Below are 144179 nucleotides of genomic sequence, written 5' to 3'. Positions count from 1 at the left end.
TATCAATTACACTTGAACCGATTTGATTTAGTTGAAAAATTGGGATGCAGCGCAAGCATAAACCAACAGTTGGGTACTTGGCTGGCCTGCCGCTTCAGTACTTACAAAATTATAAGGGTTAAAGGTACATTCACCTTCTCCCAAGTAGTCTCAAGTAGGCTATTCGGTGCATAAAGTCATGAGTGGCAATTTATTTAATTGCACCATTTCTGAATAATGCTAATATTTTACTTACTTGCCAAGTGGTGGTAATCAAGAAGTACTAATCTAATTGGAACTTTACACAGAGATGGTGAAGTGTACCAATAGAAATTGTTAGTAAGAAAAAGATCCGATGAATTCGTCAGAACTTACTTTTCAGAGGATGAAGATGTAGGTACCTTTTCAAATCCTGCCATGGCGACGCGACGCCGAGAACATTTTCAAAATGGCGAACCAACGCAACGAAGCCGAGCTTGGAGAACTCACTGAAGTGTTGACCCCACGCCACGGACCCTGTAATCACAAAAACGATTGGATTATTTACTTTATCAGAATAACTTTGTTTAGGTTTCACAAACTTTACTACTACGTTTTAGCTAAACTTGAAAATGAATTAGAATAGCGCCGGCATGGAGCGCTGGCAATATGGCCGCCATCCAATAGAAATTGGAAATTTTAGATATTAACTTATTAAAATTACTTCAGCTTTTAGAGAATCTAGTAAGTATTTAATATCATTAATCTGTGTTAAAATAAATCAAATAAACAAGAAACTTACGAGATTTATAAAAGCACATTTCGTAGGCAGTCCTCGGGTCAGAATGGGCTCCAAGTTAGTAGAATATTATTTACACATGTTTTGATCAAATGTAATGCAAACTAAACTTCTCATGAGTTTTTAACACAGTTTGATTGCAAATTATCAATAATAGAAGCCCTACAAACAAATTCACAGAAGACGCCACCGGCCGGCCATTAATTAAAGATCTAAGAAAATAAACATGGCTGATGGCCGTCAAAAAAATCAAGAAAGATCGGAAACGGAAGTAAGAGAAATAGTGACGTGAGCGTGACCCTCGCGAGGAAAAGTTTATAAAGATCGATAGTCGATATTGCACTCTTGGTGTTACGTGGTGTTACTCTCCGTTATCAATGAAGTATTAAAGGTCTTGATCTTTATAAACATTAGGTACAACAAGTCAACAACAATAAAATTGTATATCAATCAGTTGTATGCTTTCAGTTGAAACATTATACAAAACTCACTTATTTTATTATAAAGAAATAATAATCCCATCAAAAACAATACTTGTCAAAAAAACCAAGTCTCGCAACTCAGTTGTTCTACGGTAAAAAGTTGTGAGATCCATGTAATACCAAGTCCAGGCCAGGAAATCTTTAACGTTTTACATAAATTATTGACTTGGCGTGTTTTCATGCGATGGCCAAGTCAATATATTTATGTAAAACGTTAAAGATTTCCTGGCCTGAGCCCCGATTACAGTAACTTTTAACGTCAACAATCCAGACACGCTTCTCGATTCTGCGATACGATTGGTCGTTCAACAGCGTACGTCAGCTGTTTTGACCAATCGTATCGCAGAATCAGAAACGCGTCTGGATTGTAGACGTTATAAGAGTTACCGTAATCGGGGCTCAGGACTTGGTATTACATGGATCTCACAACTTTTTACCGTAGAACAACTGAGTTGCGAGACTTGGTTTTTTTGACAAGTATTGTTTTTGATGGGATCTCATTTCTTTTTGTATTTTGTAGACAGCAGTTATGTATCTAGAAAACTGGACCGAAATTGAAAAATTTTACTCGACTTGGCGGTTGCACTACCGTGCCCCCAAATATTTTAGTTTTTCCTTGATTCATACACCAAACACTGTTGTCGTGTCCACTAGATATTTCTGCAGGTGTTTCAGGGTTAGTGGTGGTGCAAGTGCTCTGGTTTTCAGGTCTGCGCGCCAGAAAACCTTCTCCCACCGTGGAACTACCATTAGAAATATTCCTGTCGACTGATTCAAGTGCATCAGGACTTTGGGGATCAGGAATGGAGGTGGAAATACCCAAGCCAGAGGGTAGTGCCATAGATTGCTGAAGGCGTCGTGAAACAGGGCTTGAGGGTCTTTCAGGTCTCGGGACACATAATTGTGGACTACATGAGCCGTGGCTGACGCGAACAGGTCTATCATTGGAATCCCCCATTTGGAAAACACTCTTTCCAAGCAACCTGGGAGAAGATGCCACTCCGGTGGTTGTCGGTGACGTGACAGATGGTCTGCATGGCTGTTGTATTTGCCTGGGATATGATGTATATCGAAGTGTACTTGGTGTTTGTCTAATAAATTCAAAATTTTGTACGTTATTTCTAATAGTGCCACTGATTTCGTCCCGCCTTCCCTCCGTAGATGGGCTACTGCTGTTCTGTTGTCGCATTGAATGAGGATCGACGTGCAACTTAGTGAATGAATTTGACTCTGAAGTGCATATAATATGGCCAGCATCTCTTTTTGATTGGAATGGAGTATTAGTTCCTCTTGAGACCAATTTCCTGACAGGGCCACATTGTTTATCTGTGCTCCCCAAGCTAGATTCGATGCATCTGTGGCCAAAAACGTCGTTGGTGGAGGGTAATGCAGCGGTGTTGACGAGTGACAATTCTGAATCCACCAGGTTAACTCGTGTAAGGTACTTTCTGGTAGTTGATACTTGATCGATGGAAGATCTGGTAATGAGTTCATGAACATTAGAAGTTGACGATAGTGGAGTCGACCCCTTGGAATTACAAAGCTTGCAAAATTTAGTAATCCTATTAGGCTTTGTAGTTCTTTTAGAGACACCTCTCTTTGAGAGAGAATCTGATTCGATTTTTTGATTATGTTGGTGGTCTTTGTCTCTGGCAAGGATTTTAGATTGTCCCAGGTTTGCCACACAATTCCTAGATAAGTTATATTCTGTTGGGGACAAAGTACAGATTTCTCGAAGTTTACTTGCCATCCCAGATTTTGTAATGTTTGTACCACAAGTTTTACATGAGTGCGTAATGTATTTGCATTTTGATGTACTATTAGGAAGTCGTCTAAATAAACTACAATTCTTATATTCCAGCGGTCTCTTAGTACTTGGGCAATCCAATTGGTCAAAATGGAAAAGGTTTTGGGAGCTGTGCTTAAGCCGAATGGGAGACACGTCATTTCTAACAATTCTTGGTTGTATATGATGCGTAGGAACCGCCTGTGAGCGTTGGCTATTTTCAGATGGAAGTAAGCTTGAGATAAATCGACTTTGCACATCCAGTCCCTTGGCTGAAGAAGATTTGGAATGCGGTACATGTTTATCAACCGGAATGGTTCGGTTATCACATATTGATTTAGAGCTTTGAGATTGAAAATTGGCCGAGCAGATCCGTCTGGTTTCGGTACAAGGAAGAGAGGAGAAACAAAACTTGGTGTGCGATGCACTACTTTTAAAATGCCCTGTGTTTTCATTTTGTTTATGATGTCCGACATTTCTACTGACACAGGTGTTTCGAATGGACTTTTCGTCATACTTGGATAAACAAGCGGAGGCTTTTGAAGGAATGGTATGCGATACCCTTGAATTAATTTCAGAATTATTTTTGGTGCTCCCATTTTTATCCAAAAAAAAATATTAAGCCGCTTACCGAGTATAATGTTGTCGCATTCCACATATCGACTGCACATTTGAATTTGTTTGCAGTTTCTTACAAATATTTTGCCATTACAAAAATTGCATGTCACTGGAATTTCTCACTGTGCGAAACTAAATGACATTGACATTTGAACTTCAACTTTTATGGTTGTGGCTAATATTCTTTTTCTGTGGTTGAATCGGCCAATATAAGGTTAAAAGAAAAAACACATAACAAAGAGTGTATAGATGACCCACGCTGAACTGTCCCGCCAAACTCAATGACAGGGGGGCGCTACCATCGTTCAACTATATGGTTTCCAACATGGCAAAAATCTGAACCAGCGATCCGGTATTGACGGTGGCGCCCCACTGTCAATGTCATCGACAGGACAGTCCAGTATTTTGGAACTATATCATAAAAATCGCGAAACCCGTGGCGAAACGCACTGATCTCCATTTATTTATGGATCGATGACAACCCAGCAAAGAGGTAGTAAGGTTTTGGCGCTGATCGCATAGTGAGTGGATAGTGAACTACTAAAGATGGCGACAGCGGTTTGTTTGAAATTGTTTGTCAGTGCCATCGGAATTTAACGAAATTCTCCATTATCCGAATTTTGCGGATATATGTTGTCGACTCAAAATCGATATTTTTTTATGCTTTGTTATTCATATAAGGTTTCGATCCAGTCTACCGTACCCCTTGACGAAATTATTAATATAGATAGAAGATGTCGTAAATTACAATGTTATGCTAATGCTAAGAATGACGTGTGATTGCTATGAATGCGATTAAAGCACTGATTTATTGAACGGAATTAGAACGTACAAACGGCGGAATAGGGATGTTTCCTGGGTCAAAAAGCAGAAGTTTTAATTAGTCCGTCAGTTAACTTATCAACAAATACTCTACACGTATTTTTCACTTTTTCAAACTAAATAAAATTTAAAGAGATAAAGCGCGCCAATGTTCAAAAGAAGAGGCCCGTGACGTCAATGAGTGCTTAAAAGTGCCGCACTTTGTGACGTCGCGCGGAACTTTAACGCACCATAACTATGTAAATATTTGTTAGATTGACAAATAAAAATATACGTATCCAATATTTTTTGATATTAAACAAGACGGACTAAAAAAATTTTATTTGGAAACTATTGCCTATTGCTGACGGAATGATTTGAGTGTAATACAATATGTACACCGTACAGAAACCTGTTCTAAGACAAATAAATACTTTCTATTCTATTCTGAATGCTAAAAAAATCTGTTGTTATTTGCTCCAGGAATTAGGCAACTACATCTGCCCGATATGCAAGACAATAATATCGTCCGTCGATTCCTTCACAGCGCACTACAAGAGGCATTTAAGAAGGTATGTACCTAATGTATACAGGGTGTCTCTTAAAGACCACGCCAAACTTATGGAGACGATAGACTGACACCCGTATTCACAAACGATGCTTGCTTAAGTGAAGCAGCAAATGGAACGCACAGCGTTGAATAGAGCTCTGTGATTGGTTCGTGTGTCACCCTGTGCCCACGCGCACTGTGAGACCTCATAGTAATGTTTGTGAATGCCCGTAAGGCCCGGTTTCCATCAAAGCGGAGCGGAGAGGAGACGAGTCGTGTGAGCTGTGCGTAGCTGTCAGTTGTCTATCTATTGCTGTCTATGAAACACCGCACCGTTGTCAAATTCTATAGAAAAACTAGCGGCCGCACTCGACTTCGTACGCGGTGTTTACCCCTTAGGGGTGGAGTTTCGTAAAATCCTTTCTTAGTGGATGCCTACGTCATAACATCTACCTGCATGCCAAATTTCAGCCCCATCAGTCCAGTGGTTTGGGCTGTGCGTAGATCATTATGTAAGTCACCTTTGAGTTATTTAGACACTTCACTTCTCTTCTCCGCTCGATTTCCACCGAAGCGGAGCGGAGAAGAAATGTGGAAATAATGAAATACGATTGGTTATTCAAATAATTCTCTCCGCCCCGTTCCGCCATGGTGAAAACCTGGCCTATTAGTACTATTTATTGCCCAAATACTATACATAAAAATCTGATTTCATGGTATAACGTTAGTTGAATTACAGTATATTGAATATACAGAAAAAGCCACCGTAAAAGTAAGTCTTACATTACATTTGGGCAATAATTAGAAGTATTTTCCCCAACACCCAGACAGTTTTGACAGTTCCAACTCCTTGCCAGACAGTTTTTTAGGGTAGCTCCCAAAGCCACGATGACCCAAACTTCATAATTCACCAACATTATATCCAATATTGGGAGCATACGCTGACAAACTTTGAGCTTTTATAAAATGACGTAGGTCTGGCGTTCACTAGCTATTAGTCTGTATTGAACTACCTTCAACTTCTCTACAGATACGAATGCAGTATATGCAATAAGCGCACGATGGATCTGAAAGTAATGCAGCAGCATTACTACACGACGCACGAGATATCGCTCAAGGAATACAAGTGTGACCTCTGTGGTAAGATCTCAAAGTGAGTATCTTTTTATTATTAGATTACTATACTATACTACTATTACTACTGTACTACTTTTTTTTTTTTTTTTTTTTTCAAAATTAGTGGCATTTTCTGGGTATTTTATGTATTATATTGTTATCGCCTGTTATTTAGCATTATTACTGTTTTTATTTTATAAGGATATACCTCTTAGTTTAAAAGTTATTACGTTTTCTTTACAATAAGTAATCGAAAGAAAAATAAATAATACATTTTTTTTTTCAATAATCTCAGATATTTTTTGACCTTCTTTCTGTCGATAAAAATAGGTCTATAGTCTGGTCTGCGAGCACGTAGAATTTTGTCCAATGACCCCAAGCAATTACGCGCGAACAATAAGGATGGGTACTAATGGGTAGCTTGGGGTCATTGGACAAAATTCTACGTGCTCACAGACCGGGCTCTAGCTAGTTTCACCTATTTTCATATGCCACACTGTATTGTTGTTCCAGCTCAATAGACGCGCACCGGTATCATAAGGACACGCACAAGGCCCGGGTTCAGTGCCCGGAGTGTGACAAGACATTCACGCACAGGGCCGGCCTGCTCAACCATCGGTTGTGAGTACAAATAAAACCACACTAATATTAAAGAGAAAAGATTCGATTGTTTGTTTGTGTAGAATAGGCTCCGAAACTACTGGACCGATTTGAAAAATTCTTTCACCCATAAAATAAATAGTCTTTCAAAAAAAACTTCGAAATTTCAAAATTGTTTATATAAATTAGGTATTTCCTCCGCCGTTTTCCACCAGAGATGCACCGATAAAATCGCTTAATTTACCTCGCCTCTTCGTTCTTTACAAACACATCCCTCGCTACGCAGCCTCGCACATTTCTAGTGGAAACGCAGCCTTATAGGTGAATAGGCACTTAAAGGGCAGATATGTACCATCCTACCACTTATCACTTAACACCAGGTGCGGTTGCGGTTAAATACCTGTCTTGTCATGCATATAAAAAACGGGATACGTACAGAAATTAATATTGTGATTGACAACTTTTTATTGGCGGTACGAAGTTCGCTGGGGCAGCTCGTATTCAAATAAATGACTAAATACTGGATTTTTTATTACAGATCGGTGCACGAGCTGAGCAATAAGTTCCCTTGTAATCTGTGCGACAAAGTCTTCCGATGGAAGAACAGTCTGAAACGACATCTGGAGAAACACCAGGTGAGATATGATATCTATAATCCTATTCGACGATAAACTATAAAATTATTACTCTCCTTTTTTGGGTAGTTGGGTAAAATAAAAATAGCAATCAAATGCTCCGTTTAGAAGTTTATTGTTTAGCTATTAGACTACGTACGTCATTTTATAAAAGCTGAAAGTTTGTCATCGTATGCTCCCAATATAGGATAGAATGTTGGTGAATTATGAAGTTTGGGTCATCGTGGCTTTGGCAGCTATCCTAAAAAAACTGTCTGGCAAGGAGTTGGAACTGTCAAAACTGTCTGGCTGATGAGGAAACTACTTCTAATTATTGCCCTAATATCTATACATATATATAAAAGAAAGTCGTGTTAGTTACTCCATTTATTACTCAAGAACGGCTGAACCGATTTAGCTGAAAATTGTCAGGGAGGTAGTTTAGAGCCAGGAGAAGGACATAGGATACTTTTTATCCCGTTCGAAATTAAAAAAAAAAGTCTGCTTATTTATTGCCATTAAGGCGGAACAAAGTTCGCCGGGTCAGCTAGTTTTATATAAAAATCAGCTTTAATGGTATTACGTAAGCCTAACTTGTACGGTGGCTTTTTCTGTATATTCAATAGACAATTCTACTTACGTTATACCGTTTCACTGTAGATTCTACCTCTCTTGTCCAGGATAAAGTGCAGACCGACGTAGCTCGTTGTACCACCTGTGGCATCGGTTTCTCATCGCTGAGCTCGTATCAGCGCCATCTCAAGAACAGTCTCAAGCACGTCACGCATGACCAACTCAAGTAAGTGGACACGGACAGTGGGCGTGGTCTAAAAAAGAACCGCCCATTTACAAACGCCTTTTTAATATTCCTTCGAAATATAGTTCCAATATACTGAACTGTCCTATCCATGACATTGACAGCGGGGCGCCACCGTCAATACCGGATCGCTGGTTCCGATTTTTGCCATGTTGGAAACCATATAGTTGAACGATGGTAGCGCCCCCCTGTCATTGAGTTTGGTGGGACAGTTCAGCGTGGGTCATCTATAGACAATTTTAGGATGTCACTGGATGTCATTTGTGTGTGTCAGGATTATTTCACTGTTTGGTATTATAAAACAATCACTGAGCCAATCACCACGTTTCCGAAGCACTATTTCTCATAAACATTACGATTTCACTCATGTAAAATCTATAAAAAATCTCGAGAGTGCAAATTTTCAACGTGCTAATGAATGCTAACGAACTGTTAAATAGATGCAAAAAACCGTAAACATAAACATAACCCTCCTACCGGCGTGCGCCAGAAGGAGGGTTATGTTTTTTTAGTAAGGGCTGATTTTTTTCAATCGCCGGTTAACTTTTAACTGAAGAATAAGTTTGGCACATTGATAGTTTCAGTATGGGAAATATGTCAAAATGACAATTTTATTCTTTATAGTCTATCCGATATAGCTTGATTAGAATGACAGCTGCCATCAAAAGTAACGACATAACTTTGTAGTAGCGATCAATGAGAGCTAAATATTGGCAGACGTGAAATAATTCACGTACAAACAATATTTTCGACGACAGTGCTTCCAATAAAAATGTTAATTTCGTGTAAATGCAGCGTTAAATTACACCAATAAGTAGTAATTCGAAAACATAAAAATCAAGCTAGATTATTAACGACGTCTCTACAAGGTTATCTCGAGTTACAAAAATGTTAGTGATGGGACATATCGACAAATGTCATATTAAAATTAAAACTAATTTTTTAACATATTTAACTTTTTTTTTTCTAACTAATTTTTTAACAAATTTAACTCAAGTTATACGTTTTTCTAAATGTTCACTATTAAAAACCAAAAAACATTTCATTCTTAAATAAGCAAACATCGGAAATCAATCACAGGTAATTTTTTAGGTATTCATAGCACCGTTGCTCTAGAAGAGATGTCCACCGCCCTCTAGCGAGAGGAAAAAACCACTGAAGAACACTGATGATGATGACTACGACTTCGGTTGTACACTCTTGACATACATTTTAAATTTTACTGTCTTTAAATATAGATTTTAATTGTCATTTTTATGAATAAAGATATGAAGAAAAATTGGGTGCATTTTTTTATATCATTTTTTCGAAAACTTATCGATACATCTATGTGAACCGTACGAAACATACCCAGCACTACTCACATTCGTTTGAAAGCTGTCATTCTAATCAAGCTATATTGGAAAGACTATAGTTAAAAGTTATGCGACGATTGAAAAATCAGCCCTAAATAAAATGTCTTTCGACAGATTCATCTGTGACCACTGCAGCCGCCGGTTCGCCGACAAGACAAAATTGAGGGATCACATTGAAGAGAAACACCTGCAAAAAACGTATTCCTGCCACATCTGCCTTAAGGTAAGGCTTTGCCTGCTAAAATGATAAAGAATACAGGCCTAAAGCCTGGTCCGTGAGCACGTAGAATTTTGTCCAATGACCCCTAGCTACCCATCCTTATCGCTCGCGCGTAATTATGTTGCTGTCGCGCTCGCACACTCACTGCGGGCGCCCGTCGCACAGTCGCGACAGCAACATAATTACGCGCGAGCGATAAGGATGGGTAGCTTGGGGTCATTGGACAAAATTCTACGTGCTCACGGACCAGGCTTTAGTGCATAACTTGAGGTATAGGAGCGGCACGGGAGGGTGTTTTTGTGACGTCAAACGTTAACGAGACTTTGGATCTCCTTCACATTTGTATGCTCTGTTACGTCATAATAATATGTCAATGACACCCCTCCCGTGCCGCTTCCATACCCCAAGCACTGACTGACTTCAAGCGCTATCCCAACTATCCCAACTAATATTATAAATGCGAAAGTAACTCTGTCTGTCTGTCTGTCTGTCTGTCNGCATTGTCTTTTCTGTAGCACATGCTACGCAAGACTCACGTGAAGTGACAATAGTTACACTGACGCAATTTCTAAACAATATCTAGCAGGATACAAATCATTCCTGATAGGCAATGCCTCTCAACAAGGTCAAATATCCTACTTGATATAAGAAGATAGTTTAAAAAATAGTACAAATCCTAAACCGTAAGATCACAAAGAAATATTTATCATTTGACTACATAGACTATCTGTCAGAAACCATACTTACTTCTTGGCGGAGTATACTCCACTCTAGTATCGTTACCAAAAACGGATGAAATCAGTTCTAATTCTAACCTCTAACCAGACCTTGCTACTGATCTGTTAGTATACTTTACTGACAGGGTCCTGCTCTTTCTGACCAGCTATTGTGCCATTTCTAACTCAGATCCACCTCTATAACTACTGGACTTGCTACTGACCTGTCAGTGAGGTAGTTCCCCGGCGCTGACAGCGACCTGCCCGCCCTGGCGAGCTGGCCACGCCTCGCTGCGCACTTCTCAAGCTCGCCGCGCCCGCTGCCTGACTCCCGCCGTGCTGTGCTGCCCTCTCGGCTTCGGAGGAACGGGTTCTGGAGGCAAGAGGACGATGATTAAAATTTACTGGTTGGGTTTTTATTGACGGCCAAGTCCTAGGACCTAGACCGGGGATCTAAAATCCTGGAGTTGCAGTGGTGAAAAGGAGGGGTGGGAACAGTCCCGCATGATCACAAATTCACTTGGTGAGACTAATTGGACCGCCACTGGTTGGGTTCTTATTCAAGTCAAACAGTAGATCCTGGATATACAGGAGTTGCTGCAGTGGGAACAAAAGGTGGGAATGGTCCCATTTGTGAGATTGAGAAGAGAAAATTAATGGCCATTGAAGGAGATAGGAGGCGGTAGCGTATTTCAATCCAGCACTCGTTATGAGCACGATCATTTATATCCGGCGATATGGTAAAAGCTCTGCTTAGTTTGGGGTAATTATGTCTTAGGTAATTAATTTGTTGTGATAGTTGTATCAATTTATCTACTTCATGGATATCAGTGTCAATAAATTCAATAATATCACACGAATACCTCTATCGTGTGGACTATTTAATTTTCTAAAGTGATTAAAGGAGTGTGAATAAACGTACCTGGAAGCTGTGTTTCTTGAGCATGGTCTTGATGAGTATGAGCGTGGAGAGGTTGGGGATGGAGGTGACGACCTGCGCCATGTCCTCGTCCGTGACTTCCACGAGCCGACAGTTCTCCTGCTCCGACGGCAGCGGCTCCTGCCCGGAGTTCGTTATCCATTCGTGGTCCTGGGAATGGGAATAGATTTACTTGTTATATCATTGACATTTTGGATGTTAAACCTCTTGATTATAATCTGGAAGTTTTATGATACCGGCCGTTAATAATAATAATANTACTATTGTAACAATAACAAAGAGGTGTCATAAACTATTTGAAGCTGACTGTACCGCGTCTTCTTTTTTGGTGATATTATTATCTTCATGACCACAAGAAAACCTATTTTGTTTCACCAGATATCATTTGAAAAATCGAATTGCCTAAGGCGGGAATCGAATCCACGACCTTTCGATTGCCGGGCGACTGCTCTTCCATCTGAGCTACTTAGACACTGGATGAACCAGTCGAAATTTTCAATCGTGGGTTCGATTCCCACCTTAGGCAGTTCGATTCTTTCAAGTTATTTGTAAATAATTTAGTTTGATAATAATAATAAATATCATTGTACTATGGGTACTAGATGCAACGGATATAGACATACTTAAATACTTTTTTTTTGTAAATACATACATATTATACATAGTAACACCCAGACCCATCACAGAAATTAAAATTCATTATTTCAATTTCTGCCCGGCCGGGAATCGAACCCGGGACCTCTCGGCATAGTAGTCCGTATCGAAACCACTACACCAAACGCAAAAACTATGGGGCAAAGCTGCAGATTTTGAAACAATATTTATTTTGCAAAAACGTGCGATAAGATACTTGTATAAAATGAAAGCAAGAGCGTCCCTTAGAGAATTGTTTAAAGAAATTGGCATTCTCACGGCCGCTTCACAATACATCTTAAACTGTATTCTATTTATTCAACAAAATATTAATGAATTCAAAAAGAAAAGTGATATTCACCAAATTAACACTAGAAATAAAAATAAATTGGCTATACCCGCTTTTAGACTTAATAAAGTGTTTGCCACTTTTATGGGACAAGGTATCCATTTTTATAACAAAGTCCCTGATAAATATAAAGAGCTACCGTATAATAAATTTAAAGGTATAGTTAAAGATCACATGCTTAAAAAAGCCTATTATACAACTCGAGATTTTCTTAATGATAAGTCATCCTGGGAGTAGGATTATGGTCCTCTCATGCTCGCACTAAAAATAATTAAAATGGAAAGTAATGTATAAACTAATAATAATTTCTCAAATGTTATAGTGTCATGCTTCTCAATCTGGACTGTTACTTAGCTTTATTATTAGTTTTTTTTTAAGAGATAACTTGGAATTGTCATTCTCACTAAAATGTCTCTGGGGTGGTGGCGTAGTGAGGCGGGTCGTTACATTCCCTCTAATATGGTCGAGTGAAGCGATGGCTGGTTCACTCGTCATGTCTGTGAACAGGCGCTGCTTTCGGGGACTGGTCAATCCAAGTTATTCAAATTTATGTATGCGAGTCATTTCTACTAGTATCTTAATATGTAAGTCTAGATATTAGCACGTCACTACCTTGTTTAATATACCACGCAATCTTGTATACCCATTCTTATAAGATACACCATACAAGAATGCATGGTAAATTCAGTGAACTGCTCCTGAATCGAATGTACCTACTACTACTATTTATATTTATTTATATTAACCGGCAGACAGTGGTGACTGAGTTTGTTGCGGCGCTTCTTCTCAGCACTTGCCAAATGTTGGTCTCGAAGCGCTGGTAGGGTAAAAAGATTATGAGACATGTAGAGGCTCCTTAAGAGCAAAATGACGATTTGTAAGAACTATTTATTAGTCTAAACAAATAAAGAAATTTTGACTTTGACTTTGACTTCAAACGGCCGACAATCCAAATGATATTCAACTTTCAACGATAATAACCACATAAGGGATACTTGAGATATTTTAGACTCAAATAACCGCAGGCTTTTGCTTGACCTGGTATTCCTTTATAAAATCATTAATGGTATTGCGGACTGCCCATTTTTGCTAGAATTAATAAATCTCAATGTTCCCTTTAAATTGGCACGTCGCGCTAGGTATGTTCCGTTTTATATTAAAGGCTGCAAAAGCAATTTAGGTCACTACGCCACCATGAACAGACTCCAAAGACAGTTTAACAGTATATCAAGGAACCTCGATCTTGATCTAGATGTCTTTCGGGACAAGCTACCTTCATTTAAGCGCAAAATCCTAAACAGCTTCGCATCGAGTCGCTGGCGAAATGTTATTCCAGCTAAATAATACTCGCTGAAGAAACTCTTTTCTTTAAGCGTAGACACTGTTTATGTATAAGTCCACTATTGCATGCCGTGGCAACCTATAATTAAGGCAGCACTTAGATTAAGTTAAATACGTTGTAAATATTGATTGTCTTCCAGTGTTTGTCTTGTTGGTTGTCCTATTAAATAAATAAAATAAATAAATAAATAAATAAAAATATTGTATTGTTATATCTCAGACTAAAATGCAACTCGACTCGCACATACGAACGCACACGGGCGAACGACCGTTCATCTGCGAGTATTGCCCGACCACCTTCTCACAGCAGTCCAACCTCTACAAGCATAACCGACAGGTGAGAATCGAGGTATACAAGGTGGAATGTTGTAATGCCACCTGCAGGGTTGGCGAACCAATGGCACGCGTGCCAATGATGGCACGCGACATAATATTTTGGGCACGCCACCAATCACAAATTCAGTAATTCAATAGTAAATAATGTGTTTTGATTATGAGCTATCGTATTTGCCTTCATCAGTTAGTGCCACTGTAGAGTAAGGTCGTGTCACTCACCAGTGGTGCCACTTGATAGCATTAGGTGTTAATTTAATGGCACGTGTCTATGACTACTTCAATTTTTTTTTAAATAGTGGCACGTTCAAACTTAAAGGTTCGCCATCCCTGGCCACCTGGATTGAAAGTACTCTTACGCCCGTATTCAAACCTTACTAAAGCCTGGTCCGTGAGCACGTAGAATCCCGTCCAATGACCCCAAGCTGCCCATCCTTGTCGCTCGCATGTAATTATGTTGCTGTCGCGCTCGCACACTCACTGCGGGCGCCCGTCGCACAGTCGCGACAGCAATATAATAAACGCGCGAGCGATAAGGATGGGTAGCTTGGGGTCATTGGACGGGATTCTACGTGCTCACGGACCAGGCTTTATAAAGTCTCACAGTGCGCGTGGACGCACCGGGTGACACACGAACCAACCACAGAGCTTATGATGCTTTTATTTAACCCTAACGATCGATGCAATAAAAATACATGGTGTGATAACAAATTTTAGTTGGTTCGATTTCCAGGTGTGGCAAGCTAATTTTTGGAACTCTTTGAATGCAGTTTATATTTCTTTTCAAAAATATAGGAATGTTTTATTTGAGTAGAATTTTCTACATACATAGTATTAAGAGCACTTTCCCTCCAGGTGTCATTACAAAATTCCACCCTTTATAGTGAGCACTTACGTTCTAAAAGGAACCCCCATGCAAAATTTGTGACTCCTAGCACTTGTAGTTACTGAGATTTCGTGATGAGTGAGTCAGTCAGTCACTCAATCAGTCACAGACCTATAGATGAAACGATGATGATTTCTCAAAATATCTCTAAATTTTTGTTACAGGTGCATTTAAACATCAAATCCAAGAGATACCCAATCTGCAAGAAGCGGAAAGAGGAGAAGCCTCCAGAAGTGATATTGGAGCCGCCTAACATGGACGCGTATCGACCGGTCGCCATCTTGCAATACTCGCCTAGCGCTTTGTGTACTACTATTCAGTATTAATCATGGTTATGGTATACAGGGTGTCCCTAAAAGTAGTGTCAAGCCGAAGCCCAGAGATAGAGCATCATTAGGGCTATCCAAATCACCCCCATGTATGTTGAGGGGTCCATTGTGAATTGGTGATGATTAAAACTCAGACGTAATATAACACCACTTTATTTGAGTTGTTCACTCAACGGTGGTTTAACACTGAATGCCCCGTCACACCGATCTGCGCCACCCACTACTACTCCGACTGACGCAACCAAGTGACGTAACATCCGAGCCAAAGCACCATTTTAAAAAATAATAAATTGATAACAATCACACTGCATACAAATGAATAATTATTTTAAAACATTGTTAAAATATTTTAACTTAATATTAAATCTACTTTTTATATTTAATTAATACATTTGCAACTTTTTAAAACATTATGAAATCACTTTGAAATAAAATCAAATTACTTACGAATAAAAATACTAAAGTAACACATTATACAATGAAAATATTTTATAATATCACTGAGTATATTTAAAACAATTAAATAATTGATTTGTAATTTTATAATGATTGAATAGTGCACCTTGTACTTACTTCCGTTTCCCTTGCGTTATCAAAATAGCGATTCGAGCGAAGAAATAATTTTAATAATATTTAATTTTAAACTATGATTAAATAAATCAATAATTAAACACACATTAGGAAGCTTTAAAAAAAAAACATAAAATGCACTTGTAGCATGTTAAAAGTGTAATTAAATAAATTGAGAATCAACATGAACACAACAACTTGGATTAAATGAATTATGATGTCATCTTCTGGAACAATTTAATAGTAGCGCTATCATGTATGTTGCGTGATTGTTGATAGTTTTCGAGTTATGATTGTTTTAAATTTCAGTGCTTAGGCACTTTTTTGGTGATTGTGGCGTGAGTAGTCAAGTTACGTGCCTGATTTTTTTATTATTATTAGATGAATACTAAGCCTAGCTGATTCAAAAGTATTTTCATCCATAGCACGAATGTAAACTAAAAACGTTAAAAAACCATGCAAGTTGCCCCTTTGGTGGGTTGATAATAATATTATTCTAAAGCCTATTATGGGTTATTAGTGAGTAAAATACTGCCACCCTACTTCAAAATTTATCCAATTATTAATTAGGTGAAAAACTACTCCAATAAAATATATTTTTTGCAACAGGGCAATGTACAGTCACGGAATGAAAAGGTTCGTCAGTTTTCAAATTGATTCCTTCAACGAATCGCGAGCACATATTACCTTTTGAAACTATGTTACAGAATAATCTCGAGTTAGAGAAAATAATCTTTAACTGTTCGTCAGTAAAGTTCAAAATTATTCAGATCAAAGTTGTTTGACGATTTATCTTGTCAAGAAGATTATTATGATTGATAAAGTAAAACCTTTTTGTTGGTTCAACCTGCCATTATTATTCCTATTAAATAAAAAAAACTATTGTCAATTGGTCAATGTCATCATTGCATTGCACCTTGGACGAATAAACCACTGGACACGAAACCTACAAGATTTCTAAGGAAACACGATCAACCACTTTTTGCGGGGGGAGAGGTTTGACAATTGTCAAATAATGANTTTTAATTTGTGATTTCTTATTGTAAAATGCTTAAATCTAAAAATTTTCTCAGATAACTATTTGCCCAAGAATCTATGCTATAGGATATAAATGTTTGTTAAATCGTTTTCACAGTATTTTTATAAAAATTTCAGCTTGTAAACTGACGCTAAAGTGGAAATTTACAAAACCTGTGTGGACTTATCTTGATAGAATTCTTGAATACTAAACTAATCGCAATATTTTCTCAATTAACTATTTAGACGACGAAATTGCCTAACTATATTTTATGCCTATAACATATTTGTAGTATTACTGGTTAATGATTGTAACGAGTTGAAAAAGTACTGTTTTTGCGCCAAACGGCGTAAACGCTCTTAATAAACTCGTTTTATGACTTTCAAAAACGCACGTTTACTCGGTGAGGNAACTAAGCTTTAAGTTTACTAAGGTACCTGCATGCCAAATTTCAAGCGTCTATCTTACGCGGTTTAGATTTTTTCATACAAATGTTTTTTCCCGCGAACTCCCTCCCGTGGGAATTTTGCAATATCCTGTTGTAACTAAGCTTTAAGTTTACTAAGGTACCTTCATGTCAAATTTCAAGAGTCTATCTTACGCAGTTTAGATTTTTTCATACAAATGTTATTTTCCGCTAACTCCCGTTCCCGTGGGAATTTTGCAATATCCTGTTGCAACTAAGCTTTAAGTTTACTAAGGTATCTGCATGCCAAGTTTGTGCATGTATATTCGAATTTGCCCACACATCTTGTTTCCAGTGAATTTTCTTTGCCCTATAGTTCTATATTACATACAAAATGGGTATTAGACGTATAAGTGTAATGCGAAGTAAAAATCTAAGGCGTCCAGACAATATGACAAGTAATGACATCAATATTACTGTCATTACTTCCTGCGGTAATGACATTCTAAATCTCCCCACATACAAATAGCCTTGTCGCACTATAACCGCCATTCCTTGATTCCAGCCACCACATTGTCAGTGGTAATGACATTATTTTATCGTAATATCATTGTTACTGATAGAATCCGGTCCCATTACGTTTGAAATTGAGCAGAAAAACTAATTTAGTCCAGGTTCCTGGTCACTTATTAACAACGCATGTTTCAAAGAGCCCATATAAATTGTTTATCACTTAAACATTAATATCATAAAAACTAGAGCCAATTCAGTACTTTCGTTAATACATTCGTAAATTGTATGCTTCAAAGTATATAAATCCGAAGAAATAACCAGGGCAACAAAAAATTTTTTTTTTTGTTGAGCTGTGTTATTATTAACTACTATCGCGCATTAACTTTTTAATTATGGCGAAATTCGTACCGCCTATGTTTATCAAAAATAATGCCTATATTAGGCTTTCAACTAGCTCTTATAGTAATTACATAGTTGACAGTTATTNACAAAGTGACAACCTGACAACATTTACCATGGCTAATTTAGCCTTGGTAAGTGCTAGCGGGGTAAAGACGAAAACGTCACTCGTTACGCGTCCAGTGGTTTATTCGTCCAAGCATTGCACTGGATGGGATAGAAAATTATACAAGCAAAACCTTATTCGTTAGCAAACGTCATATTTATTTAAATGTTAGCAGCACTGTTTCTTGCACTGCTGCACTGTTATGTTGGCAGGTTTGACTCTTACAGTACCTAGTGCAAGCGAAAACCGACACTAAGGTGACGAACCTTTTCATTCCGCGACTGTACATAATTATGTACAGAGTATGTCCCTGAAATCCTATTTATTGTTACCGCATGTAAAATTTATTCTTGCATTTATAGTAAAGTATGGATTACAATTTTATTATCATTTTACCATTTACAACATTTTTCCACTCTTTAAAATTAAAATATTTATGTATTAAGATAAGTTACTGAAGACTGATTTTAACTGCTTTTTTGCATCATATTATTTAAAGAACGTGTATAATAATTTTAACGTAATTTGCAATATAATGTAAGGTCTTAGTATAAAGATGTATTCACGTTAGCGTGTGCTGTATAGCAATAAATATGTATAGTGTAATTTGCCGTCTTCAAATATTTATAAGCCTCTATAAATAACGACAGCGCATCAAGCTATAACCCGGTCGAGTTAACTGCGCACCTGGCGGCCGTGACCATAGCTGGGCACCGTTAATCAAATAGTTAACTTCGTTAATCGTTAAACCGTTAATAAAAAAATTAACTTCGTTAAACGTTAAAACGTTACATTTAGCAAGATTTAACGCAAGTTAACGTTAATCGTTAATCCGTTAACACATAATAATAAAACAAAAGAAGTGATTGTATGCAGGGTTCAAATAATTTCGAAAGCTTGTAGCACGTAGCGCAAACATAAAAGAGGAATAAATTCCGTGCGCGATACAAGCTTTCGAAATTATTTGAGCCTTGCATACAATTGCTTTTTTCGTTTTATTATCATGTGTTAAGTATAAAATCTGATTAGAAGTTGGTCCGACATCAGCCACACAGTTTTGACAGTTCCAACTCCTTGCCAGACAGTTTTTTTAGGATAGCTGCCAAAGCAACGATGACCCAAACTTCATAATCCACCAACATTCTAACCTATATTGGGAGCATACGCTGACAAACTTTCAGCTTTTTTATAATGACGTAGGTCTAGCGTTCACCAGCTCTTAGTCTATAGTATCTCAATCTCAGTGCCTTGGTTCATCAAAAAGACAAATCCAACAAACCCAAACTCGATAAGTTTCGTTTAGGAATTCTTATGGCCACCTCCTGCCTGACTCCATCATCAGGACCCTGGACATCATCTAGTACAAAAGTGCATGCGATGCCGCCGTTTCATTTAGGAGTTCCTATGGCCACCTCCTGACTCCATCATCAGACCAGCTTAATGGTACCATAACATTGCATTTTCATCGAACTTACATAAGTATACCAAATTTCAGCTCAATCGGTTGAGAACTGGTCTTAAATTCAGTTGCAAGATTTGTCCCACACATTTCATACTAACAAGTGAAGTCAATTAAAGCTTGTAAATAAATAAAAAAATACCTTTTCTTATATCGTTTCGTTGTGGTTACAAAGACTGTTGTTTTAGGTTCTGGAAGTTCTGGAAGCCCGAACGTACTTGTCAGAACGCGTTTTTCTAGTGTTTTTCAGCGTGCCTGCTGTATCTTTTTGGTAAATAGTAGGTACTGGATTAACGATTAACGGACTTAGGATAATTTAACGGAAGTTAACGAGTCCGTTAACAATTTTTAAAGTTAACTTAAAAGTTAATCCGTTAATAGAAATGTTAACTTCGTTAATTAACGATTAACGGATTAACGAGTTAATGCCCAGCTATGGCCGTGACGTCACGTCGCCGCATGGTACGGACGGGGCGAGCTCGAGGTGCGCAGTTAGCTTGTTGGGTTGTAAACACTTTATCTTATGATGCTATGTTACAATAAAAGTAGTTTGTTGTGCTGGTTTACTCTAACTAAAGGAATCGAAACTGAATATTTTGTATATTGATGAATAAAATACATGATTGACTGATACTCTTTGTTTTTTTAATCTTCGGCACTTGTTGCGTTTTTGTTAAAGTACCCAATAATGTGCTCACAGTTGATTGAACTTCGGAAGTTCTAAGCTCAAAGGGTTTTTGATTGCATTACATTCTGCTAATGGATACAGTCTGCTACCAAACGAGAAATGCGAGAGATCAAACAATACATAGCTTACTTGATCCCCTTGAGTTGATGTCTTTGTTTTATTTTTTGCAATCACTACTTTTCACACAGTTGTACCTACATGTTTAGCGTATAACCAGTCAGTGCCTGAGGTATGAGAGTGGCACGGGAGGGGTGACAAAATTAATTATAAAGTATTGAAATTTTGGAATGCCAACACACTGATGACTTCCACTTGTCGCCATTGAAGGGGGGATTTGTTGTAAAGCCTGGTCCGTGAGCACGTAGAATCCCGTCCAATGACCCCAAGCTACCCATCCCTATCGCTCGCGACTGTGCGACGCGCGCCCGCAGTGAGTGTGCGAGCGCGACAGCAACATAATTACGCGCGAGCGATAGGGATGGGTAGCTTGGGGTCATTGGACGGGATTCTACGTGCTCACGGACCAGGCTTTAGAATAAATTTTCGTTATCCCCAAGACAAAAACTTTCGCCAAAACTGGTGAACAGCCGGTAAAAACTATCCTTAGTTTTTCTCTGAGAGTTTGGTCTATTACCAATTCCATCAAAATCGGTTCAGTCAGTGGTGGTATCTATAAAAAAGTAAGTAACAGACAGACCGTTAACAACTTTCGAATTTAGAAACCTAAATACTTAGGTAATGATTTGACCTTCACTGCTCGCTTAGAGTGCATTACCGCAGCAAAATTTTAAACTCGCTCGCTTAAGGAAAACCTGCACTAAAATGAAGGCAGGTATAAATGTTCAATAGCCCGTCAGATCTTTAAGAACCGGTTATCGATGCCCTCAATCGATTTTACCTGCACCCTACAAAATTAGAGACTAAAGGATGCCCGCGACTTTGCTTGCGTGTTTTGCAAAAATCTTCATTTTAGTATGCATTCTTAATAAATTTAGAACAACTACCTACCTAGGTAAGATTAATAACATCTAAAATAATACCAACTATTTTTTTTTTTTTTTAATTTTAATAACTCGTTAATCCTACATAAGAAAAGTTTGATTTATATGACTCACTTATTTATTTATTTATTTATATTAGGGAAACAAACAATTTTCATATACAGACAAATAATCACACTTACACAGGAAAGAATGATTTTTCTTTACGAAAAGAAGTATTTAGACTTGTACTTAAATGTTACTTTAATTACGTAGTACTTATTATTATTCTGTGCTTTAATACACAGTGACTTTCAGCTTGAGCTAAAAATGCGATAAATAATATTATTTATCTAGGTAAGTACGCCCGCGTGAATTTTCTGAAGTCTTGCGTGCGTACGAGCCTCTACCTAAAACTATGCTGAATTTCATCTAAATCGGTTCAGCAGCGGTTTGAGCGCGAAAAGGTAACCAGACAGACAGTTTCTTTTTATTTATACAACTACCTACGGGTAATAAGTATGAAGTGATATGGCGTGGCGTGGTATACAAATTGAAATACCCAAAGAAAAGCGCATTTAATAAAATATGCATTTTATTGGCACGCCACACATTAACGCTAAAAAGATAAGAATATTAATTTGTTGCTTATTCTTGTCACGTTGTGCATTTTTAAGAAGGACGTGTGTTCAATTTAGAAAAAGTTTTTTTAGTTTCTTTTGAACATCATAAATGTATAAAAGCGAAAGGTCACTGACTCACTCACTCATCACGAAATCTCAGAAACTACAAGTGCTAACTAAAATTTTACATAAGGGTTCCTTTTAGAACGTAGGTGCTCACTAAGACGGGATATTGCAAAATTCAAACCCTAAGGGGGTAAAACGGGATCCACTCGTATGAAGTCGCGGGCGGTCACTAGTGTATTTATTTTAACAATGCTGTGAACGACTTTTTTTTATTGAAACATCTGTGCCTGGTGTATTTGTTTATTTATTTTATGCACATTACAAAGAACTTATGATTCAGACAGTGTAACAAACATTCTAATAATTACGTTAGTTGATAAATAAAATAAAGGAGACACTCAAGGATAAACTTCTCAATAGCGTAAGTAAAAACAAAAAATAATAATATTTTAAATAAAAAAGAGTTAAAAAAAGAGTTTAATACTACATAGTTAGTTTACAAAACGTTTTTTTTTATTTTTAAATGTCTAACTTCTAGATTTAAGTAATAAATTTTAGAAGAGTAGGTACTTACTTAGTTTTGCAGGCTAGCTATTTAGCATAAGTAGGAGAGTGGGTTCACAACAATAGTCCAACGGCGGGAATCGAACTTGCGACTCTCAGCACTCGAATCGGCAGTCGACACAGTATTCTTGAATGTAGATAAATGTCCGGGAAATATGCCGTTTGGGTTTTCCCATAGAGTTATTAACTCTATGGGTTTTCCGCACATACCTTTTACCTACCGAGTGTGAACGTTTTTTTGGTCAGTAGCGAGTAGTTTAGTTACTAAAGACGAGTTAGGCCCGATTCGACCAAACTTTTATCCGAGAATAACTCCTGGTATAACTGGCACATTGACAGTTTCAGTATGGGAAATATGTCAAAATGCCGAATAACTGACGATTTATTATGAAACTAGCTTTCCGCCCGCGTGGAATTTTGTCTGCCAAAGAAAACGCATTATCGCGACGTCCCTGTTTCAAAAACCGAGATAAAAACTATCCTATGTCCTTTCCCGGGACTCAAACTATCTCTATGCCAAATTTCATCACAATCGGTTCAGTGGTTTAGGCGTGGAAGAGAGACAGAGTTACTTTCGCATTTATAATATTAGTATTGATTAATATTTACTTTTGTTTGGTCGAATCCACTCTAACTCCAACAAGGCTTTAGGGACGCTCCGAGCTTTATAAGGACAAGGGAAACAGTTTTCAAATAAGTATGTAAGCATCTCAACTTAAACTCGTTTGGCCAGCATGGGGAATGTAGTTGTACTTAAAAATCCTCATTTGCCTCTGGTACATTAGAGAGGGTCGTTCTTTACAGTGAAGACTAAATCCCCTGATAATTTATGGGTATTATATACCTACGTCAATATTAATTTATTGGTGTGGCAGAAATAAAATGCGTGTAAACTAGTGTCAAGTTAATTTCACACACATTTATCTATACTAATATTATAAAGAGGTAAAGTTTGTGTGTTTGTATATTTGTTAAATTGTAAGGGGTAATTTCGGGATCTAAGTACTGAACCGATTTTAAAAATTCTTTCACCAATATAAAGCCACATTATTGCTGAGTGTCAAACCGAAAAACTTCACGCGAGCGAGCCTGCGGGCGGAAAGCTAGTTTAATACTAAAGACGTGTTTTAAATTTCAATCAAGACTCGTTAGTGTATTCATTTTCCTCAGAAAGTATACGTTTTATATTGTAGCCGTGTATTTTTATTACAGTGTTATGTATGCCATAGTAACAGCAAGGCAGTGAGTGAGAACTTTATTTCAAGTTAAGTAAAAAGTAAGGATTATTATGCCTAGTTTTGAATATGCGGAAGTGCCAACTACTGCAAAGGATGAATTGCCGGACAAAATTAAAGAGGAAAGGTCTTGGAAACCGTTACTGAGGCAGGTAAGTAAAATAGGTTTTTTTTTATATCATCATCATCATTTTAGCCAAAAGACGTCCACAGCTGGACCAAAGCATATACAGGGTGTACTTATTATAGTCCTACTTGATCTAAAAAAAGCGACTGCTTCTATTGCTCAAATGCAACAACTTTCCCCAAGGGAACGAAATTCAAATATTTAAAAAAAAAATTAATCAGTCATTTAATGAGGGGACCATTGAGAATTACTGTAGGTACCTACTTGAGTATAATCAACCCTTGTTTAATCAAGTAAAAAATTACACCCTGTATATTATTTCCCATATAACTAAATCAAACAAAATTGCGACTAAAAATAGATCTCTAGATTTTAAAATACCAAGCTAGGTAATGTGTAGTGAACTTATGCCCGTTTTCACCATCAATCCCAATTTTTTAAGTGACCCCTATGATACTTAACACATAACAGGAATTTTGTACTTAATCATAGGGGTCACTTAAAAATTATGGATTGTTGTTGAAAATGGGCATTAGACTATTAAAGACTGTAAACCCTTGAAAAAGATGCTGACAATAGTGACTGAGTTTCTTGTGTTGCTTCTTCTCAGCACTGGCCCATTTATGGTCCCGAAGCAGTGGTAGGGTTAATACTGGGACGTGTAAAAGTGCTTTTTAAAAGCCTAACAATAATACAATGAGTTTTTTAGAGACCTCGCCAAACCAGGCCAGCGTGGGGAGTGTACCAACTCCTCCATTTGCCTCTGGTAAATTAGAGGGTCGTGCTCCTGCAGTGGAGACTATGACCTGATGATGAAGATAGTTGCAAAATCAGCAAAAAAATTTTTGGTAAAAATGTAATAAGTTCACGTGATAGGAATCATTCCCATCATAAATGCTTACTGTCCGTGATGTAACATTTTTTACTTAAACCTTTTTTCTTAATCCGCTTTGCATTGAAGAGAAGTCGATCCTTTACTTCGAACTTCTTCTCCTATGTTATTCTGATTAATTTCGTTGCGGGTCCAATGACAGTTTAACTTTCCCCCGGGACAAACTTACCCTTCACTGGTTGTGTTATTTGCGGTCAAGCTGTAGATCCTGGCTACACAGGAGTTGCAGTGGGAACGAGAGGCGGGAATAGTCATGATGGTGATTTTGTTTCAGTTGTTCATATCCAGCGGGTTATGGACGCACTACTTCTCTGCGGGGATATCGCTAGGGACGCCCACTGTGTTCATAGCACAATACAGGAAAGAGGCCAACTCCACTGAGGCTGTAACGGTAGAAATGGCTTCGTGGCTATGTGAGTACCTTCTTTTTTTAAGAATTAATTATTTTTTTAAGAATTTAAATAAAAGCGAAAAGGTCACTGACTGACTGACTCACGCACTTGTCACGAAATGTCAGAAACTACAAGTGCTAGGAGTCTCAAATTTTGCATGGGGATTCCTTTTGAACGTAGGTGCGCACTAAGACGGGATTTTGCGAAACTGCATCCCTAAGGGGGTAAAACGGGATACAGGTGTGCGACGCGGGCGGCCGCTAAGTATTTGTATAAAGCGAAAGGTCACTGACTGACTCACTCATAACGAAATCTCAGAAACTACAAGTGCTAGGAGTCTCTTTTGCATGGGGGTTCCTTTTAAAACGTAGGTGATCTATGTCTCATACCCAGTGGTACCGGGTTCGATTCCCAGTGGGGGTCACATTTTCTGCTCAGTTTCCGGACAAAATAGTAGTTTTTGGCTCATCGCGGTCCATTTAGTTCAAAGGTCAATATTTTATCATCTTTATTCGGGAACTAGTAGAAAGAAACCGTACAATTAATACAGGTTGTTAATTGTTTCCGAAATATTTAAAATTGTGAAAATGACCGATAAAATTGATTATGCCTACATTATTCACTTGATATTTTTTTTATGTGACAGGAGGCAATTAATTATTTAAAATACATGCTACTTAATTGGCTTTCCCCTAACCAGTTATATTGTCAAATTAGAACGAAGATAAATATTAAAAATGCCTTAATTTTCCTTCCAGCGTCGGTGTTTGCCTACTCTGCCGTCCCACCGATCATAGTGCTAGCAATACTTATACCACAACTTAGCAGAAAGAAGTTATGCATCATAATTTCCATCAGCATGATCATAGTATCTTTCGGGTACTATTTCACGACATCTCCAGCACATTTGCTCATCACAGAAGTAATACAGGGCGTGTCGAGCACTGGTTCCTTTACTATTGCAATAATTTGTTTAGTGGAATACACTTCACCTCGATACAGAGGGGTTATTTTGACGATTAAAACGGCTAATGTGTTCTGGGCGGTATGGATTGCAAATGCCATTGGCACGTTCACCCATTGGAGGTACATTTGTGTACCGAGTTTTATAAATTCGATTTATTCTTTGACTGTATTTTTTTGGCCAGAATCTCCCACTTGGCTCGCTAGTAAAGGTCGAATCGAGGAGTGTAGAAAAGTGCACCGATGGCTTAAAGGCAGCAGCGAAGATTCGGAAAGAGAATTGGAAGCGATGATCGCATCGCAAATGGCTGAACGAAAGCGAAGACAGGAACATTCTAGAAGCTTCCTAGGAGTTGTGACTGATAGACAGTTTTATATACCAGTTGTATTGTCAACTCTAATGATGGGTGTGCATCAGTTGTCGGGGAAACAGGTGTGTATCATATACGCTTTGGACATGTTGAAGAAAATAACTAAGAGCGAGTCAACGGCTTACACTGGCATGTTAATTTTGGATGGTGTGACAGTTCTATGTATGTATTTAGGGTGTGGGTTGACAAAATTTTTAAAACGGCGTACATTGCTGTTTTTATTCGGGTCGATAGCAGCTGTATTTTTGTTCGCGACGTCGTTGTATTTGTATCTTTGTCATTTGTCGATATTGATCCAAAATGATTACATTTCTATAACATTGCTGGTAGGTTTTTCAGTGGCTATCGGTGTGGGGCCAATCATTTTGGCCACTTCTTTGTACGGAGAAATTATTCCTATAAAATATAACCGAGAAGCCGTGACAGTTATAGCAGTCGTCTTCTTTTTGCTACAAGGAACCCTCTTTAAGGTTTCACCCTATATTTTTAAGACGTTTGAAATGCATGGCACGTTTCTATTTTATGGTCTCTCGGTGACGATCGGTCTTTTATTGTTGTATAAATACCTACCAGAGACTAAAGATAAAACTGTGCAAGAGATAGAGGAATATTTTAAATAATATGTATTACGCAGTTAACTCGATCGGGTTGTATGTACTTAATTATACTGCCATTTTTTAACGTAAACTAAGTAATTTATAGCATCTACAATCTAGATTGTGACTGAATATTTTGTATTATTTGTGAATTAAAACAATGTTTCTTACAAAAATCTTTTTATTTCTTCAATCCGACTAAAAATAAGGTGAATAATAAATTCCAAAAGTACACATTCCTCCTTTTTTATGGAAGAGATAAAATAAAAAGTATGTATGGAAATAAGGAGTAGGTATAGTTGTTGCAAGTCACGAAGGCGAGTGAGCTTTACATGTGTGGTGGCTCGCTACTGTTAGTTTTTCAAAAGTTTTGATAGACATTACACTATCGTTATTTGCATGTACACTTAAACACACAAGTAAAGCTCACTCGCCTTCGTGAGTTGCAAGAACCACTACATCACACCCTGTATATTAGTAGCGTTATGTTATTGCCGTTATCCGTATTACCGACAACATTAAATAACGTTACCACAACAGTGGAACAAATAAATGATGATTTCGACCATAAAAGGCTTATTATAATTGCGTGACTATTGTGCTATTATTATCATAAAATAATTTACCATAAAATTGTTTACAAAGCATATAATAAGTACATACCTACGAGTACATAAAGAAAGATAGTTCTATATTATTACAATACTCATATGAAATCTTGACTAGGTTCTGTTGTTCTGTTACTTTTTGGTCCTTCAAGCCGGATATTACAGAAATAAGAGCAACATACTCGAATATTGAACTGACTTTATTTTCAAGCAATAACTTATGTGTTTATGTTTCGTACCGTTTGGGTATAGCGTTAAGACAGTTCACTTGCGCGTGGTAGGATGCTAGAAAAAACGAATTTGGTTCTACGAGCTAGATATAAGACAAAAGAACAGCTCAACTTAAGTGTTTAACTATTATATTCATGTTTTCTTTACTCTAGCAACATGTACCGTTTGTGTATAGCGTTAAGACAGTTCAATTGCGCGTGGCAGGGTGCGACGTACGCTTGTAATTATGAAGCTACTTAGCCCTGCCTCTTTTGGTTTTTGTAACAATCAAAACTGAGCAGAAGGCGTAAGTCACAAAAAAAAACATTTGGTCCTTCGAGCGGATGCTAAAGAAAAAAGGTCTAGACATATTAAAAACAAAAGAAGAGCTCAAGTGTTTAATGACTATTATATTCGAGTCAATCTGTGACAGTTACTAGAAAAAACTAAATCGGTCCTTCGAACCGGATATTAAATAAAAGAGATCCTGTCCTGACTTATAAAAGCCTAAAGAAAGGAAAGATTCAAGTGTTTTACTGACTTTATTCTTAGACAGTAAGCTATGTGTGTATATTGTACCGTATGATTATTGCGTTAAAACAGTTCACTTGCGCGTGGAAGGATGCGGCGTACGCTTGTGAGCGCGCAGAGCGGCGCGCTGTGCAAAGGCCGCAGGACAGGCTGTGCACTGATGCGGCCGCTCGCCCGAGTGAGTTCGGAGGTGGTGGCTTAGTATCTCGTTGGTCTGTTGACAAATATTGTACCTTTTGTAACGAAGAAAAGCTATTGATGATCAGAAATGTAGAAGCGAGCTTCCCCGCGAACCCTACCTTTAACTGCTGGCACATAACAATGCTGTAACATTGTTGTTATTACTTGTTATGGCGACATACTTAAGCAAGATGGTAGTAGCTAGCCAAGAGGACTTAGTGGTGGTCATACCACTAGACCAATATTATTACGAGTAGTATATCGGTTGACCCTCTATCTATTGGGCGCAACATATTGAAAATGTCAGTATCGACCTTTGGTAAGTAATTGTGGTGTGATTATAGTTTAAAAATTCTGTAGCAGATCAGTGACATCATCATCATGTCAATTAGTCTCCACTACAAGCGACATGGATTTTGTCCTAAGTCGAGTACAGACGTGTGGAATATTACACGCTGACCAGACAAGCTGGGAAGACATAATCCTTTTGTTAATTAGAGGGTCGTGCAGTGGAAACCAGGGTTCGAAAATATCCGATATTTATTATAAATATCAAAATATCGGATATTTATGATATATATCGGATATATATCAACTTTGATATATATCAATTTTGTATGAAAGCCATACTATTATTTTATTGTATTATTCATGAATACTATTGCATAAGTGTTACATAAACATGTTTTTAATGTTTTTAAAACTTAAAATCAGAGAAATAAAGCAAAAACATAAAATTTATTTGAAATACGGCAAATTGAACTAAAAAAATAAAAATCTTATGTCAAAAAGTACAAAAACAGTAACAAATTTTAAAAGTTGATATATATCATTAAAACCGGCTTGATATATATCGGATATATATCCGATATATATCAAGATATATATCCCTTGATATATATCCTCGAACCCTGGTGGAAACTAAAAAACCTGACGATGCTGATGATTCATCCACGCATCATGCAACTCACCGTAAATCCTCTCCCACAAACGTAGCATATCTTATTCTTCGGTGGCAGAATACCCTCGTGTATCTTCCGCCGATGTTTCACCAGGTCAGCGTTACGGACGAAATTCTGCAAATGCATACTAATATTAGATAAGGGAAGAAAGTTATTGCGTCTGTCTGTACATCTCGCCTTTAATAGTGAACAAATTTTTATGAATTTTGGTATAAGATATAGATTTTGAAGAAGGCCATGGGTTATTATCATGGGAAGAACTTCGATGGTCCAAATTTTATGGTTCTTTAAAACACCTTATTTCTTAAAACTGGGACCTCTATAAAATTAGTATAGAAGTATTGGTAAGCATGAATCAGAAGACTTTCTACTTAATGGACAGACGATCTCATAAAGGGAGTAGGAAGGCGCTGGATGCAGGCCGCTACCAACCGTGCGATGTAGAAATCCTTGGGGAAGGCCTATGATCAGCAGTGGACGTCCTGTGGCTGAAATGATGATGATGATCAATTCGTACCTTGTCACATTCTTCGCATCTGTACTTAAAGTTCTTCAGATGAACAAGATTGTAGTGATCCTTCATGTATATGTTCTTTGAGAATACCTTGCTGCAATCTGGGCATGGCACTCTGAAAAAAAATTACATTTCATCATCAGGTCATATTATTATGCCCGTTTTCACCATCACTCCTTAATTTGTAAGTGACCCCTTTTTCTTCTTTATCGTTTTGCTCTTGGCAGAGCGGTCGTGATCACATTGAGGCGTTGTTCACATCGGTTGTAGAGGCGGGATACAACTCTCCACACGATCTCCCGCCATCTCTCTAGTGACCCCTATGAAAACAAAATTCCTGTTATGTGTTGCCATAGGGGTCACTTGAAAATTAGGGATTGATGGTGAAAACTGGCATTAGTCTCCACTGTAGGTTCACGAGTATAAAAGTCTAGCGCTTAGCTCAGTAAGTGCCTGAGGTATGGGAGCGGCACGGGAGGGTTTTCAAAAGTCAGCGTCAGACAACAAAAATGTTTCAGATTTGTATGCTCTGTCGCGTCATAATGTCAATGTCACCCCTCCCGTGTGCTCCCATATCTCAGGCACTGGCTGAGTTAACCGCTAGATCTATAATTTTACCAGAAGTATATCGAGGATTTGGCCTACTTAAACTTATTAAGTACCAAATATTTGTAATCTAGAGCCGAAAAGAAAAGAAATGAAAAGAAAAGAAAAGAAAAGAAAAGAAAAGAAAAGAAAAGAAAAGAAAAGAAAAGAAAAGAAAAGAAAAGAAAAGAAAAGAAAAGAAAAGAAAAGAAAAGAAAAGAAAAGAAAAGAAAAGAAAAGAAAAGAAAAGAAAAGAAAAGAAAAGAAAAGAAAAGAAAAGAAAAGAAAAGAAAAGAAAAGAAAAGAATCTCTTCCATCCTACTTATGAGGCTATACCTTCATTACTTACCGTATTTTCTTCTTGGGCGTGTGTTTGACGCTGTTCTGTAGGTGCCACTTGTACCTGTACACGTCTGGGAACCGCTTGTCGCATTCCACGCAGTACGCGCCCAGTGGTGGGCTATTGGTGGGACAATAAAGAAAATTTAGACTTTCAAGGTCACTAATATGACGGGATTGCTGCCATGTACCTTAATTTTAAGTTTCCGATATTTCGGCACTCATTTTCTCAACCACATGATTCTTCAGTTACTTCGTGACCATGGCGCTTGCAACAGTGCCGAAATATCGGAAACTCAAAACTAAGGTACATGGTAGCAATCCCGTAAGTAATAATAATTTTAATATATTTAGTTAGCATTTGACTGAGTTACCTACATTTATATTTAAAACATATTTTTGTAAGCCAAGAAAAAACAAAATCTATTCTTTTGAGACACTACTCTATAGAATAGAATAGAATTTATTTATTTTATTGGGCTATCAACATGAGATAAAAATATTTCACCACTAAGGACGAAGCACACTTATCAACCCGGAATGGGATCGTAACCGTCACTACTCGAGGCGGTCAGTATTCTTTGTATGAAACTCCATACTGCAACGCACGCTTATTCGCACCGTAACGTGAACGCCTCGCAACGTAGTTGACAGCGCGCGAAAACCGATACGGTGTTGATCCCTTTCCGAGTTGATGAGTTTGCTAGGGGCCATCCATAAAGTACGTCACACGAATTTCATGATTTTTTTACCCCCCCTCCGTCCTTGTCACAGGTGGTCACATTTCTGAGACCCCCCCCCTCCCTAGTGTGACGTCACATGTTTTGCAATTTCACATTGAAAAATTATTAAATTAACAGCAGTTCCGAAATTAGTTTTATTTCCATTTAAATTAAGTACNCAATTTCACATTGAAAAATTATTAAATTAACAGCAGTTCCGAAATTAGTTTTATTTCCATTTAAATTAAGTACTTTTTTTATGAAATCAACATTATATCAAATATTTGAAACAATTGAAATGTGATGTCACGAAACTTAGGACCCCTCCCACCCCTTGTCACACCATGTCACACTTTGTCAACCCCCTCCCCCCCTCTTTACGTGTGACGTACTTTATGGATGACCCCCTATGACTTTTAGACTAAGACCCGGCAGTGCGGAGACGACAAGAGATGTGCGGAGAAGCTGGCAGGCTATTTCCACTAAAGCGGAGCGGAGAAGAGCGGAGCGGTGCGGAGACCAGATGAGATGTGTGAGCTGTGCGTAGCTGTTAGCTGTCAGTTTATTCTTATCTATGAAACACCGCTCCGCTCCGCACATTCAGTCAATTCTATAGAAAAACAAGTGCGTCCGACACTTCTCCGCTAGATCCATTTCCATCGAAACGGGGCAGAGTGGAGATGTGCCAATAATGGAATCTTTTTTGGTTATACAAAAAACTTATCTGCTCCGCTCCGCCTTGATGGAAGGGCCTTATAATTAATTCATAGAACTTACCCGTCGCTGGGCGGAGGATGGCACACCTTATTGTGGAACCACAGTCCGTTGTAGCGAGCGAATTTCTTATTGCAGGGCGCGCACTCGAATGGCGAATGCTGTTTCCTGTCAAAAATAATGTTTTTAACCACAGATATAATCACGATAGCTGAACGGTGAAAGGGTCGAAAGACACGATAGCTGAATGGTGAAGGGGTCGGAAATAACGATAGCTGAACGGTGAAAGGGTCGGAAGTCACGATAGCTAAACGGTAAAGGGGTCGAAAGACACGATAGCTGAACGGTGAAGGGGTCAGAAGTCACGATAGCTGAACGGTGAAGTGGTCGGAACTCACTATAGCTGAACGATGAAGGGGTCGGAAGTCACGATAGCTGAACGATGAAGGGGTCAGATTGGCCGAGGAGGAACAACCGTTGGACAACTTTTTTAATTTTTCTTTTTTTAAATATTATTAGCAATTTGAATTGCACATGTTACTAATAGTCCCGTTAGCCCCTCGTGGTAAGCTAAATAAGCTTGTGTTACGAGTGGGCTCACCACAATAGTCGAGCGGCGGCGGGATTCGAACCCAAATTCCTTGGATCTCGAGGCAGCCAGTCCGACCCTATTACCGTTCGGCTATCGTGGCTATGATACACTACATAAAAATGGGGCTACCCCACTTTTGTGGACATGCATGGCATTTTTATAGCCAAAAAGTATTTATTACTTACCTGATGTGATCCTTGATGCAGTACCTCATCTTGAAGCTGACTCCACAGTGGTCGCACACAAACTTCTCGTGCCACTCCTTGTAGTGCTGGGAGAACTCTTGTCTGCTCCTGAAATTAAAATGAAATTATTCATATAATAGGTACATCTGCATAACTTTCGATTAACTTGTAAAGTTTGTCTGTGGAAACTGATTAGGCTACAGTTTTTATTTTTTAAGTTCACATGTATCAACTCATGCTATTTGTTTCCTTAATAAAGAAAAATAAAATAATATACCATTGAACTAGAGTCTTTCCCAAAGTGGGCGATAACGCCCCCTTGTGGGCGCTGCAGGCTTAAAGGGGGGCGGTAAGAGACCCCGGAAAAAAATCGGGGCATTGTGTAGAGGCCTGGGAGGCGATTTATAATATCATGTACTGGGAGGACTCTTAGACACCGACTGAGCACTCGACTCTTGACTACAAAAATGGGGGCGCTATAAAAGAATTTATTCTCAAAGTGGGCAGTAGACTAAACAAGTTTGGGAACCACTGGACTAGATCATAGCAGATTATCAACTCAGAAAGGAATCAACACAGTATCGCCTTTAGCGCGCTGTCAACCGCGCGCAAGACGAGGCGTTTACGTTACGGCGCGGATAAGTGACCGCCTCCAGTTGATACGGTTATGATCTGTCGATGTTCTTTACTTTATTCTCAGTTTGGCCCTAAGGTTAACGAGGAGAATTCCGAATGGCATTAAGATCGCCTTATGTACAGCTGAACCCCGTTGGAAATTCCCCCGCTTTCAATGAACTAAGTCAAACGATCTGACCTAAAACTCTTACTTGCTACTTACTTACTTGATAGGTATAACTTTCGATTAACTTGTAAAGTTTATCTGTGGAAACTGATTAGGCTACTATACTGTATTTATTTTTTAAGCTCACATGTATAAACTCATGCTGTTTGTTTCCTTAATAAAGAAAAAATAAGATAAATATAAGAAAATGAGAATTAATTTTACACGTCAGCACACTTATCAACCTGGAAAGGGATCAACACCGTATTGCCTTTCGCCAAAAGGGGCGAGCCGTTTATGTTACGGTTGCAGTACGGAGTTTCATACAAAGAATACTGACCGCCTCGAGTTGATACGGTTACGAATTACGATCCCTTTCCAAATTGATAAGTGTGCTTCTTCCTTTAATAATGATAAAATAAGCAAAGAATACTCACGCAAACGCTAACTCGCACTTCAAGCATTGAAACACTTTTCTATGATCGTTGACCAAATGTTTCATTCCTTCTTCCTTAATCTTACACCTGAACTTGCAAAGCTTACAGTAGTATTTGACGAAATGTCTTCTTATATGACGTAGGAGTTGGGATTTTTGTGATAATCGTCTATTGCATACGTCGCAGATGTATGTTCCTGTAGTCTGAAAGATATGGCATTTCAGTAAATGAACTGGAGTACCGTGGCCATTCCCACGGTAATCCAATTTGATATTATTATTACTCTTATTGCGGACTAAAGGAATTTAGTCGTAGTTACCGTAGCCGAAAGCGACTTGGGAGTAGTTAATGGTGTGAAAACACAAGCGTGTTTGAAATTCGGATTTCAAATTCAAGAACGGATCAGTTTTTTGGGTAGATTATCCGAATTTTGCGGATATAGGTATGTTGTCGACTCAAAATTGATACTTTTTTATGCTTTGTTATTCATATAAGGTTTCGATTCAGTCTACCGTAGCCCTTGACGAAATTATTAATATAGAAGACTAGTAAGGAAGCAATAAACTTATTGAGTATTGAGTAAAACACGTATTACTAAACGGAATTCTGCATAAAACAGTTCGTACAAAAACAGTATGTCTCCTGAGAAAGGAGCCCTAAAACACATCAATTTTTATGAGGGATATACCCATACCTTTAGCATGAACAACTTTCGTCTTCGAATCGTTTGCGTATTCGACAAAATTTGATACTCTACCTTCGAATTGAATGACAACGTGACAATTTTGATTCTCAAAATAAGTTTCGTGCGACCATTACTCATACTAAGTTCACTTTAGTTTAAGCCACGTTCACAAGGGCGCTGTTGTAGTTTTCGTACTAAATCTTTTGATGGAAATTTAAATACGCAATCGATTCGAACTCTAAAGTGTTTCGTGTTAGCCGTGCTGTACAACCCAGTCGAATTAACTGCGCACCTGTTGGCTGAGGTGCGCAGTTAGCTCGATGTTTGTAGTTACTATTTTATACTGACCTTTTTATGGCATGTATGTTTCAACAGCATACCCTCATCTTTCAATGTTATTCCACATTTTCCACACATACCCTTTACAAAACCATCACCGTCTCTTTCTTTCATGGAAGTCTCTACATCTATCTGTTCTCTTCTAAAATACTTATCGACCGTCAGTTCTTTGTAAGTAAGAACTTTGAATTTAGGTTTCTTATTTAGGCGAGCTCTCTTCTCTGCCCACTTATTTCTGTATTTCACTTTTCTTTTAATTTCGTTCTGATTATCAATATTTACTTCTTTTTTCTCGTTCACAGTATCATTTAAAACTGTATTATCAACTTTGATGTCAACTTTACTATCATTATCTTTAAAAAATGAATCATTATCGTCATTAAATGCATCATTATCATTATTAACACTATCACATTCGTCTTTATGATTGATATTTTCATTATCTACATCATTTTCTATGTTAGTATTGTTTACATAGATGATATTAGGGTATGTATCGTTCATGATGACTGTTGTTAGATTTGAAAGGGTGCCGAACATGAAATTCTGTAACCAACCAAATTGTAGAAAATTTTATGCAATATAATATTCTTTCTTTTACTGTCCATATATACTGTCTGTGTGTAAGCAGGAAATGAAGTTCGAAAAGAAAATCAATATTTTTAATGTGAATAATTGAAGAATAAGGGTTTGATAAAACTAAGCTCTTTCTAGCTTCAAATTGGAGAGTTTAGTAATAAATAATTATTGATAAGTTACTTATTAGAGGAAAACTTTTTAAATTGAAATGTTGAACTCACCTGGCACGTTTGAATCATATTGTTTGCCTTTCGGACCTGACGTTGGAATTGTGTAAGTTTCCTCAGTTGGCCGATGCATTCCCAACATAGCTGTATGTCTTCAGAGGGCAGAATAGACTAGAAAATAACAATTTTAAACAAATCAACAATTGATGAAGGGAACTGAGGTAAAAAATTAAAGATAAACACTTTATTTTACATCACACAAAACAAGAAAAGAAAAATACACAAATGGAGAATGCATAATTTAGACAGTCTTATCGCTATGAAGCGATCTCTTCCAGACAACTTAGGGGGATGATAGTTGTTTAAATGTAAAAGGGAAGGGAAAATATTTTTCATGTGTAAATAATTCATGCAATCTAGAAATCTAAGCTTCGTAAGAAAGTGGTTAACTAAAGGATAGGTAGTGGATAACTAAAGGATAGTGTGAATAACTAAGGGATAGATAGTGGATAACTAAAGGATAGATAGTCGATAACTAAAGGATAGATAGTGTGAATAACTAAAGGATAGATAGTGGATAACTAAAGGAAAGATAGTGTGAATAACTAAAGGATGGATAGTGTGAATAACTAAGGATAGATAGTGTGAATAACTAAAGAATATATAGTGGATAACTAAAGGAAAGATAGTGTGAATAACTAAAGGATAGATAGTGTGAATAAGTAAAGGATAGATAGTGGATAACTAAAGGAAAGATAGTGTGAATAACTAAAGGATAGATAGTGTGAATAAATAAAGGACAGATAGTGGATAACTAAAGGATAGATAGTGTGAATAACTAAAGGATAGATAGTGTGAATAACTGAAGGATAGATAGTGTGAATAACTAAAGGATAGATAGTGGATAACTAAAGGATAGATAGATGCGTCAAAGAAAGACTAAATTAATTAAAAGTTTATAATCACCTCATATTGATTTTCTAATAGTAATTTGCAGTAAATACGACTGTATTCTCCTATTGGAATTAATTTTCTACTTAAACTAAGACACGCACGGCACTGGGGCTGCATAGCAGTATCGTATTCACTTTTAATTTCTGTTTTTAACATTATTTTATAAACTTTTTTATGCTGTTAGTTTATGCGAAAAAAATAATAATTTCATGTATGAAATAAGGTAAAGTTTAAATTGGCGTAGACGCTATGAATATTGCTATTATTATTATTGGTTTTTTGGCCTTCATTTCCGCCAGCTCGACCAGGTTTGATCTATTGTGGCAGCCCTTGTCTTTAGAGTTCACTGCTTAGTCCTGTTGAGTCTATATATTTCTAGATTCTTTGGAGCGTGATATCTGCTATCTTATCCGGGTGCATGATATTGTGTCGCCCGAGATGGATACTTCTTTTGCTCATAAGCGGGCCGCATGAGCAGAGAACATACATGGCCGTTTCTTCTTCTGTATGGCAGAATCTGCACAGAGTTTCTTCGGTCGTGTTTATGTTTGATTTGTGTTTGTTTAGTTTGCAGTGGCTGGTTAGTATCTAGTCACTGTGCACAAGCTTTGTATCTTTTGAACTTTAAGAGTTCCTTAGTTACTTTGTTGCTATATCCCTGAATGAGTGCTTTTGAGTGTTTTTGTCCCGATGTAGACTTCCACCACTCAATAGCCTCTTGTTCGCAGAGGGCGGTTAGTAGCGTGGTGGCTCGTTGTTCAGTGATGCCACTGAACGGTTCTACGCCGATTTGAGGGCTATCGGCTCCATCTCTGGCGAGTTCATCTGCTACTTCGTTTCCTTCTATATTCGAATGTCCTAGTACCCATGTAAGCGTTACTTTGTTGGTATTTCCCAGTACATTCGAGCTTCCCAAGACGGTTTGGTAGGCGTTAGCATCGCATCCCACTATCAGTGCCGACTTTTGTCTTCTAGAGTATTCCAGGACGTTAGTCAGTTCTTCAGTGGGGTCTTGCTTATCTCCAGGAAGATATACCGAGCAGAAGTGTACTTTGGACCTGTTCGGCCCTTTGACTTCTACGTACGCGGTAACAGTATCTTCGCTGCAAAGTTCTGGAACAGGTAAGAAGTTAGTATTTTTGTTAAACACGATACAAGCCCTAGGTTTGCGGCCTTTTTCGCATACGACAATCTTACCAGAGCGTCTCAGACCGGCTACCATGGAGTCGGCGTTTATCCATGGTTCTTGACGGCGATGTCCAGGCCACCTTCGCTGAAGATCTTTTCTGTGACCGCAGAGGCTGCGATAGCGTGGTGTAGGTTGGCCTGTAGTACCGCCATCCCATGAGGTTGGTGGGGACTAATGTGCTTGGGAGCCGCGGAGCCCTTGTGTGCCCCGCCGCCCTCGGTACGGTCCCCTGTGCTGCCCGATTCCTCTGGGCGGATGTGCGCCCCTTGTGGTCCCCCTGTAGGGGGAAAACCGCGTTCCCCTTCCCCTGTTTGGGAGTGAGGAGGGGGTGGAGGGAGGGTTGACCCGTTGTGTTCCTATGAGGACCTGCACGGTACCCTCAGGAGGGGTGGTTGCGGATGTGGGAACGGGAGTAGAGGTGGTGGTCGCGGGTTCAGCAGAGGGCTTGGAATCCTGTATGGGGCCCTTGACTCTGAACTGGACCTTTCTGAAGCCAATGTTGGCCTTTAGGTCCGTCATCTTTAGGGCCTCAAACGAGTGGTCGTCTAGGGATACGGTCAGAGTTAGACCTCCCTTGTCCACCTTCGTGTTAAGGACTTTCCAGTGCTCGGTGTTCAGACCCTCATTCTGAGCACCGAAGAGTTCTAAGGCCCGCGTTATGCTGCTGGCCTCAGAGATCGGAATGTATACCTCCACAATCACATTAGGTTTTTGGGTTTCAGACTCGTTCAAGAGAACAAGTCTTGCTTCCGGCCACGGTTTGAGGAGGGGGATTATATTGTCAAGCCAGGTTTTTGAGCGCTCGTCCTCACACGTGATGAGGAGCCAGCCTGGCATAAAGGAGCAGCCCACGAATTTAGGCCCTTCGCCCCTTCCGGATTTGGCAATGCTTTGCAGGATGGTATTGCGCAGCGACTCCAGTTGTGTATTAGTCATCAGGGACTTGGAGTCTTTTATGCCGACCCGGATTAAGCGTACGGCCTCGCTGAAGGCTACGGTGGTTGAGGTGTTTAAAGTCTCACTCACCTTTGGGACTTTGGTAATATGTCCCTTTGGCGATTCCTCCTCCGAGCGAACCCGTTTTACCGGTTTGCGCCCAGATTCAGGTTGCGAGAAGAACTTGTACCCCATCTGCTTCAGCTCAGCGAAGCTCTTAACTGCCAGTGTTGAAGCCAAAATCGGCTCCACTCCCAGCTCTCTCAGAGCTCTGAAGCGCTTTTTTGCCGCCGCACTTGACATCTTTCTGCTATTGCTAAGTAAATTCACGTTTTTTAAATACAAATAACTTGCTTAAATTGTAATAAAGTCCCGCAAAACAATTTTATGATTTTTTGACAAAAACCACAACAACAAAAATCACAATTGTTTGACTGACAACTAAGATTTCGTTCTGAAATGTGAAGCAGTACAAGCAAGACTACAGGTTATCAAGTTCATAGATCAAGTTTATGTATTTCTAAACGTATTTGTACAACGTCATATAGTTCCAAAATAGTGAACTGTCCTATCGATGACATTGACAGTGGGGCGCCACCGTCAATACCGGATCGCTGGTTCAGATTTTTGCCATGTTGGAAACCATATAGTTGAACGATGGTAGCGCCCCCCTGTCATTGAGTTTGGTGGGACAGTTCAGCTTGGGTCATCTATAATACTCATAATACGTCAATCATGTTCCTCTCAAACCGTGGTTTTTCAAACTGAAGCTGGATAAGGCAGGGACTAGTAGCCTCATTCGTATGCGACTGGGTCATGTTTGCCTCCCCTTTCATTTGGCTAGATTAAAGATTGTAAACAGCGACAAATGCGACTGTGGAGACGCAAATGAAGTGGGTGACCTAAACCATTGTCTATTTTCATGCCCTAAATATGACCGCTCCTCTTTTATATCTTCCTTACTGACCCTACGTGTCCCTTTTCCTACTTGCATTAATTCTCTTTTATATACGAACGACCTCTCTTTAAACAGGGTGTTTCTTGTAAGGTGTCAAGCCGAAGGCAGGTGATAGGTGAGGACTAGACCTATCGATTTCACCCCCATGTATGTTTTACGATTTTTCATAGTTTAGAAGTAATCGTTAATTTTGTGATTTTTTCAAATTGTATGACCTAGTAGGCTTTAAATTTTTTTATCTTTTTTTTGGGTCGACNAATGTGGAAGTGGAGGTTGAGGGGGTGGAAGGAGGGTTGACCCGTTGTGGTCCTGTGCGGACCTGCACGGTACCCTCAGGGGGGGTGGTTAAGGATGCACTCAATGTGTAGTGTGGCGAATCCATGAATAAATTATCATAACGATATTTTAAACTTTGAATTAGGATTATTTTATTACTTTTGCAGTGTGCTAGGAGACGCCAACATAATGACGTCTCGTCGATGTAATATTTCGCAATCTTTCGTAATATAACGAGTTCAAAACATTTGGTGTACCTATTTCTACGCAATGTTTATTTTATTTAGAGAGATGAACTTAGTTCTTAATTGTAGTTACTTTATAATTTTTCTAGACTTAAACAATTATGCTTCTAAGAGAAAATGTAATTGATAGCTAAAAGTTTGCGGAGCAGGTGCGTCCGATCTTTTTATTTACTTAGTCCCACAATTTTGACTGAAGCGACCTCTAGACGGAAGACAACACCTGCAACGGGGACAATTCTTTCCAACGTTCAACGGTTCAAGTCATAAAACAATGTATAAAAATATGTTAAATTTTTGCTGTACTTACTTTAAATACATAGATTCTAAAAAGACATTTTGCTTTTTGTCTTACAACGGCTTATTTACAATGTCACTAGCTAGGAAAATTCACTGCTATGCTAGGCATTCAGTATTAAATCCGGCCCAGATTCTCCGTATAGAGGCCTAAAGCTCCCCACATATTGCTAGGCTGAGTAGTGTGTACTACGTATAGTACACACATCACAGTGTGCAGGGCGCATAAACTGTGCAGTTACAATACATCGGTGCGCGCCCGCCCGTGGTATAGTTATGTGGCCGTAATTTGGGTGGGGGTGTATTCTGTAAACCGAACTCTATTGAGACACAATAGACATTATAATTTATTTCATAGAAGACTAAAGTTTCAGCTGCCAGTGACTAGTTTGTACCGCTCCTTAGTGGAGATTACGGCCAGGAGTGGTCAAAGTCAATTATTAAAATTAAAGTATTCGGTAAGCCCTTTCCAGGGCGCCTATCATCATCATCATCGTCATCATCATCATCATCATTGCAGCCATAGGATGTCCACTGCTAGGCCTCCCCCAATATAAATAAAAAGTTTTCTATTCTATTCTATTCAATGCTTTCATTGGTAGCGGCAGGGCGCTTATACACGTCCCAAATATAGCTTACCACCACTTCGGGACAACATTATGGGCTGGTGCTGAGAAAAAGTGGCGAAAGAAACTCAGTCACCTTAAGTGGACATTCAGAAGCTGAATTGATGACTAGAAACACATTATTTACGTCCTAAAGAATATTATAGGCAGTCTGTCTACGACAGGGTTCGAAAGGATAATTATCACGATAATTATCATGATAATTATCGTGATAATAAAAGATACTGTATTCGAAGTTTATGAACGTGTATTTCCGCATTTGCGTCTAATGGTGGGCGTTAAACAACATAGATTGTTGTAAAACCTATCTATTTAACTCCACAATGATCACTAGTTATCTGTTGTCAAAATAATTATCTATTTTCCAAGCTTTATGCGACTAGCGGTGGATAACTTGACAACAATCAGCAACCAAAAACATAAAACAACATTAGCAATCAGAATTTCTTATGTAACAATATGACAAATGTATCTTATACTGTTGATAATTATCCGACAATTATCGGTAATTATCTTGATAATTTCGAACCCTGGTCTACGAGTATCTCTCTCTCGACCTATAGGCAGGAGTAAAAGAGAGAATAGAGACTTATCATAGTGAAACGTTGCGAAGTCGACCCTTGGCACGGCAGACTACATCAGGATTAGTATTTATTTTAGTGGTACTATGACGTAGATTATACCTTTCGCATTCTAGTAAAACACCTATATTTTATCTACTGTGCCTAAACTGTGAACATTTGTTTTTGATCACTTAAGTTTTCGGTTATTTTCTGAGTTTTCCAGTGACTTGGCCCACTTTTAGCTTTGTCCACGGGCCAAGACGCTGGATTGTATTTTTAAATATTTTTTCTTCCAGTAACACTCCTTAGAGATTTTTAAATCTAGAGCAGGTTTGGTGTTTTGAACTGTGTATTTAATTTTTTAGCTAGCTATGTCGTCGTCCCTTTTTTTTTTATAACTGACACCAATATTGTTCCGTCAGCGCACAAAAGGAGAGGTACAAAATGAAGTGCTTTTCTTATTAATTTATTCTGTCATAAAATTCAGGAAGAGAATTGCAAATGTAATTAAAGAACACCGTAATGAAGGGATGCAGATTTTCCCGCGAAGGTAATAACTCGCACAATGCGCCGTTATGTATGCAAGTGATGCAACTCGCTGATTGGGAAAGAATAAATTAGACAGACATTGAATGGCAATTTTATGTATGAGATTTGTTGCCTATTTTCACATTTTTTTAAACAGTGTTACGATTTATTCATGGGAGATATTAAAAGTTATCTATCTACCTTGATTAAATATTAAAAAGTCCTATGTAATTGAAACCTTGAAATATCAAAATTATTGAAAGACAATATTTTATTTACCTACTTGAAACCGATATTTTGAATATTATTTGTGCTTTAAACGTGACTTTTACTGTTAAATGTGGCTTTTAGATGAGTAATTGGGTATCTGTTACACTTTGACAAGCAAACAAACCCGGGTAAACGCATTAGATGATCATCCAGCAATTAATATAGGACCCGGCCGTCCGCCTTCAGGGTGACCAACTGATTGCGAGTAGACGGACAGTCTATACAATTTTGTTTCCTCAAAATTATGATCTAGCATCCATAAATTTGTTACTTTTATAATACTGTAATTGGTACTACCGTTAAATCATTTGTAGCAATTTTCTAGTTTTATCAAATAAACCAAATTGGGCCATTTAATTGTATTCCTTCCATTCAACTTATATTTGAACTATTACATGACAGGTTATATGAACCTGTAGTCATAACAGGAAGTGTGCCAACTAAAATGCACTTCGAACCAAATACTTGATATTCTTATCGAAAATCTCTTCGTTTACCTGTGAATGGAATCACCACTTCTCTTGCAAAAATTGTGATCCTCCTGCAAACAGTCCAATTTTGGATTTATTTAACTTAGCAAAATCATGTCTTAAGCAAAACTTACCAATAGGTAAGTTTAACTATTTACCTGCTTTGAAATATCAAAGCAGGTAAATAGTTCAAATTATATTCAATTCACGCCAAGCCAAACAAATTCCAGTCATTTTCAAGAATTTGGTCACTCTACCCGTCAGATAGGGTTCCAAGTTGTTTGTCCTGGGCGCCGCTTATCAGTCGCCAATTAATTAATTATCTGCCGACTACTAATTAATGTTTTCAGTGGAATTGATAACATCAATCCATTGAGCTTCTGCGAATTTGGAGACAGCCTAATCTATAAATTAATGTCAATTTAAGATACCTGCATTATTAATATAAAACGTTTTATTTTACATTTGGTTTAATGTGTTTTTGAAGGAAGTAAATTATTATGACAATAGATTCTTATATAACATTTTCAGCAATTTTTATTAATATTTAATGCAGACTGTTTTTTTCNCCCATTATGGGATTTCAATGCAGCACTATCTGACGTTGCCCAGGATGAACCGCAACAGGCGCTACTATATCCCTTCTGACATGTCAGAGTGGATTCAGTAACAACCCAGTCTTTACGCGGAGGTAACTCGAACTGACACCCCTAAGAAATTGTAGAATAGCTCAAATACTAAAAATACAATGCAAATAAAACATACCTTAACGACCTGGTTTTTCTTGTGTTGGAAAATAACTGAAAAATTTGTGAAAAAAGTCATGTTTTTTTCTAATTAAATCTATTCTAACTCCTTTAAAATGTATCAAACTTGTGTTTGTTTTTTACTTCTATTAATAGATAATTTTATTGGCTATCGCATGATATAAAATATTTGCTTATTAATGTTATGCTACCCACGCTTTCACTTGTTTTTGAAGGAAGAGGTGAAAACTAAAAATTAAAAACTTAAATCCTTGTAATTTTGCAATAAATGGGTCAAGCCCCAAATTTGAAGTATTTCTATCGATAAAATTGTCCCTAGATTTCGCCCTTAAAGTTTGATCACTACATGCCCGGACACACTGTATTTCTGGCTTCGTTTGTAGTCCCTAGAGCCCTTACAATACCTTATAATTAGATATAATAAAGATTTGATAGGAAGGAGGGCTGCACTACGGCTTTCTTGGCCTCAGTGGGGGTAAATGAAACACAACGCGGACGGTTGATATCTGGTTTATTACTGCTATGCTATTGCTATATAATATTCAAGATTTACACAATTCAATGTGTCCAGTCCAATGTGCCGTCGGTGTAGAGTGCCTACGGTGCACGTTGAGGGTTCATGGGCCAGTCGGCTAGCACGTAGGTCGCGGTCGATGCTGACGTGCTCGTTCAGTATCCTTGTGGGCAAGTAAAATTATAACCAATTTATCTTTTTCCTTGAGGGAAAAATTTTGCTTCATTTCTTTTTTCATCAGAGGTCTCGCCAAGGGGTTGGGGTGGTTTGTGATCCGTTTTTTGTACGATTTTGTATGATGTACAATTTCCTGACTGACTATGTTGATTTGTAGGTCATGATGCAGCTGTTCATTTGTGACAACCAACCCCTAGGCGAGACCTCTGATGGACGAAACCCAGACACATCGTAGACTGAAACGAAAAACTCCACAGGACACACTTAAAACCCAATAAAGTGAAGTAGGATGTGACACAGGCCACATACCGAGCAAGACATGACATATCCCAACAAATATACTACTCAATGTTCCAGCAAGGCAACAGATTGTAGTGAAAAAGAGAATAAAAAAATTAAAAAAAAACTTTTTTCCATTGTCGTTTTTATCGTTAAATCGCACAAAACTACACACAGAACTGAACAAAATATCTATCAAAATCAATATGTACATTTTTATTTTCATTTATTGTGGTGCAGCAGTCATCTTGACATTTACTTTTTTTAAGGCAAAGGATTATGCACCCAAACCACAGATTACATAATAGCCCAAATATCTTTTTTGTCTTTAACTTCACTCAAAAATACAAAAAGACATCAGTTTTGGTCAACTATTTCTTAGTTTTACTTTTATTTCATTTGTTTCTGTGAAATACGTAAGATATTCCCAATAAAATATTTTATCGGAAAATACCGGTTTTTCAAACGTCACTAGGCGCACGAAGAAACGCCACCTGACAAAAGAGTCCCTACTTAGGTTTACTATAGCATGGTGAAAACGAACTTAGGTTAGTGGGCAGTTTAGGCGATCTTTTAACCAAAGTGATATTTGAAAGCAAACGCTTAAGGGATCGATGGTGAAAACGGGCATTATACTCCTCCTAAAGCATTATCTCCTAATTATAAGGAATGTTATTGAGAGTCCATCTGTCTTGGAGAGGCTATGTCTACTGGTTCCAAGGAATCCAAGGAACATACCTCGGGACGCCTCGGGAGTGCAAACTGCGCCGCGCCGCCCGCCGTGTCTGCTAGCGCGCCCCGAAACGCGCACGCAGCGCGCCGCGCACGCGCCCACCGCCCGAGCTCTGCGCCTCGTTGGGGACTTGCTCGCTCAGCACACCGACATCGACATTTTTGCTGACCAGATTGGAATTGTGTTTCGCCAATTCTGTCTTCTCNCGTTACTTTTTTTGGGAGAGCATTTATTCATGTTGGTCCCACGAGTAGCTAGGGAAAGTAGGTCCACTCCAGCAGAGCCCCGCATGCCGGAGTAAGGCTATATTCACCTCGAGGTCGCCTGGTATCGAGGGCCCACCGTTAATATGTAAGTATAATATGTAAGTACTTATGTATTTACAAAAAAAAGTAATTAAGATGTTTATAAAATATCCGTTGTCTAGTACCCATAGTACTACCTGCTTTGCTTAGTTTGGGACTAGAGGCGCAGTGTAAAAATATCCAAGGATATCTATTTATTTATTATTATTCATAGGATCCTGAGAGCATTTTTCAGTTAAATTGCTACTCAAGAGCGAAGGCTAGTCCTCTAGTGTTGACGTCTCAGCACAGATCGGGTCATTGCCCGGCGCAAAAACCCAGGAAGCATGCACCGGATGCGCTCGCGCAGGTAAAGGCGCGCGCTCACTCGGAACAGACCTTAATGGCGTCATTATCGCCTCGCGTGTCATGACTCGATCACTGCTCTGATCTGCCATTAAAATGTTATTTCATATTTTACAACTGATCCTTATCTAGGGAATGTAATACGTGCAATTAACTATATCGGCATCACCAATATAATTATTGAATTACAAGTACATAACTATTAAGTTACAGATGTTTCAGGTTTACACGTGTTTGATCACGGAACAATTAAGAACTATCAGGCGTTAGGTACGGACTAACAAATTTGATGACCTTAAACTTAAAAGCATTTATCCTTGTCTCTATTCAAAAGCAAAACAATGTATGTGAGAAACTTTTAATTATCATTTAATTAATTTGCCATTCGGTAGGAGTATCCATGTAGTTAATGATTTCAGAAAATCAAATCCGNTTACGAAGATTTTTTTTGCGTCGTTGTCGAATGTGCATTCAGGTCAACGGCGGACATTATGAACATTTACTTTAAAATAAATCATTACACCCATTTTTGCTCTTCTCTCTCTCTCTCTCTCTCTTTATCTCTCTCTCTCTCTCTCTCTCTCTCACACACACACACACACACACACACACACACACACACACACACAAACTCTTTCCCTTTCTCTCACACTCTAATATGTAGGTAGTTATATCGAATTAAATCGTAAAGTAACTGTTAAATTAAACGCACGTCCGTTACCTTCAATAGTTTATTCCAACTGCCGCACACTCGCCAATCGTGTATACCGTAAACTAAATGTATAAGCATACATCACACCTCCACCCCTAATTTAACAATACACAAGTTACTTAACTAACCTTAAAGATTTAGCAATACACAAATTACTTATATTAACCTTAAAGATATAACAATACACAAGTTACTTAAACTAACTGTAAAGATTAACAATACACAAGTTACCTTACTATAAGCTTAACTTGTACTACAGTTTAAATACCATAGGTACTATGAATGGAATCCTATATCTTAATCCTATCGTAATAATAATATTATAAATGCGAAAATTTGGATGTTCGGATGTCTGGATGTTTGTTACCCTTTCACGCTAAATTACTGAACGGATCTTGATGAAACTCTACAGTATTATTGTTTATAACCCAGTAACATATAGGCAATTATACAGTATATAATTTATGACGATCCGTGACAAACCAAATTTCACGCGGGTGAAGCAGCGGGCAAAAGCTTGTTACAAATATTATTTTTAATCTATTTCTTCAAACCCAAACCTAACTGGTGGTTTACGACTTCGTATAGGGCGGTTAAGTGGTATTTTGTTAATATTATTATCTTCCCTTTCCTCCAACACACTAGGCTCGCACACGGAGGCTACGGCTGTAGAATCGCTGGCCTCTCGTGCCACTGAATCTGATGCTGTGTGATCAATGTTTCTCAGGGGCGAGCGATTCATATCCGTAGGTGGCAGCGTTGCCGCGCATTCACCCTTATCTGACTCCTCACCACCGGTCATAGACGCTGCCAGAGACAAACGAGACTGTTTATTAATTTCTAATTTTTGTTTTAGGGCATCTAAAGGTACTTTATTAGTAATTTTAAGGTCACTTTTTGTCGTTCTTAGTTTGAGTTGATCGATGTGCCTGTGCATCTCAGTTCCAAAAGTTGATCTTACACAGTAATCGCTGTTTCCCAATTCTTTGACGATTGTCCCGGCTGCCCATTTGTCCGAGCCCCTGTACTCTCGGTACCACACCAGCGCGCCGGGCTGAAGCTGGCGCCGCGCCCCGCCCGCGGCCCGTTCACTGCGAGCCTGCTGCGCCGCGACTCGAGAAGCTCTTTCCGGTTTTAGATTATCTAGTCTCATACGTAAACTACGCCCTTGTAAAATTTTTGCTGGACTATCACCGGTAGTACAGTGTTCTGTATTTCTATACGCTAAAAGAAATCTACTCAATGCCGTTTGTACGTCCAATTTTAGTTTAAATGCTTTTTTAATCACCCTTTTGCAGGTTTTAACCGCATTTTCCGCAGCACCATTGGAGGCCGGATGGTAAGGCGCTGAGAAAATGTGTTCAATACCATTGTGACTTAAAAAATTCCTAAATTCGGAACTCGTAAACGGGGGCCCATTATCGCTAACCGTCTGCCTAGGAAGGCCAAACCTCGACCACAGATCCCTGAGTACTGATATTACTTCACCTGCTGTTGTCTTTTTCATTCTTATTGCTTCTATCCATTTCGAGCATGAATCTACCACCACTAAATAAGTTAGTCCGCCTATGGGACCTAGAAAATCTAAATGGAGCCTTGACCAAGGGCGTGAAGGCCAAGGCCACGAACGGGGCGCCTGCCCCGGCGGCGCGTCGGCGGTGGCGGCGCACACCGTGCACGCGCGGCACTCCGCCTCCACCGCCTCGTCGATCCCCGGCCACCAAGCATAGCTACGGGCTAACGATTTCGTTTTCACAATACCCATATGCGAATCATGGAGCTCCGCTATTACTTTGTTTCTGCAAGTAGATGGTATAACTACGCGATGGCCCCACATGATACAGCCCAGTTCTGAATACAGTTCTTTCCTTCTATTAAAATAAGGTTTTAATTCTTTTATTTCGACCTCTGCTGGCCAACCGTCTAGTATAAAACTTAAAACGCGGGATAAAATCGGATCTCGGCTAGTCTCCTTCTTTAAAACATTATTGTCTAATAGCAGAGCTTCTGAAGAAAAATGTAGGTATGTCTGCTCCGGTAAGTCAACCTCTAAAGATGTAACTTCATTTTTCTGAGATTTAATTAAACGTGATAGCACATCCGCCGTGTTTTTGTCGGTTCTAACATACTCAATTGTAAAGTCATAAGCAGATAATTTTATAGCCCAGCGTTGCAGTCTGCTTGCTGCTGCGTTTGGAATACCTATGTTGGGACCGAAAATACTGACAAGAGGCTTATGGTCCGTTCGGAGCACGAATTTTCTGCCATAAAGATAATTATGAAATTTCTCAACTGCATAAACTATCGCTAAAGCCTCTTTGTGAATTTGACTATAGTTCAATTCATGTTGCGTGAGAGCGCGCGACGCGAAGGCCACCACCCGCTCGGGAGCGCCGGCGTCGGGCGCGCGCTGCGCCAGCACCGCGCCGAGGCCCTTCGCGCTCGCGTCCACAGTTAATATGGACTCGCATTTCATGTCAAAATGTGCTAAAGCCGTGGTACTACACAATAGTTTTTTTACATTAATAAAAGCTGTGTTTTGTTCTGTTCCCCACCTCCAGTGTTTGCCTTTTTTTAATAATGCATAAAGTGGTGATAAATGCACGCTTAAATTTTTTATAAATTTACCATAAAAAATTACCATTCCAATAAACGATTTTAATTCACTGACATTATTAGGGTGGGGCATACAGGTGATTGCTTCCACTTTTTCCGGGTCTACTCGGACGCCGTTTCGATCAATAATAAATCCTAAATATTTTACTTCTTTTGCCAGAAAACTGCATTTATTTTTTTTTATTTTTAACCCGTTTTGCTCCAAAATATCGAGTACTTGTTTTATCGTTTTTAAATGACAGTCCAAATTAGAATTTCTGATCAGAATATCGTCATAGAAAACAACAACATTTTTAACGTTTTTAAACATATCCATCATAATTTTTTGAAAGATACCCGGGCTAGAAGATAACCCGTAAACTAGGCGATTATATTTATATAATCCTCTATGTGTATTAATTACGGTGAATTTTTTTGAGCATTCTGATAATAAAACCTGATTATAGGCTTGCGATAGGTCTAGCTTGGTAAAAAAATTGTTTCCGCTGAGATCACTAAATAAATCCTCCACTTTTGGAACCGGAAATCGATCAACTTCTAAAACTTTGTTAAGAGTTACCTTAAAATCCGCACAAAGTCTTAACCCACCATCTGGCTTGCGTACTACGACCAGTGGCGTGGCCCAGTCCGAGTGCTCCACCGGCTCAATGACGCCGGCGCTCAGCATCGAGTCGAGCTCCGCGTCGACGCGCTCGCGCAGCGCGTACGGGAGCGGCCGCGCGCGGCAAAAAATGGGCTGCGCGCCCTCGCGCACACACAGCTCGGCCGAGCCTCCCGTGTACTTTCCCAGTGTGCCGTCGAACAGGGTTCTATGCCTAGAAATAATTTCGTGAATTATTTTATTATCCTCCAGTTTATTATCCGCTATGTAATTATTTTGGAATGAGCCTTCAGTTATAGTTATAGGTATTTTCAATTCAGCTAACCACTGCCGACCCAACAAATTCGTCGTACCTTTATTTAGGACATATAAATCTAATTTTTTAACGACCCTATCATACTCGACAATTGTTTCTATAAACCCAATCGGTTGAATAATAGAACCATCATAAAATTTGATATTCAAAGAACAAGGAATCAACTGTAGGTTACTAAACATTTCATTATAAGTGTTTTTGCTTATGCACGATAAGGCGGAACCAGTATCAACTTCCATGTCTAGTAAACAATTTTGAACTTTAATTTTTATACGCACCGGCTTATAGTTACTTAATGACATTTGATACATATTTTCGCTGGAGTCCTCTTCATGAACTTCGTTATCGTAGTCGCCGTCCTGCTCGCTCATCAGGTGTAGAGGGGTCCGCTGCTGACTCCCCCGCGCTGCCCCGCGCTGCCCGCGCGCGCCGCGCCATCCGCGGGCCCGCCCGGCTCCGCGCCCTGCGCCCATGCGCCCGCCGCGTGATCGAGTATTATGATAACCACCGGCTGATTCCGCCGTTTGTGCTTGTTTTTTAGGACACATCCTTCTTAAGTGGCCGATCTCATGACACCAACTGCACACGTAATCCTTGTAGACACAATTTATAGCCTTATGTCTTTTGTCTCCGCATTTTGGACATTCCTCTAAGGACAACTTATGTACTCCTTCCGTTATTTCCGGTCGTTCCACCGCACTTGCATCGCGTTCGGCGGCTTCCAACGATAATGCCAAAGCTATCGCCCGATTATAAGTTATACCTTCCTCTGAGAATAAGCGCTGTCTAATTACTTCGCTTTTCAAACCACAAACCAACTGATCCCGAAGGTTTTCGTCTAATGTGGAATTGAATTCACAGTATTTCGATAACTTTTTTAATTCTGTGACGTAATCAGCAATTGTTTCATCAACAAGCTGCCGCCGTTGCCGAAACTTATACCGTTCGGCCAGTACTGACGGTTTTGGCTGAAGATGAGCAGATAATAGCTCCACTGCTCGTCTAAAGGTCAACACAGACGGTTTCTGAGGACTGGCCAGTGTAGATAATAAGTCGTAAGCTTCCTCTCCCATAACCGAAATTAACGTCGGTAGTTTAAATTCATCCACCACTTTGTTTACTATAAAGTACATTTCGAGTCTTTCCACGTAACTTGACCAGTTACCCGATCTCACGTCAAACTCGCGCATTTGTCCAACCGACATTTTATGCACAACTTAAGTTTACTGCAATCCGTCCAAAACAACAAGTTCACTTTTTTTTTTTCCGCGTTCGCCACTGTTAAATTAAACGCACGTCCGTTACCTTCAATAGTTTATTCCAACTGCCGCACACTCGCCAATCGTGTATACCGTAAACTAAATGTATAGCCTGACCAGGAACATAAAAACCCTGGCATAGAGGCGCGTCAATTGCATTTGATAGTGCAACACTGAGTACAGTCGTACCTGTGTTAAATTAATAGGCTAACTTTATGTATCAGGATTAAGGATTACGGGCTAATTTGATATTTTCATAAATTAACGAAAAAATATTGTTATAGGTAACCTGGTTTAAATAAATTAAATGAAACCATNATCACTTTCACTGTCATCCGGATCGCATGCTGTTGAAGCGGAAGGCTCACTCGTCAGGTCACACACTCTTATTTGTATAAGCCGTAAACCTTTAGTTCGCTCCTTGGAAATGACGTAGGACTTTGCAGTACTACGTGCCTTCTTTCTTGCCGGTTGCTCAGTCTGCCGCCTAACCCTCTTTTCCCGGGAGGTTTGAGGCTCACCAACTTGTCCCAGGACATCTGAACAAGCTTGTGTTAATCCCTCCCAGGGATCATAGGTGAACTGGGGAAGCATGATGTTCATATCGGAGTTTTGCATCGTCTGAAAAGAAAAAATAACAATTGTTAGTGATCATAATAAATTCAAAAAATTTGTTAGTGTAGTGTAGGATGTTTGTTATTCAATGAAAAGACAGTCTTACAGCAGAGCAACCATCTTGAAGCGCTCGTGCTCGTAGAGAGAGAGGCATTCCCCCAGAGGCGCGAAAAGCCCAAACGTCACTGTCAGCTGTCACAGACCAACAATTACAGCACATCCCTCGCTTCAAGATGATTTTCTTTATTTAAATCAAAGTTAAAAATGTGAAAATCTAAGTTACATTTTCTTTATGCTAAAACTACTTTAAGTAACATTTACTTTATGCTTAAACTACTTTAAGTTACATTTACTTTATGCTTAAACTACTTTAAGTTACATTTACTTTAGGTATGCTTAAATTACATAACTAAGAATAAACCTAAGACAATAGTTATAGTGTGACATAATCATCTAGCCAAGCAGGTCTTCTCCTTTCTCGGATAGACCTTCCTGTATTTATATTGGCTTCTACCCCTTCTGTGGAAGTTGGGTTACAAGTATTATTTGGATCCTGAGTAGGACAAGTAGTTTGGTTACAAGTATTATTTGGATCTTGAGTAGGACAAGTATTTTGGTTACAAGTATTATTCGGATCCTGAGTACAATTGGCAGGAGTCAATGTTTCGAACGTATCCAAATTATTTTCTACAATATTGTTTTTATAATAAGGAGCTGGTATTAGATGCCACCTATTTCTTCTATACTCCCCTCTATTATTTTTTACAAGATATGATCTATATGGTAAAATATTAATTATAACACCATATGATCTCAGATCAGTTATCCATACCCTATCACCAATCTTTAAATCGGATAATCTTTGAGTTCTATGTCTTTTATTATAATAAAATTCCTGTCTGTCTTTAATTTCTTTTTCCTTTTTAACAAAAATATCATTTTGTTTTACAGGTAAGTCAACAGGTGAAACCGGCAAAAATGTTCTCAATTTTCTACCCATTAATAGTTCTGCTGGACTAAATCCATTTTCCAGAGGTGTAGATCTATATTCAAGCAAAGCTTTATCAATGTTATTTTCATTTTTCTTTAATAAATTTTTTGCAATCTTAACAGCATTTTCTGCTAGGCCATTAGATTGGCTGTAATAGGGCGAGGATGTTATATGAGTAAAATGATATTCATCAGAAAATCTCTTAAATTCTTGTTTAAATTGAGGACCATTATCCGATTTAAAAACTTTACATATTCCATACCTAGAAAACAGTTCTTTGATTTTACTAATGATTGTCTTTTCATTTAAAGAGGATAATTCAAAAATTTCAAAAAATCTCGAATAGTAATCAGTTACTATTAAGTACCAGTTTTTATGTAAGAATAAATCAGCAGCTATAACTTCCCAAGGAGCAGAACATGGAACATCATCTCTACAAAATCGATTTACTGGATTCGTTCTATGTTCTGTACACTCTGGACAGTTTTTTATTATATTTTCAATTTGGATGCTACAACCTATCCACCATACTGTAGTCTGAGCTCTACGTCTACATTTCACAATGCCTTGATGACCCAAATGAATATTATCCAACATCTCTTTTTGCATACAATTTGGAATAACAATTCTAGTCCCTTTTAACAGTAAATCTTCACAAATACTAAAATCATTCTTAAACTGATAATAAGGAATTAATTCAACAGGTAATTTGTTCTTTTCGGGCCATCCATCAAGTGTATATTTTTTTAGATATTTTATTTTAAATCCCGGACGAGCCCCCATTCTGTGATTTGTTCCACCGGTTCAATTATACCCAATTTCTGCAACCTGTTTAATTCCAATTCTAATTTTTCTAATAGTGGTATCGGAACCACTCTAGGCACTGCTTGCACAAAAGGTTTCGCATCAGGTTTCAGTTTGATATGAATCTCATCCTTAAATTGACCCAACTCCTGGAATAAAGAGGGAAATTCTTTCATTATCTCAGACATAGAAATTTCACTACTTGTGTTTATTGAATTTATATTAACACTCAATATATTCAGTTGACAACATGCACTTCTACTCAAAATTGGTTGGGAAATTGAATTAATTACATAAGCTTTAGCTACAATATGTTTTCCCCCATATACAAATGTCAAATTAAGAAATCCTAACACCTTTAAATTTCTCTGATCAGCCGATTTAACAATAATGTCAGATTTATTTAGTTGTTTAATGTAACTCTCTGGTAAGAAATTTAAAGGCACACAAATTATATCCGCTCCTGAGTCTACCAAAAATAATCCTGTTTTGTCAAATTCCTTCACAAAAACATTACATTTCCAAACTTTCATGTCAGTTTTCTCTAACATAGATATATAGTGAACGGTTTTACCTTCTTCGAAGTGATTTTCTTTTTGTTCAATTACTTGTACAGTTTTCAAATTTCTACATACTCTTGCATAGTGGCCTCTCTTCCCACATCGATGACAGTTGCTGTCCTTTGCAGGGCAAGTTATCTTATTATAATGTTGAAAGCCACAAGCCCCACATTTTCTGTTTTGTTCCTTGAATTCCTTTTTGATTCTCCCGACTTCCCGCTCCTCATATAATTCCTCTGTTTGTTTGGTTTGTGATTCATGTTGTTTTATAATATCTATGGCCATTTGTAGGGTTAAATTCTGAGTAAGCTGGAGTTTTTCACTTAACTTGCTATTGTTGATGCCAACAACTATTTTGTCTCTCATTATCTCTTCCTTAGTGATCTTCTCGAATTCACAGTTTTTTGCGAGATTGTAAATTTCGGTTATATAGGTTGTAAAGGTTTCTCCAGCCAATTGTTTTCTGTTGTGGAACTTCGCTCTTTCAAATATTATGTTTCTTCTTGGTTCAAAATAGTTTTCAAATCCCTGCACAATTTCCTCGAACGTTTCTTTCTTTCCAATTTGAGTCATTACCTCCCCACTTCTTTCTCCAATGCAATACAACATTAAATCTCTTCTTTCTTCATCGTCCGTTACATTGCATATTTTTATATATTGTCTAAATCTCTGAATCCACCTCGTCCAAGCCGCCGGATCCTCAAAGTCCATGGCCTTGGGAGGCTCAACCATATTACTCTTGGTTCCCGACATCTTAGCAATAGTTTTTTCTCACACTCGATCTCTCTCCACTTGCAGTTGATGCTGTCCACCGCTGCCACCATGTAGTGTAGGATGTTTGTTATTCAATGAAAAGACAGTCTTACAGCAGAGCAACCATCTTGAAGCGCTCGTGCTCGTAGAGAGAGAGGCATTCCCCCAGAGGCGCGAAAAGCCCAAACGTCACTGTCAGCTGTCACAGACCAACAATTACAGCACAGTTAGAAGGTAGGTACAGTCATAAAATTACAAACTTGAATACTTACAAAATAATGAATCCGTTGCTAGTCTGAAGACGAGCAGTGATATGGAGTGAATGAGCTTGTCGGTGAAATATTGTAAAAAACATGTGATTTGCTTTATTGCGAAATCGTTGACTTTGCAAACGTGAACGGATGTCTTGAGTCAGCATATTGAAAATTGCATATTGTAATATGAAATAAGGTTATTAAGTTTATTAGAAAGATTATTTCACAAATATTTATTAAATAGGTAATATGAATCAAACAACAAATCATAGATGGTTTAAAATTTATTAAGCACTTATTTCATAATTATAATAATAATAATTTTTAATTAATTTAATAATAATAGTATTATAAAATACAATAAGTGTTAGTCGCAGGCTTAAGAGTAGAAAGTTAGTAAAAAGTATAATTAATAATAAGTAATATTTTCCTAATCTAAACATAAAATAAGAACAAATTATTTCAACCCAGACTATTTAATATCATCATAATATTATTATTTTAATACAGAACAAGACTAAGACATTTATCAAAAAAGAATATTAACATATTATTTATAATACAAGTAGGCTCTTATAATACCTATAGAAACATTAAAAGAAGCTGGATTTATGACCCCAGGCCATACTACTGCCACTGTATTTACCTATATTATTTTTTAATATTATACGTTTGTCATCGTTAGATGATAAAGCCACTTTATTTACCGATTGAGTAAATATTTCATGCTTTAACGATTTAAATACTACATTTGTTTTTTTAATAATTTTGTTGTGCAATAGGACATTATTGTAATCTTTAAAAAGTAACTGCTTAACAGCTGGTTTTTTTACTCCTTTGGCTTTTTTTATTTCTTTATTTTCAGTTTTAATACAATATAATTTTGATCTTAAACCGACAAATTCAGTTATGAGTTTTCCACCTAGTTCGTCTTTAAACAAACCAGGTACTTTTTTATTTTGCCGTTTAATGTCAAACAAATTATTTTCATCATAATTGCTTGTGTCAAAGTAAGATTCAAATTGACGTTTCAAATCCTTATACACGTCCTTGGTGTGTATGGAGTACAAAAAGCTATCCGTATCTGTGTAACAAAGTTGTAAATTGTTACCGTAGAATGGTTTANTGATCTGAGGTGAGGCCTCTGGTGTGAGTGCAGCTTGACGTGACAGTCCATATAAATTGACAAGGTAAGGGTGTAACGTGTAGTCTCATCGGCCGAGAACTGTCAAAGTTTATGAATGTCGAGTAGTATGTCGGGCTTCAGTGACGCGGCCTGTGTGCCAGGGCCTTTATAGTAATAACTATAACACGCTTGTGAGAACAGTCAATAGTCGCGTGTTAAAAAAGTGCATTCTCCCGAGATTCGTTCCGCATTCCTGTTACTCCGAGGAAATGCAGCGCGCACTATTTTTTACTGCTCCTCGTTTAATGTCTCAGTCGTACCTTCATTGTCTATTTTTATTCCTACTTGAGCGACTACGATTGTCTGTTAAGAAACATCTGTAAATGTCTTAATAGTAGGTACCTGTAATGCTATTGTTTTGGTACAATCTGTAACACATTTTTATGATAAGAAGACTGAAACGAAGTCATACAATTTTGGTCTGAAATTCAAAGCTGCTATAAAACAAAACGTCTATGTCGTGTTTGGTTTGGAAATTTCTTTTTAATTTCTGATTATGAATAACACATCAAAATCAAAGTCATGCAGTGCTAAATAATACAAACCACGTCAGGTTGTATTCTAAGCTTAAAGCTTCTTTAATTACTGCAACACATCATTAATGAAATCGAAATAATCTAAGATATTTATTATTTAATAACTACATTTACTACATGCAGGGACTAATTAAATGTTTATGATCACAATCACCCAAAGTGATTCCACGTTTATTATACTCGGCGCGGATCACTTTCGTTTTTGAGGGACCGGTTTTGTTACTGATGTAAATTCTTGGACGGATATTGTTCCTAGCTAAAGATGCTTGATTTTTAATGAGAAATTGTTTACATAACTGATGCAGATAGACATTTCTAAGATTTATACAAAAACGATTTTAAAATGCAAGTCTTGCATTAGTGTCTCACGTAAGCTAGCACATTTCTGCCATATAAATATTATTAATTTATTACATTAACATTATTTCAAATTCAAATTTTATGGATGAAAATAATGATCTATGTTAAAGAGTTGTAAAAAAATATCTTCACGTTGACATGCCTCAGCATCAGCACAAAGCATCATGTCCAGACCTCAAAACTGTTAGTGGGCATTCCACGTAGTATTTAATGGCGGCATTAAGATGAACCACAGAGAGGCAGTTAGAGGCGCACGCAGCCCTGCCAGGTGGCTAACGGGCTGGCGCTGGAAATCGAAATCGCCGTAGGTCAGGCACCAACCGGTCCGTTATGGACAACTTGAATCGGTATGATGAAGTTCTTGACCTTGAGAAGATCGGCAAGTTCAATTTCACTAGCAAAATAATTGAACAATATGCACTAGACTCTCTTACTACGAGAACATTAAAATTATTTCGGCATCGAATTCCGTTATCCGTTTACGTTATTAATATGTATTAATTAATTTTATAGTAGTTTTTGCAACACCAACGTATTTTTTTAAAATTAATTCATCTTATCGAAAAATTGGGTATTCTTACAAAAAATCTGATGTCATTACGTAAAAAGATGCGGACAATCTTGGACTCTGTTTCGCTCGGCTTTCCAACCACGCTTTCTTCCAAATCAGATACAAATCTGAATGATTTGCAGATGTGAATATTGCGCCTCATTATAATGGTAAACTCATAATATGGTTGTAGCATAAGGTTTACACACTAACTTTATTTCGAGCCTCTAACGACTGTCATTACCGTCAATAACGATAAAATTCAAAATATAACAAGACATTTAACAAAAAGTTCCCACAGTTAGTTCCCGCATTATACAGATTTAAGCATTGATCATTTATTACGAAGCCAGTTATTTATAAATATGGTTTGCTTCGAGTATGAGAGACGCGCGAATATTGATACTCACAATATTTTATCAATATTATGAGAAAGAAAAAAATTCCCAGTTACTACGAAATCTCTATCGGACAAAGCACGCCAGATTTTCCTGGCACTTAAATCCTACTTAGTTGAATGAAGCAAAATAATACATGACAGGAACGAATAAAACATAAATGCGTATATCATAGAGCTCTATTCAACGCTGTGCGTTCGATTTGCTGCTTAATTTAAGCAAGCATCGTTTGTGAATACGGGTGTATGTCGCGTGGTAAAGGAAATCTTAAAGATGGATATTAATACAATATAGCCAGTTGTATCAAATTGAAATCATCTCGATTCCGATAGAAAGTCTAGAGCACGGCGTTATCCGCCAGATCGACCCAAATATCACATCCACGGTGCAAACCATACCCTTGCCCGTGAAGGCTGCATCATTCAACGTCATGATTGCTATCTGAAAAGCTGTTATTTTAATGCTGAACGTACAGTTACCTTCGAAAAGTTCAGATTCTCTTCTTCCCGTTGCGTTGTAATAGTAATTTTTGAGATCAAAATTAATCAGAACGAGTAGATACTAACATTAAAAAGTTTATTACGAGTAATTAAGACAACTCTATTGTGGTAAGCAGGTATCCGTATCAGACTGCACATTTTTGTTGAAAAGTACGACTTTACAAAGTAAGATGCCACAATTTAGCTTGATGTGCTGTCGTCTGTACGCATAATAGGTACTATGAATGCATTAATGATACGAGTATTATAGAATTCTAATAAATAAAAGAATTAATCAATTCAATGATACGTGCTCTTATTATGTGCCCGAGTGTACTTTTCCTGAGTTGGGTAGATTGATAACCGTATTTTGGGATGAGAGATTGAGATCTAAAATGTATGGCAAGGAAGTTAACGGTGGTGTAAGTGCCATTCTTGAAGCTTCTTGAAGCATGTATTTTGATAAAAGTTAATACTATGGTATGTCTTTAACAATAAAGGTAGACAATATCGGCGACCCTTGATGTTCAGATGTCTACGGGCGGTGGTACCATCCCAGTGGCCTACTTGGATAAGCATATTCTATAAATTATTGTCTTAACGGCCAGGTGTACCGATTATTCAAATTGTGCTATATTTGAAATCAACTATTTCTTTACAAGTTTTTAGGACGTTTTTAACTTTTTGTACCAGTTTTCTTTAAAAATATGTAAATCTTTCGTTTTCTTGTAACTTCATACGAGTAAATGCGCATTCTCCGTTTATTTTAGCAAATAAACAAGCTTGCAGATTGCTTGAAAGCGAGGTGTATAAAGACTTTACTTAGCATAATTAGTACATGTACATTTATCCAGTCGAGTCTCAGTAAAAGTGAAAACATGGAAACCAGTAGCGGAAGCCAGGAAACACGCCGCTGGACCACTATAATATTATACTGGACTTAGAGGCAGGCTTAGTTTCCTATATTTGCATTTAGCTGGTAAAAAGGTAAGATTATTTACGATAAAGATCCGATCACCGTTTCATTCTTTAAACACCTATGTTGTATCAAGCTCGGCAAGGTCAAGTTCAAGCTCAAGCTATCAAGTTTTAGTACCTGTACGACAGTACCTCAATATTGTCAATGAAACAATAAATCAGATGTTGCAATATAAAAAGATGCCTATTCACGCGTAGTAGGTACATTCGCGTTGATTTCACTCCTACGCAATTTAATTAGTATCGTAACAAAGCGTGTACTTAGTAATCAACAGAAATTGTAAAAAACGTAACAGGATAATTCTAAACAACATTGTACTCGTAGCAATAAAAATCACAACTCTTTCCACGCTTCATTACGGGCCCGCAGCAGGTACATTTCCATAAAGTTCATTTGCATCTGCATAATTTCATCTCGTATTATCATAGCCCGTTATGATTTGCCGGTGGATACAAGCTATTGGCTGTACTAGTAATCGCTAGTGTATACGTGTGGGAACATAATAATATTGTTTAATAACAGTTACTTAGCTCAATTATTTTACAGCTATACCAGGTCGCTTAGGTATTTCTTAAATTACTAATGTAATGTGTCCTGGTTTAAAACTACAAAAAATCATAGTACCTATATCTCACTTTACTAAATATCGCGCTCTACTAGTTTATTCAGTTTGATTTTTTTCGTTATTCTATGTTATGACTTTATAGCATAAGAGTCACAACTCAACACATGATTTACCGTTTTTCAAAATTGTTCATTCAATACCTAGTAGTTTGCCACAGTACGGTTTCTATTGTTCAAAGTTTATTTCATACTATTAGCTTTTGCCCGCGGCTTCACCCGCGTGAAATTTAGTTTGTCACGAATCGTCATTATAGCCTATATGTTATTCTGGGTTATAATCAATAATTCTGCAAAGTTTCATCAAAATCCGTTCAGTAGTTTTTCGTGAAAGAGTAATAAACATACAGACATCCACACAAACTTTCGCATTTATAATATTGTGTGGGAGCAGTTAGCTAGAGACCTATAATTGTTTTTCTTTTTTTTATTGTGTTTAATACTGTATCTCATGTTGAAAGTCCAATAAAATAAATAAATAAATAAATTAAGTAGGATTTTTGGCGCTTTTATCTAATTTTTATGCAATTGAAAAATTACAGCCAATTTTTTGACCCATTTTTTGTTGAATTTCATTGAAAATTTTAAATTACCAAAATTGCATCAGCAAGACCGAAGCCAGTTTGTGCAAAACTTTTACATCATTCAATTTCTCTGCGTTCGCAACAGATATACCGGTCCTTAAGTATACCTACTCCCGTCTATTTTTATCTGACCCAGAACATGGACGCCTCTTACACGGAACAATACACCCTCATTACTGATCACTCTCCATAATTTTACTGCCGAAAGATAACAAAAATGTTCACGCTTCTGTCTTCAATTTAACTGGATGCTGTTATTTGTGATAAGTATAACAATGGCCTGGGAGGAAGTGTTGCTATCGCGGCATCTATGGCGGCCTTCTGTTCCATTCAATTGGCTTTTCCCGTCAGAGATTAGGATCGGTTATGATGGTGAAGGTATCAATATTATTTTATACTTCATTGAGTTGGTTATTTATTTTATCGGTGTGTGATTTGGTGATTTCGGTTTCGGTGTGTGAGTGAAATTTTTTTTACGATTATGTTACCCAATCTCTAGTATCTCTATTACCCATAATCACTATCTAGAAAGATGCTTCACTTGTTAGGTTTTTATTGGCGGTCAAGTTGTAGATCCTGGCTACACAGGAGTTGCAGCCTTGGGAAGGAGAGGTCGTGTCTCTACAAAACTCTAAATCAGCTTTATCGATATGATTCAGGCAGGTCGTTTACTAGTGCGTGTTCAATTATATCGATCTTCATTTTTGCGCTTGTCGATCATGACGATGATCGATGGATAGTTTCTGAAGTTTGAAAGTTTCGAAGTGGGTAAGTAAGCCATTGAAGTGAAATACATCTGAAAATAGTTGATAACTTCAAACATGCCGATGAGAATTTCAGTTTACTTTGTGTGCTTCTTCACAATATACTGGTTGTTGGATGCTTTATAAAAGTTTATTACAGTGTACACTATCATCTGCAGCGTTTACCCTAGGTGTAATAATACGTGTACGGTGCTATGTCCCATCACACGGCCACTTGCGGTATTTTATAGCTGCGTTACACTTATGGGAATCACTATAGAATTATTTTCACATTCAATCTGATCAAGTTCCCAGGCTTTGAGATTTAACGGGGCTTCAAATTGTTTTCAGTCAAATTATTGAAGAAAAAATAAAATTATAACACATAGTTTCCTTCTTCAAAAAGTCAAAGATTTTCTCCTGACAATAAATGGACCTCCTGTTATGGCAGTGAAATGCTGTTGTATGCAGATAAATAAGTAAATAAATTTCAAGTTACATATAGGCCATGACTATCATGAGATATAAAATCGGATGGAAAATGAAGAAAAATGTAAGTATCCAGAGAAATCGCGCACTGTCACACACACACACAATCTTTTATAAAGATTTGTTAAGCTACTGTTATTTAAAATCAGTTAAATAGTACCTAGGCCACCAGCTCGCTCCAGCTTAGACAATATACTCAACCCCTTATTCTCAGACAGAATTGCCAAACACATCTAACATGTAACATAAATGTAAATTTTTTTTACACGAACTAATTAATTAGATAAAATTTCCTAACTTATATCACAATAGACTAGACTTATGCCAGATTAATCCTAACGCGTTTCAAAACGAAGCATCGCGATTAATTAAGAACATCAACATGTCACTCATTATCTTAAAATCGTGAGAAATATTGGTTCTTTTAATATTGCCCGTGAAAGTTTTTGGCTCACTTTCGTTATTGTGCAAAGTTTATTCGTGCCAAGTATAATTATTTACATGTTAACGTTTATGTGGAGAAATTACGGATCATTATGATTGTTCATAAAAACGTGGAATGGAAAAAGTTTTATTGCGACAAGCGAGGTTTTTGTGGCCGTGAAGATAATTTAAAAAGCGATGACACGCACTAAGTAGGCCTGAAAACTAAACTACAAAACATCTACTTACTCGCCATGACTATGTAAGTAAATCGCATTAGAAGATATAAATCTGGGTTTTGAAACTTCTATTCCATGAACTTAAATTTAATGTTATAATATGCTCTTTATTTTAAAAGACTGAGTTTCACCACCTAACTTTGACTGTAACTATAACGATAAGGCGCGTATTTTGTATAGAGTTTGACACATTTTTGACGTTTGTTTAATTGCAAAGTAAGATGGCAAGCCCAGCCTAAGTAGGTATAATATTGCTTAGAGTAGGCGCACACCGTTGATTTTTCGTCGGCCGATAGTTTAGTCGGGCTGTTGATCAGTATGGGTATGTATGGGAGTGCGCACACTACGCTGATTCGATTTGGCCGATTCTTCATACAATTTGAAATCGGGCACAACTATCGGCCAACTAAAAATCAACGGTGTGCGCCTACTCTTATAGTTTTTGATAAAAAATAAATTCATAGGTGTATACCAATTTACGAGTGTTTAGTTGAAGACACTATCAATCAACATGTTGATTTAGGTACATATTTAAATACATTTGAATAGTGCACCGAGTTAATACAATAATAAACAAAAAAATCATCATAGTTACTCATATCGTACTCAGCCGGTCACTTCAGCCTTGCTTTTTACCAAAGGCCTAAGCAATTTGTTGTTCTTAGCAGCTGTTAAAGTCCTTGAACCAATGGTGTAAACGGTAACAAAAGTATATAATTGAATTGAAATCCCATCAAACAAATCTATTTCTTGGCCAATGTAAACAGATAATTTTGAACCATGGACAATTGATTTCACGGGCCCAAAGCCATCAGATTCCGCTTAGGGAAATTGTGAAACGATGGGAACATTGACTACAAAGTGTCGCTACATTTGCTGCGCCTGCGCGTAGATATTTTAGGTCAGTTGAGTAATTTGATTATCCAATGAATAATTTACTAATTTTAGATTCATTAGATACACTTGGCTAATAATAAGTTATGGAGAGTAAGCTGAACTACTCATAAGTGTTGTCGCGATGACAGAAAAAATAACAACTCCTGTCCTGAATTAAAATATTAACATACTATACTAAGTGCTGATGATTTGTGAAAGCAACAAATCTGTGCCGTTTTGCGACGTAATCAATATCACTTATTTCCAAATGAGTTAATTACTAAAGATCCCACAAACACTGACTAGTAACTTTTCGCCTCAGCCTGACATCAGAATGGCGACCACGATTGAATGGTCCACTTGTGAGAATTTATTTCATTGCAACATACTGTAGTGCTGTGAAATAATCGACGCCATTATTGATCGATAGCCAGACAATGGGAGATTGACTAACAAACACATAGACTACGATTTTTTAAATAATGCTTTGCCTGTCTGAAATGTTTTGTTTGACCGCTATTTGGTGAGCTTATCTAATGGTAGAGTCAGGAAGTAAGAACAACATAAACTGATTTTTTGACTTACTATTCTGATCTAGCTTGTCCGGGGAAGGGTCCTAGTAAAAACGTACAACGAATATTTTTCTATGGTACATTTAGTTTGCTAAAAAATACGAAATACAATAATTTTATTTCTCAAAAGAAATTGTATGTAAGTAGGTATCGATGAAATTACTTATTGCATCACTATTGTATTGGGCGCCCAGTTGTATTGAGATGAGAATTTTTGTAGCATTGTCTAGTAGAGTCATGTACCTAAAAGGTTTTTACTGTCGGACCATAATGGTATTGTTCGATAGGAATTTAGCGTTATTAATTGGTATTTTGTGCTTTGTTTTAAGTTTAATAATAGATCTGATAAGCAAAGAATGCATTACTGAACCATTAGTTCAAATTACTCTTGTAAATTTTTATCTTTAGATATTGAGAAGTGGCGGTTTACACTTTAAGAAATACATAGTGTTATTAAAAATCTACAAGCGGCTTGAGTAGACGTGTGATCAATATGACAATGACATGTGAACTTTTGACATGATTTGGACGAGTACACCCGCTGACAGCATGATTTATTGTTTCAGGTTGCAACTTTTATCCTGTAGGCGAATACCTGAAATTCGTCAGGATACCAGAGAACCTCAAGGTTGGAGATGAGGTTCTGAAGGTGGAAGTGCATCCAAGGTAATGTTTATAAATTATCTACATCGTTTTTATTGTCTCCCTCTTGCTTTATGAAATAGACTGACATAAATTGTGTGTGTCTAGATTCTAGATATGTGTGAGTAGACCACCAAAACCAGAGTTTTTGTCGTCATACAGTTAGTTAGATAGCAAGAAAGCTGCATGCTTCAGTGACCGCCCGCGCTATTGGATGACAAGTCGTTAGAGGCATAGAACAAGTTTGTCATAAAAACAATAATTTTCGCGAACAAACGCGACCGAGCCCGTCCGCATGATCTGGGTCGCCGCCCCGGTCTTACATCATGGATTCTTGTAATCAATTACCATAAGTATCACTTACTACACGTTTTCAAGCATTTACAATTACGTCTGAGTCAAATTTTGATTTATTGTTATTTAAACGGTCAGTGTCATTGTTGTTATCAGCTCGGAAACTATCTTGTATCACTTAAAATGTTTTGTGTTAGATTTCTAGCTGATTAAGGCTGGGTTGCACCACCGAAATTTGACAATAACTATAACGATAACCGGTGTATTTTCTATGGAGTTTTACAGATTTTTGACGTTTGTCAAAGTTAAAGTAAGATGGTACAACCCAGCCTTAGTTTATGTAAATATCGACAACTCAAAAACATTATTTTTCCAGCAATTGATACCTTAAACTCCTCAACTTATTAACAGTACTAGAATTACAGTACAATTACAGTTCTCATTTAAGAAACCTAATTCATTCAACCGAAAGAGATAAGGCAAATAAAGATAAAATAACAATTAAGGTTGCAGTAAGTAATTATGTGCGTCTTTTAACGAATGTCGATAGACAAAGTAGGGTAACTTACATACCATGAACTGCAATAAACATAGTCAACTTTTAAAATTAGGATTTGGGGTCCGTTATGACCGACCATTTGTCTGAGTTCGAAGATATAATAAAAATAAAATAAATAAAGAATGAATTACTTTAACTGTATAATCTGATTGAGTGTCGCAATGTGACATTAGTGGTTCCTCAGTTGGGTAACAGGTTAAAAGTAAAAGTGTGATGTCATTTAGTGCGAGCTGTCGGACTCTCGCTGGAGGTCGGCGAGCGATCATTATCTTGTATCGATATCTCATCGCTAATCCCAGTGGGAGTTGTGTAGCAATTATTTTTTAAATAACATAAATAGACAGCTTTGTATCAATTTGTAAAGCTGGGATATACTTAAGTAAGTGGCAAATACTCTTAAATGCACTTAATGCAATTATAGCTATCTTAATGGCAAAATCTAAATCAAAGGTGACTGACTGACTGATAAAGTGATGTATCAACGCACAGCCCAAACCACTGGATGGATCGGACTGAAAGGCATGAAGGTAGATGTTATGACGTAGGCATCCGCTAAGAAAGGATTTTACGAAACTCCACCCCTAACTCTACCCCGAGTGTAAAACGGAAAGTAGTAACGGGTAGTTGCAAATAAAACTGTACACCTAACTCTACATATCTCAAACTTTTCATCACTTCTATAGACTTATAAATAATTTATAATTACAGTCTTAAAAGTCAATGATGCAATGCACCTAAGTTTAAAAAAAATACCTATTTATCTCTACATAATTGATTCCGGATATTGATGGTTCAAAAATTACCCATTTCTAAACTCCTACTTACTCTTACATAACAACATAGGCATTTCTAAATTCCTGAACATTCATCGTAATATAAAATCATGACAATAACAGTTTATGAATAAATTACGCATCACTGTCTCTAATAACGCAAAAAGATTCACAAATAGCATGTTACTTAATTATTACTAGTACGTCAGATCGTATCTATTTATCGGTGTGCGGATCGTTTAATCGACATGAATTAAATAAATAGATTCTTTCACCAAGGTACCAACATACAGTAGCCTTTACTTTAAATGGCGTGGTAAGAAAGCTCTTGCGGATTGTGGGATGGATGCATTGCTTTTTGTCTCTATCGTAACTTAGACGTATATGTTTTGATTGCTAATATACTTAGACCTAATATAAATATATTATTATGTGATGTAGAAGACACAAGACCCCCTCATAAAAACCCCGGAAATGGTTCGTTCAACTGCAACAGAAATTGTTATTTTATTTTTCATCATGTTTGCATGAGTAATTTATTTTCAGATTAACTTACATAATAGGTAGTAGGTACTGCACTTGCAGGCACTTTAAAGCTCATTGCACGCACAAGGACTGGCGTTATAATGTAAACATTATTTTGTACAAGCTCATTTAATGCGGTTTCCACTTTCAATTGTCTCAAATACCGCGGAAATTGCCTATCACAGAGTAATAGCTGTAGAATTAACTCGAAAACACTTTTACTTTCAATTTTCTATGACTTATAACTTGGTGTTACGTAAAAGTGGTGGAAATGGGTAAAGTATTGGTTGTAGTGCTACTGTGCGTGCGGACTGTTTTAATGTGGTTACTTATTTAGCCTGAGGACCTGTATTAAAATTACTAGTTTGTATTAAAAATATTTTGTGTGTGCCTTACTTGAAATGCAACCATAAAATTACATGGATAATATTCCACAGGTTCATACGAATTCTAAAAATTTACGAAACACTTCAGTATGATTTCTTCGTCCTGGATATTGAAAATAATCATGTAAATCCTTCTGTGTAGACTACTTCGTTAATAATATTGCATAACTGAAATAATAACAACAGCATGTCAAGTCGGTCACTGAATGCGACTTACAAGTCATTTGTTAGTTTAACCTACTGCATGATTTACACAAGTTAGCATGTAAGCACATTCGTTCAGTCACATATAACATCTCGATCAATATCGACATGTGATTATCTGTCGCTTATTGAAATGAGCGTTTGTATTCAGATAGTTTCATTTAAACTTTTTTGATCCACTTAGTGCAGATATTTACTCGTATGTGGGTCATTTATTCTAGGCGTAAGAAATGTTTTATTATGGATTGTAAACGTTGTTATGTTATTCGGAGCGATAGCGCTTTGATGAGAGCTTTATGATATGAAAATTATGTGACGTTTAAATTATAAAGTAAGAATTTATTGGTGGAGAATGTCTGAAAACAAAATGTAATGTAAAGAATTGTTATATACATACATGTATGTATACATGTATGTATACATGTATGTATACATGTATGTATACCTAGGTTAGTTAGTTGCGCGGCTGCGCCCGCGGTTTACTATGAATAAACGCCAGTGCGTTGACAGCCGTCTATAGTTTTACTCGTGCCCCTCTCGCCTCTCATACTTAACACTGGCGACGAGGATGGGATGGGGGAGAAACCGAATCTGGTGGCCGTCGGACGCCTCTATCCATGTTTACATAGGAGCCGCTTGGTGGGGACAACGATGCAGTAGCTATTTCATCCCTTTCCCGATTTTATGGAGATGGATACTAACTAGAAGTCGACGACTTAATAAGGATCATAGGTACAGCGAAGCAGGTCGATTATTGATGTTTCATTGAGGTTAGACATGTTTTTTCATTTCGTTTTATTCAAAATAGAGCTCATATTTTTATCAGCAAAATAAAATGTTCAAACAATATGAGGTTATCCGTTCACCAAATCTAGTTATTCCTTTTGCAACTCAAGACGACGATTTAAAACTCACATCATCTTTATGCATTAATGTGCTTCTGATCGACAAATCTGCATTATGCAAACCGTTACTAAACTCATGAATAGAATTTCCTAATTCAATACTATTATAAGGCAATTTGCCTCATTACAATCACTTATTTGCGAATCAAAATATGAATTTCTAAAGGATCTTACCGCGATTTACCATGCGTGTAGCTATGGACGGATCTCAACGGGGTGCGAATATTAATTATCATTTCATTAAGATACCCTGTTCTTGACAACAAAATGATCAATCAATCAAAGCTGTCGCAATAAATGTCGAAAATAGACCAGTGATCTTTAACATTTGGTCTAGTTTCAAAAACCACTAAACAAGGTTTTGATATCTTTAAATTGGATTTAGATGCTTATTCTTCTGTAATAGCATCTCTTGATTTATGATTATTCATACGAGTAGATCTAATTGAGTATTAATGTTTTACAGCCGAGACTTGATATGTAAATAAAAATAATGTATTCAACCGCATGTGCGTTTAAATGTTGCGTAAAATAAGATTAAAATAAGGAACCTCTTTGTCAAAGTTTGTGATTTTATTAACCCTTAAGTAACATCCTTATTTTTGGTTACACATTTAACACCCTGGGGTAAAAAAATAACCCCAAGCAGGAATTGAAAAATATTTAAAATCAATTCAATTTGTGATTTATATGTATTAGTGGGCTCACTAAATTATACGATTGCTTTAAAAAATCATCTATCGAGCATACAGAAACATCTTAAACAAGATATTAATTTTCTGACTTCACCATACCATTTATATGACCATGTTAACATGGGCTAGTGTCGGCTCATATACCCATTTACCTAACACCCTGTATATTTAGATTGAAATAATGTTAATTGACAAAAAAGTTTATAACTCAGAAACTAGTCAAAATTTTATTTGAACGTATCAGGTAATCTAGATTTAGACGTAAATAGATACTAATATCCATAATGCAATAATGGCTGAAGTGTGACGCGTCTGCACGCACTCGGCCAGTCCCAACTGAACTCAAATTAACTAGAGTATAAAATCTACATTCATGTGAAATAAATTTAATTACTCATAACAACTTATCGCTACAATTTACAACTGACAGACAATGTTTTACATAACTCTAGCACAGCGGAAAAACTTTCAGTGGGTTCCAAATAAGCTGCAATTCAAAATATAAAAATACTTAGCTTTTTTTTTTTGCTTACTTAAATATTTAATTTTTTTCTGGATGGTTGGTAAGATTCAAATGGGATTTGATTAGGTTACATTTAACTACCAGATTTTTTATTTATTTTGAAAACGTAGGTATATTGGGAGATGCATAAAAAATTGTTCAAAAGGGGATTACTTAGTGAAATAATCATTTTAAAAGTAATGTATTACATAATTACTAAGTATCTCATTTATTACATTCGATACCCTACGTCGCGTTACTTCGTTTATTCATAGAGCATAATATGCCCCATGATAGGAGTGACAGCGAACTACGACTTCTGATCTTATCTTCCATTATAACTCGAGTTTCCGTTCAGACATGGGAAGAATTTCGGTTTGAAGATTAACACAGTGTTAGTTGCATAATTATTATTGTATTTTATGTAATTTAGTGTTACGTGTCTTATAAGTGGGTTACAAGACTTTACCGTTGGGTTTTAATGTTTGCGGTTAGTAGGAGCGACAGTTAAGTGGTCATTAGTGAAATAGATTTTAATGGACATTAACTCCTGACACTGTAACTGAGTTTAAGTGCTGCAAGCTGCACTTTAAAACTATGTAGGACTTTTATGTAGTCGTAGGTAGAAACTCTACCATTTTCTCGCAATTTCATCACCTCAATTTAAACTAAATATGGATAGGTAAATATTTTTTTTATCTGAAACCGATTTTTTAGGATTACTATTTAGTAATGAACGAGTTTGAAAGTTTACAATAAAAAAAAGTTGCTTACATAACCAAAATCCTACTATTAATATTATAAATGCGAAAGTTTGGATGTCTGGATGTTTGTTACTCTTTCACGCAAAAACTACTGAACGGATTTTGTTAAAACTTTACAGTATTATTGTTTGTAACCCAGTTTAACATATAGGCTATAATTTATGACGATCTGTGACACTAAATTTCACGCGGGTGAAGCCGCGGGAAAAAGCTTATTTAATAAAATAGTAGGTAACGAGTATACTTATTTGAGTTAAACTTGTTTCCTCCGTGATTTTGAAAAATCAAACGATACCGGACTACAAAGAGACGAAGTTTTATTTTCAAAAATTACTTGAAAAGATACTGTGAGACACTGTGAGACGTATGTAATAAATCTGAATGGTTGCAAATGGCCTTACTATTTCTGACAAACTGAACTGTATAAATCAAGCGAGATAATAAATACCATTTGGGTTCATTTTATGTACTCATCTGTTAAGAATGAACTAATATTGTATTTTTTTTTTGGGCTTAATACTATATTATTACTATAAAAATGTTACCTATCGTTCTAAGCGCCACCTAGCGAATACGGTTGGAACGTTCACAATTCTTGCGAGCGCTTGCCCCGGACTTGCTTGGAACCTTGGAAGTGTGAGCGGCGCTACCCAAGTAAAAGTAAACTCGTTTCCGCTCACAGACACAGATGGCATTTTACACATGTTTCCCGAATATTATTAGGTTTTATTTTAGTTTATTCCTTATTTTTTGAAAGCTAAACAATCCTCAAATTTTCGTTACATAATATCCTCGGTAGAGTTAACTTTAAAAAGGTGAACGAAATCGACGAAATCGTCTAGTTATGGCAACGGAAATAGGGATCCATTTTGACATAATGTAAATGATCGGTTATGCTTTTTCCAGGAAGAACCTGAGCCTGCAGCCGGTAGACCGCGAGGAGGATGCGCACCTGTTCACGTACCGTGATGTCAACCGCACGCACGTGGCCGTGGTGCTGGCGCAGAGCGTGGACGCGCTGGTGGACAGCGACACGCCGCAGAACGTCGTCAAGTTCCGCCTCGGCTGCGACTTCGACACCGGCGACGACCTGGTGAGTGCTCATCACGTACGCGCCGTGACCGCACGCACGCGGCCGTGGTGCTGGCGCAGAGCGTGGACGCGCTGGTGGACAGCGACACGCCGCAGAACATCGTCAAGTTCCGCCTCGGCTGCGACTTCGACACCGGCGACGACCTGGTGAGTGCTCATCACGTACGCGCCGTGACCGCACGCACGTGGTTGTGGTGCTGGCGCAGAGTGTGGACGCGCTGGTGGACAGCGACACGACTGGGCATCGAACTAGGGAACTCTAGGGCTGAGACATTTGTTCCTGCCGCAAAGGCGCCTAAAGTGCCTAAAGTGAATAGAGTTACTCCTTATTACTTTGACTTACGTTTATTTTCGATTAAAACTTTTACGTTGATTTCCAGTGTGGATGGAGCGTAGCGGTCTGTGTCTACCGCTCCCCGCAACCGTAATCAGTATCAAAGAATCTTAATTTAACACTAGCCGTTTCTCGCGCTAAGTACTTTTCCTACTGATTAAAACTTCAGCTGTTTATTTTTCAGAATTAGTATTTTTAAAATCCATCGACCATAGATGAAAAACCAAGATTAGAAATACTTTAGATTTTCTTCGACTCAATTTTCCACTTTCAGCAATTTCATCTTCAATTTCTTAAAATGGTAGAAAAATATTTTAAATTCAATAATAAACCCTATTAATAAACTTAATGCGTGTTGACAAACTGATAGTAAAATGAATCCTTTGTCCAGAGTCGTAAAGCATTCGTACAACACTAGTAAATAAAACGAATGGGACTGAAAGACGATTTTACGTTTACTTTTACAACGGCTGTCGTAAAAATGAAAAGGCGTCATTTTAATGAAGTCAATGAACCGCGGTGCGTAAGGAACTCCGTGCACCAAGGATACATGTCACCGGAAAATAACAAGACTCGTAAGTTGATCAATTTTCTAGGTAGTTGATCAACTCTCGGAAAATAATAAACGGCAGTTGAAATGTACTATTTAACGCATTGAATTTTAGCTAATTGGTCAACTTACGGTACCTAGCCGTAATTTAATAATTAACTATATTGCTACAAGTAAAATCATCCACAAATGGACCAATCGTTGCCCAGTGTACTATTTGACGGTACACTATTATCCGTCACTTAATACACTTTTCTCTGATTGGTCGACAGCATTAATTATAAGCATTTAGCAAGTGTTTATTCATAGAGTTACAAACACTTAGATAATGTTGTTTTAATATTTATATTTTAGAGATAGGGATATTCAAGTTCGTCTATGCTATATTAGTTAAGTAAATGAAAAATGTTTAAAAAAATAATTGGAGCTCAGAGTTTTATTATTGTGAGTTATATTAATAATAAGTATTATAATCAGTTTAATCAGTCAGTACAATCAGTGGGCTAAGTACAGAAAATAATAAGTTTATTTATTTTCTGTACTTAGCCCACTGTAGTACTTTTGTAACTCTGCATCAAAGTGTTCTCGATCGACAAAACTAGTATTGCTCACTGATTGTTCGTTTATTTCTACCACTACAGACTCCATTTCACTCATCATAAATAAAATCACGCGTTATAATAAGAATTATTACCAAACAAAACAACAATTGCTAATTTTACTACTGTAAATAAAGATAATAGATAGATTTATTTACGTTTAAACCGGTAATGGCGGCGGCCGGGTGGCGGGGAGCGGTATAAAAGCACGTGAGTCTTTTAACCAATCAACGTGCACCTTGCCTTTGTCGGATGATTTAACGGCAAGACGCCGTAAATTAATCAACTCACTAAAATACATACGTTAAATAGTACATTTCAAATGCCGTTTATTATTTTCCGAGAGTTGATCAACTACCTAGAAAATTGATCAACTTACGAGTCTTGTTATTTTCCAGTGACATACACAAACATTACACAATTTTCAATTTTTGCATACCTTCAAGTTCTTACAGTCATGTAACTGCGCCAAAATACTCAATTCAATAACTAGAGTGCACGGCCTGCACGATAGAGAAGTCTTGATACAAATTAGCTCAAGACTTCGTCAAACGAACTCTTTTGTTTTGATATTGTCTTTTGATGCCAACTTAACTTGTCGCTCCGATTAAACCAATAGATGTTTAGCTATCTGGCACCAGGGATGTGTTCTCGACACATCCAATACCCCCAGAAGTGTAAAAATAGGTATATTCACCTACCTACTTAAAGATTACCTATCTATAAACAGAAAAATCAAGGGAACATTACTGTTATAAGTACTTTCGTGGTTCATCTAGCACCTCTAACTCTATAACAGCAATCGTCTGTAGATATGTTGTTGTTTTCATGTGCCTGTCGCTATAATATTTGCATAATAATGTCTTCACGAACACACCATGAACGCAGTTTTATTTATTATTGGGTACGTAGCAAATTCAAATAAATCAAGTACGTATCAAGCACATATCTATGTGTGTGTAAAAAACAATAAGAAAATGTTTATTATTAAGGTCTTTGCGTCAGACCCTACACAGACAAGAAAAGCCTTGCAAAAGGTTTAGGAAAACATTTCAGGTCTTAAAATAGTCATACTATGAGTATTTTTAGTAACTGAAAATTTAAAATAGAAGTAGTCTCCGGTATCAATTTGCATCAAAGGAAAACACAAGTTGCAGAAATAACTCTGCCATTTCAGAATAAGAATGCTATGTCTATGATAATCTTTTCGAAGGTAGACAGGTCGTCTTAGATGAACGAGAATTTAAGGAATATTTAAAAGTTACTATCAAAATGCCGCCCACAAACAATACATTAGCATTAGCAGAACTTTAAGTCTTTTAAATGTCAGTATTATTTACGAAGGGGAATGTTATTTTTAAACTATTTTTTCATAAAAGAATAGACTGAATAATGTACGTTTTATTAGCTTTCCTGTGAAGGTACATAAAGTTTCATGTTAACTCCCTGGATTATTCTCTTTGTACCACGCAAATGTATCACACGACGCGTACATCTATTAGCTGGTCACCTAACGATTGTTTCTCTCTACATTTCAGATCTCAGCGTACCTCTCCGTGACGGTGTACATCGAGGACGTCAACGACAACGTGCCTCAGTTCCTGGACACCCCCTACCGCATCACAGTCGATGAACTAACGCCTACAGGTTCGTATCGCTACTGTGATGAGTGTGAGTTTACATGAAACGCGCTAACTAAAAAATGTATGAAAATAGTTATTGAACGTTTCCTGCTAGGGGCGTTGTACAATCCGTCATACATTTAGGCTGGTTTTAGAGACAAGCTGACGGACGCTGACCGTCAGCGCTGACAGCCAAAATGTATGAAGCGTCGGCACCGAGCGATCAGCGTCACTCAGGAACGTTCCCTTCAATTACATACATAAATATTGATCTGTCAGCGCCGACGATCAGCGAGCGGTCAGCGCGATTCTAAAACCCGCCACAATGTCATTTTTTGACGCGCTCACAAGTGAGCGCGTTTGATATAAACTCACACTAGGCCCTCTGTTTGCTAGTGATAAGGAAACGTCCTACAGTAGGGCCTTTAGTGCTGCCTGCGAAGTAAAAAAATTGAGAACAAAGCTGCTGTAACTTTTCGGCAGTCTGAACTAACTTGCGCGGAGTCCTGTTAATAGATTATGAGTAACTTGTAGTGGTCTAGGCAGACAGGACATAAGGAACGGTATATTTATTTATTTTTTTTTTATTTTTTTTGGGAAACATACAGTTACAATATAATTATCTATTATGTAGGTATCTATTATGTTTCCAAAAGGTCACATCTAGAGTTATTGTGTATATTATTGTTATGATTGTGTATTGTGTTTTCGAGCTCGCGTAGGAAGAAAGTATACAATCATTTCTTGGTAAGTGACAATGATCCCGAACTTCAATAACGATTACGCCTCGTTATTTTATTTATTTGGACTTCCCAAAGGTTTCCGTAAAAATACGGGGTTTCTCCCCAATAATACCTAAGGCCAATCGGGTTCACGTTTCATAAAGTTATTCTCGGTTTGTTTGGATAACAGTATTAAATAACACTACGTAATTCTCGACAAAATTCTACGTATGGTTTCTGTTGAAGTTATTATTGTACCTAAAGATATTTAATTGTCTGTTATAAGATTTTCAGTTATACGAGAATTATTAGGTGTAATTATTTATCTCGAGAGTTGTAGTGAAATTCTATTCAAATGGAATTTCAGGTAATATCAACATAGTGGTCTGAATAGCGTAAATCGTACTTGGCGTCCCTAATATAGATATGGAGCACAATTTAAAAGTTTGAGTGTAGGCAATACGTCATTAAAATAATAATACTCTAATCCAGGTCTAACAATCTACAAGGGCATCCGCGCCTTTGACCGCGACAAGCCGAACACGCCCAACTCCGATATCCAGTACAGCATCACGTCCGGAGACCCTGAGGGCCACTTCGCCTTGGAGAGCTCCCACAAACCATCTCTAGTACTGAGAAAGCCACTGGACTACGATGCTGGTGACAAGGAGTTCACGCTTGGTATCACGGCTTCAGTAAGTATTAATTTAAAAGGTGCTCTCCTTTCCGAAATTAAATCAATCGAAGATAGTAATCAGTACTAAAAACTGAACTTTCGAAGAACTTAAAGTTCAATTTTAATTAACTGGAAATTCCACAGATTCATTACATTTCGGCGATGTTCGATAAAGTTGGAAACAATTACTCCATCTCGCTCAGTTAATCAACTAAACGGCAGTTTGGAATTTGTTTAATATTATTCATCTGGTTCGTTGACACGGTCACATTTTTAGACCTGTAGCAATTAGTATCCAAACTTTAATTAAATCAAAGACGCAAGTTATGTAATCAAAAGTTGTACCTGCAAAATTAATGTGTTATGAAGTTACCTACATACTAATTTGACAAGCTATCAAGTTTGTATGTCACCTACCTAAACTATGATTGATTGTTTACAGTATCGAAAAATATTAGCTAAGTATATGCTTCAAAATACATTTTATCATTACTCGTCCTTTTGTTTTTATTTTTCAGGACCGTGGTTCGCCGCCTCGAAGTTCGAACACAACCGTGCACATCATTGTGCAAGATAACGATGACCTGCCTCCAAAGTTCACTCAGGATGCGTACAAAACTCAAATACCCGAGTTTTATCCCATTTTGGTAATTATATTTTCCATTTTATATACTTCTACTTCAAAACATCATTATTAGGCTAAAAAACGGTGTTTGACAATGTTTTTATGTCTGAGGTATTATAACCAGTACACGGCCTGCTAAAGGTGCTTGATTTATTTACGCCTATATTTGTATAATGTCTGAGTTGTCTTAGAAAAACTAAACATCCACTAATCATGTTTCTCCCTAACTGACAAGAAGTTAAGAATCTACGAGTATTTACGGGTTTGCTACCAGCCCCGCACGGGTGCGGGGTGAGGTGTACACACTCGAAGCCGTCCACACACCAGTGCGGTCTCGCATCTTAGTAGATTCATAAAAAAAAACAATATTTGGCGTCCCAGTTGATCATATTTTTTTGAAGTGGCAGCAAACCTGTTAAAGGGATTATTAAACGTTAATTCCAGGGCAAGCGTATCCACCAAGAGCTCCTATTCTCAGAGCCAATCCACGCGTACGACCAGGATCTAGGTGTGAACGCGCCTCTCCGCTACGAGCTGATCTCAGGCAACGAGAGGAAGCTGTTCACACTGGACCAGCTCAACGGGTCTATGTTCTTGGAGAAAGAGATCGATTTGGATATAGAAGTTGGGTTACCTGGTAAGAACTTGGAATCTGAATACATTTTTAGCCAGACTAAAAAATAAGATTCAGTAACCTTCGTGTCTGTAGAGGGAAACAATAATTCTAATACTTATTTATTTTATATTTTAGGAAACACATTTGTGCTTCAAATTCAAGCAGCTCAAGTCGACAATCCTTTGAAGACAGCTCAAGCCCGAGTGGAAGTAGAAATAATAGATTTGAACGACAATTTACCTGAGTTTGAAGTTGATTTCTACAACATTAGCATCGTGGAAAACTTGCCAAATGGTAAGTTTAAACCCAAGGGTTAACGAGTAACTAGGTAAAGAGAGATTATGGTCAGAGTTATTAGGTATTTCGATTTTTTATTAGAATGTTAAAAGCTTTCAAATGAAATACTTAGAATGGCCTAAACCTTGGAGTTCCTCAAATTTTAAAGTCACTATTCCTACCTAGAGGTAGATAGGTACTAATATTGTGTCTTTCACATTATTTTAGGATTCAGCGTTCTACAAGTCATGGCCTCTGATAGAGATCAAGGTGACAATGGAGAATTCACATATCAATTGAGCGATGCTGAAGGTGCATTTTCAATAGACCCTAGATCTGGATGGCTCACTGTTAGGAATCAGGTAAATAACTTATTAGAAACGTAAACACAGATACATCGCGATGTCTAAAACTAATACATTTCCTTTTTTATTTTTACAGTCTGTTTTAGACAGAGAAAAACATTCATCTCTTAGGATGAAAGTATACGCCAAGGAAAAGAATCCGAGCGTTGTCGGTACTTTTTTAGACAAGCAACGCTTATCAAAATGGCGACGAAATCCTTCAACCTCCAGACCACCTTACAAAGATAAAACGACTTACGTGTTTCCTGATAAAATAAATACCAGGAATGAAAACATTGAGTACTTTGAAGATATCCATCAACTAATGTCATTTGTTACTGTTGAAGTAACTTTGCTAGACGCTAATGACAATAATCCTGTATTTGTTCCTAGTAATTTATACGAATTCGCAATAAAATCTAATTCTAAGCCGGGCACATTCATTGGGAAAGTTAAAGCAGTTGATCCAGATCTTGGAAGAAATGGAATAGTTTTATACGATTTGCAAAGGACAAGTAATTTAACAATAACTTCGCCATTTCAAGTAGATCCTCAGACAGGGGCTATCTCCGTAGCAGAGTCTCCAATAGTTGAGGGCAGACATGCTTTATTCATTGAGGCATCGGATCAACCCGCCAATCCAAGTGAAAGAAGATACTCGTTAGCTGTTATTACTATTGATGTCACTAGAGCTACCAAAGGTATATATGGGTCAAGTTTTGTCAAGTAAATTGTCTGATTTGCAATAAATAATAACATTTAATATAATATTATTTTGTGTTATATTCTAATTGACAGGTAATAGACCGGACAGGCCTGATTTTGTCGGAGCTCCTTATGAGTTCTGGGTTGGCTCTAACGTTGGAATTGGAACAAGTGTGGGACAAATAAGAATTAATGAAGCAATGAATAAAAATGACGTTTCTTACGACCTATTACATAGTTATGAAGAAGGAGGTAAGTTTTCGTTAGTAAAACAATGTAACATGTATCTACTACCACTTAAAAGTTGTTGAAATTTTATTGTAATTTTATTATTTTCCAGTACCATTCGCCGTTGAGGAAAAATCTGGAGTCATAACTGTAATAGATGAACTTTCGAATTTCAATCGACCTTTATATGATTTTGAAGCGGTAGCTTTACAAGAGAATGCAAACATATCAATATCCACAAACACTACGATTCATGTTGTTGACGTAAAAGACGAGAGAGGTGTTTTATTGAAGTAATATTTTTTTCCTAAATTTCTTAAACTTACAGCTTAGGATTCTCAATAACATTATTTACATTTGTAGGGGTGCGCATTCACCACTTGTGTTCCACGTCAAAGAAAATATTGCTGGCGCGACCATTGGACAAATATTTCATGTCAATATAAGCGCACTTCCAGTGAATAGTACAGGAAATATTCGATTTATCATCGCAAATCAACAAGATGTAACAGATGATATAGCCATTGGTAAGTATTGCACTTATATGAAAGGTATTTTAAATGTATGTGGTCGAAACATGAATAAAATTGTTTTTTTATTTATTTTCAGGTCAGGATGGCACGATTTTTGCCCAAAAGCCTTTAGACCGAGAAAGACGAGATACGTATCGAATGACTGTTATTGCTGAATTCAACAAAGGAGTGATATCTGGCGCTGGTATCTATCAAGTTACGATACACGTTGATGATGATAACGATAATCCTCCAGTATTTGAGATGCCTGTTTATGAAGGATTTATCAAAGAAAATTCAAAGAGAGGAACAGAAGTAAAAACAAGTAATAAGATAAAAGCTACTGATGCAGATGAGGGCCTTAATGCGCAATTTATGTACACTCTATTTGGAGATGGGCATGAATTATTTAGTGTCGATGAAAAAACTGGAATTGTGACCTTCATCAGAAACAAATTGGACCGGGAAGAAAAAAGCATGTACCTCTTGAAAATTGTAGCTAGAGATAAAGGAGGGCTCAATTCAGAGGCTAAATTAACAATTACGGTTGTAGATGAGAATGACAATGAGCCAGTATTTAATCAAATCATAATACCGCTGGGAGAAAATGTAGAGTTATTAGAAGCAGATGATAAACACAAAGTGAAAATTTATCGTGAAAAGAAAAACGATCTAACGGGCATAATCACAAATACAGAATTAAAACCAAAAGATAAATTTGCTTTTAATGTCAGCGAGTTGGGTCCATTATTTTTAGTGCCAGAAAATGTAGCTATCGGTTCAACAATTTTGAAATTGAATGCCATTGATATGGATAGTGGTACTAATGGTCAAGTGAGATATGAATTTGTGTCGGAAGTTTTCATACCTCCACATGCATTAACTCCTCATATGATGCAAATTAAACGATACTTTGTTATTAACGAAAGACACGGTCATATTATTGTAGCACGATCTTTGCCCCCTGAATCGGAATTTAGACTTAATCTGTTGGCTATAGACGGAGGAGAATTGAATGACAAGCTTTCAGTCAGAGTCTTTGTCAAAGATGTTAATGACCACTATCCTATGTTCAAAAAATCATGGTACACATTTAATGTGGAGGAAGCTCAATATTCAAGAAGAGTTCTAGGAAAAGTAGATGCTACTGATGCTGACTTTGGCCAAAATGCGAATCTAACATATTTTATTCAACCTTCAAGTAAAGATCTGCCATTTGAAATTTCACCTCTTACTGGAGTTTTTAGTGTTAATGGCGAGCTTGATAGAGAAAAAGAAGACAAATATATTTTAACAGTTGTAGCAAGAGATAATGGTCAGGACAAAAAGTCTTCATCAGTTAGCGTCGAAATACAAGTATTAGATGTAAATGATAATGCACCTAAATTTTTCGGCTACGATGACATTCTGCAATGGAAACATCCAGAGGCTGGTGAACTTTCAAATCACAATTTTGAATCAGTTTTAATGATACCAGTTTACAAAGCGGTACTGCCAGAAAATGCACCGATCGGTACTGTAGTTACTAAAGTATACGCCAATGATTCCGATTTTATTGGCAATGGAAATGGTCTTATTCTTTATAGTTTGCCACAGAAGAAGAATCAACTTAATCTTTTTGCCATTGACTCAAAAGAAGGAATCATAACAACAACAGGAAGATTAGATTATGAAACACAATCAATGCACAATGTGACGGTAGTTGCTTCGGATTTAGGTTCACCTAGTTTAAGTTCAACGGCGATGTTATTGTTGACTGTCACTGACGTGCCCGACGAAATTGAAGTTTCAGACAAGCCAGTATTTATTTCACGTTATTATGAACTGGAAATAGAAGAAAACGTTCACACTCCTATCGAATTAGTAACACTAAATCTTACAGAACATTATGAGACCTTCAAAATGAAATATTTTATTTTAAATGAAAACGACACTGATATAAAAAGAACATTCATAATTGATCCAAAGAATGGTACTTTGTATATGATAAAAAGCCCAGATAGGGAAACAAGAGACGTATACGAAGTCATAGTGCGAGCTGAAAGACAGAAAATTAGTAGAGAATTGCCTCATATGATATATCCAGTACCTGACGATGTTCTTGAAGGAATGACGAAATTTGATGTTAAAGTAATAGTAAGAATAAGGGATGTGAATGATAATGCTCCTAAATTCATAAACGGTGGCCGACCCCTGGTAACGGCGATACCAACTACTGCACCGTTTGGCTATCAAGTTATTCAGTTACAGGTAAGTGTATTATGTCTAAAATAGTAAGACACGGGTCTTAACGCGACTTTTATCAATGAGTTACATTATAATGTATAAGAATAGTGTATTTTGTGTTTTTCTAGACAATTAAAGGATGATTTTCTTTTAATATTGTTTTCTTGCTCTATTAACAGGCAACCGATGCAGACTCAGGGATAAACGCTGACATCCGCTACCAGATTATCAACGAACAAGCCCCTCGTTTCGCCATTGACCACGTGACCGGTCGCGTGAGAGTGGTGGGTTCTCTAGTAAGAGATTCCGGCAGAGTCTTCGGGTTCGACGTCAAAGCCACTGACAAACGCGGAGCTGATGACGGGAAGTCAGCAATCGCCAATGTTTTTGTGTACGTCTTGGATGAAAACAAACAACTGGTATTAGTTGTTGCTGCAAAACCAATGGAGGTTGAAAAGGAAATATCTAATATTACGCGGTACCTGACCAAAATGACCGGCTTTGACATCAGAGTGAGAAGGCTGGAAGCTAACACAAAGGCTTCGATGGATGGATATGCGTAAGTCCTTTAGTACTTCTAAAGTAGAAATTTATCGAATAAAATAATTACTTTCTACTTTTTTATAGAGTTGAGTTTGTGAAATAGCGTTCCGAATACGAGCACATAATGTGATATCTAATCAATAGAATTGTGGATACATTACCCAGCTGTTTATTTTACAACTTTTGTATTTAGCTAACGTGCATTGAATTAAAACTGCAAATAAGTTAATTTTAACACAATATGCTTTCTCGTGAGGATAAATATACGATCTCAATTTTTTGCGATCTCAGTCCTTAAAACTATGCCTTTTAAAATAATGTTAAGTATACAAAAACGCGAATGTTTCGGTTAATCCCAAGTTTTCAGCGTCTTTTTTAGTGTTAAGGGTAATTTTTCCCTAATTGTCAATTAAGGGCCGAGGTCGAGGAACTGAGCAGATTAAAAGTACTGAGTAAACTTTAAATGAAAACAATCACTTTCTTTTACGTCCATTAGAAAACGGTTCAAATTGTTTTGTTTGACAACATAATAAACCGTTGCGGAACTCATTTAAAAGGGAAGGTTTAATATTTTGTGGAAAGAAAAAGTATTTTTGATTGTTAATGATTAATAAATTTATTGTTTCATAAAAACATTTCGTTATTTTGCAGGACTGATATTTACTTGTACGCTGTGGACCCCATGTCAAACGCCATTATTGACATGGAAGTTCTTCAAAAGTAAGTAGCATCGCGACGTTGTATTTATTTCATTTAATTAATAAAATATGTATCATTGTATATTACAAACTCCGGCCAGAAAAACTACAATGATAGTAAATTTTTTCCCTACTTTAGGCCTAAAGGTCACTTAGTCAAGAGCTGGCATTATTTTATACAGACTGTAACTAATGTACTAAAGTCATGTATAAACACCGATATTATTAAGATACTGTAACAACAATGTTACAGTTATATTATGATGGAAATAAAAGAATATGAATACAAAGTAATGTAAATCAATCGTACACGACTGTATTGTTTTCCTAACCATAGCTGTTATGAGTAATATTTTTTCTAATGTCATACAAGTTGCTGGTTTATTTTTTCTATCTCTATTATAGAGATAGAAAAAATAAAATAGTTTTTTTATTATTATGAAAATAGTACAGAAATAGCGCATAAAAACTGTACAGCTGAAGGCATACTATTAAGCTAAGACTGCGGCATCTTATACAGTACAGTAATTTGCGATATTTACATAAAAAGTGCAGTCTGATCAGATATCGACTGTGTTTGAGAGCAATGTCTATGTTGGCACATAGTTCGTAGAACTGATGACCGTTGGGGCAGAAAAGTTCCCACTCTGTTGATTGTCTAGTGAAGGTTGTAGCAATCACATGGATGCGGGCGCATGACTGGTTGTTGTGGAAATAATTGGGGGAAGCCTTTGTCCAACAGAAGACAGAATGATAGGTGGACCGACGATCTGGTGAAGGTCGTGGGACGTGCCTAAATGCTGGCGGCGCAGGACCGGTCTTTGTGGTAATCCTTGGGGGAGGCCTTTGTCCAGCAGTGACATTCGGCTGAAACGAAGTTGGGATGATGTATGGTGGCATCCTCAGATCGCTGCTGAAGCGTGAGGTGGACCTCCGCCACGAGCTGGCCGGCTTCCGCGTACTGGAGGTGGGCGACACGGCCATGGTGTCGGCGCGCAGCGGCCGCCTGCTTAGCACCATGGAGATCAGCGTGGTCGCGCTCGGATGCATCGTGTTTGTGGGAGCCTGCACGACAGCCGTCTGCGTGCTGTGCGTCAGGAAGACTAGGAGGTGAGGACGGGTTCACTAGCTTCTGCTTCTATCGCGAGGGTTGCTCTATTGGTTGACCACTAGAGCTATGCCGCTCATGACTGTCTTTCTAGGGTCTTATTTCATGTTCGTTTGATGTTACATTCGCGGGATAAATTACAGAGCGGAGCACGCTTTCCGTAACCCACATTTCGCTGCAGACTAAATACAAGAGTGGCACAGCTCTTGTGGTCAAGTTAAAAGTACACTACTTAGTAGCTGACAGACTAAAGAATGACATTAAGAGTACTATCTGGACTTTGATTAGAAATATTCAGATACATCGTAAAATACTTCTAGCCAATATCAATCGTTTCTGCGAGAAACATTATAACTATTTAAGCATGACTAAATATTCTTTCCTCGCTTAGTTAGTCTCATAGGTACTAAAAACGGTGACTCAACGTCTGCTACATAAAAATCATAATAATATGACGTTTTTACTAATGTCATCCAATTAATGCCTCCAGTTGAGAGAATGAATTTATACATGATATCAACTCAAGTTACTTACAAGCCTAACTCATAAAATCAAAACATTTTGAACATCGATGAGACGCTCCAATGAGCAAAAATTATCTCTTTCGAACTATTAATCTTTTCGTTTCTCCGTTACCCTTCAATGCTTAACTTTAAATTGAAAACAATAAAGATTCAAAACAGACTCGAGTAGCATTTTCGCAGACGAAGACTTTCCACTTTTAAAACAGTTAGAAGCTGTTTTACATCGATGCGCCGAGATAGGGAACAGCGACTACATAACTATTGCCGAGACGATTCCGAAAGTTAACGAAAAACTTCGCCCGCTGTAGAATAGTTTACAAATCCGTCAGAATATACCTATTCATGAAGAGTTCACTTTAAAACTTTTGAATAAAACATTTCCTGAGGTACTAGAAAGAGTATTTTTAAATTATGGCTTATTTTATAGTAGGGTATTTTAATTCTAGCTTTTTAGCACCTTGAGGTAAGCAAAGATTTATTTTCTATTGCCTTTCAGAGATCACCGCCACCACAAACGCAAACATGTGACTCACTATATCGTTTGAGGACTTAATTAAAGCACGCTTTAAATGTGATATAGTTCTTCTTGTTTGTCTTGGAATTACATCATGTAGTATTAAATATAAATACTTATTTAGTTTAATTAATTTATGAGTACTAGTAATAATAAATTCTGGAAGAATTGAGAGTATTATCATTGTTTCCATACCTATCTTTTCTTCTTTTGTAAATTCTGTAAAAACTTCTCTGTATTTGGAATAACTTTGTCTAACATTTCAATCTTTGCCCTAACAGAAAACATCACAAACCATATTCCCAGCAACGTCTTAATGCTTTCTCCACTGAGCACCTTACTAAATACGGCGGTCTTTTCCCGTCGGGTGGCAACCAGTGCCAGGAGTTGAATCAGTCCTATAGCGAGGGCGACTCGTACATAGACGTGATCAACCACAACGCGGCCAAGAAGATATGTCCGCACGGGAACACGGTGGAGGAGTTCGGGAAGGCGCACCAGAAGTGCGTCAAGGGCCAGTTCGGGGACCACTCGTCGGAGTTCAACCAGAAGCACGAGCGGATGTGCATCAAGTTCAACCAGCGACCTTTGCAAAAGAGGTGAGACTGTTGGAAAATCTAAATCAAATTATCAATTTAACTGCATACTATTCTTAGCTTATGACGAGAGAACTAACAAATCAATGTAAGGAAAAGGATTTTTATTTAAAGTTAATGGAGGTTCCGGGTATTTCCTGATTTAAAGTGCGCATAATTAACATTAAATTTAATTATTTAATTAGCTTTTTATTTATTTTTACTGACTTTAAAAATAACCTTACTTATCACCCTGCCCCTATCCTTTTAATTTATAGCTCATGTTTTGCTTTAACCTTCATCGTACTAACCTAATTACGCATACAATATTAAACCATACCTATTAACACTAGCCTACCTGTAATCCCACCTATAATAATGCAAAATATGTATAAATACACCAACATAATGAATACAAATACATACTTTTTTTTACGTTACATCGTAAAAAGAATACTCTTGAAGAAAAAAAAAGTAGAGTCAGAATTTAATGTTTCCTTTATAACTATCAGAGTGAAACTTTTCTAAGATACCTACTGATAAGCTCTGATAACTTAAAGAAATGGAGCATTTCGTCTCTGATAGATGATTGATCAAAAATGTCCTGAAGACACACTAACCGAAACTCTGATACATGACACACAGTAAGCATGAGCATTCCCATAGGAAGGGGCAGGACACGTCGATAACGTCCGTGAATTCCAGCGGCCAGGACTCCGGCATCGCCGAGGCGCGCTGCCCCTGCGGCCAGTCCAGCGTCCACACCTCCGAGGAGAGCAGCGGGTACTTGCTTTTGTTTTGAGCCTCAAGGCTTCTCCAAACAGAACGCGTACTTAGCGCGCGCTAGAGCGTTAGCCTGACGTCGCACTGTAGCGTCAAATTGTGTTGTTAAAATGTGGATAGTTTCATGTCAAACACAGTGCTGGCGCTAGCAATACGCAAAGCTCTGTCGCAGCGTTAGGATGGTGTGACGCTGGGTTCTACATTCTACCAATATAATTCAGCGTCAAAGCTCGACGTCAGGCTAGCGCTCTACGCCGCGTAAGTACGCGTTCTGTTTGGTGAAGCCTTTATTTGTATTCACTAAGCGAAATAATTAAACATTCCATGTCTAGAGAAGTGAGGTGATGTCGTGAGCAGCAGCCAGACATCTTGTTACGTGAGCATTTTCATAAAAGTACAAGTCAAGGACGTGTCAGTACTCATGAATGAACTTACTACGAGTTACAATCAGAGATCTCTGAACCGTGTCGTTTAATATTTAAAAAACGTAAACGTAACATTTATGCTTTAGCAATGAGAAACTAATATATCGCGCTTCGTTGTCGGCTTTTAATCATCGTTTCAGAAAATTATGCGCGTTCAATAACATTAACTGCATAATTTTCATGTGCCTTGTCTTACTAAGACTCATTTTCCAGTTGCAGCTACGAGGACTCTCTGAAGTCCAACCACAACCAAGAAGGGCGCAAGGCGTACCACAGGGAAGAGCCGACGTTCCACCGCCGCGCGTCCTTCGGGCACCAGCCGCTCGACCCGCGGCACCTCCACCACCGGCGGCAGTCCTTCTCCGAGAACATGCAGCGCCACTTCCCGCCCCACGAGAGGATATCCACTGGCGGGATAACCAGGCAGATATCCACGCCCAATGTGTCCAACATTGGCCAGCCATACTTCGTCACCAACAAGAAGAGTTTGCGACGAAACGAAGTCTTGACTGAACCGATGATCGACTACGATCACAGCGAGGGTGAGGATGTGTTTGATACGAGGATAGACAGGAGGCCGAGCAAGAGCCACAAGAGAGGGAAGTTTATGGAGATAGGAGGGCAAGCGGCCGTGTTTGTGGCCACTCCCGCGGCGGCTGAAATCATGAGGAGGCAGGGAAGTGAGAGACTCATGTTTGCCCGACCTTTGTAGTGCTCGACTTAGTGAAATTTAAGACTTTGAAAAATGAAGTTTAGCCAAACTGACTTTTAGGTTGTGTTGACAATAACATTCTAGCAAAATGTTAATTGAACAAAACTTATTTTTGTACAATCGTATCTAGGTAGGTAATTTACCTAGGTTACTTTACAGTTTATCGCTATTATTATAAAATGTGATAAACCTTATTTTTCAAAACGACCAGTTTTAAAATTGGTTACCAAATTGTAACTTAATTTTAGTTTACTAGTAATATTTTGTGAATAGCTAATATGTACACACTGTAAATAGGACTGTAGATATTCTTTAAAATTAGGGTAAAAATCGTCTTCGCTTTACCGAAATTTGGTCCACACGTGTCCAAAGAAAATGTTAAATACTCATTGTAAGTGTGCCATTTGGTCGTCTTCAAAACAAACGGAAGACTTATTAATACTTATTTACCACCTCTACAATAATTACTGCGTGATGCGTATTTATGTAATGTAAATTGTATTTTTGTAAATAATTTTTAGATAATACAGAATTAAATGTATTATTTGCCATGCGATTGTTTTTGTTAAAACCAAATACATAAATATTAGATAAATTATAAAAAGCTAAAAGGAGATGTATAGTGAGAATATAACTTTTACAATTTTATAAGATGCCACCACATATTTCTTCTTGCATTAAATATTACTCAGAACAGGCATATTGAACAAGCATAAATAAGAGACCTCATTAATTTTTTAAAATAAGTATTTAAGAGTAGGTATATTTACATTATTTAGATTAATCTAAAACAAGGAGCATTAAGAAACGAAACACGTTACAGGCCGTTTGACTGCGTTAAAATGAGGTGCTATTAATCTTCGTCCGGCTAATCCGGACATTACCGGGGCAACCCGGACGCGTCCGGATGGGTTAAGGGGACATGAGGTTAGCTGCTGGGTCGACGACCGGTGGAAGATCACGAGGCAGAGGCTTTGGGATGCATTTTAATACTAATGTGAACCTTTGGACTATCGCTGAATTATTTTTTTTTCATCTTAATTGTCTCATGAAAATTTTAACAACATGTCAATATTTACTAATTTTATTAGAAAAAAATCAACTTAGAAAAAACTTACTGGTAGCCTCACTAAAAGAGTCTGTGAGACGAACAATGGCCACTTCATATTTTGGCAAAAACTTTTAAACATAGTATGAGCGTATCAGCGTAGGTAACTAAATATCCGAAGCAAAGCTCTTTTTAAAAAATACAATATTTTTTTGATAATTTTGAACTTCGTTTGCTGTTACATCCAAGTAGTCGCTTAGTTTAACTAGGCATACGTACATTGTATAGTAGAATTCAAAGTGCCTTTACCATACCATTTCCTTTTAGGGCATCGATAAACGCTAACATAGGTCGCTTAGGCCTCCAACAGTGCGACATAGCTATGTACTCCGAATTAAGTGTAAGGTCCGTAAAACAAAGCTTATTATTTATAGCCCTTTTACGATCTAAATAAAAAACCGGTTCGGGTGACTTGTTATTTACAGGGGCTTTAAGGCCGAAGTTAAGAATCTGGACAGGATTTTCATGTAAATAATTTCTACTGAAGTCAAAGGTCAAAATAACGCAAGTATCTGACCCGTTACGTAAGTTGACTCTGTTATTGTTTGTACAACCTACCTGACTTTGTAAATAAACCATTTTTCATCTTCATTTTCAACATTTAGATATTCTTTGTAAAAGGTAATTTAAGAAATTCTTTCACATGACTTTTTATTCTTGATGTTCTTCGAAATGCGCCAGCAGGACATCAATCAACCTATGAAATGACAGCAACAAACAGCAAGTTCTAGTTTCTAGTCAACCTGAAGTACCTGAGGTTTACAAGTTAGGTAAATAGTCATAAACCTACTTATTTTAAAGGTGCAATGAACTGTCCTTACATTAAAAAGTAATATTGGAAAATAACTCGTAGTGATAAGAAACAGTCACTTGGACCAGGAGGAGAAACTTTGCAAACAAGAAAAGTTTAACAGGTGATGATGGAAATAGATATATTATCCAGTGTGAGATGACAAGAATAATTTAGAAGGCATACCTGCCTATACTATGTATGATATTTACTGGTAAAACCTTACAGCTGTCTATTAACACGTTTATAATATAGCTGAATAAAGAGGTACCTAATTTTATGTATTAGGGTAACTAGGAAAATAATCAAAATATTTTTTTTTATTAATAACAGTTCGCCGACAACCTAAAACACAAATGGAATCACTAACCACAGAAATGCGCGAGCATTTTACGAGCTTTCAAAGGGGATAATATCTAAAACATTTTCATAGTTTGACTAACCAAATTATAAACCGAAAGTAAATAGAAACGGAAGGCAACTTCCGAAATTTATACCAAAGTAAATATTCATATTTACGGGGAATTTTGCCTTTTCTCCCACGCAGCAGTCATCAACCGCAACGAATTATTAGACTAATACAAATTCAAACTACCTACTAGTTTCGTTCGTGTAACGTCAATCAAACACAGAGACTAGAAACTGACTGGTTTATTATAAATTGTATAGCGCATACCCACATATACAACCAATATAAATCTAGATAAAACTACCCAACACCTTTCCCCTTTAAATTACCTAAGTGGTACTAATTAATTAAACAATCTTATGTCTGTTATTTATTTTCTTAATACGTGTTACAGTTTTAAATTAATTAAACAATCTTATGTCTGTTATTTATTTTCTTAATACGTGTTACAGTTTTAAACCAAGTAAGTATTACAATTGACATTTTACTTTTTATTTTGTGACCGCACGAAAGCCCTTACCGCCCGCGCCGAAGCCCCCGGCGGCGGCGGCGTCGGCGCGCGCGGCGTCGGCGGCGCGCGCGGCGACGGCGGCGCCTCGTCTCCGCTCGCGCCGGTCCCCTCTGATGCGTCCTCATAATTTTCCTCTAAGTCACTACTACTTTTCTCCCCTTTTTGAGTTCCAATACTCGCACGCGATAATGACAATCTAGATTTGTTACCAACTGGCAAAATTTGATCTCGGTGCCTTCGCCACTCGACCCCGTTACCAGTATCGACCCGGTAGGACACTGGTCCCGTCACTTTAGATACAGTTCCTAAAGACCATTTCTCAGACCGCGCGGAGTAGTCGCGTGCGAGTACCGGCTCGCCGACCTGTACTTGGGGAGTAGGCGTGCCCCCGGCGCCGGCCGCCTGGCGGCGCTGCGCCGCTTGCGCCACCGCCGCGACGTCGGGCCGCAAGGCATCGAGCCGCGTGCGCATGCGGCGTCCCGCCAATAATACTGCCGGTGACACACCCGTAGTAGCGTGATCACAATTTCTATAATATAACAAAAACTTATATAAAGCTTGTAAGACATTCTCACCAGAATGTATAGCTCTTTTGAGGGCCTTTTTTACAGTTTTGACTGCATTTTCTGCCGCTCCATTGCCCTGGGGCCTGTATGGAGCGGTAGTCACATGTTTTATACAATTATTGATGCAGTATTCTTTAAACTCTTGTGAGAAAAATGGGGGGCCATTATCGGTTACGAGTTGTGAAGGTAAGCCGAATCTACTGAACACCGACATAAATGCTGTGATAGTCGCTTGTGAATCTGTCCGCGTCATAGGAAGCGCCTCAATCCACTTTGAGTGGGCGTCTACTATTATTAAGTACTTTTTGCCCAGCAACTCAGCAAAGTCGGCATGCAAGCGCTGCCAAGGGACCAGCGGGAACTCCCACGGATGGAGCTGCGCCCGCGGCGGGGCGTCGCGCACCGCCCGGCACGCCTCACATGATCGGCATAGATTTTCCAAATCACGATCTAAACTCGGCCAATAAACATAATTGCGTGACAAGTTTTTCATTTTATTAACACCCAAATGGCCTTGATGTATCTCTTTCAAAATTTGGACTTGTAAGCTCGGAGGTATAATAATACGATATTTATAAATTAAACACCCAAAATCTAGTAATATCTCATTTTTCCTAGCAAAATAAGGTTTTTCTTCTTCACAATTCGGTTCCGACGGCCACCCAAATTTGACATATCCTACGATCCTACTTAAAGTCACATCTTTATTAATTTCTTTCTTAACATCGTGAAAATTTACTGGTAAACTTTCTTGAACTAAGTTAATGTAACTAATTGATTTGACGTCACCTCCTTCGCGTGCTAACGGCAGGCGCGACAGGGCGTCCGCGGGCCCGTTATCTTTGGATTTAACAAATTGTATGGTAAAATCATATGCAGCTAAACGTGCCGCCCATCGCTGCAAACGGCTGGCCGCGGTCTGTGGAATGCCTACTTTAGTATCAAAAATGTAACTTAGCGGCTTATGATCCGTACGCAATTCGAATTTTCTCCCAAAAAGATATTGATGGTGCCTAGTTATGCCATAAAATATCGCTAACGCCTCTTTGTCAATCTGGCTGTAGTTTCGCTCCGCTTCGTTGAGCGAGCGCGACACACAGCTGACCGGACGCTCGCCGTCTGGGAAGCGATGCGCGAGCACGGCGCCCAGCCCGTAGGCGCTGCTGTCTACCGAGAGTACCAGCGGCCTGCCCTCCTCGTAATGAGCTAGAACCTTATCTCCCAGCAAGGCCTGCTTTGCCTCTATAAAAGCCTTATTGCACTCCGGGCTCCAATTCCAATTGACTCCTTTTTTTAAAAGTTCGTGTAGTGGGTGTAAAATAATACTCAATTTCGGAATAAATTTACCGTAATAATTTAAAAGGCCCAGGAAACTTCTTAATTGAGTGGTATCACCAGGTACAGGTGCGTTACTAATGGCCTCCACCTTTTTTTTATCGGGGTGTAATCCATTTTCGTCAATTATAAACCCTAAATATTTGACACTTTTTTGTAAAAAACTGCACTTGCTTAATTTAACAGTTAAACCCATTTCTTTTAATCTCACTAATATTTGCCTTAAATTGTTTAAGTGTGAAACCCTATCATTACCGGTACAGCATATATCATCAAGGAAAACTACCGTCGACGGTATGCCCCTTAACGTTTCTTCCATTAATTTTTGGAATTTTTCTGGAATACACGATAAACCGAACGGGGTACGACGATAAACAAATGTGCCCACATGCGTTGTGATGGCCGTACACGGTTGTGAGTCCTCTGTTAAGATTGTTTGCTGGTATGCATGTGTCAAATCTATTTTAGTAAACTCCTTGCCCCCGCTCAAAACAGCAAATAATTCTTCAATACGAGGAAGAGGATAGTACTCACGTTTTAGCTTTTGGTTGACGGTGACCTTAAAATCTCCACAGATACGAATATCCCCATTCTCCTTAATAACTGGTACTATAGGCGTCCCGTAGTCTGAGTGATCCACTCGGTAGATGGTTCCCTCGGCCTCGAGTCGCTCGAGCTCGCGCTCGACGCGCGCGCGCAGCGCGATGGGCACCGGTCGCGCTCGCACGTAAACCGGTTCTTTATCAGTCAATTGCAATTGGAGTAACTTCTTACATTTCCCTAATTTGTCAGTAAACACTTCTGGAAATTCTGCTGCGAGCTTACTCACACATGGATCTTCAATGATTTCATTGAAATTTAACTGTTTAATATTTAAAGCTTTGATCCAATCCCTGCCTAAGAGCGGACGCCCTCCGTTTTTTATTACATAACAATGTAAATTACTAGCGACTACTTCGCCCAGCTTAACATTTACCGTAATAAATCCTAATGACTGAATTGGAGTGCCCGAATAGCATCGTAACATTAAGTTATCTGACACAATATTTTTATGTGAAAACATTTTGTTGTAAAATTGTTCGCTAATTGCTGAAATGCGGCTTCCAGTATCTATTTCACACTCAATCGAAAGATTGTCCACTTCCACTTTAATAAAAAACGGTTTGTTACCTTTGCATACCAGATCGATGTTGAATAAGTCCTCATCTTCAGAGAAGTCCTCACTTACGTAATTTTGTCGACCTGATTGCACACTACCGCGTACGCGTTGACACATCACTTTTAAATGACCACGTTGATTACACTCGTCACAATTATAATTGGCATATCGGCACCGATCCGCCCGGTGCGCCTTGCCGCACCGCCAGCAGCTCTGCGGCGCGTAAGCAGCGCTCGGCCCGGCCCCGGCTGCGCCCGCCGCGGCCCGCCGCTGCCCCGGGCCCCTGCGCCCGGCCGCCGCCTGCGCCCGCCTCGCGCTCGTGCTGTGTAGGCCCTCGCCCCCAGCTTCGCCGCCCGCACCCGAGGTCGTGGCTGCAGATGTCGCAGCGCTCACCTCCGCATGTCTCTCTGCGGCCTCCAGCGCCAGAGCCAGTTCCACCGCCTCTTTGTATTTGATATCTTTCTCGGCAAAAATTCTCGATCTCATCGCCACGTTTGACAGTCCTGACACAAATTGATCGCGTAGGTTCTCTTCGAGCGACGTCCCAAAGTTACATGTTGTAGCTAAGTGTTTCAAATCTTGTAGGTAATCCGACATCGATTCGCCCGGTCGCTGTCGCCGTAAACGAAATACGTGGCGTTCTGCAATCTCGGACCGCTGTGGTTCCAAATGATTGGATAGTAATTTCACCAACTCGTCGAATGTTTTTGTTTCAGGGTCATTGGGAGCACACAAGTCACACATAAGCGAATAAGTTGTTTCACCCACAACCGTAATTAATAACGGTACACGTAACTCGTCCTTGATTTCGTTGAGTAAAATATATTGTTTCACGCGACGAATATACGATGGCCATTGCTTAGAGTGTACATCAAAAGGTTCCAATGTACCAATAGGCATTTTAACACAAAAAATCACGCGCGTTGGATTCGATTATTTGCTTAAAAGCAGCCCGTCGCCAGTGTAACGTCAATCAAACACAGAGACTAGAAACTGACTGGTTTATTATTGTATAGCGCATACCCACATATACAACCAATATAAATCTAGATAAAACTACCCAACAGTTCGTTTCAGCCAAATGACGTCCACTGCTGGACAAAGGCCTCCTCCAAGGTTTTCCACAATGCACGGTCCTGCGCTGCCCGCAGTTGCAGTGCAGCAGTAAAACCTACTAGTTTACTACTACCTAATAGTATAAGGCCAATAATGGTTCTTATTTATACTTCTTTAACTTTTGCCTTTTTTGCATTCTCACCCTTCCACGTTATTTTGAAATGAATAAAAAACGAAATTGTGAAATCGATGACACGAAACAATAGTAACAAATCAAAGGTGCATTGGCCTACAATGATCCGATAACCTTTTCAGGAAGTTCGTGAAACAAAGGGCAGGCGGAGGCGATAGAGTTCGAAGATCGAATGACTTCAAAGCGGGCGTGAGGCTGGGTACACACTGCCGGCAGTGTTTGCGTACGCATCGGCTGCGCCTTGCTGATCAACGGCCTTTACACTAAATGCTTTTTGGTTCACATCGACTTTTCTCAATTGTTTCTCATCGAAAAGTCTTAATCATGAAGAGCTTGTACTGATCATGACCACTAAATTCAACAAAATTAACTAAAGAATTACATACGAATTTAGGTAGGCAATTATGATGCCGTGGAGAATAAATTCTCATACCTACTAGGAAAAAATAAATTCGTGAAAAATGTTTTGTAACCTAAACTTACCTAAATGTATAAGTTGAAATAAAACCATTGGTTAGGTACTGAAACAAATTGCTTTGCCTGAAATAATGCATCAATTGAATTAGATTTTGAACAGCTACCTACTCCAATATCTTGCTTCATGTAGGGCGATTTATCTCTGTCTATGTTATCTAGAATAGATTTTAATTTACGAAATTGCCCTTCTCGGAGGTTATATCGATACATAGGTACGTATTTCAATTCAATCATTTATATTTTTTTCTACTTTTGTATAAATAAAGATAGTATCGACTCATCATCATCCATCATCTAGCTAGCCGCTACCCTTATTAAATCCAACTGTTTGTTGGTGCGTATGAATAACGTATGCTCCTTGTGTCAATCTCATCCTACCCTTATAATGTCATCTGTCCAACTTGCAAAAGAAAGCGCTCATAAAATATTCAAAGCATTGATATTATTCCAAATCTTTTGAATGTAATTGAACTAAACTTGCAAGTAATTATTTGTTGAGATTTAAGACGTATTTTATCACTGATTTGAATAACCTGTTAAACGCTTCATTATCATCATCATTTCAGCCATAGGACGTCCACTGCTGAACATAAGTAGGCCTCCCCCAATGCTTTCCATGTTAATCGATTGGTAGCGGCCTGCGTTCAGCGCTTCCCTGTTACCTTAATCGCTTATTACATAATATAAAATACTTACTAAAAAGTTTAGTCTCCCACTTTGGTTGAAAGCTTGTCCTTAGGTTTTAAGTACGTAGATGTACACGTATTAGATCCACTAATGACTGAGTGCGAGGTTTCCGTAATGTAATGATGGTCGTTAAGTTTTAAAAGCTTTTATGGCGAGTTGACTTACGCCTCAGAAGCTACACCTACGTAAGAGTAGTGTTCGTGTAGCCAGTAATTAAATTCGGGTTCTCGTTTAAAAAAAAGTTTTACTTTTACATTTTATCCGCCATTTGTTGCTGCTGATAAGCTGTAAACTTTCTGTAATCAAAACCCTAACAGACTATACTAAAACATTCTATGAAATAATAAAAATTTCATAGTTCAGAGGTGGAATTGTGTAAAGCAATCGTAATCATTTGACAGTTCATAACGTACGATTATTCTGTCAAACGCTTTGTTTAACTGACTTTATCGTACGTTATGAACTGTCAAATGATTACGATTGCTTTACACAATTCCACCGCAGATTGAAAAAAGTTACTTTACTCGTATTTGAATATTTTATGAAAGAAAAATCTTCCAATCAACTATCATGGTAGAACATTGTAAAACCATGCATTCTCAAAGACTTTACTTTATTCCCCATTATTGCCTAAAAGAGGTGGAGCACATAAAAACACTCCGAGCACCTCAGGCATTCCAAAAATAGCTTATATGAGGAGTAGGCTTTATCAAGATAATCTTTTATGTTTGTTTTCACATAAATGTTTTCAACAGTTTTATTTTATTTTATTTATTTTTATTTTATTGTTAGGAAAACAAACAGCATTCTATAACACATATAGAGTTACCAATTTTAAATTTTAAAGTTATTTGTAATTCAGTATCAAGATCAAGAGCATATCAAGAAATTGTATTGAAGCACATGTTGTCGTATTATCGTAACAGAAAATCGCAATTTTCAGGAGTTTTCATTGTAGGTATAAATAAAGTCTAAAAATTAACAATTTCAGTAAATAAAGATATCTGCACTATGTGTTAATTTAATTTAAAAAGAACATACAAAATGTATGATGAAATCAAAGACAGGTTTATTCACGTCTAGGGACATTACATAGTTCGCTGCCATTCATAGTAGGTTTAATTAGTCACCTAGTTTGATAACTTGTATTGGCTGGACTACCCCGTGTAACGTCACGCTTGTCTAGGCCGCGTCGTATCAGTGACGACACGGGGTAATCGCCCGGGCCCAGTTTATGCCCGTCGGGTCGCGATCGCCACGTTCAACTTTCAACCCTTTTGAAGTTAGAATGTTGTAATGAATAAGATTTCATAATATACTCGTAAAATAACCCACGATTCCATGTTTATGTTTGTGTTCACAACTCTATCTGGCTTTGTCACAATTACATGTGACAACGTCACGATACACGGGGCATGGTGACGACACGGGTTCGACGGCCGGTCAGCTGTTTACGGGCGGGCAGGCGCGTTCGTCACGTTCAACTTTCAGGAAACCTGATTGTTTTTCCGCAAGAAAGTAGTTTAGGAAATTTGCAGGTAAACTTATAAAAAAATCACAATTAATCACCGTGTAAGTGGGTATTTTATGGAACACTAGCGCTTTTAAGCGGTGTAGAGTAAGTTTATAACCCCTCAAAAAGTTATAAGACTCACGGCTGCTGCGTCTAACGAACGAGGTTCTTTTAGTAATAAATACAGTAACAAATTATGTACATTCCCTTACATTGAAGTTCATACTACTTAGTCGTATATTCCTCGAGGCCCCTAGATATGGCGTCCAGTTAACAGTCCCGTGGCGTTCTTCCCTTCTGAGCCATTGCCACCTGCCAGCGTGACGTAAGTCTATAATTACGAATTTGATTAATCTTTTCTGGTAATAGGAATTCAGTGAGTAACATAACTAAATAGGAGTTAACTAGATTTAATTTTCCTGAGTTTTTACTCTTAGTTTATGGCTTTTATATTTTTTCTGAAAAGATTAGCTATGTAACTATACAAAAACAGTCTTTATATTACTCTTATTTTAAAATACTTATTTTGCAGGAAATTTTTCACGAAAACAAAAATGAACTCACGATGAACTTTTTTGCTAGAGTTCAGATAAGGTATTTCCAAGTATAATTAACTATTTGCAAGCATTTGGGAAGAACATCGGGTACGTGACAAAGAGAGTATCGGAGGCATAAAACAGGCTGACGACCTTTTTGTTTACGCGTCGTCGTTTAAAAACTTATAATGACATCGGTGCCAATTACGGGTCTTTTCATATCTGTTTTCGTCTTTTGTTGGCTCATTTTATCGTCACCACGACGCAGATGGAAGATATTAGCCAGTCAGCGCAATAGTTGTAATAGGACCCTTAAGTTTCCAGTGCGAAAGGTTCCTTCCACTTACATTTGTGTATAAACTATTCACTCTTCTGCAACATTCACAAATAGTATAAATTAATCTCTATCTTTGAAAATAATAAGCACATCGATATTTTGTAAACTATAATATTCAAGAATATAATCATAATCATAATCATTTATTTATTGCTTCATAAGTGTACATAGGTGGTGATCTTAAACTTAGTCTCAACTTATGACCCTGTAAGGGTGTCGCAAATCTTGTATCGTAGGTTTCGGATTCGCATTTAGAGTCTTTCATAGATTTTCAATTGCTTTACAAATTTGTAGTTCAATTTATGAGTCTCAAATCCTTTGAAACTGGTAATCGAACCGCATTAATATGGATTCAATTATAAAACACTAGCTTTATCTTGCGAATTCGTTCGCCTAGTTTTGGTTTGAGACATAATAGCAACTACATTTATCATCATACGTTTCAGTGGTTTTTTTTTCTAAAATAACACGAAAAATAATCTCAGTAAAACCATCCTTATTAGTGGAGGACACGTAGGAGTAATAAAAATTTACAAACTGACATAATGATAGTACAGGCGACCTCAACACTAAACATGTGGTAGGTACCTTTTATAGTTACAATAAGTGCGATTTTTCCCGTAACCTGTGTAGACTGTAAAAACACATGTTTGCGTTGCCCTGTCCCTTTATTTGCAAGGGCAGAAAACAGAACATGTTCGAAGTTGTTAGATATTACCTGCCCCGATCTATCCAAACATGTCGGGCAATAATGGGGTCGGTGACCCTTTGTAACATAAGGATATTTAGATATTACGACAAAGGGAAGCAATACTTTTATGGCTCTATTAGGGTGAGACAAATGGAATCACATGAGGATATCGAATACCTATAAATAAGAACATAATGGTCTTCAAATATAAATTTATGATCTTCTTAGTTTGTTATAGTAATAAAATTTGATATTTTTGAATTATCTACAAACTTATAAACTTAACTTATTTTGATTGATTGATGATGATTCTCCTCATTTACACCTTTTTTTAAATTTTTGAGTGGGGGCGAGAAAATTTATTATCGATGAAAATTTCAAAGAAGAATAATTACAAAATACACAATACAGTTTCTCTATAAGAAAAAGAAGCATACATTTCACTGATCAATGAACTTTTCCAGTCAACCAACACAGAATGAGCATCTCTGATTGGAAATACAATTTGAACATAAGCCCTAGATTCGCTGCCGTTTGTCAACAATAATTATGATCTGTGCAATTCAAAGGAAAAAGCGATAGATATTTCAAGTGTTATCTTCAAATGGACGCATTCTTAAAATTGTAGAAATTAAATTTTATTTTCAAAAATTAAATGTGCAATCTCACTTTGCTATTAGACTTAATTAGTTTAAGTGAATACTAAATACATAATGGGAAATGCAATAACCATTATTAACCATCTTACTCATTAGCACTTTTACGATGACTAATGGATCGATCAATTCGATTGATTCTATTCTATTGTGATCCGCTAATCGTTTGCCTCTCGAAGCCCACTCAAGTAGCGTTGTAATCAAACACCATATCCGGGGGATACTTGGCGGGGTGTTGCCGTTGGTATGCCGACTCAGGCTTATATTGAGGAATGTCCAACTGTGGAATTTGCAGGAATTTATTGAATACTATTTGCATTCACATTTTTAGTGAGGGATTCGTCACAAAATATTCGAATCTACCAACGAAATTAAAACGAATAGAAAAGAGAGTTGAAGAATGTAAGTATCGTTAAATGGGAAAATATCGCTAAGAAATTCATTGATATATAATTGTTATCTAAACTGAATGCGACTCTAAAGCGACGAATAAATACTCTTCTTGGCAAGCTTGCACCGTAGATAACATCTTAGCCCGTATAAGTCAAGTAAAAGAAAGTCTATACGACTTAACAACACTTTTAGATCTAAACTCTGACTGTCAAGAGAGCAATTAGTTCCCAACTCCGGATCAGTACGCCCCAGAAGTATATGGATGGATACTTTCCAACCAGTTCCAACTTTATGGAAGTTGGAACTGGGCCTTCCAAGTGACTGGTGCTTCGGGTTCGGGAGGGCGGCCGATGACCGGGCTCATTAAAATTTGGAGTGATTGGGTTCTATCTATTTGTGAGCTTTGAGACGCATCGATGGCTTAAGGTTAAAACGATATTGTGCCTCGTATTCTAGAATATGTAAGTAGAGTTTAAAAACTGTCTTGAGGTTTCCTTCCAATCGTAATGCATTAAAAATAAATAGTCTGATACATCTTCTCGTCCTTCCTAAACATAGTTATTATGTACAATTTTGACGTACATAACGTTCACAGTCCAGCAAAATACTAATAGATATGGCCAATTGGCCAGACTTCTTCGTCGCTTAAGATTAAGGTGTCTGCACAAGTGTCGGTAACAAGAAGGATACTCGTCGAGTAATGCCTTTCTATTACGAATGATCTCATTATGGGCACGAAAGCCTATTTGTAAGAAACTATTTTTGGCTCCAGCAGTCGTATTGGATACACAAGTGGACTAGGAAGCCATGATTTATGGCCTCATGTCGATGGACTCCCGAAGAAAAATGGCTAAGCTGATAAAAAACTACCGAAGGCGTTGAATATGGATTATGATTTATTTTAAGTGTATTTGTCCACAATAAACAAACAAATACGAAGTTGATTTTCTCTTTGTTTTTACATGATGTAAGAAAACTAGATATTTTTACTATTATTTAGATCAGAGTACTATAATGTAAGTACTTATTTTAAAAATCAATGCAATTGAAGATATTTATTTTACTGACATTAACGCTCATTGCACAAAATTAAATAATTATCGTATTGAATAGGTAAAATGTAGGTATCAAGTATTGTTGTGGAATTTTAACTGCAACTAAAATGACATTATTTTACAACAGCATCGGATAAACTTAAAAAAAAAAAAACAATTAAATGGTGCTTTTAGATTGTGGTACTTTCTATGAAAAATGTTCACATTCTTATTTTATCGTTACGACCGGTGCGTATTTTCCGCCGTAAAAACGATGTTAAAACATCTTTGCTGCTGTAATGGACAATGTTAGCGAATGTAATTGAACCCCAGCCGAAAATATTTCACAAATATTTTTACGACACCTACCGATCAAAGTGTTGTGTGTGACAAAATAACTTCCCTGTCGGTCGTTGACCTGATATTTTAGTGCGATATTTATCACCCGGTGTCTTAAACTGTAAATGAAAGTATTTTTGGCCAACGATGTCACATAAAAGGTGCCGAGAGTGTAGAATTACACATTTTGTATTACGACTTACGAGTATTATTCGCCTATAATGTTTAGGTACTATACCTAAGTAGTTCAATATCTAAGGCAACGTGGTACGTTATTTGTACCTACGTCTTATTGAAGAAACAATATAATTAAGTATTTGGGGTGATTTGTTAGAGTCAATTGCTCCCAAAAATGGGTAAACGGCGAGTCCCACATTGCAAATGAGGCAGCCCCCGGACAAAGCGGACAAACACGGGCGCTAACGAAGGACGATGCCATCTGAAGCCAATAAGTCAACGCACCTTAATGAACATGGTGGTACGTTATACTTTAAAGCGATTGGAAAATATCAGATTCTAAATAATCAACAACGTAGGCGGCAAAATATCTTAAATTGAATCACAAGACAAACTGAGTCCTTGATACTTATTATTTAGAATACTTCCGGGCTAATGAAAGCGACCTGGTCTTCATTATTCATGGAACATTACAGAAAATAAACTGTCTGGTTGAGTTTTTAGTTACTGAAAGAATAATCTAAGGTAAAATTATCGTTTAGCTACAGGACGTCCACTGTTGAATATAGGTGTCCCTCAATGATTTCCAGATAGGCTGGTCGGCCTGCATCCAGCGCCTTCCTGCAACCTTTATGAGGTCATTTTGTCCACCTTGTGGGTGGACGTCATGCGCTACGCTTGTCAGTACGTGGTAAGGTAAAATTAAGATTTCTAAACTTACATCTGTCAATATTACCGACAACATAAACGATTACTTCATGTGTTATATTTTACGATAAAAGTCAAAATTAAAAAAATAATACAAGTTACTAATATGTCTTAATAAATTTCTCCAATATCCTACATGTTTTAAAATTCAAAATTTAATCGCTACATCGAAAAAAGGATATTGCTAGGGGCGAATGTCTCGAACTGAATTAATTGAACAAAAACAGAGTGGATAAGGTTCATTGAATATAAAAGCGATAAACTACGGAAAACGTTAATTAAATCTTACAAATTGATCGAAGCTTTCAAAGAAAGCATTTTTTTATTTAATGTATAATAACCGCCAATCTATAAAGGTTGCACGAACACTTATTAGTTTAGTAAATAAATTAAAATTATTATTATAACATTACATTTCAGTTTAAAAAGGTTTTTGAAGTTTTATTTAAAATCAGTTTGTGAAATAATGTGGGTCAACTAACCTCGTGAAATGAATTTGTAGAGCTTAAGTATACCGGAAGTAGTGCCTGTACTAGGCATCGATAGGATAATAATAATTTATTGTCTTTTCTGTGTTTTTTGGTTGTTAAAAAGATGTAATACAATTGTTGGGTAAAGAAAGACCATCTTTTGCGTAAGAACTTTTGGTTTTGGTTATGTTTTGGCTAATCAAGGTACAATCCACTCAAACGGACTAAATTTTTTAATGATGACAAAAAGTTGTCCTCTAATGACATAATTAGATCCTGTGCAATCAGCTGAGAGAGAGGAACGAACTCCACGTTCTAGAAACGGCTGGAGGGATGACCCTCTTATAGTCAATGATTGTAATTTTTTCTGTGGGCTGTAATTAGAAATTAGGCGGTTTGATGCATTGAAAATGGCCAGTGACTATTTATGGCAGTATTTAGTAGTGCAATTACTTCCTGTTATTTAGAAATCTTGTACCTACTTACCCTTTTCTCCGTAGTTTGATATTACATTTCTTGTGTTGAATCTGACTTAAACCTGTGTGTGTATTTAATTATAATACAGAGTTAAGTTGTATCATTAGTACATTGGAAAACGTAATTTACATAATAATTTATCTATTATTAAAGGGTCATTCATCTTGAGAATTTCTTAGTTGATTTGACTAAAGAAAGCAGTTGAGTTATGGGATTTTAGGACGAACACATTAGAAGGAATAATTCAAACTTGAACCATATCCATAAATATTTTCTTTTGTCTAAAGATAACAAGCATTACATTATTTAAACACGTAAGTATAAATTTCACGCATCAGTAAGAAATTCTTGAAATAAATGTAAATGATATGTGTTTGGTTGTCATTAGTACGAGCCGAAAACGTTGTATCTAGTGCTCTTGTGTAACATGAGTGTCATTTAAAAACGTATTGAGTCTACTAAATGAACGATCGATAGGACTAACGATATAACTAAACTTGTTAACATAATTAAACGAAACTGAACAAGCATAATATTATGTAAAAATTCACTGAGCTCCGAAGGTAATGTTGTGTTGAGTGTCATTGTCAGTTAGACGGTTTAATAAGATTCTTGATAAAACTTAAATAGAATTCAAATAAGTAATTTGTATGTTTATAGTTTTAAGAAGAACATTTAACCAAGTAGGTACTATGACTGTTCTGCATTGAATGTATTAACATAAAAAGGAAATATTTAGAATTTGTTGTAGTCTGTCTATTGTGAACAAGAATTTCTGATGGACGCTGAATATAAGGATATTAGCAGAAGTAATGAAGTCTCATGGAAACATTGTTTTAGACAGGTAGGTACTTTCAGAAATTAATACAGTTATTTTTCGCTCAGATAAATGTTTGCCTGCCATGTTAGTATATTAGTTCTTATTTATATTTATTTTGGTCATAATATCTTTTCAGTTCCTTGTGAACAGCATAGCGTTAATGTTCTACTTCATGTTCGGGCTGTCTCTGGGCGCCCCGACAGTCCTCTTGCCGCAGCTGAGGAAGGAAGCGAACTCTACAGAAGCCGTCAGCGAGGACATGGCGTCATGGATCGGTAAAATAATTTATTAACTTTATGTTCATAACTCTCTCTAAAGGATTTTAATAAATTAATATCATGATGAAATATTTCGTGCCTTGAAACTGAATTTTGTTTCACGATGTGTGTTTGTTATATCTATCCGTGAGAGATCAAGAAGTTTCCAATTAGGTACTATCAACTCGTATTTTGACTCGCTCTATTATACTATTGTCCTTGAATTGATTAGCTTTAGGTTTTTTAAATACATAATATGAAAAATATCAGTTACTTAGAGCTCATAATTTACTTATTTCAGCGTCCATTGGCGGATACATGGGAGTGCCATGGAGTGTGGCTTTACCAATCATCATGTACTATTTTGGCAGAAGGAAGAGCTGCGTTTTCGTCGTTCTTAACACTTTCACTGCATTTATTGTGCTCTACTGCAGTACCGATGCCACTCAGATATTAATCAGTCAAGTTCTGCAAGGAGTTAACGCTGCCTCACAGACCAGTCTCACCGTCATTATAATGACTGAGTACACTTCACCCGAGTATAGAGGAATATTTTGTGCATCAAAAAGTGTGATGATGTTTTTAGGGGTGTGGATAGCAAATGCAATAGGAATGTTCTTTCACTGGCGTAACATTGCAATTTTAGGAATCTCATGTTCAGTTTACAATTTTGTGGCTATAATGATTATGCCCGAATCTCCCTATTGGTTAGTGAGTAAAGAAAGACTTACAGAATGTGTATCATCACATCGCTGGCTTAAAGGTTTTAATGAGAAATCAGATACTGAACTTAATGAGATTTTGGATGATTTCAATGCAAGTAATCATGACAAATACAAAAGTATACCAATTCGATTAAAAAAATGTTACATATCATTATTGCAAGAAGAGGTTTACAAAGCTCTTTTAATAACTTTATTGGTGATAGGCTCGTATTATATGTGTGGAAAAATAGTTTGTGCTGTTTACGCAATAGAAATATTACACAAGATTACGAACAATGAGTCATCGGCATACTATGGCATGTTAATAATAGATGCTATTACAATATGTGGTATGATGGTAGGTAGTGTTATGTCTAAATTTATTAAGCAAAAAGTTCTATATCTGTCATCTTTCGCTGCGGGCACATGTTCGTTGTATATTATTTGTTTGTATTTGTTTCTAGTGAACTCTTCTTTAATCTCTGAAAATATTTATGTATCTTTGGGTTTATTAATAACATTTTCGCTAACAATAAGTTGTGCAGTTGTTATGGGTCTCTCAATATTTGGGGAGACATTACCACTTAAATCTAGAGGAGTGAGTATTTGTATTGTTTCTGTGTTTGCGAAATTGGGATTAGGAACTGTTCTTAAAATCTCGCCGTATCTCTTCAAAAAAATAGGTAATCATGGAGTTTTTTTGTGTAATGCTATTGGTAGTACAATATTAATAATTTTAATGCTTAAATATTTACCAGAAACTAAAAACAAGACATTGCACGAGATTGCAAATAGTTTTAAATCTAAGGACATAGGCAAGAAATCTGAGAACAGTCAGTTGGTTCGTAAACAAGAAACAGATTAAGTTTTACAATGTTATGTTTAATTCACAGCATTAGCAGCATTTAGCATGCACATGGCATGTGATTCTGTCACCTTTATGACCTCTCTAGTATCTTGCAACAAAATATCGCGCTCCGCGATCCGCCATGCAGTAATATTGAAGGAGAGAATGAAAATTAAGTCATTACGTACTCGGCAGATTGTTTACTTCGGTAGGTGCGATTGAACCCAGGACACCTTTTATATGGTAAATTCAAAGAATGTTAACCATGTAAGATTGAATTTCATGCATCAAAATGAAAGCCTTAAATAAATGTAAATTGAATTGTGAATTTAGTTTTAATTTTCTACTGGTCGAAAACGTTGTGGTACTGGAGTTTAAAATGTGTTGCAAAAGGAACAAAAAAGTATTGAGATAAAGTTGATAATTTTACAGTTAATATAAGACACTTAAAAAAAACCTTTTGTGGATTCATGGAGAAACGAAAAGAACTACGAGTATACTAAAAATGCGTCAATTTGAAGGATAAAGACAATATTCTTGATAAAATTTAAATATAGGTAGTTTCAAATTAGTAATTCGTATGTTTTAGACAAGTAGGTGCCAATAAGATAAAGTCTATTAATGTATTTAGAGTGCTTGGACTAACAAAGAATTGTACTTCTATTCGACGCAGTTTGCCTAAACACATTTTCAATGGAAGCTGAGTATAAGGGTCTTAGCACAAATGATGGAGTTTCATGGACACATTTCTTAAGACAGGTAAAATTTTAAACATTTTTATTCCATAAGCTTTTTCATGATATTATTATGCTTGTGAGTTTAGTTTTGTTGGTTTTGTATTTTTTCTGTATGTACCAAATTAATTCGGCTAAGAAGTTAAAGCCATGCTTGATAATCAAATTCCGAAGCTGAGAGAAGAATTCAACATTATTGTAAAAATATTTTATTTTTGTGAATTATTTTCTCTCTTCTTTTTATGTATTTCATTGCTTTTGTCTTTTCAGTTCCTTGTGAATAGCATAGCGTTAGTGTTCTACTTCATGTTCGGGCTGTCTCTGGGCGCCCCCACAGTCTTCTTGCCGCAGCTGAGGAAGGAAGCGAACTCTACAGAAGCCGTCAGCGAGGACATGGCATCATGGATCGGTAAAATCATTTATTAACTTGTCTTTATGTTCATAACTCTCTTCAAAGGAATTTAAGAAATTAATCATCATCATCATCATCAACAGCCCTTTACAGTCCACTGCTGGACTATGAGCCTCCTCCACTATAGTGGAGGGTTTTGCCATAATCTCCACGCTAGGCAGGCGGGTTGGAGATCGCAGTTTAGAAGATTGATGTTTTTCAGAGAGCGCTGCTGCCCATTCTCTGTTTGATGTGTAGTCCCTAAGTCGCCTCTTACGACACCCGCGGGAAGAGTAGGGGTTGGTGACAAATGTATTCTACTCTGCCGTCACCACACGGCTTAAGAAATTAATATCACGATGAAATATTTTTTGCCTTGAAACTGAATTTTGTTTCACGATGCGTGTTTGTTATATCTATCAACTCGTATTTTGACTCGTTCTAATTACTATTGTCCTTGAATTGATTAGCTTTAGGTTTTTTAAATACATAATATAAAAAATATCAGTTACTTAGAGCTCATAATTTACTTATTTCAGCATCCATTGCCGGATATATGGGAGTGCCATGGAGTGTGGCTTTACCAATCATCATGTACTATTTTGGCAGAAGGAAGAGCTGCGTTTTCGTCGTTCTTAACACTTTCACTGCATTTATTGTGCTCTACTGCAGTACCGATGCCACTCAGATATTAATCAGTCAAGTTCTGCAAGGAGTTAACGCTGCCTCACAAACCAGTCTCACCGTTATTATAATGACTGAGTACACTTCACCCGAGTATAGAGGAATATTTTGTACGACAAAAAGTGTGATGATGTATTTAGGGGTGTGGGTAGCAAATGCAATAGGGATGTTTTTTCATTGGAGTAACATCGCAGTTTTGGGAATCGCATGTTCAGTTTACAATTTTGTTGCTATACTGATAATGCCCGAATCCCCGTATTGGTTAGTCAGTCAAGAAAAAATTACAGAATGTGTATCGTCCCATCGCTGGTTAAAAGGTTTTAATAAGAAATCAGACACTGAACTAAATGATATTTTGAATAATAACACAAACAAATCTACTAGGAAATACAAAAGTATATCTTCTCTGCTAAAGAATTGTTACGTATCTTTATTGCAAGAAGAGGTATATAAAGCTCTTTTAATATCTTTATTAGTAGTAGGCTCTTGTTTTATGAGTGGAAAAATGGTTTGTGCTGTTTATGCAATAGAAATACTACACAAGATAACAAAAAATGAATCTACGGCATATTATGGTATGTTAATAATAGATGCTATTACAATATGTGGTATGATGGTAGGTAGTGTTATGTCTAAATATATTAAGCAAAAAGTTTTATTGCTATGGTCTTTGACTTCAGGAACGTCTTCTTTGTATATTATTTGTTTGTATTTATTTTTAGTAAACTCTTCTTTTATCTTTGAGAATACTTATGTTTCATTAGGTTTGTTAATAATATTTTCATTGACTATAAGTTGTGGGGCAGTTATGGCTTTATCAATATTTGGAGAGACATTACCTCTTAAATGTAGAGGAGTGAGTGTGTGTATTGTTTCTATGTTCGCGAAAACGGGATTAGGAACTGTTCTCAAAATTTCACCAATACTTTTTAAACATTTCGGTAATCATGGGTGTTTTTTGTGTTATGCGATTGTTAGCACAGTATTGATAATTTTAATGCTTAAATTTTTACCAGAAACTAAAAACAAGACATTGCATGAGATTGCAAATAGTTTTAAAACTAAGGACATAGGAAAGAAATCGGAGAGCAGCCAGTTACAACAAGGATGAATACTGAAATCAATCAGTTGGTACACAGAGACAAAATATAGGAGAATGCATTTATTTGGGGTACAATAAAAGGGTCTTTGGGTATCAAATCAAATCAAATAGTTTCTTCAGTACATAGTGCTCTTTCTAGGGCGCTTATATAACTTTGTTATACATATATTGTTTGGATTACTACAATACAAATAAACTATGTACTCATAGGTAACACACCTGCAACCTAGATCCGGCCGAAATTTAATACTGATTATATTAAATTAATTGTCTATTACTCAATTTGTTTACCTTGATCTCCTTATATTTACCAATTTGATGACCAGGTGTATCAGTCTGTAATATCTCTGGGGTCAGTCTATCAGACAGGGAGTAAAATATTAGTATTTGAGAAGTAAAAAATAGTTACCAGTATTTTACATGGCTGTAACTCGCCTTAAATAAATAAATTAAAAAAATGTACTCAACAGGCATGAAATTAACTTAAGTACTCGTAGGTATGTCTTTATTTACGTGGACTTGTTTAATTAGTAGGTACTTACAAACCGTCAATTTTTTTCTCATAACAATCTAATATTGATAATGTCGCCATTTTTTTTGTCGCCCCAAAGTGCCCGACGAGAAAGGAATCACTACATATACATATACAATAGTATAAAATAAAGTCGCTTCGCTAATATATGCTTAAATCTTTAAAACTACGCAATGGATTTTAATGCGTTTTTTTAGTAGATAGAGTGATTGAAGAAGAAAGTTTTTAGGTAGGTATAATACATGTACCTGTGCGAAGCAGGGGTAGATTGCTAGTCAAATATACATTGTTATACAGTTTTCATTTATAAATACACGATGTTACTTTGCATTCTTGCCATATTTACAGAAATAACTTACTGACACTTAACACAAATCAGTAAAAAAAGAATGTCCTAAAATTTTGTTTTTTAATCTTGAGTATTTTATTTTATCAACAATCTGAAACACACCACTAATTATTGCAACGCATGCACATTACTTGTTGGAGATGGCGACGTAGACTCTTTTCACTTTTTATTATTGTATTTTTTAAATCTAAATGTTTTACAATGTCTCTTACTACTAAAAGTACTTAACACTAGAAAGGCCGCCGTCCCATTTTTGTCCCACTCGCGAGTTTGATCAGCTCTAACTTTTTTATTTTTCAACGAAAGTCCATGAAACTTTTTGACTTTTTCTGATTTATTGAATTTCATCATTTTTTAATGTTTTTGATAATATAACATAGATAGAAAAATTTTTAAAATCGGTTTTACCTAGAAGCGCCACTGGGTCAATTTTGTCCCACCCTGGTATTTGCCACAATAATTCGATGAAGAGTCCTTTTTTTCGAGGAGATACGAAAGTGGAGAGGTGAGGAGAGTTTTGGTGGCTCGTGGCAATGCAGAAATTTAAATATATTGTACTAGTTTTTGCCTGTGACTTCACCCGTGAGAAATTAAATTTATCATAGAAAGACCTAATTTCTTGACACTTGTCGTTGCTTTTTGACCAAATAACTGAATATTATTCTAAATTGTAGCCTATATTATGTTATTCTGAAGTATTAACAATAAAAATGCAAAGTTTTATTAAGATCGGCTTAGTATTTTTTGCGTAAAAGAGTGAAAAAACATCCATAGATCTAACCATGAATCCATACTCACTTAGTTCAAGTTCCAGGCATATATCCACCTATTCATCCATCCTATCCATTCATCAGTCCATCCATCCTTCAATTCATCAATATTTATTAACTTTTATATTTATAATATTAGTAGGAAGATGGCCTCTAGACATAAGCCAGTTCATACATTGTATGATTTGATACATTTTTAAAATGTGTGACTTATAAAATTTTGAAGATTAAACGTACATACTTTTTATTGTAATTGGTCAAAAACTTCATTGTTTGTGTACAGATAACAGAAAAATAACCATACTTATAGAAATTCCTAAACACATAGTACACCAGATAGACAAAAAACCATACAAAAAAACTTTGTGCAAAATGTGCACTATTATTTTTAAGATATTTATTTTTTCTTTAAAAATAATAATGACTAGTTAAAGTAGTAATTTCATGATTTTAATACAGTATACCACCACGTAATATGTGACTATTTTTAAATGAAACCAAAAATATCTAAATTTTAATAATTCTAAATTAAAATTGAATACATTTATATTTTTAAAGAAATAAGTACATATTGTTTTAACTACATAGATAAACCTTTTTTTAAGGATACTACAAATAGTTTTAACCATAATATTCATGCCTGAAACTAAAAAATGTTACAAAATACATGCTGGGACAAAATTGACCCAGCGGCGCTTTTAGGGGGGTCGTAATCTTCGGCACTTCTAGTGTTAAATCGTTCTGTCGCGGGAAAAAAACAAAAAAAAAAACATGTCACAGTGTATGCATACTAGCGGCCCGCCCCGGCTTTGCACGGGTAGATATAATAGATATTTGAAAATAATAAATTAAATCTCTCGTATACTTACAATGTCACCGGAAAATAGCAAGAACTGCAAATTTATAAACCTAATTTTATCCATTTCTCACCCTTATGTTACGACGATACCATAACGAATTTAAAAGGAGATTGTGTCATAGTGTACAAAAGTTTTTTGTTATATAGTTATCTTAATTAAGAATTTAATCAATTAGAAGAAAAAAAAGCGCTTGCATTTGACGTTCTCATCGACGATTCAACGCGATAAAAACAATCGAGTTCAGGCGTCTCCTCTAGTACGTAGTATAACGATGGACGCAAAATACACACTTATTGGGAAACAGAATTATAGATTACCTGTTTTAGGACGACAGGTGAGCTAGACTTATTTGATTTATTTGCCGTATCGTATGAATAGGTTTCAGTTTCTTTACCAAAAACAGAAGCTAAATGAAACATGTTATTTTTAATTGACAACTTACTGTTCAGAATCTAAGTACCTACAGGTATCGTGAAAATTTTGAAGAGATTTATGAAAGTTAAGGCAATCTATTGTTTTAAAAATGACCTTAGATACTGTTTTTTTATTATTATTACGTTAATTTCTGAGATTGTAATTTACAGTTAAGTTTCACGTTTTTTTTTAAAATAAATATTAAATTATACTAAAACATCAAAAACGCAAAATATTTTGTAGATTTCTGGTAGATTTTTGGACCATTGATAGTAAAAAAAAGTGTTTTCGCAAACTGCTTTTGACGTGACATTATTATACGATTTTATAACTGTCAATACGTTTTTAGTTGCTAGTGTGTCTGTCAGCATGCGTGTATTCCTTCATGCTGGGACTGAGCTTCGGGAGTCCCACGGTGGCCGTGGCCCAGCTGAGGGCAAGGGCGAACTCAACCGACGCAGTCAGCAGGGAAATGGGCTCTTGGATAGGCAAGTGTACATTCAACCTCTCCTTTTATTCGTTTTTGTGATACAAATCCATGCAGTTCCTTTTAAAAACATAACTTATCAGATTAAAAATTATTACATCTTTAAAATAAGGTACTTTAGCATATTTGGAACAATAAAATAAAAAAAAACGAGATTTCATGAACTCGAAAAAATACGAAAAATTGAATTCAAAAATAGTTTTCATTCAAGCAGGGGCGCTACCCACCTTTCTATACTTTTTTGTTGATGTGTATCTATGTATAAGTTAGAACAGTATTACCTACCTACTCAATACTATGTTTATCTTTGATTGTTTTGTTTTGTTTTCCAGCATCTGCATCCGGCTTTGTCGCAATCCCTACAGTAGTCGTCTCGGTCATCGTTGTACATCACTTCGGGCGCAAAAAAGTTTATAACTACGCGACTGTAGTTAGTTTCGTGTGCTTTACAATACTCTATTGTAGTAAAAATGCTACGGATCTTCTTGTAAGCAGGTTATTCTGCGGAGTTCAAAGTGGCTTGTTGTTGTCAACGTTCCTAATGGTCATGACTGAGAGCATGAAGCCAAGATATAGGGGTTTATTTTTTGCTTTGAAATCAGCTTCAATTTATTGGGGTGTCTGGTGTTCCAATACGATAGGAACATTCTGTCCTTACAATTACATTGGAATAGTTGGGATGTCATGTTCAGTAATTAACTTTTTCATAACATTTGTCATACCAGAAACTCCATTCTGGCTTGCATCAAGAGGCAGATATGAAGAATGCGCAGCAGCACACCGATGGTTGAAGGGGGCCGACGAGGATACCGAGAAAGAGTTGAAAGCGATTTTTGATAGTTTCCAAAAAGATGGAAAAGTGCCAATACAAACACGCAAATCTCTGTTAACTACAGTTAAAGAATATTGGACGATAATATGTCAACCATCATTTTATAAACCTGTCTCTATAGGATTCATAATTGAAATGATGTGTGTAGCTACAGGAAAATTGGTTTTTGCTATGTATGCAATTGAAATAATAGGAAAAGTTACAAAAAATAAAACTACAGCTCACTATTTTATGTTGATACTGGATGGATTTAGTGTGTTAGGTATGTATATGGGCTGTGTCTTAGCAAAACGCTTAAAAAGAAGAACTATGTTGTTATGTTCATCAACATTATCCGCAATACTAATGTTTGCGGTGTCATTTTATTTGTATTTGGTTAAATTCAAAATAATGTCTGAAAATAACATATTATTTTTAAGTATATTGGTTTTATATTCGTTAATTACATGTTGTGGCCCCATGCTTTTGTTTAGCGTTATTTGTGGCGAATTGTTTCCATTAAAAGGTAGAAGTTTTGGAGTGATATTATCAGGTGTGATTAATAGTGCACTTTTTGGACTAAGTATGAAATTTACACCGTATTTACTTTGGGCTATCAATACTGAAAATACTTTTCTATTTTTTGCAATTTTTTCTACCACATGCATTATTTTAGAATATAAGTATCTACCAGAAACTAAAGATAAAACATTAAATGAAATTGCGGCCCTATTTCAATAAACACAACTCTATTAAATGTTACATCGATAACTAAATCATGTGTTGGCAACATTAATCAAAAGCTTTTTTTTACTACTAGCAACTAGTCTACTAGTACTAAGAGAGATAGAAAGATTCGTCTTGTCATTGTGCTACTAACGTAAGTGATATTTATTTAAAGTCGTCAATAAATTGTGTAATTTACCAGCGCCTGTAAATTAATGCAATGGAACGACAGGGAAAGATTGGAGGAACAGGAGAATTACCAAGAAAACTAAAGTCAGATTGATGAAATGCCTTGTGTTTCCAATCTTTAGAAATATGGAGCCGAAACTTGTTCTCTGAGACTGCAGGATAGACGCTATCATAAAGGCTACTGAGTCCACGATGATCCAGTGTATTCGCAACGCCTCTAACCGCCAGAAATGGCAGGAGAGCTGACTTCGAAAATGACATCGAACACCCCAACGTGTGCCTCGTCAATGCAACCATGACCAATCTGACAAGAGTGTCCGACTAAGAAGAAGATAATTTCATGATAAAGTCATCCTGCTTTTCACATAATATTATGACTGAATTAATTTTTTATGCAAAAAAAAACTTGGATTCAAAAAAAAATATTGTTTCTTTTCTGATTTACTACAGAGATGCGTATGAATCGTAAGAGTAGTTTAAGTATACGTTTTGACTGCGATTCTTAATGCCGAAAATCGGAACCACGAACTCTATTATATTATTTACCTGAATTCCGAATGCACGGAATCCGGATAACTCTAGCCCCAATGCATGCTATCTCGAATCACCGTACTTTTAGTTATTCACGAGTTTATTTAGTTACTGTGCTCTACATAAAAACCGAGGGATCTTCCAATTTGTGGCAGTTATCTGTGCTGGCAATTAAATACCATTTTTGTGCACATTATATCAGAATTTGGAGTAGGTACCTACTAGTAGGTAACAACTTCTCAACAGTAGGTACGTTAATAATTTGACATGTAATGAACATTATGAATAAATTTCTTATTCTTATTCTTAATAAGAATTAAATCATACAGGGGCATTCACAGTACAATCTGTTTTGTAGTACTACATTAACGTTGCTTTTTATTTTAAATTATTCTTTTCCGTGACAAAATTTTTGCACATAAATTAATCTTATCACAGAGGTCTATTTGTCACCCATATGTGTAACAATACCATAACGAATTTATAAGGAAATTGTCTCCTAGCGTGCAAAAGTATTTTATTAAATAGTTTTCCTTTTAACAAAAAAGATTACGCGAGCACTTGATGTTCTCATACTAAGTTGAGTTGGACACTTGGAGTGCGCGTGATCCAACGCGATAAAAAAGGATAAAAATAATCGAGTTGACTCCTTTAGTACGTAGTATAACAATGGACACAAAATACACACTTATCGGGGAACAGAATTATAAATTACCTGTTTTAGGACGACAGGTAAGTTAGCCCACTTGATTTATTTGCCGTATTGCATGTATAGGTTTCAGTTTATTGACATTATTACACGATTTTATAAACTGTTAATATGTTTTTAGTTGCTAGTGTGCCTGTCGGCATGCGTGTACTCCTTCATGCTGGGGCTGAGCTTCGGGAGTCCCACGGTGGCCGTGGCCCAGCTGAGGGCAAGGGCGAACTCAACCGCCGCAGTCAGCAGGGAAATGGGCTCTTGGATAGGCAAGTGTTCATTCAACCTCTCCTTTTATCCGTTTTTGTGATAGAAATCCATGCAGTTCCTTTTTTTTAAATATAACTTTAAATCAGATTTAATATAATTTATGTATACTTTTAAAATAAGGTCAATTAAGTATAAGTAACGTAAAGGTAGCAGGGAGGCGCTGGACGCAGGCCGCTCAACCAATCGATTAATGTGGAAAGCATTAGGGGAGGCCTATGTTCAGCAGTGGACGTCCTATGGCTGAAATGATGATAATAATGATGATGATGAAGTATAAGTAGTTGGAATATTAAAATTAAAAAAAAAAACGAGTTTTTATGAGTTCGAAAAAATATGACAAATTGAATTTAAAAATAGTTTTCATTCAAGAGGGGGGCGATACCCTTCTTTCTATAGGTACTTTATTGTCGATGTGTATATGCATAAGTTAGAATAATCACCAATATGTGTTAATCTTTGATTGTTTTATGTAAATGTATTATTTTGTTTTCCAGCATCTGCAACCGGCTTTGTCGCAATCCCGACGGTGGTCATCTCGGTCATCGTTGTACATCACTTCGGGCGCAAAAAAGTATTTAACTACGCGACTGTAGTTAGTTTCGTCTCCTTTACAATATTTTATTGTAGCAAAAATGCTACGCATATTCTTGTAAGCAGATTATTTTGTGGAGTTCTAGCTGGCTTGTTGATGTCAATGGTCCTAATGGTCATGACTGAGAGCATGACGCCAAGATATAGGGGTTTATTTTTTGCTTTCAAATCAGCTTCTGTGAATTGGGGTATCTGGTGTTCCAATACGATAGGAACATTCTGTCCTTACAATTACATTGGCATAGTTGGGATATCATGTTCAATAATTAATTTTTTAATAACATTTGTCATGCCAGAAACTCCATTCTGGCTTGCATCAAGGGGCAGATATGAAGAATGCGCAGCAGCACACCGATGGTTGAAAGGGGCCGACGAGGATGCCGAGAAGGAGTTGAAAGCGATTATTGAAAGTTCCCAAAAAGATGCCAAAGAGTCAACACAAACACGCAAATCTCTGTTAACTACAGTTAAAGAATATTGGACGATAATAGTATATCAACCATCGTTTTACAAACCTGTCTCTATAGGATTCATAATTCAAATTATGCATGTAGCTTCGGGAAAAATGGTTCTTACTATGTATGCAATTGAAATATTAGGAAAAGTTACAAAAAATAAAACTACAGCTCACTATTTTATGTTGATATTGGATGGATTTAGTGTGTTAGGCATGTATATGGGCTGTTTTTTAGCAAAACGCTTAAAACGAAGAACTATGTTCTTATGTTCATCCACATTATCCGCAATACTGATGTTTGCGGTGTCATTTTATTTGTATTTGATTAAATTCAAAATACTGTCTGAAAATAATATAATTTTTTTAAGCATTTTGGTTTTATATTCGTTAGTTACATGTTGTGGCCCCATTCTTTTGTTTAGCGTTATTTGTAGCGAATTGTTTCCATTAAAAGGTAGAAGTTTTGGAGTGATATTATCAGGTGTGAATAATAGTGCACTTTTTGCATTAAGTGTAAAATTTACACCGTATTTACTTTGGGCTATTGATACTGAAAATACTTTTCTATTTTATGCAATTTTTTCTATCACATGCATTTTTTTAGCATATAAATATCTGCCAGAAACTAAAGATAAAACATTAAATGAAATTGCGGCCCTATTTCAATAAACACTGCCACTGTTTTGAATGTTACACCGATAAATAAACTTTAGGAATTTTTTGACTGAATATACTTATTTATGCAAAAAACATTATGCTTTGATTTAAATCAATTCTTTCATTAACAAAAAATCATATTTGGCAAAACCTTGTATGATCTTAGGGCAAATGATTACCACTAGTGATACGGTTAGTTTGGACCACTACCGGTAGCGTTTTACTGAATATTTTTNTTTTTTATCCACAACGAGGAAGCTCTTGGCCTGTATCTCACCTGAATGAATGAATGAATGAATGAAGCTTCATTCATTTCTTCTTACTTATTTAATTTCACCTGTAGGTTCATTTTTAAAGAACTGTTGTCCTAATATTGGCACATAAGGAACTTAAGTACCTAAGGAATACTTAAGTAAAGTGACATGTTTTTAAAGAAACTGCCTCTTGTATTACTCGTAGTTATGTTATGTAATTTAGCAACACTGTTTCTATGAGGAATTTGCACAAATGGGTTTGTGCATCAGATCGGCCTTTAAAACTACCTTTAAAATTAAAAAAAATTAAAGAACCTACGGTTTGGCAAGCGCACAGACGATATTGGGACTAAACATTCCAAAAACTCGTTATTCGTCGTGATTATCTCCCGCATTTGGTCAAATCACTTGTGTTTTCAAAACAGTAGTCATCAGTCGGTTACCTTGAGTGGAAGCGGTAACATAAAACAATCATTGATATGGAGAACAGAAGTAACAACGAAAATGCCTCAGACAAAGTGACGTGGATTCAGTTTTTGAGACAGGTGTGTTGTAGAGCGATGGAAAGATGTTGAGTGATAAAGTGTTAGTGGCATTTTGCTTTATGAGAATAATTGATCCCACCAAAAACATTCTGTGAAAAACTAGCCAAGTCTCGATGGAGCTGCTTGTTTATCTCTAAAAAGTAATGAAATCTAGACAAAGTCGTGCCAAGTCTATGGTTCCTTACTGCGATTTCTTTATTATTATAGTTAATGTTGTGTGACTTGGCCGTTGAAATAACCTAAGCGAACCTTACAGTATAATAAACGAAATCAACGAAATGCAAATTACACAACATTCAACTTAATCGACGACTTTCTCTAGAAAGGAAAAAAATCTGGACACCGCTTGCTAGTGCTAGCGCCATCTAGCGGTGAGCGATACAGGCGAACACCACGGGACCGGAGTAGTATTGATTATGAATGTGGTTACTCCAGATCTTCGATTTTCCTAGTTTTTATAGTTTTCCCTTTATGTGGCCATTAAACCCTAACTCTGTACCAAATTTCAGCCGTCTGAGTTAATGGGAAGTACTAGTTCTATTTTGATGATCATCAGTGAGTGAGTGAGTGTCGTAAATGCGAAACTTTGCTTTCGCTTAACTTCGGAACTAAATGACCTACAGACTTGAAATTTTGGATTTAAAGTATGTGATTATAGCTTACTAGATGACGAAAATTTCTGCGTTCTGGTCTTATCCAGAGGTTCTCAAATAGGGGCCTGAAAATGCGGCGAAATGGTTCCAGTAAAGGATGGTACGGCAGTGTTTGCTTCGCGCTCGACTTGGCGGGGGCACTGCCGTGCCCCCAGATTTGTTTTAAAATATTACTAAAATAAGACTAAAATAGCTACTATATTATGTCTATGTGGTGCAAAAATTTCAATAGTTAATTATTTTTTAGGTGAATGTAAGTTTGACAATATGGTGTTATTTCTTTATCGTCGGGCTTGTTACTGGAGCACCCACCGTAATCATTCCTCAATTGATAAAGGAAACCAACACAACGGTGGTTTTAGAGGATAAATTTTATCCGTGGATAAGTAAGTTTATTTTGTTAACCAGTTTTAAAAGCATTTTCGATTGAATAACAATCAAAGTTCCTTTGTAAATAGCGCACTTATACATACATTATACGTTTTGATTTAGATCATTTTAATTCGGATTTAATACATAATTTTATGAAGCATCATATTAGGTAGACAAATATTCAAAGCCTGTAGATTTGATAGTTTAAAAAGTAATCTACATTGTCATAATAAATAATTTGCTTTGATTGTTACCGATTTAGTTACTCCATTGTTGCAGCATCCATTGGCAGCTACACAAGTATACCGTGCAACCTAATTTTGACTCTCCTTTCTCATTTTTGTGGACGAAAGAAGACCTTGCTAGCCATCTCCATCTGCACCTTTAGCGCGTCGGTACTTCTTTACTACAGTCGCAGCCCCGCGCACATATTCTTCAGCCAAATGATCTATGGCGTCACTGGAGCCGGACAAATGACAGTATATGGCCCCATACTCGCAGAGTATTCGTCGACTAAATATCGAGGAATCTTCCTTACTTTGAAATCGGCTACCTTTTTCTGGGGAATATGGACCGCAAATGCAATTGGAATATTTACCCACTACAAATTCATTGGACTCCTTGCCGTACTGTGTTCGAGTTATTGCTTCTCGACTGGATTTTTTATACCGGAATCTCCCTACTGGTTGGCTTTTAAGGGTAAATATGATCAGTGCGCTGAAACCCATCGATTACTAAAAGGAGAAGACGAGAAGGCAGAAAAAGAATTAAAAGATCTGATAAACTTGCAAGAGGAACTACACGTACATGACGTAAAATTCAGACCAATTAAACAATGCATTTTACACTATGTTGAAATTATACAACTACCAGACGTATACAAACCTATATTGCTATGTTTATTAGTTTTTTTGGTTTATCACATATCGGGAAAACTTGTGTGTGCTGTTTACGCCTTAGAAATAATGAAGGAAATTACTGATAAAGAATCGACAGCACATATTGGCGTGCTAGTTTTAGATGGATTTAGTGTTTTGGGTATGTATATAGGCTGTGGAGTATCTAAAGTTCTCAAAAGACGAACAATTTTGTTAGTGAATTCAACTGTAGGTACAACATTTTTATTCATATTGTCTATTTACTTGTGTCTAGTCAAATTAAGTGTTATATCTCAAAACTCTTATATAGTAATCACTTTACTTGTTGTATATTCTTTAGCAATATGCTGTGGTCCAGCTATATTGTCAACCTCTATTTATGGAGAACTATTACCAGTCAAAGCCAGAAGCTTTAGTATTTTTTGTACTTCCACGCTCGCTATGTTATATTTTGCTACAATTATTAGGGTGTCACCAATGATGTTTTCTGTTTTCGATATATTTGGAACTTTTTTATTCTTCAGCCTTTGTTCAACAATATGTATCATCCTTACTTATAAGTATTTACCTGAAACAAAAGATAAAAGCATTTATGAGATAGCAGCATTGTTTAAGAAGGATCAACCTCAAGTAAGGTCTGAAGACGATCCTAAAAACGTACAAACATGAAATCAACGTTAAAATTCAACGAATTATGAAGTGAGCTTGGTCAGATGGCATTTCGTGAGCCTCTTCACATAAAACTTCATCATAGATTATTATGGTGGCGTTTTAACTATTTTGTGGAAGAGTGCACGGAATAGTGAAGAATTATGCAGGTTATTTTCTCAACTCTTCCTATTTTTATAATTATAAATAAATAAATAAATAATAATAAAGACGTCTATTGCCAATAAAAGAAAGTACAGAATATCATTATATTTTATCTAGCGGCTTCTACTTAAGTGTCGCAGTAGCCTTTAAATTATGTTAAAAGAATATGACTAATTTTATGAATTGAAGTCTTTATTGTGACGCACAGTTCCGCATTAACAGCGTAAAGTAGTAAATTATTCAAAATGTTTAAGAAGTAGGATAGGTACATCTATGAAATACTAAATATTTTAGAATCTAGGAACAAAGAGTAAGGTTATCAATTCAGTTCATTAACCAAAAAAATATACCAACCCATTACAGAAAACTATTTGTTTTCGACTTTTTGTTATCACTGAGTGTTTCTATAAATGTTTATACTTAGGGGAAAAGTGCCGTCATCGTATGCTTCGCTTGTTTTTAACTTTAAAATAAGTTAATTTAAGTATTTGGTGTAAACATTAGGTTAGATACATCTGTATTCTAGACAGATCTTACCAAATTGACTGACAAAAGTCGAGTTTAGGCTGAGTTGTACCAACTTACTTTAACAGTAACCGGTGGTTTGTGTGTATGGTAAAGAAAGATGGTGCAACCGAGCCTAAAGTGTTTATTTTGGAAACTAGATAAATGTTACTCTAAGGCTGAGTTGCACCATCTTACTTTAACTTTGACAAACGTCAAAAATTTGTCAAACTCCAAACAAAAAACGACGGTCATCGTTATAGTTACGATCAAAGATAGGTGGTGCAACCCAGCGAATAAATGAAAAATATAAGATACTAGCTTTTGCCCGCGGCTTCACCCGCGTGAAATTTAGTTTGTCACAGATCGTCATAAATTATAGCCTATATGTTATTCTGGGTTATAAACAATAATACTGTAAAGTTTCATGAAAATTTGTTCAGTAGTTTTTGCGTGAAACATCCACACAAGCTTTCGCATTTATAATATTAGTAGGATGACAATTACTATGATGTCCAAGGGTTGTAGGTTCTCCTGGAGGAGACCCTAACGATGCGACCATCTTACTTGTACATGTTTTTTTGTTTGCTTTGTTACTTTTTGTGTGATACACAATTAAAAGTTTAACTATTTCGTTAATAAAATGTATATTGATATAACGGGATTGTTTTATTTTATAACATTAACTTAAATATTATGATACTAACGGTAAGACCAAAACTGGCCTAATTGTTACATAACAGAAATCTATGTGCCCTATACATAGTACGTACGTAGAAATGACGGCCGATGGGGCAGCAAGGTTCTGGAGTGGAGGCCACGTACCGGAAAACGCAGCGTGGGACGTCCACCCACAAGGTGGGCCGACGACCTGGTAAAGATAGCAGGAAGGCGCTGGATGCAGGCCGCTACCAACCGTGCGATGTAGAAGTCATTGGGGGAGGCTTATGTTCAGCAGTGGACGTCCTATGGCTGAAATGATGATGATGATCCAGAAAATTAATTAATTCTAGATTTTTTATGATTCCGTTTATCCAGCACAGCAATAAATTAGTGAGTTACAATTTCATTTTAACTTACGTTTTGCAAATGTTGACATAAGTGAAGGCTGTAACAGTTGGTGAGCTGACTGAGCTGCCAAGCGATGGTGGAGCTGGCCGGAAGTGGCCGGCTGCGCCGCTGGCCCACAAACCTACTCGGGCTATCGCTGAGCTATTTCCTACCAAATGTGTCAAGTCTTCCTGCCCTAAATACCGTGACATCAACTGTTACGTTAGATTTGACAAACTAGAACCAAGAATTAATGTATTTGGAGAAATAGCAAAATCATTTTTGTAGTTTACGACTCTCCGCAAGTTTCACATATTTTGTGTAACTCAGCACAATAATGATTTGACAACTTAACTACTAACTGTTATTAGGTTTCTATTACTATTGGAAAAACTAAAATGATCAATAACTAGGCATAGTTCAAAATTATTATCACAAAGTAATCCAGCCTAATTAAGATTACTACTCATCATCATCATCATTATTCAGCCATAGGATGTCCACTACTGAACATAGGCCTCTCCCAATGCTTTCCATGTTGATCGATTGGTAACGGCCTGCGTCCAGCGCTTCCCAGCTACCTTTACGATGTCGTCGGTCCACCTTGTAGGTGGACGTCTCACGCTGCGTTTTCCGGTACGCGGCCTCCATTCCAGAACCTTTCTGCCCCATCGGTCGTCAGTTCTGCGTACTATGTGCCCTGCCCATTGCCACTTCAGCTTGCTAATCCTGCTACTAGTACCTGAGATTACTACTAGTACCTACTATTCATAGCCAGACTTAGGTAAAAACAAAAGTATTGTAATTTAAGAACCGAATCCAGAGTAGAGTTCATTCTACCAGCCAGACTTTGTAGAACTCCCGCTAAAAAACTAGCAATCCCATCAATCCGAACCGGAGATTTATTATAGCAATTTCCCGATGCACCCGGTTCGCATTAGGTTCTAGGCCTCGGCGACCCGATGACCTAGATGCGGGGCCTTGATCGTCCTGCTGCACATTTGTTTACCACTGCAAAATGCATTCCGCTGAAGGGTACTATAATGAGGTTATGGGACCGTAGGTTTGTTTCCCTAGGAGTGTTTATTTCAAACTAGCTTTTGCCTGCGGCTTAACCCAATCGAAATTTAGTTTGTGACAGAACGTACAACGAACATAATACGGGCTATAATATTTATTATAGCCCGCATTATGTTATTCTGGGTTATAAACAATAATACTGCAAAGTTTAATCGAATTCCGTTCAGTAGTTTTTGAGTGAAAGAGTTTTTTATTTTTTTATTTAAATGATTTCCTCTTTAACATTATAATCGTGTATCAAGACCACAGGAGCCTGTAAGCTTAACAATTACAACACAAGTAATTATGGGCTAGAATCTTAAGTACTATTTCAAACACATGACATCTAAGTTTTTGAAGTGAGTAAACAAATATTTCAATTAACTCCTCTCATTTTAGTGCTGTATGTACTCATAATAATGAAAAGGCAAAATTCTTTTTAAGAACTCCTCTGTCATAAATTTTCGTCTCTTTGTTGGCGTATAGTTCTGCATAGTTCTGTCAATAGGACCATGTTTGCAGCGGCATTGTAAACGCATCACAATCCGATAATCGTTGCCAAACAAGCGACGAGGGCGACCACACGATTAATCGCTCTACAGCCGTTCCGGACACGCGCGGTGCATCGCCCTTGAACTGCGCAAAGTGGGTCACGTGGACACTTCATGCTGCACAGACATATCAAGCAGGACTCTGGGACTTATTATGTAATTTGTTTTAGGGTCTATTATGCTATAAAATTATGTAGTCTCAGTGAAAAGCTAAAAACTCTACACTGAAAAAGTTTGAGTTTCTCAATTACATGAGTAATTGTGACTGGAGATTTTATTGTTTGAGAGTTCCTAAACTACAAGGGTACCTACACCACCAGTCACAGGGTGGTTTTACTTTTTGTTTTAACTTTTAGAGGTTATGTAATTTATGGGTAGTGTTTTCTCCCTAATTTTGCTTACAATAGCAATTTTGTCGAGTCTTACAAATTCTACAATGTTGTGTAAGTAATATGTCTATTATTATGTTCACACTTTGTACTTGTGCTTATTTACGATTTTAAAGTTCAGAGATACATACCATCTTCAAATATTATTGTCATCAAAAGATCTCAATAATATGATCACATTTCGAATCCGATGATGGAATGACTCAAAATGCTTGTTATAGGAAGTTCTCTACATACATTTTTTTTTTGTATTATGTGAACAATTATGATAAGGTGTTTTTAATCAATTTCGATGAAAGGTACGTACCAAGTACCAACAACAAGCAATGTGAACAAACAAGTACCACAGTTAAGATAGAACAGCCGTTTAAAGATAATTTAATTTGTGTGCCTCGCTGTGCACACACGTCCCAGCCCAAATAACGGGGTGACCACACTATCGATTGGGGCCGGTCCCGAGCGGCGGTGCAACGACCTTGAACTGATGCTGGTGCCGAAGTAGGTCATCGCGACGTTGCACACGAGTTTCAGTCTACATTTAATCACAATTTAATGGACGTTTCAAAAATAAATTTTAGGGGAACTAGATTGGGAGTGTCTTATTTGAAACATTAATGTATAGTACGAGCCATCATGGATAAGTCACATGTTAACCACCTTACTGTGATCATTTTGAAAGTTAAGTACTTTCATATCCTCGTCTTATTCAAGAGCAGATTATGAGATTAAAAAGAAGGGTTTGGGAAAACTCAGAATGTGTGACAAAGTGTAATTTAAAAAATCTGCTTAGGCGTGTTGCCTGCAGAGTAGAATAAGACCATCAGAACTTTTCCCGCGGTTATCACAAAATGCAATAAAGGGAGAAATAAATCCTAAGGTCAATAAGAAAGCATTCGTCTCCCTGCAGAGGAGACTAAATTTATGACATGACGATGACGATGATGACGAAAAAAAAGTTAGTATCTTTATATGGAAGTACAGAGACTTTTGAAATGTTTTATTGGCAAGTCGTTTGCAACAAGAACTGTTACTGAAAGTGGTATGCCTTCTAAATAGGCTACTACAAAGGCCTGCCTCTACGAAGTTTAAAAGGAGACACCAAAATTAAGAATTAATTTGTTTAAGCCACGATTCTAGTCATCTCGGAACTATTAAAGGTAAAGTGTTTGAGTAACTAAATATTAGCACAATAATATAACTGCGATCTTTAGTTATATCATTGCTGTATTCTATTAGCCAATATATAATCGAAGCGACCACTGTAGTCCCGAACAGCCGGTGCAATGCCCTTGAACTTCAGAAACTAGGGCAGTAGGAGCAACCTAGATTCCAGCGCGAAAACCGAATAAAGTAGGTATACCACAATAGAAATAAATACATACAATGGGCAGGAAAAATATGCAAAAATCAATAACTACCAAATGGCGTCATCTTTTTCCAGAAATAAAAACAGGGGAGGATCTTGCATCTTGACCAAAAAAAATCTGGATTACAAAGAACTAATATACCTGAGGCCATATTCGTCTCAAATTTCTTTTGAATGCTGCGGGATAGAAGTCACACATAATAAACTAATAATACTTTGTATTTATAGAACGCCTTCTTCTGACTCCAATGTTTTCTTCAATAAACTAGATTGTGTTCTTCATGAAATTTTAGAAAAACACAAATATAAAATAAACATTGTCATAGCCGGTGATTTTAATATCAACACGTTAGTTCAAAGTAAAATGACCGAGAATTTACGAGACTTAACTGAAAATTACAATCTTACAATCCACGTTAAGGAACCCACTAGGAAGCTGTCATGCATAGACCATATACTGAGTAACATTGAACACGCAAAAGTATCAATACTACCCCTTTATCTCTCCGACCATGAAACGGCACAGATGTTAAGTTTCCCCATAAAACACAAAATTACTAAACGATTAGCTTTTTACACTTATAAACGAGACTATAGCCGAGAATATATTTTATTGTTTAAAAAATACTTATCAGTCCTATCTTGGTCTGATGTTTATGATGAATGTGACTTTAACGAAAGCTTCAGAAAATTTCATGAACTAATAAGTCTTATTTATAAACTTTGCTTCCCAGTGCTCAAAATAAAAAATAATCCATTAAAAAAAGCTAAGCAAAATTGGATCACAAATGGCCTATTGCTAGCTTGTAGAAATAAGCGAAAACTGCGTTACAAATATTACAAAAACAAAACGGAAACAAATAAATTAAATTACATTAAATACTCGAAAAAATTGAAAAAATGTATATCTTGTTCAAAAAGACGTTCTAACATAAAATTCATTTGCAAAAGTAAAAACAAATGTAAAGCGTCATGGACGATAGTAAAAAATGAAATTAACACCGTTCCCATTAGAAATGACATAGAAAAAATTAAATCGAATGAATCAATCTTAACTGACGCTACAAAAATAGCTTCGAGATTCAACGACTTTTATACCAATTTGACCAATAAAACCAGAACTGACAACCCAGAAAGAATGACCAATAAGAAATATATATCTCAAACTATATTCTTAAAACCCGTTTCAGAAATAGAAGTCAAAAATGAAGTCATGTCATTAAATAATACTAAATCAGAAGGATATGATGAAATAAATACTAAAATTATTAAGGAATGTATTTATGAAATCATACCTGTTCTAACCTATCTAATAAATGCCTCGTTTTCTTCTGGCACCTTTCCTGATCTCCTCAAACGAACCATTATAAAACCTTTATATAAAAAAGGTGACAGTGATAGTGTTAACAGTTATCGACCAATTGCCCTGATACCGATATTTTCAAAAATCTTTGAAAAATGTATGCATAAAAGACTGACCGAATTTTTCGAGCGATTTGACATAATCAATCATGATCAATATGGCTTTCAAAAAAACAAATCCACAACCCTGGCTATATATAAGCTAATAAATACTGTTCTATCTAGTATTAATAATAAGAACTTTACAACTACTTTATTCATTGATCTCTCAAAAGCGTTCGACCACGTTTCACATTCATTATTGCTAGAAAAAATGGAAACAGTTGGAATTAGAGGACCTGCTTTGGAATGGATAAGAACTTATCTATGTGGCAGACAACAGTGCGTCGTTATAAATAAACTAAACCAGAATAACGAAGTTACACCTCACTTTTCTGAATATAGGATTAGTGAGTGTGGCGTACCACAGGGAAGCGTTTTAGGCCCTGTATTGTTCCTTATTTATGTAAATGACATTACCAATGTAACGGACCACAAGTGCATTATGTTTGCTGATGACATTTCCATCATAGTGACATCAAACAAATTAATAAATACTATTCTTGACCACGAAAATGACATAATTGATACAATCAATAAACTGATTAAATGGCTTGACATGAACAATTTAAAAATAAATTTAAGTAAGTCTAATTATATACATTTTAACAACTATCAAAATACGGAATCTAATAAAATGAACATCCACTACAAAGACACAATAATTGAAGAAGTTAATAATGTAAAGTTTTTGGGTGTAACGATCGATAAACATATTAATTGGAAAACACATATAGATAATATCTGTAGTAGAACCAATAAATTTGTTTTTGCATTAAGGCAGGTTAGAAATGTAACTAATGTAAAAACAGCCATTACAGCATATCATGCTTACATAGGCTCTATACTACGCTATGGCCTTATAGTGTGGGGCAATGGTACAGGCGTACAAAGAGCATTTATTGCACAAAAAAAATGCTTGAGAGCAATATGTGGACTTCCTCCACGCACATCATGCCGGCCATGGTTTGCAAAGCATGGTATACTGACTTTAACATCTCTGTATGTTTATGAAATTTGTGTATTTGTACAGCTTAACAAAACCTTATTTACACGGGCATCTAATGTGTATCCAAGAAATACTAGAAACTCCAATAGACTGGTTTTTAACGATATGCCTAAAACAGCGCAGTTTAGTAAGAGCTGTATAGCCATGTGCATAAAAGTTTACAACAATATACCAGATAACTTTAAAACTCTAAACAATAAATCGTTTAAGACAGCCTTGCTGAGGTGGTTACTGACTAAAACATTTTATGACTTGAAGGAATTTTTTGATGATAATAAAGGTATTCATTGAATAAGTACTAATACGAAATGGGTGCTCTGCGGAGACGATATAAATTTGCATGTCTATTTTATTCGACTAAACATGTTGTGTACTCGCCTATGAATTTTGTAATAACTTTTTTCTACCATGTTTTATGCAAATAAAGATATTTATTTATTATTATTATTATTGGATGGTCTATTATTTAAGATAATTTATTTGTTATAAATCAATTTGACTCAATATTGTGCATTTCAGCCACGTGCATAAACAAGCGGGCCGAAGTTGTGCAGTCCGTCAAAGGCGCGGTTCGATCGCCGCGCACTAATCTCATTACCCACCGTCCTTTGTGCGAGCAGTTTGTTTATTTCCACGGGACTGATATTTTTTTAAGGTTCCGTGTATTTTCATAAAATTGATACCTCTTCAGATACCGTGTTTTATACAGTCCTAGTCATGCAATACTGTATGGAATAAGATCATCTAATACATCAGTAATTTGACTTACACCTCACACAAGAGCAAATAATTTATAAAGTTATGTCGTTATGCAATAGGCAGGACGCAGGGCCGTTCATTGTAGAAAACCTTGGGGAGGCCTTTGTCCAGCAGTGGACGTCATTTGGCTGTAACGAACGAACGAAATGGGCATACCATTTATTCAAGTGCAAAAGGCATCAATAACTAAAGAATTTGAATACGAAACGAAAGGCACATGGATTGTAAAGCAACATGAATAGGAACAAAGAATCACAAAAGTCTAAGTTGGAAGAATAGAACGTGACAAAATTACCGTAAACTTGAAACCTCTGCTCGGCGCGCGGCTCGCGCTTGCCAATTTTTGTAAATTCCTTTTTTTCGCGGCGCTCAAAGGCGGAGCCGAGTTATGAAATTGTTCGAGCGTTAATTGTAGACGTCCGACGGCGAATATTAAAGTAGCCCACAACTAGTTAACCTCGCAGCTCGCCCGCGTACTAATACCGACTAAAACATTGCAAACGGAAAAATAATATTTAATTTGCGGGACATCTCTGAATGTAATTAGCGCAGTTTGTTCTGCGGAGTTTTTATTTGCGAGATAAACCAATAACGCAGACGTGGTGTGGACGCTCGGTTTGATGTTTTGGACCATAGTTTTTCCTTAACTCGAGTACAAATTAAGGAATGCATAAATTTTGTGCCGTTTTCTGTGTGCCTTTTAAGATACATCCGGTTTATCAGATGCACTTTGTTTAAATTTTGAAGAAATTCGTACTATTTGATACTGATCTATCACTCTAGGCACTATTTCTTCTTCAATTAAGCAGATGGTTTTACTTGGATGGTTAATTTCGTTCCTGAATATTTAATTTACTTCATGAACACATTATTCGTGCCCAAAACCAGTGGCGTGTAGCGTCAGTAAGAAAGTTTTCCTTCTACTGTATATCTTCATCTACAAGAATTCGTCATACCGGCCATATCTACGCGCTCGTCACCGGTCCGCTATCGCGTCACTCTTTACCTCCCGAAAAATAAAACTTATCTTTCGGACTCTACAATTCTGAACCCTATATCCAAAGAATAAGGTCTCGAAAAAGAATTCCGTAAACACACGGGCAGCAAGATGATCTTAACAGGCCTCCGGTTTTATGTCCGGAGTCGGTCTCGAGTGGAGCGTTACGCGACAAATTCTTGATCTTTATACCTTACGAGTCTAATCGAGCCGTTGACGAATCGGGGAAAGGTTCGGATATCGTCTTGGGAATTTGCGATATTTTTAGCCGGCATCTAAAATACCGCAGGTACATCGGGAAAAAGCAGTACCTACTTGATGTTTATAGCCTTAGTTACTCGAGTTATCGAGAAATCAAGTCGGTATTTGGATTTCTTTTTCTAGTCATAGAAACAATTAACGCAATTAACAAACACTCACTTAAAACTTTTCATACCTTCCTGATCCTCAGCTTTGTCCAAGTTAAGCCAGTTAATAATTTCCCAACTTTAATAACCTTTCGGGCCGGATCTTATGGTAATCACGTGACTATCTGCATACGAGAGCGAAGGCCCACACTCCTAACACGCGCTCGTTCGGTGTCCCCGCACGTATTCATACACAGAGACAATAATTTACGGCACGTGTTAAATTTAAGGCCGACGGGTGAAGTGCAACAAGTCATAAAACCTATTTTTGAGTTACGGCTGTAATGAAACTTATGATAGTGTTCTGGATGATAAACAGCCATACCTACTCAAATAATTATTATCTTCTCAATCACTATTGTGAGTCATACAAATGTCATAGTATAATATTCACAATCACAATAGTCAATTTTATAAGGTAAGCTGAAAGCTAACCAATGCAGCTACACTACACTGACCAATAAAATGTTTTGGGGTAATCCTAAAACTTTATGATGATGGATGGATGTTTATTGCTCTTTCATGTAAAAATTACTTAACGGATTTTGATGGAAACAATGAAGTAGATTCAGTACTCATCGGGTATTACTCATCGGGTATTAAATAACTGTGCACCAATCGCCGAAATGCAAATACAACTTTTCAACCGATATGTAAGTCTATGTAAGAACCAAAAATGGACAATTTATTACTTAGTCCGTTTCGTGATTTGGACGTCGCTTGGTCCGGCCGCGACCGCGTCAAGTTGTCGCGCGACCGCCGCTAATTGTTGTTCGTAATTTGTTCGGCCCACGCACACGCAAGGTGATATTTAACGTGCCGCATTTACATGCAAATCCCCAACTTTGCCCAACTCGCCCAAGTCCGAACTCATTTCAATCCAAATTTTAAGCACCGCCCGAATTGGACCGGATTGTTTAATAGACTCCATAACCTATAAAGGTCGTCTACCTATCTATACGCTAGTTTTATTCCGAAGAGGTGGCCCTTAATGGCCATTGAAACTGAACAGAAACGTGAGTGGACAAATTGGTCCGGACCGGGTCACGATAAGGGCGCCCGCACGCGTCCAAGGAAAGGGAAATGTCCATAAACAACTGGCGACTCGGTCCCAATTAATAAAGCAGCCAGCACTGAAGTGGTGCAATTAATTCTGTTCCTTCGTAGATTTTAATAGTTCGCATAAATCAGTGCGGCCGGTGGGGTAATCGTTGTTTAATATGCCGGCCTATCGCCCGCCGACTATCTGCCGGATATATTGCTGGCCAGCGCTGATAAAACACGATACGTGATTCGGAAACTTGCTATTTTTCCTGTAATTTTCTTCTGTATCGGTTTCCTTTTGAGCGCACGTGTGAACGGGTAATACGTTTGTGATGGAATTAGAAATGTGGGTGTGAATCAGAATTCGAAAAAATATGTTAATACAGATACTAGGTTGACGGCGAAAGTTTCATCAAAGGGAAAGTTACTTTTAATATCATGTTTTACACGAATTAAGAAAAGGTTAAATAAATATTCATTGTTATTAAGCCTGCTTTATCAACTGTGGTCAAGTTGCAATTTAAAATAACCCCATCGCAAACTTCTCACTGTCACTGTCCCTCATAGTTCTTGTTGGCAAAAAGTTAAATAGCAAAATTCCTTAACAGTTTTCACGAACCTGTATCCATATAGTAGGTATCCACCCTTCATTTATATTTAGAGTGGGGAGGTGTAAATTGAATTAGAGCCAGACTTCAGTTCGCTAAGTGGTTATATCGGTGCAGCCGGACACCGGACCCGATTCTGAAGTCTACAGTCCTTTTCGTAAGTAAATGAGAAGAAGGTAAGTATCAGTTTTAAATGGCATACACGGTCAGCTACATAATTATGCCATGTAATAGGTACCATACTTAATTTGGAAAACAATCTGCTCAACCTTATTTATTTTAGGGGTCGACTTTATGAGACATTTCTTATCTATATCGAGGGAATTCTTGACCTTGCATCTCATCTGATCAAAAGAGATGATCAAGTCAAGATTCACCATATTTCTATTTCATACTGACTAAACGAGTGATGAGTCTTTGATTCAACGACCATTTCTATGATTTCCATAAAACGAACAAAACAGTATGCACCTGTAGTTTAAATCTAGAATTTCGGAATCGGTCCCTGAAGGGCAAGGTGCGGACTGCGGACGCCACCAGGGCGGGCGGCGGGCGGCGGGCGGCGGGCGGCGACACCTCGTGATATTGAATGCGGTGCGGCGATCGAGCCTCAATTGTTATCGGCTGCAAGGTCGCCCGCCCCTGCCAGGTACTACCCTTTCTTTACGACCAGGGATGCCACCGACTTTTATTAGCTGCCCGCTTCTGCTGGATACGATTGTTTTACGTTCCCCGTTTTCAATTGGTAGGTATCTATAAAAATGGCTTAGGCAAGATGACACTGACAAGGAAAACTCCTCACGTTTGGTGCTAAGCTTTTTGCAATTTTAGGTTTGTTTATATTAACTGAATGCTCTCTGAAGAATAAAAATAAATGAGATGCAACATATTACAACGTCTATAGATAATAAACCTACCTAAAACAAAATAATGCACAATGGAGAAGCTCTCATTTAAAGCCATGTCTGATTTTGTGTTGATAAGGTTAATTCAAATTATCACACTACCCAGAATCCAAAAACTATTGATCATTTTCACCGACATTTTAAGTCTCATAATTAAACCTATGGACTTTGACATGTCTTCTTTAAGACAACTAAACAATGCAAAATTTCTTGATTGAACCAGTGTTCTTAGATTCCGTACTAAATTATTTGGAAACGCTTCAGCCCTACCGCACCGGCGGGCGGTCATTGGTCAATTTATTTCTTGCGCCGCAGTTATCATGATTGAATTAAGCAACTCCGTCCGGATTGCATGCCCTTCCTGAATTATGGCCTTTGTCCGAGTACCTAACTCCCCGGACGACTCCGGACACCCGCAAAAAGGGAATCCGGCATTTTAATCGTGGGAATGGTCGGCCGGCGCAGGTTTATTTAAGGTTAATTTCGATGATTTCGGTCCGTTCGGTGCGATTGGGGTTAACCGGCGCTTTCGGCAGTTAGCTTTGATTTGCGAACTTTGCTCGCTGTTGTTTGGAGTTCATTGCGAAATCGATTTTTGTTTGGATTGCAGAAGCAGGAAATGTTAGGAAGAACCTTCTTCTTCACAAAAACATATTCATTAAGGAGTCTTAAACAACATTGTGTTCAGTTACCTACCCACGTTAACTTATTTAAAAATGTTTTAGTAATAGAATGTGTTTCTTTAATTGGCTTATGTTTAAGTTATATCTTCCTGCACATTTATGTACAATTTAATGCTGTTGAAATATTGTTAAATAAATAAAATAAAAAAATAAAATAAAATTGATTTTATATAAAGTCATCGAGTTATTATCATCATCAGCTACATCGCCAAAGTATAAAACAATTACCAAATACATGAATATTATTTATTGCAAAATAAATCGATCAACAAAAATTCACTCGGCAATTAAAATACGAGTAACCGAATACGTCCCTATTCCATTTCAATTGTTTCCTATCACAATATCGCGGTTCACCTTAGCGTGCGGGCCCGATGTTTCTCTTCCGCCTCACGCGCCGCCGCACGCGGCTGGATAACAAAGCACAGGTAACACGTCAGTACGAGCATTACGGGCGTGTTATTGTAAGGTGAACGCGTATTACTCGGCGCACTTCCTCGACAAATCTGCGACGGAAGGGAATTTAAAATAAACGTGTATTAGCTTTGAGTATTCGGTGAACATGTTATTCCCATTGACAGAGGTGTAGGAAATAGATACATGGAATGTTTGTATCAAGAAATAATGGTTTTCCGATTATTATAAGCAATTTTAGTTGAATGTACCTGATATTAATTTTTTTGAACATCGGCATTCGAAAAAAACTAATTCATTTGGCCCAAAATAATACTACTTTGCTCGTAGCAACTACGTATAATAATAATCGTAGCATAGCCGTAGCTGCTAGCGGTGCGTCGTAGCTGACTACGTGCTACGAGCTACGATGCTACAGAGGCTTTTTCTTCTATAATTTTTTTAAGTTATTTTTTTAAACAAGTGCCTATATTTCGTAAAAAATAAGGCGTTTACATAATAAGTGATGCCGCCAATATTATTGGTAGTTGTATAGTCAGCCTTTGCAAAGTAGTATATTACAATGCAGCTATGTACATAAATAATAATAAATAAATAAATATCCTTGGACATTTTACACTGCGCTTCTAGTCCCAAACTAAGCAAAGCTTGTACTATGAGTACTAGACAACGGATATAAACATACTTAAATACTTTTTATTTTGTAAATACATACATATTATACATAGAAAACACCCAGTCCAATACAAACAAATATGTTCATGCACACAAATGTTTGTACTGTGCGGGAATCGAACCCGCAACCTCCGGAATAGTAGTCCGAATCGAACCACTACACCAAACGGCCGACATGACGACACAAAGAATTATTTTCCAAGGACTCATGAGTTTATTAAAATATAGCCATTGCTCATCAGCATAATAGATTCAGATGAATCTAATGAAGCAGATGCTTTCTTTGTAGTCAAGAACGCTAACCATTAGACAAAAAAACCAATCTTGAGAAAAGAGTAGCCCCCGTCCTCATCGACATAACACAATATGCTAAAACCAAGGCACAGACGTCCAATATTCAAATCTCATATGGCAACTCATCCACTACAATGGATATTACAAGTTTCTATTTCACTGATGAAGTTCATTTTTATTCAGGACGCGCCTAGTAGAGTCGCTAAGTAGGTACAAATAATCCATAATTTATTGCCAACTAGGATTTGCATGGGATGCCGATAGAGAAAAAACGCCCGAAACCGCATCTTAGTTCATAGCACTGTTCCGTATAATAGGATATTTTAAAAGCTGACCAAAAAAAATGGATTGTCTCCGTTTTATTAGCTGCTGCTTTGAAGATTATTAGATTAAAAGTTTTCTAGTCAACTGTATAAAATAAAAATTATTTGCAAATGCATTCTTATCAGTCCATAAATAAATGCATTTTAATTTCCGAATTTAATTCCAAAACACCATGTTAATTTTCTTAGAAAATAAATAAAAAAAACTATGAAAATCACAGCTCACAAAGCCCGTACATGATCTTTTAATAAACTAACTCCAGGCTATTTTAATTCAATTTTTTCATACCTACCCATTCAATTGTAAAATTTATTAAAAAGTATAATCTTCGAGCACGGATCTCCAAATCGTAGCACATCAAGAGGCATCAGCTCCGCACGTCGATAGCGTTACGGCGAATTATTCCATTCCATTTTAGACGAAATGTATACAGAGCAAACATGAAAAGAGAACAAAATTAAGCGCCGCGGCGGCGCGAGCCACGCGTGCAGGCGGAAAACGGTCTTCGAATGTATTTTGTACTGTATTATATTAATTTGAAGATTGTGACTGTTTCTGAATTCCTAGGTGTGACGTAATTATAAAAAATCCTACATTATTTCTGATGAATAAAAGGGGTACAAAGTTGGCTGGGTTAGCTAGTCGAAAATAAGAATGAAGCACAGTAACCACCTGTAGTCACACAATGACACAATAGTGAATGTATGAAATAACGAAACATCCTTCTTCCAAATTATTAAAATAACCTTATAAAACTCTACTTAAATCATTTGCGTATTTGGTAGAGTTAACATTATATTGGGTTTTGTTTAATTGCTAAGATTCACGAATCGCTTTTCTCCTTGCACTTGCACCGCGGCAGCGGAACCGCGGCTCGCCGCGGGGCGGGGGGCGACATCAATAATCCTCCTTGTTATTCTTATGCAAATGCCCACCGTACGGTAATAAGTGGAGCGCGAATCAGACGCGTACAGATTGGAAGAATTCGCTGACACCGGCCGCGGCACGGGAGTGGGGGCTGAAGGTCTTTGTTACGTGACGCGAGGAAAACTTATGAGAGATCTTTGCTTACATATCATTTATATTGTTTGTTGAACAAACACTATGACTAGACTGATGAAAACATTTAGGTACATAGGTATTCTCTCTTCTTAGTGACTCCAGTTAACTTTATTCTACATTAAACATTCGCTTTAATTACCAGTCCGATAACAACGGCATATCATTGTATTGTGCCACTGACCTCATTTCTAGATCATTACTTTTTAACATGATCAAGGTACTCTTACTTACGTACACACATATGTGCGCAATTTAATAATTAGATAAATACTCGTGAATGCATCATTACACCCGTGCTGACCTAATTTACGTCCTTGGTCAAAGATGCATCTATTTTCCTTTCGACGTCGGTCGTTATCTTCGTACTTCGTACTGCCAATTAGTTGTTTATTGCTTTACTAGTTATTGACAAACAAGCAAAGACGTCACTGCATTTCACCTGACACTGATCTATGAATTGAGTGCACGCTATCACACCACTACTGCAGTGGAGTAACTTTCAGTGGGGGCAAGTATGTTTTCATACTCTTGTTTATATAAAAGCAATTATAATAACTCCGCTGAATTAGTAAAAAGATTCCAATTCCACTTTATTTATCTATCTTTCTAAGCTAACAACGTTAAACTAACCAGTCATTTTAATTAATAGGAAAAATGTTGCAATCAACGACGTTATTTCCGATTAGGATTAAGTATCGTCCAATTGGAATTACCATCAAATTGGTATTCAATCTAAGGCCGGAGCTGACAAAAGCAAGCACCACACGAGTGTGGAAAACACTACTGTGTCAGCTTGTATTGGCGCTATCGGGTACTGCGCATCGCGGGAAGCGGGCAGCTGGCTATCGCGGTCGGAGGCCAAGGTGCGCGCGGGCGTCAGACTCCACGTTACACTTGTTTTTACCGGAGACTACACAGGTTATTGGAAAATATGTTATTATTCAAGATCTTTAATCATTACATTATTATGTTGTTTGTTGATTGCCCACGCGTAACACTTTATCTACGCAACCAATGTCGTATCAGAAAAATATAGCGGGTCAGTTTTCCAACAGTAAATTGTTTACGATAAGTAGGACTATGATCCACTTTAATTCTTATAGGATAACAATCTGATATAGGTAACTATTTACGTATAACAAAACAATGAGTTTTGAAATTCTTACAGTAATAATAGATGTGGTTTGATGAAAACTGATTACGCTTACAAAAGGCAGGGACTTAATTAACGAGTTCACAAGTACTCGTATTTTAACTTAGGGATGTTACTTTGTATCAGCAATTTTCATATTTCATTTATAGTTGGAAGAAGGAACTTATTAGAAAGTATTCTTCTAATAAGTCAAATTGATATGCAAGAATTTCTAATGAAAGTTGTAGATCTTAACTCATGGTACCCCTAGCCATGAATGGGCGCGTAGGCCCCGCGATATCGGCGCGGGCGCGTGAATGGGCGATAACGCACACATGCAAGCGGACACGTGTGGGCAGTGGGCAGAGGCCGACGACACCAGTGACTGGAGCTTTTTGTACATTTCCCATTAAAAGATAAGCTGATTCAGTTTTCTAATTAGATAAAATATCATTTTAGTCCGGAGAACCTATTACTATCCCACGGCTGCTCTTATATTGAAACCATTAATTATTTATGGTTTCCTTCCTAATGTACCAATTAAAATATAAAGGTATATAGGTACGCTATTTTATTTTTCTTAACAGAAAATTCTCGTGTTGCAATAAGAAAATAACACGTTAAAATTGGACCTGTCATTCGGCACTGCAACATTTCCACGTCTCTGGACGTTTCTATTTTCCTTGTACCTGACTTAATTTAAAATGTTTCCTTCAGTGTGAGTGCCAAAAACGCTCAGCGTTAAAACTAGTTTCGTATGACGAATAAATCTGTCTCTTCGCGAGTTATCGCGAAACACGAAGGTAAGTGCGCCAGTTTGGGCAGCCGTAAGTCTCCAGGTTCGGGTGGTCGCCGATAGATGGCAGACGTGTCGCATCGATTATGCGGGATTTACACAATACGATTTCTAATTAGTCTTATAAGAAACCAAATACATACGATTTTTTGGGAGATTTGGTAAAATCTTTTTTTTCCGAGACAGTGGGGAAAACATTTAAAAATTCTTTTTCTACCTATACTAGTCATCAACTGAAGAAAAGTAGATAACTAATCATTAGTTTTAAACTAATTCCTGTAGCATCGTATAAACCGCACCTTATTGCGCAACATGCGCACGCGCATCTACTCCGACTAATTGCTCGAAGTGCTCGTTCGCGCCGTAAGTCACGAGCGCGTTTTCGCGCTTTCTTAGAGATGCCATAAAGTAGCACAATCACTTCTAGAGAACGTCACGCTCTCATAATGTTGGCCGCCCATCACACAAAATGTTTTAATTTAACCTCAACCACGAAATTAACATTACATTAGGGTCTCAAAATTAGAATAACGTAAGGTAAGTGTGCGTCAAGAAGATGAGATGTTAAGGCGACAAGCGTATTTTGAATGACTGTTTTGGCTTTTAAATATTTCTCCTTAGTGTATGGATAGTAATGTCTTAAATAAAATTATTATTTATTTACTATTATTATTTGTTAAACAAATCATAATTCTTACAGCCTAGCTCTAGTTTCTATGCCAGCCTTAACGTCAATTGAATTCTTGCTGGGTGAAAATCAGGTGTTTACAGGAATTCATTTTTTTTAACTTATTGTCTATTTACTGAGTTATTCACCTATTTCAACTACTCGTAGAGAATTAAACGCGCGATTAAACATTATCAATAAATTAATTTGTTGTGTATAAGTGTCCAAGTCATGTCTTTGTCCTTGCTTGATTGGTGTGACTACCTTTTCTAGAGAATGTTTACTATTTAACTTTTAAAATGTCTCGAATGATTTATGCATCCGTGTCCGTGCATCCAGGTAACAATACCTACAAATTGGTATCAACAAATGGAAATAAATTACTCGTACACTGAATTTAGAAAATAATATTAAATTCCTGGTATGCCTAATGAGATAAGCCGCAAACATTACGGGAACCACAGCAATGAACAAAATAAGTACACAGGTAAATAAACTGTTATTATATGTACAGCCGTGTGGTGACNTAAGAGGCGACTTAGGGACTACACATCAAACAGAGAATGGGCAGCAGCGCTCTCTGAAAAACATCAATCTTTTAAACTGCGATCTCCAACCCGCCTGCCAAGCGTGGAGATTATGGCAAAACCCTCCACTATAGTGGAGGAGGCTCATAGTCCAGCAGTGGACTGTAAAAGGCTGTTGATGATGATGATTATATGTACAGGAACGTTTTACACCACGGGTTTATACACCACGAGGCACATAGGTAAACTTCAACTTTCACTTTTACCAACATTGTTTTAGTGTAATTATTTATAATATCTGTTTAGTAAGCACTAATTTACATAATAAGTATGGATACCTAAAACAGAGGCAAACATTTTCGCTTAGTTTAGGTATACTATTTTAATAAACATATTGTTACTAACAGAATAATTTCATAGTCCCGTTTATGTTTCTTGTATTTAGTCTAAGTTTTTATTAAATAAATTTATCTTATCCTTATAAAAGGTTACACTCGCCCAAAAGATGTAGGTAAATAGCAGCAATGAAGTACAAACTTTCTGCTGCCCAATTAAAGTTAATGTACTAGACGAATGTAACAGACGAATACTATGTACCTATTTGAAAGAAATATGTGGTACTGCAATCATTGATCAACAAGTAGGTAATACTTACATTATCTATACGGTAAACACCAATTATTTCGTTAGTAATTTTACTCTTTTTTAGCTGATTGATGTGTTAACACAGAATATAAATACGAGGAAGCATTTAGTAATCAAACACAAGAGTCAATATAATAATTTTACATCCATATCCATGGGGAACTACGCATTTACCTGTTTCCTGTAATGGTAGAATTAATTGCTACAATAACTGATTAGGAAATACCTATTAGGGAAAATAATTTATAATATACGGATATTTTAATATAATAAAGGTGAAAAACAATATGATTTGTAGGTATGCCGTTGCCAGTTACCTACTGTAGTTAAATAAGTCAGTTTTATAAGTGCATAACCGATGTACGAGTATTTTTGTTTACTACATTTAGGGTGTGTCGATTTGGAAGTGGATAAGTGCTGTACTTAAGTGTCAACTTCGAAATTAGAGTCAATTAGATATTATTAGCGTAGCATTGCCCAATGTCAAACCACTAACTACATACTAATAACACAAATCTAATTTATAGTAACACACGAAAGGATGATTTAGGTCGAGGCTTAATGGATGCAGGTGCAAACTCTTTATTACGACATACCTATTCCATATATTTAACGCCAATGCTGAACAGTGTACAACACAAACAAAACATTACCGAGTTATGCAAATGCGCTTTTAAACATCGCATCAATAAGCCTGTGCGTTAATCTCGCGTAATGTGCGCGACACATTTGCGCTGCGCAGACGCATTCTGACCATAGTACACTTACACTTTGAGTAGCATTAGCACTCTAATTAAAAGGAAGCTATATGGTTCTTAGTACTATGCATATAGCCAACACGAAAACAACACAAAAATAATGTCGTTAGTTTTATTTTTAAATATACGCGTACAATCGCCTCATTTCTAGACCTAGATAATTTTTATGCAGATGCATTGACCAAGTGTTACCGCTTCAACCACGACGCACTGTGGCACTGCGGTGCGCCCGCACCGATCGTCAATGCGGTAAACATGTTTGTTTGTTACATAAGCTCCACGATGTGAACAAGATTGTTGTGTAAGATTTATAAACAAATTCTTTGTAACTGATGTTATGAGCGAACTGATTCTGTAATAGTTTTTGCTGAACATCGTGTTACAGGAATTAAATTTATAGTTATTCGTTCTCTTGAGTAGGTATCGTAATTCGTACATGATGAAAATCAAGAAAGATTTATCTTAATAATTAGGTACTTGGTCAAAATAAGTTCTAAATAACAAAGTGTTATGTTTATGAATCATTTCAGTATAGATATCGATTATTTATATTGCTATTTTATACAAAACAAAGTCCATTCATGTTTCTTCTTTAAATAGAAACCAAAAATAAACGTCGCAATGACGTCCGCGATACAATAACAGGCGTCACAGCGCATATCCTTAGCTTACATTCGATTACACTACGTGACGACACCGCTCCTCAAAGTTATTACTGGAAAATACCAACATAAAAATTAAAGCGTTTTACAGTTCCGTACTAACCCTTGTACGCTTGATAGTTAAAAGCAGCAGCGCTGAGAAGAAATCATTCAAAAGATCTCTATGAATGTATCTCTCTCTATGGGGCAAACTTGGCCTTTACTGGTTGAATTTTTATAAAGCTCCACACAGGAGTTTCAGCGGTGGTAACGAGGTGGGAATAGTGTCGTTAAAGTATTAGAATGAGAATCAGACTTTATGAGTCGCCATTGATGTTATCAACCTAGCTAGATCACAATCATCACTTGGGGGCAGGGCCGGATTAACCATCTCGGGGCCCCTAGGCACAGCTTGTTTCGGGCCCCCCTTTTTTTTTGTCGAGTGCTTGCGCACCGTCACCACTGCCGGGGACAGGGTGGTGTGTGCTCCGTCCTAAAAAGGACGGGGTATACCCACTAAAATCTCCGCGGCGTTNTTGGAAGTGGATAAGTGCTGTACTTAAGTGTCAACTTCGAAATTAGAGTCAATTAGATATTATTAGCGTAGCATTGCCCAATGTCAAACCACTAACTACATACTAATAACACAAATCTAATTTATAGTAACACACGAAAGGATGATTTAGGTCGAGGCTTAATGGATGCAGGTGCAAACTCTTTATTACGACATACCTATTCCATATATTTAACGCCAATGCTGAACAGTGTACAACACAAACAAAACATTACCGAGTTATGCAAATGCGCTTTTAAACATCGCATCAATAAGCCTGTGCGTTAATCTCGCGTAATGTGCGCGACACATTTGCGCTGCGCAGACGCATTCTGACCATAGTACACTTACACTTTGAGTAGCATTAGCACTCTAATTAAAAGGAAGCTATATGGTTCTTAGTACTATGCATATAGCCAACACGAAAACAACACAAAAATAATGTCGTTAGTTTTATTTTTAAATATACGCGTACAATCGCCTCATTTCTAGACCTAGATAATTTTTATGCAGATGCATTGACCAAGTGTTACCGCTTCAACCACGACGCACTGTGGCACTGCGGTGCGCCCGCACCGATCGTCAATGCGGTAAACATGTTTGTTTGTTACATAAGCTCCACGATGTGAACAAGATTGTTGTGTAAGATTTATAAACAAATTCTTTGTAACTGATGTTATGAGCGAACTGATTCTGTAATAGTTTTTGCTGAACATCGTGTTACAGGAATTAAATTTATAGTTATTCGTTCTCTTGAGTAGGTATCGTAATTCGTACATGATGAAAATCAAGAAAGATTTATCTTAATAATTAGGTACTTGGTCAAAATAAGTTCTAAATAACAAAGTGTTATGTTTATGAATCATTTCAGTATAGATATCGATTATTTATATTGCTATTTTATACAAAACAAAGTCCATTCATGTTTCTTCTTTAAATAGAAACCAAAAATAAACGTCGCAATGACGTCCGCGATACAATAACAGGCGTCACAGCGCATATCCTTAGCTTACATTCGATTACACTACGTGACGACACCGCTCCTCAAAGTTATTACTGGAAAATACCAACATAAAAATTAAAGCGTTTTACAGTTCCGTACTAACCCTTGTACGCTTGATAGTTAAAAGCAGCAGCGCTGAGAAGAAATCATTCAAAAGATCTCTATGAATGTATCTCTCTCTATGGGGCAAACTTGGCCTTTACTGGTTGAATTTTTATAAAGCTCCACACAGGAGTTTCAGCGGTGGTAACGAGGTGGGAATAGTGTCGTTAAAGTATTAGAATGAGAATCAGACTTTATGAGTCGCCATTGATGTTATCAACCTAGCTAGA

The 144179-nt window shown here is 37.1% G+C and overlaps 12 protein-coding genes across 17 annotated transcripts; 7 read left to right on the top strand and 5 right to left on the bottom strand.

Moving 5' to 3' along the window:
* The first annotated feature begins 4837 nt into the window (after window positions 1–4837).
* Window positions 4838–15319, top strand: LOC114364808 (zinc finger protein 883-like). The gene is made up of 8 exons (XM_028321111.1): window positions 4838–5016; window positions 6025–6147; window positions 6624–6731; window positions 7249–7345; window positions 8005–8123; window positions 9611–9719; window positions 13895–14032; window positions 15079–15319. The coding sequence occupies exons 1-8, from the start codon at window positions 4838–4840 to the stop codon at window positions 15238–15240; spliced, it is 1035 nt and encodes a 344-aa protein (XP_028176912.1). The 3' UTR covers window positions 15241–15319.
* Window positions 15320–22375: 7056 nt separating this feature from the next.
* LOC114364813 (facilitated trehalose transporter Tret1-like) lies at window positions 22376–27303 on the top strand. Of its 3 annotated transcripts, none has more exons than XM_028321122.1 (4): window positions 22376–22492; window positions 23848–24022; window positions 25164–25302; window positions 26040–27303. In XM_028321122.1, exons 2-4 carry the CDS (start codon window positions 23924–23926, stop codon window positions 27233–27235), a joined length of 1434 nt encoding a protein of 477 aa, XP_028176923.1. In that variant the 5' UTR covers window positions 22376–22492; window positions 23848–23923; the 3' UTR covers window positions 27236–27303. The 3 variants fall into 3 exon arrangements, with proteins under 3 accessions (XP_028176923.1, XP_028176922.1, XP_028176924.1); XM_028321121.1 differs by lacking the exon at window positions 22376–22492 and adding an exon at window positions 23513–23580; XM_028321123.1 differs by lacking the exon at window positions 22376–22492 and having other exon boundaries at window positions 23766–24022.
* A 313-nt stretch (window positions 27304–27616) lies between these two features.
* On the bottom strand, window positions 27617–39824 carry LOC114364811 (zinc finger protein 250). Of its 3 annotated transcripts, XM_028321119.1 has the most exons (12): window positions 39511–39824; window positions 37308–37472; window positions 36396–36512; window positions 35605–36141; window positions 34572–34774; window positions 33354–33461; window positions 32640–32744; window positions 31151–31261; window positions 30220–30331; window positions 29712–29816; window positions 28633–28774; window positions 27617–28236 (listed from the first exon to the last, which is right to left on the bottom strand). In XM_028321119.1, the coding sequence occupies exons 1-11, from the start codon at window positions 39721–39723 to the stop codon at window positions 28634–28636; spliced, it is 1917 nt and encodes a 638-aa protein (XP_028176920.1). In that variant the 5' UTR covers window positions 39724–39824; the 3' UTR covers window positions 27617–28236; window position 28633. The 3 variants fall into 3 exon arrangements, with proteins under 3 accessions (XP_028176920.1, XP_028176919.1, XP_028176921.1); XM_028321118.1 differs by having other exon boundaries at window positions 27617–28774; XM_028321120.1 differs by lacking the exon at window positions 37308–37472 and having other exon boundaries at window positions 27617–28774.
* On the bottom strand, window positions 37799–38640 carry LOC114364814 (uncharacterized). The gene is made up of 2 exons (XM_028321124.1): window positions 38493–38640; window positions 37799–38408 (listed from the first exon to the last, which is right to left on the bottom strand). The coding sequence occupies exons 1-2, from the start codon at window positions 38515–38517 to the stop codon at window positions 37888–37890; spliced, it is 546 nt and encodes a 181-aa protein (XP_028176925.1). The 5' UTR covers window positions 38518–38640; the 3' UTR covers window positions 37799–37887.
* Window positions 39825–47726: 7902 nt separating the features above from the next.
* Window positions 47727–52350, bottom strand: LOC114364819 (uncharacterized protein K02A2.6-like). Of its 2 annotated transcripts, none has more exons than XM_028321131.1 (2): window positions 51294–52350; window positions 47727–50913 (listed from the first exon to the last, which is right to left on the bottom strand). In XM_028321131.1, the coding sequence occupies exon 2, from the start codon at window positions 50763–50765 to the stop codon at window positions 48018–48020; it is 2748 nt and encodes a 915-aa protein (XP_028176932.1). In that variant the 5' UTR covers window positions 50766–50913; window positions 51294–52350; the 3' UTR covers window positions 47727–48017. Both variants share the same exon structure in this region, with proteins under 2 accessions (XP_028176932.1, XP_028176933.1).
* A 2384-nt stretch (window positions 52351–54734) lies between these two features.
* Window positions 54735–56217, bottom strand: LOC114364817 (uncharacterized). The gene is made up of 2 exons (XM_028321128.1): window positions 55259–56217; window positions 54735–54833 (listed from the first exon to the last, which is right to left on the bottom strand). The coding sequence occupies exons 1-2, from the start codon at window positions 55995–55997 to the stop codon at window positions 54817–54819; spliced, it is 756 nt and encodes a 251-aa protein (XP_028176929.1). The 5' UTR covers window positions 55998–56217; the 3' UTR covers window positions 54735–54816.
* An 8831-nt stretch (window positions 56218–65048) lies between these two features.
* Cad89D (cadherin 89D) lies at window positions 65049–89010 on the top strand. Its single transcript, XM_028321110.1, has 20 exons — window positions 65049–65076; window positions 65853–65952; window positions 72442–72628; window positions 75649–75757; window positions 76947–77149; window positions 77649–77777; window positions 78200–78392; window positions 78507–78665; window positions 78876–79009; window positions 79089–79692; window positions 79790–79948; window positions 80037–80217; window positions 80288–80451; window positions 80534–82686; window positions 82842–83221; window positions 83857–83925; window positions 84810–85013; window positions 86331–86648; window positions 87291–87407; window positions 88046–89010. Exons 1-20 carry the CDS (start codon window positions 65049–65051, stop codon window positions 88542–88544), a joined length of 6090 nt encoding a protein of 2029 aa, XP_028176911.1. The 3' UTR covers window positions 88545–89010.
* A 2246-nt stretch (window positions 89011–91256) lies between these two features.
* On the bottom strand, window positions 91257–95481 carry LOC114364818 (uncharacterized protein K02A2.6-like). Its single transcript, XM_028321130.1, has one exon. The coding sequence runs from the start codon at window positions 95320–95322 to the stop codon at window positions 91336–91338; it is 3987 nt and encodes a 1328-aa protein (XP_028176931.1). The 5' UTR covers window positions 95323–95481; the 3' UTR covers window positions 91257–91335.
* Window positions 95482–104944: 9463 nt separating this feature from the next.
* On the top strand, window positions 104945–109714 carry LOC114364805 (facilitated trehalose transporter Tret1-like). The gene is made up of 4 exons (XM_028321109.1): window positions 104945–105010; window positions 105123–105261; window positions 108459–108920; window positions 109620–109714. The coding sequence occupies exons 1-4, from the start codon at window positions 104945–104947 to the stop codon at window positions 109712–109714; spliced, it is 762 nt and encodes a 253-aa protein (XP_028176910.1).
* A 2763-nt stretch (window positions 109715–112477) lies between these two features.
* On the top strand, window positions 112478–115167 carry LOC114364815 (facilitated trehalose transporter Tret1-like). Its single transcript, XM_028321126.1, has 3 exons — window positions 112478–112550; window positions 112980–113118; window positions 113450–115167. The coding sequence occupies exons 1-3, from the start codon at window positions 112488–112490 to the stop codon at window positions 114667–114669; spliced, it is 1422 nt and encodes a 473-aa protein (XP_028176927.1). The 5' UTR covers window positions 112478–112487; the 3' UTR covers window positions 114670–115167.
* Window positions 115168–115832: 665 nt separating this feature from the next.
* On the top strand, window positions 115833–118061 carry LOC114364804 (facilitated trehalose transporter Tret1-2 homolog). Its single transcript, XM_028321108.1, has 3 exons — window positions 115833–116106; window positions 116205–116343; window positions 116839–118061. The coding sequence occupies exons 1-3, from the start codon at window positions 116044–116046 to the stop codon at window positions 118059–118061; spliced, it is 1425 nt and encodes a 474-aa protein (XP_028176909.1). The 5' UTR covers window positions 115833–116043.
* A 418-nt stretch (window positions 118062–118479) lies between these two features.
* Window positions 118480–139392, top strand: LOC114364816 (major myo-inositol transporter IolT-like). The gene is made up of 5 exons (XM_028321127.1): window positions 118480–118848; window positions 119749–119887; window positions 120153–120931; window positions 134719–134784; window positions 139336–139392. The coding sequence occupies exons 1-5, from the start codon at window positions 118783–118785 to the stop codon at window positions 139390–139392; spliced, it is 1107 nt and encodes a 368-aa protein (XP_028176928.1). The 5' UTR covers window positions 118480–118782.
* Window positions 139393–144179: the final 4787 nt, after the last annotated feature.

This window comes from Ostrinia furnacalis, unplaced genomic scaffold (assembly GCF_004193835.3).
Source record: "Ostrinia furnacalis isolate ACB-3 unplaced genomic scaffold, ASM419383v2 OfSCF7470, whole genome shotgun sequence".
Taxonomy (NCBI): domain Eukaryota; kingdom Metazoa; phylum Arthropoda; class Insecta; order Lepidoptera; family Crambidae; genus Ostrinia; species Ostrinia furnacalis.
This window is presented reverse-complemented; position numbering and strand designations above follow the sequence as displayed.

Excerpts from the sequence above, each read along its gene's own strand:
- LOC114364808 (XM_028321111.1), top strand. The coding sequence starts at position 4,838 with ATGTACACCGTACAGAAACCTGTTCTAAGACAAATAAATACTTTCTAT. Across the intron at positions 7,346-8,004 it reads GACATCTGGAGAAACACCAG|GATAAAGTGCAGACCGACGT; the intron begins GTGAGATATGAT and ends TCTCTTGTCCAG. Across the intron at positions 9,720-13,894 it reads CCTGCCACATCTGCCTTAAG|TATTGTATTGTTATATCTCA; the intron begins GTAAGGCTTTGC and ends AATAAATAAAAA.
- LOC114364813 (XM_028321122.1), top strand. The coding sequence starts at position 23,924 with ATGCCTAGTTTTGAATATGCGGAAGTGCCAACTACTGCAAAGGATGAA. Across the intron at positions 24,023-25,163 it reads GGAAACCGTTACTGAGGCAG|TTGTTCATATCCAGCGGGTT; the intron begins GTAAGTAAAATA and ends ATTTTGTTTCAG. Across the intron at positions 25,303-26,039 it reads AGAAATGGCTTCGTGGCTAT|CGTCGGTGTTTGCCTACTCT; the intron begins GTGAGTACCTTC and ends TTTTCCTTCCAG.
- LOC114364814 (XM_028321124.1), bottom strand. The coding sequence starts at position 38,517 with ATGGTAGCCGGTCTGAGACGCTCTG. Across the intron at positions 38,409-38,492 it reads AGCCGGTCTGAGACGCTCTG|AACTTTGCAGCGAAGATACT; the intron begins GTAAGATTGTCG and ends TACCTGTTCCAG.
- LOC114364811 (XM_028321118.1), bottom strand. The coding sequence starts at position 39,723 with ATGTCAAGTGCGGCGGCAAAAAAGCGCTTCAGAGCTCTGAGAGAGCTG. Across the intron at positions 34,775-35,604 it reads AACATACATGCCATAAAAAG|ACTACAGGAACATACATCTG; the intron begins GTCAGTATAAAA and ends CATATCTTTCAG. Across the intron at positions 31,262-32,639 it reads CATCCTCCGCCCAGCGACGG|CCCACCACTGGGCGCGTACT; the intron begins GTAAGTTCTATG and ends TCCCACCAATAG.
- LOC114364819 (XM_028321131.1), bottom strand. The coding sequence starts at position 50,765 with ATGCTGAGCGCCGGCGTCATTGAGCCGGTGGAGCACTCGGACTGGGCC.
- LOC114364817 (XM_028321128.1), bottom strand. The coding sequence starts at position 55,997 with ATGTCGGGAACCAAGAGTAATATGGTTGAGCCTCCCAAGGCCATGGAC.
- Cad89D (XM_028321110.1), top strand. The coding sequence starts at position 65,049 with ATGGCGACCACGATTGAATGGTCCACTT. Across the intron at positions 65,953-72,441 it reads AAGGTGGAAGTGCATCCAAG|GAAGAACCTGAGCCTGCAGC; the intron begins GTAATGTTTATA and ends TGCTTTTTCCAG. Across the intron at positions 79,949-80,036 it reads ACATAGTTATGAAGAAGGAG|TACCATTCGCCGTTGAGGAA; the intron begins GTAAGTTTTCGT and ends ATTATTTTCCAG.
- LOC114364818 (XM_028321130.1), bottom strand. The coding sequence starts at position 95,322 with ATGCCTATTGGTACATTGGAACCTTTTGATGTACACTCTAAGCAATGG.
- LOC114364805 (XM_028321109.1), top strand. The coding sequence starts at position 104,945 with ATGGACGCTGAATATAAGGATATTAGCAGAAGTAATGAAGTCTCATGG. Across the intron at positions 105,011-105,122 it reads GGAAACATTGTTTTAGACAG|TTCCTTGTGAACAGCATAGC; the intron begins GTAGGTACTTTC and ends ATATCTTTTCAG. Across the intron at positions 108,921-109,619 it reads GTCCCATCGCTGGTTAAAAG|AAACTAAAAACAAGACATTG; the intron begins GTTTTAATAAGA and ends AATTTTTACCAG.
- LOC114364815 (XM_028321126.1), top strand. The coding sequence starts at position 112,488 with ATGGACGCAAAATACACACTTATTGGGAAACAGAATTATAGATTACCT. Across the intron at positions 112,551-112,979 it reads TACCTGTTTTAGGACGACAG|TTGCTAGTGTGTCTGTCAGC; the intron begins GTGAGCTAGACT and ends ATACGTTTTTAG. Across the intron at positions 113,119-113,449 it reads GGAAATGGGCTCTTGGATAG|CATCTGCATCCGGCTTTGTC; the intron begins GCAAGTGTACAT and ends TTTGTTTTCCAG.
- LOC114364804 (XM_028321108.1), top strand. The coding sequence starts at position 116,044 with ATGGACACAAAATACACACTTATCGGGGAACAGAATTATAAATTACCT. Across the intron at positions 116,107-116,204 it reads TACCTGTTTTAGGACGACAG|TTGCTAGTGTGCCTGTCGGC; the intron begins GTAAGTTAGCCC and ends ATATGTTTTTAG. Across the intron at positions 116,344-116,838 it reads GGAAATGGGCTCTTGGATAG|CATCTGCAACCGGCTTTGTC; the intron begins GCAAGTGTTCAT and ends TTTGTTTTCCAG.
- LOC114364816 (XM_028321127.1), top strand. The coding sequence starts at position 118,783 with ATGGAGAACAGAAGTAACAACGAAAATGCCTCAGACAAAGTGACGTGG. Across the intron at positions 118,849-119,748 it reads GGATTCAGTTTTTGAGACAG|GTGAATGTAAGTTTGACAAT; the intron begins GTGTGTTGTAGA and ends ATTATTTTTTAG. Across the intron at positions 120,932-134,718 it reads GTATGTATATAGGCTGTGGA|CGTGCGGGCCCGATGTTTCT; the intron begins GTATCTAAAGTT and ends GGTTCACCTTAG.